We start from the raw sequence: 144,179 nt of genomic DNA, 5'->3' as shown, positions 1-144,179 counted from the left end.
GAATAAAATTGTAAATTTATGAGAAAAATGTTGTACATTTACAAGGAAAAATATCGTAAATGTACAAGAATAAAGTTGTACATTTACGAGAAAAATGTCTGAAATTTACAAAAGTGTAACAGTAAATGTACGACTTTTCTTGTGCATTTACGACTTTTTTCTCAGAAATTTACAACTTCACTCTCTTAAATGTATGACTTTTTTATCGTAAATGTACGAATTTATTTTCATGAATTTACGACTTTATTCTCAAAATGTCAGATGTTTCTTTTACTCTGTAAAATCTGCATATTAATTGAATCCCAAATTGAAGGAGAAATTTTAACAGTCATGATAAAGCAGTACCTGAAGTACAAAAACGCAACCAACGATAAAGCCTCATTTTCGGAGAAATCCCCAGTCACACAGGTATTGGAACACCAATACAAATGATATCTCCAAGATTAAACACACAATGCACAAAATAATCGTCAAACTTACTTATTTGTTCATATGATGCACACATAGCAACGGACAACTTCATGCTATGTCTCCTTTCTGCTCCGTTCTTCTCGTACTTTGACGCATTCAGGCGCACTTGTAATTTTTATTCACGTACCTCCTATGACAATTGGTGTACGTATGCGTACCCCACTTTGGGAACCTAGGATCTACAGGATATTGCGCTTTTCTTCTTGTTATACCTTTTTGATGTAAAAATTCTAAATAATATAGAAGTTTCTGCCTGAAGATTTGTTTCGTGGATATCATGCAGGTGTTTTCCCAAAAGATAAAACCAAAGACAAATAAAAATGTATTGAATTGATGACAAAATGGAAGGTAGGACACAGACTGGAGCCATGGTTCGATAGCAGTATAAATTTTATTGCATTTGATTTCAACGCCAATGAAAGACCTCTTCATTAAACACATCGCTGCTTATACACTTTTTAAAAAATGTTGCCCATCGTTCACAATCCTGATGTGAAACATAAACACATATTTCTTTCAAGTTAAAATGAGCCAGCTATCAATGCACGGCATGGGAGTTACCTATTGACGCTAAAGCCCTAACAAAAAACCCCTAAAAAAACCACCAAGAGCATTCCATTTACATAACTGACCTGTATATTAACCAAGCTACGGCGATATTGTTATTGTAACAGCTAACACGAAAAACTATATTTATCTGGCGGAGTAACACGATGCCTCCTAGCCGCTAGTCGCTCAGACGGAAGAGTGGATATACTACTTTTGTTAATGCATGATCAGAGCATGTTCAGTATATAAAACGCTAAAACGTTGTTAGAGGATTTTTAGAGGGCTTCATAGTCGAAATAGGTACCTCCCAGGACGTGCAATGTTAGCTGGCTCATGCTAACTCGTTTTCTCTCGTCAGAACGCACAGAAAAGGGAAAGAAATGTGTTTATGGATGATGGGCACATTTTTTTTTTAAGTGCAGTTTTCCTTTAACTTACATGTATAGCTCAAATCTTTTTTGTGGAGCATGACTGTTTTATTTTTGGGCTGTTCATCTCATTGGCTAAAAAATGGGATTTACACCAGTCCCGATCCTGAGCTAATCTTTTAAAAAGGTGGGATTTATACCAATGCAGGGCAGCCATTATCCACAGAAGAATTATGCAGAATGCCAAATGGCGTATGTATTTCATCTGTTTGACATTAAGCCTTTAACGCAGACAGTATAAATTATGAAACAGGTGTCATGTCGTGAATGTTGGGGAAATGGCTTTCATTTATGGTTCTGTAAGACAGACACTCGGATCTATATATCTGTTTTAAAAGTCATTCTGATGATATAATATGCAATGCTACCTATAGGTTTTGCAATTGTATTCTCTGCTGACAGAAAGGGGAAGATGATTGTCTGTAGATAAGGGACTATCCCGTGGTTCTGGGCGGGCTTGGAACACAATGACATGAAGCTTATTTGGGAGGAATGCTGAAAGCAGCGCCCTGTGATTCCACAGATCACTTCCACTATTCATCACCAGCAAGAGCAGTTTACAAGGTTTTATCTCTCGACATCTCCTAGATGCAGTCTGAGTCTGTTGTCTGGCTAAACTCTGGCTAAACTTTCCCCTCAATATTTCACTCTTTTAATTAAGATATACTTTTACCCCAGGTCAAAGGAGAGCAGAAAAAGCTGCCATTCTTATAATCATGATCTTAATCTCTGGGTTTTGATTGTATAAAGGCTCTTTTTTCTTGTTAGACTTTCTTCACGATTTTTGGGACTGCATTACTATCGGAGAAATAGTCAAAGATCACACAATCTAAAATGTTTTTAAATTGTGTTAAAAATGAAGAGCAATATATTTGGTTACAGCGCTGGACTCTTAACATCAATGAGGAAGATCGAAGAAGAGCCCTGAATGAAAGTAGTCTGCGGAGCAGAGTCTATATAGCAGCTGCAGTGCCCCTCTAGAAAGTGAAAGTTAAGCTTGTGTACCCGGAAAGTCATCCACACATCTTAAGTTTAGAATAAGTAAATTTCGCTCAGTTTCTTGTTATGCTAGTGACAGCCATCCCCTGCAGTCTGTCCCTGCAGCGATCTCGTCGCCTGTGCAATGTGATGTAAACAAAGTATAATGAGAGTGTAAAAGTGACCATAGCGGTGTTATTTCATGTCTACAGAGCTCTAATAATTAAAAATATATATTTAGAAAGTCATAAACAGGTTTCTGTGCTCTAACTACTTGGGATGTTGTGAGATTAAAACGTGACAAGGTTTCCCATTTTGGAGAAAAGCTGTATTGTGAGAACAGAGCAGCCAGAAGCCAATCGTCACTACGATGAATGATAATACAGTAACATGAAAGTGGCATGGTGCGAGCACATTAAGTGCTTTGGGCACACCTGGCAATCCAACCTACCAATGTAAAAAAATACATGATATCAAATGTTTATTATTTAAATGGATTTCTTTAAACCTCAATGAACAGTGACAAAAATAGAATATGTTTTATTATCAAAACAAAGACCCATCTCAATAGGCAAAATAGGTCAAATCTCTTCATACAAATTTCTCACAAACAAACCGGCTTTAAGAGCACCACAGCATATTTATTCCGAAGCCCCTCCCCCTGCTCAGTGTGGACACAGCAACGCCGCCACACATCTTGACCAATGACATTCACCTTTAACAGAAAAAAAAGACAAGGAAAAAAACTCATCGGCTACCAATTGGCTCCCATCGACTCGAACCGGTCCTGTCGTTCATTTCAAAGAGCCGGCTCTTAGAGCCAATTCGTTCGCAACCGATGCATCACTAAGCAGTAATGTTTACTTCTCCTTCACTGGACTAAACAATGAACCCTGATCTGGCTTGTATTTCCACCACGATGTTTAGGCAGGATGTGTAAGCTGTATCAACTACAAAGGCTTAACACGTAGACCTGTTGCTCATTTATGAGTTTGGGGGTTCCGCCCATTTGATATACCGATGCCCCCTTGGTGCAAATGGGGTTAGAGAGCTTTGCACCAGTGGTTGTTGAGTAAAATCTTGCCAGGTCGAGAAATGGGATGCATGAGCCAATTGGTCAAGCAGCAGAGAGTAAGAGGTTGTCCATGCGTTTCTGTGTTAGACAATGTTGGGGCAGAAAAAGAACTGACAGTCGAAAAGTAGCATAACCGTCCATGTCACAGAAGGCAGATGCAAGCAGTGCGAGTAAGGCTACAGAATACACATGAGCGTCTCAGAGATTGCGTGTGTCGAAGAAAACCGGCCATGGCTGCTTCCCTTGCAGTGACAGTTCTCTGCGAGCTCCTGCTCCCGCTCTGGGCACAGTGACATGCACCGGTCCGATCCGTCACACGCACACAATATGCGCACTTCTACAGAGCAAAAATGGGCAAGTGAGTCATGCTGAGGGCCCCGCCGTGTCAGGCCAAAGCAATACGCCTCCAGAAGGCCTCGTCATATGACACACTGCTTACTAAAGATCATATACAAAGAACTCGGTGATACTCACAATGACAACATGAGGTTACTGTTAGCACCTCACTGCTGAGCTTTGTCCACAAAGGGGCATTCTGTTACATACATTTGGAGGACAACTTAAAATCATCCAAAAAATTCATTCTCCCTTCACAAAGATTTCGACTATTGAACTCACTACTGCATTTTCACTGGGTGTGAATTTTTTGCTCAGTGCAACACTCACTCGCAAAAATTGACCTATTTCCTTTTTAAAACAAATTACTGAGACATGCATAGAATTTGCAAGAAAAGTAAAATATGTTAAAACCATCATGTTGACAGTAGCGATGGGTTGTTCGCGAACAAAACGGCTCAAATGAGGAAAATGAGCAGCAGGAAACCAAAGCTGAGGCACTTTCTGTTTGTGAATTCCAATCTTATGTCATCAATACTGTGTCAATCATATTCAGAGACTCGTGGTGCCTTCTATGCACTTGCCCTTGCTGAGTTTTGGCACTCTGGAGGCGGGCACTTAATAGACACCCTCACACTCCAATTAAACAATAAACATTTCCATCTATCCATCCATTTTCCTACGTTTATCCGGGTCCAGGTCGCAGGGGCAGTAGTCTCTGTAGGAAAGCCCAGACTTCCCAGTCCCCGGCCACCTCTTCCAGTTCCATCGGGAGGACACCAAGGTGTTCCCAGGCCAGCTGTGAGGCATAATCCCTCCAGCGTATCCTAGGTCTGCCCTGGGGCCTTCTCCCGGCTGGGCATGCCTGGAACACCTCACCAGGGAGGGGTCTGGGAGGTATCCAGACTAGGTACCCGAGCCACCTCAACTGGGTCCTCTTGATGTGAAGGAGCAGCGGCTCGACTCTAAAGCCCCTCCGGGGTGAGTGACCTCTTCATCTTTTAGAGTGGGTCCCACCACCCTACGGAGGAAACTCATTTCAGCTGCTTGTATCTGCTATCTCGTTCTTTTGGTCATGAGCCAAAGCCTCTGGCCATGAGGGCGGGAACATAGATGACCGCTAAATTGAGAGCTTTGCCTTCCAGCTCAGCACTCTCTTCACCACGACAAGACCCTGAGATACTTGAACTCCTCCACCTGGAGAAGGACCTCATTCCCAACCCAGAGGGTGCAATCCACCCTTTGCCGGTCTCAGATCTGGAGGTGCTAAGTCTCATCCCAGAAGCTTCACACTCAGCTGCAAACCGTCAGTAAACACTGAAGGTCACAGCCCAGTGAGCCCATTAAGACCACATTGTCTGCAAATCCCAAGGCCCTCGAACTGGAATCCCTCGATTCCTTGGCTGCACCTAGAAATTCTGTCCATGAAAATTATGAACAGAATCTGTAACAAAGGGCAGCCTTGATGGTTGCCAATGTTCACCGGAATAAGGCTCGACTTACTGCTGACAATGCAAACCAGGCTCCTGCTCCGGTTGTACAAGGGCCGAATGGCACGTAGTAGCGCGTCACCAATCTCGTACTCCCGGACCACCCACCACAGGACACCATGAGGGACATGGTCGAATGGCTTTCCCAGGTCTACAAAGCACATTTAGACTGGTTGGCCAAACTCCCATGTACCCTCCAGTACCCTAGCCAGGGTGTAGAGCTGGTCCAGGCTCAAACATCTCAGATACTGTAATTCCATTTCTCCATTAGACATTAATTTTAAAGATTACACATGAACATAAGAAATCAGTTTAAGCAAAACAAGAAATTTGAGCAGTCATTTGGGAGCTGAAAGAGCCGTCTCTTTTCAGTGAACCGAACCAAAAGAACCAGTTCCCTTAAAAGAACCAAAATTCCCATCCCTAGTTGATTGGAAGGAATAACACAAGAGCATGTGCATTTTCACCTGCCACAACTGGCGCCTCCCGTATTTTCTTTAACAAAATTATGGCTGTAAGTGAAATGTACAATGTTGAGTCAAGCCAAGACAAACCATTAGCTGATTAATCTGTTTGATTTGTGAATAAGATGTGTTCAGTGACTGTGCAGTTTTCACCAGGTGACTCACCTGGTGAAAAATACACCAACATTTTTAATGTTGAGTCAAAATAGACAAAAGGAGAAATTATTACCATCATCAAGGCATCCAGTTGTGCCAATACGTGGACAATTCTTTGTCACGTACGACATTTATGTCTCGTTGTAGTCGCTTCTGGGTGCGGGGAATCCAGGTAATAACACGCTCCAGTAATGCAATGTCCAGACAGATGATCACGTTGGAATTAATTTTGTGTTTATTGTATACAAATGAAAAAAGATGAATTCCATGTCCAAGATGGCAAATGTTATGGCTGGTTGAATAAATAGAGGGTGTGAAAGTGGTGCAATGATGTGCATGAGTGTGCATGTGAGCGGTAAAAACCATGTGACCTCCCGTCACCCTAATTCCATGCACACATCCGCACTTATATGAGCACCAACGTTAGCTAACTCGTTAGCTTATAGAGGTGCCGGCACGGTCTCATTGCCACTGTTGTCAGGCGACATTTTTACCCACGTCGAGGGTCACCAAACGTGGAGATGCGATTCACGGGACAGGAGGAAGTACGGTAGGTAGGTACTGCAGGTAGGTACATACTTTATTCATCTCCAAAAGAAATGTCTAAAATGTGTAAAACAATATTGTGGGTCACCACAATGTGTTCATTCCATGACAGGAGACATGTGATGTTACACATATCGGTATCAGTTGATATTGGAATCAGAAATTGAGAGTTGGACAATATCGGCATATCGTTGTTAGCAAAAAAGCCAATATCGGACATCCCTGCTGGTGATGTATTAGTATTGTTAACATTGCAATTCTATCCCTGTGCTGTGTATACAAGACACACTTTTACAGTACATTAGGAACGCGCACATACCCCAGTAATTGATGCCTTTAGGATGGTCATCAAATAAGTGATTGTGTCTCAATTAAATAAATGACTCTTTGCAACAGTCTGCCTTAGATTAAAGAGAAATTTATGCATCTCCTTGGGGGAGTTCTAACATTCATTAATCATCAGGGGACCTTCAGTCAAATTGTGCAGGCATTTTGAGATTGTTGTTTCTTTTTCCCCTCCTGGGAAACAGAGGACCATTGTCAGGGGGATGTCTCCTCCCTTTCATTAAAACACTTTTAAAGCTAATTTAGGCATATTCTCATTCTTTCTAGCTCATAAATGATGTCTGCGAAAAATGTATGCTCACCAGCCACAGCATTTGGTACACCTGTACAAACTACTCAAATCTACTCAAGAATAACTCTACAAAATTCAGCATTTACAAAGAAAGTAATGCTCAATTTGGACTGACACAGTCAGAGAGCGTGTTTTTAACTTTACAGAACACAGCTTTATTGTTGGAATTGAGCGTTGTAAGTACGGTAGAACCTCGGTTTCTGTCACTAAGCTGTTCAAAAAGATCCGAAACGGAATCAATTTTTCTCATAAGAAATCATGTTGATAGGATACAGAACACATTTTATAGAGCATAATTATAGTTTTTCATGGGGTTTTACAAAGCGAAATACATATAAATGATGAATTACATGGATAAATGGCCGTTTAGCATGGCTTTTACCTTTATTGAAGACTAAACACAGAGGTGAGGCGAGGGACGGAAGACTCACGTGGACGCTGTTTCACTCTAGTCTAAGAGTGTCCAAACTTTTTTCCACAAAGGCCGCATACTGAAAAATCAAATGATGCGGCAGCCACTTTAATATTTTTCAAACTTTTACAGTTTTTATCTCAATAGATATGTAGACAAATTGTTTATATTTAAAGAACAACTGCACTTTTTTTTGGAATTTTGATCATCCACAATCCCTATGTGAGATATGAACCTGGGGTGGGAATCTCTGGCCACCTCACAATCATGTCTGCCAACACATGCCACGAAAACTAGCACGTTAAAAAGCTTTAATACGGTATTTGAAGAACAAACACGTGACGGAGTACGGTGAGTTTTCGAGGCTCACGGTGTGATCATCAGTCAAACGGCAGCTAATGCAGCAATGTGGATACTCGCCCGTATGTGCGTGACAGTCGGAAGGCTAAGCAAATAACCTGAAAAATATTTGAATTCATCGGACGAGATGGCCAGCCTTTCTCAGCGGTGGAAGACACCGGGTTCGCCGAGTGCTCTCTCACTTACCTTGAAGTACTGTGAGACCACCACTGGTCAATAGCACTCATCATAAATATATTTTAAAAAAATATATAATTACCGTAATCCATGTGATATGTATCGGCCGATTTCACTCCTGAATGATTGGTGTTAGAATCGGCAGCATAAAACCCTGATCCGCGCATCCCTTACAATAATAATAACAATTTCGCTGTAGCTTGGTTAATATGCAGGTCACGTTATGTAAATGAAGCGTTACTGGCGTTTTTTTCAGAAGGCTTTGTAGGCGGAATAAGTGTTTCCCATTACGCGCAATCTGAGCTGTCTCTTTTTGGCTGTTTACCTGATACCTGAAAGCAGTTTTGGATGGCTCTGCACACTGTGTTTTACAAAGGGTTTTTTTTAACACCAAGTTCCATTGACGTCGATGCAACCCGGACTTCTTGTATGGGCATGCCCTGGCAAAAGCTGTAGTCCTGCCCTCCCCCCGCTCTCCTTCGCTCTACTGCGCTCACCACGTTAGCACATATGGCTCCCAGGAAATGTTTGTTCGGGTGTGCCTAAAGAGGCAAGCATCAGGCAGAAGTGGCTGGAGTTGCTGATTCCCGGCCAGCAAGAGAAAAATGTGCTCATCTGTCAACGGCATTTCACATGGGACTTTTTTATGAACATGGGCCAATAGGAAGCTGGACTATCTGCCAAACTGTTGCTGAAGTCCGACGACTTTCCAACGTTACTTGGTCGTGTTCGTCAGAGCAGCAAGCTGTAAGTAACAATTTATCAACTAACTAAGCTTTCTGTGCGGGTTATTGTGTGTAGCTGCTCTATAGGAGTCCAGAACTCAATGCAAAGGCCCGAAAATTAGTATAATAGGTCCCCTTTAATTAAACATCTTAACTTTTACCCCTAATTTTCCTAAAATTAAAATGATCATTCTTTGATTTGATTGTCATTATTTGTTTGTCATCAATATTATGACTTTTTAAATAATTACATATTTTAGGTCTTTAATATTTCAACTTGATGCTATTTTTTACTATTACCATCACCATTACCATTTTTTCCTCTTAATATTAAGACTTTATTTATTATATTTTGCCTTTATTCTCATAAAATCATTGCTCCTTTTTTCCATTTTTGCTGTTGTTTCTTATAGTTTTCTTGTTCAATTGTATTTTTAGGAGGTGCCTGGGTCGCGCTTTGGACACCGCTGCTCAGTCTGTTACAAACGTAACTTTAAGGAGTGGACAGTCAGAGCTGTATACTTGCTCACTTGAACTTTATTGTAAACTTCAGCAGCAGGTACAATCATCATGAAACACACTGGCTCACTCACTGTTATGTGTCTCCATTAAACCTTTCCCCAACTCGTGTTAAACTAAGGAACCTTACATTCCAGTCCTATTGGAGCTTTCAGAATTTGCTACAAATTCTTTCTTGAATTTAAGAGTGTTTCTCACCTTCTTTATCAAATGCAGCCATCCTGTATTTGAAAAAGCACACATTCCTCCAACTCTCAGAAATACATGATGCACATGAACGCCTCATCGGAGCATGGTGCAGTTCTTCATAGGAGGAACAATGTAGACAATGTGTACGGCTCCACTGTAATGCTTTTTACGTTGTCTGGAAGCATTGTAGCCAGGGCCGGGTCTAGGCATGCACATATTGGGGGGCAGTCAGAAATGTGAGGGGAGCATTATGCATACACATTATTTTATTTTTTTTATAACGGTGTTTTCTTCACGGCCTGGGTTGTTAGGTGTGTGTCCAGCCTTCAACCTGGAGAAGTGAATTGCACTTTGTCAGACCTCTACCCCGAGACCTGGAAAACTTGGGTGTCCCACCTGAGGGCTCAACTCCTTGCAGGATGTTACATGCAGTGTCCCCTCTGTGCTTGTGTGGCTGATAAAAGCTCCTACTGGGGAAAAGCAGCTATTTATTAACTATTCCTCCAGTTGATTGAACAAATATATTTCATAGACGTTATATTAACCTTTGTTTTTAGTTGTTGTTAATTAGTAGTTGTCTAACGGTCGCTTTCTCTCTTTCCTCAAAGTGTAAACATCCAATCACTGTTAGTATGCAAACGACCAAGAATGCAGCGCTGTGGTGTCAGGATTCAAAACAGCGGAGCAGCATGGCCACCGAGATGAGAGATGAGGGCAGCGGTTTTGCTCTGTTTCTGGCAGAGTTTTTACCTCTAAAATTTGGATTTGGCGGGGCAAGTCATTTATTTTGGGTGGCATTGCCCCCTCTTGGCCCATTAAAGAGTACTTACCAGTTCAAGCAGGGTGTCAAACAATTAGAGCATTTAGAAAATGTCCCGCACATCATACTGTTGATTATAAAATGTATTATTTTCAAGAAAATACTGTACATTACCAACCAAAAAATAAAAAATAAAACCTGGCCTGAGTCACGTGACCGCATTTCGTGATGAGGAGCAGCCCAGTGGCTTGGCAAAGGACCAGTGTCCTCTACAAAGACACAGTGAGGGTGTTAAATCTGCAACAAGGGGTGTTATAAATAACCTTCTTCTTCGGAAAAAAGAGTGATTACAGTGTTACTCTTTAAATCCTCACCCTGGGGGGGCTTCATCAGGAGAATGAAACGTCCTTGCACTTCCAGTGATGTGTGGCTGCACTCCGTAATCGATAGATTGAGATTCTAGCGTTTTGTACTTCTGACTGTGAGCAACAACAATCTCTTTACTTCGCCCACCACTATCGATTTGTAGCTGCTTCTATTTCAAGAACAAAAATTGCACATTCCCCTCTTGTTGTTTATTTGTAATTCATTCATTCAGGTGGCATACTGCTCTCATTTCCTATAAAGGGATGAGTGGTAGTCATTGAATGTGTATGCCTCAGCATCAGGCCGGCAGCATTTTACACCACCCGTCGTCTTCAAGGTGGAGGGTGGCAAGTTAATTTTACACCATGGTGGGCTTTTTACCCACTGATTGCACTGCCAGTTGTGCTGCCATGTAGTGCGTAGGAGGACAACAAGAGTGGTTGGGCAGAAAATGGGACACCGCCATTAAAAAGGGAAAAAAAGAAACATACAAACAAATCAGGCTATTGTTTCTCTCTTTAAATATACAGCATGCAACCCTCCTGTGGCTCAACACAGACACACAGAATAACATAACCATCCCTTGGAAAGACAGGGTTTCTTGGAAGAGTGGAATAAGCTTTTAATGCCATCTTGCTGTCAGTGTCTAGATTGCATTTCAAAAAATTCCCAATGTCATGCTAGGCTGTGTTGTCCTCAGAGCGCAAAAAAGACAGCCCACTTCAGCTAATGCATCATCTCACTTTGCCTGGTTGCTGTGTCATTTTACAAACGGGTATTATTCAAAGAGGTACTGTCGACATATTCACCTTGGTCCCTAACCTCTTGCAATTGTTGCTTTGAGTGAACCCTCAGTGTTAAGACAGGATTGCCTTTTGCTAAAAGGCACCATCTCATTTATAAATATGTGAAATCACAATATACTGTAGCTTTTAGGTTGCTGTAAATTAATTTATATAAAAACACCTCACAATGTCAATAGTTGCTGAGAGAGAACGACAACAAAGTCTGACAATTTTTATCTTGAAGTGCGAATTCATTACTGAGATTAACAAATTTCACACCACTAATTTTTGGTGGGACCTTTTAATTTTGTAAAATATCAGTTACAAGGTTACATAAGCTATACAGTGGTGTCTCGGTTAACATACGCCCTGGTTAGGGCATTTTTTTGGTTAACATCCAAAATTTTTGCGAAAATTTTGCCTGCTTGTTTAGAGTCCACAATACCATCCTGTTTGTTTACGCCGCCATCTTGCATCACACGGCAAAGACAAAATCTTGCGATAACTGTGGGCCACGCGCTCCATTTTAGAGCAACAGCGTTTGTTTGTCAGAGTTGTAGAGAGACACACAACGTAACAAACACATGGACAAACACAAAAGAGAAAGGAGATGGCCCGTACCGAGACAAGGTTGCAAGACCTCAAAATTTGATGGCTTAAAGAGAACAACTTCGTAGGTTTGTAAGTGTGACAGGAGTGGCTCATGCACACACATCTACGCTGGTTACCGGCGGCTCATCGAAGGTGACACTCTGTGTTTCTTTCTGCCTGTCGCATTTTACATCCACAACACTCATTCTAACAACAAAACATAAGCATTCAGGCTTTCTGTAGTAGCCGGAGTCAAACATAGCACACGCCACCAGGCATCCTCGCCGGCGCACTTCCGCGATTTCACTACCACTGCCGTTTTTTGGGTTTTTTTTTTTCATTTTCTATATTAAACGCACTGTTGCCAACTCCTCAGTAAGAATTGTAGCTATTGGCTGTCCTAGAAGTCGCTAGATGATGTCATTGGTTACTTTGGATGTTATTTGTATATGATATTGTAAGAGATGCTGTAGGACCTCGTAACCTCGTAAGAGAGACAAATAAGTGAGCAAAAACACCTGAATTATGTTTAGAACTAGAAATAAACTTGATTCTTGGTTTGTTAATTTCAAATTGGCCATCACTTTATCAAAATAACATAGCGGCCAGTGCCTCTCAAAGTCCAGACAGCGTAATAATTACATCCGGACTCGCCTCTAGCCTCCAATCTTTATCTTGTAATTAGGACTACTTGTTTCATTTATCACACAACTTTTTTCCTTCACACATTCTGACACACTGACAGGTAAGTGACCGAGTCTGAATGAGGCTTGAGTGTAATGAGTAATAATTTAATGAAGCATTTACGTTGGAGTAGATCTCGGTAAAAATGATGTTAAATGTTCATTTGTCCGTTCATTTGTCATTTGTAATTATTTTGCATCATTTTCTGCATGTGAAACTATAATTATTGTCTATAAAATGTGTTTTGTGTTAACATTTTTGGGCGTTTGCTCCCTAAACCTAATAACTGGTTGGGCCCCCCTTAGCAGCAACAACTGCAGTCAAGCGTTTGTGATAACTTGCAATGAGTCTCTTACAGCGCTGTGGAGGAATTTTGGACCACTCATCTTTGCAGAATTGAATTTTGCATTCAGCCACATTGGAGGGTTTTCCAGCATGAAGCGCCTTTTTAAGGTCATGCCACAGCATCTCAGGTGATTTTATACGATGTTATTGCTGTCTTCCTGTCAGTGAAGACAGGGCGACAGCGCCATCCGCTGTTCGACTTCTTCAGGACCACATCCCAGGTGTGAGAGAGTGCAAAGGCCCTTTCGTCCCGGGTTATGGTCCTATGGACATGTTTCAACTGCCTCTTTGATCCAGCGGTGGTGTTCGTTGTCCTCTGTCCCAATGATGTTTGCTCCATTCCAATCCATAATGTGGTTTTCTCTTTCGCAATGGTCCGAAATGATGGTTTTGAGTTGTTCCCGCTCTGCTTGGTGTTTGGTTGCTCGTGTGCACGCCCTCACTGTTTCCTCTCACATTCTGTCCAATGTTCCTTTTTCCTTGTGTTATTGTGTTCCTTGTGTTTTATTGCAAGACATGCAGGGTATTTGGTATTTGGCGTTACATTTTTGTTACGGCTCTATTTTATCCCGTGGATGTACTAGCAATTGTCTGAGTTTTTTATGTGGTTTTATTGATGTGTTTATCATTGCTGCCTGCAGTCTCTGGGATGCCCCTGATGTATGGTAGCGTAACCGTGACTATGTTCTTTTTATCTGTTTTGGTTTTATTTGGCTTCTTTTGTTTTGCTTTCTCTCTGACCTGTTGTTTTCCTTTCTGTATTGCCCATTTGGGGTATTCTTGGTAGACAGCAGAATTCATGGTTCCATTTATCACAGCAAGTCTTCCAGGTCATGCCACAGCATCTTAATAGAATTCAGGTCAGGACTTTGACTAGCCCCCTCTGAAGTATTCATTTTGTTTTTCTTCAGCCATTCAGAGGTGGACTTGCTGGTGTGTTTTGGCTCATTGTTCTGCTGCAGAACCCAAGTTACTTTCACCTTGAGGTCACGAACAGATGACCGGACATTCTCCCTCAGGAATCTTTTGGTAGACAGCACAATTCATGGTTCCATTTATCACAGCAAGTCTTCCAGGTCTTGATGCAGCAAAACAGTCCCAGACCATCATACTACCACCACCATATTTTACTGTTGGTATGATGTTCTTTTTCTGAAATGCGACGTTACTTTTACGCCAGATGTAATGGGACACACACCTTCCATAAAGTTCAACTTTTGTCTCATCAGACCACAGAGTATTTTCACAAAAGTCATCATCAAGATGTCTGCTGGCAAAATTGAGACAAGCCTTAATGTTCTTTTTGTTCAGCAGTGGTTTCGTCTTGGAACTCTGCCATGCCCAGTGTCTTTCTAATGGCCGAGTCATGAACGCTGACCTTAACTGAGGCAAGTGAGGCCTGCAATTCTTTGGATGATGTTGTGGGCTCTTTTGTGACTTTTTGAATGAGTCATCGCTGTGCTCACCATCGTTCCATGTTTTCGCCATTTGTGGAGAACGGCTCTCACTGTGGTTCGCTGGAGTCCCAAAGCTTTAGAAATGGCTTTATAACCTTTTTCATGTCGATCCCAATTAATCTCAGTTGTGTTAAAACGAGGGAGAGCAAACTATTTTTCGCACAGGGCCATGTAGTTTTGGATTTGTTTCTCCCTTAACAAAAAGTTTTTCATTTAAAAACTGCATTTTGTGTTCAGTTGTGTTGTCATTGACATTTACATTTGTTTGATGATCTGAAACATTTAAGTGTGACAAACATGCAAAAAAATAAGAAATCAGGAAGGTAGGAAACACTTTTTCACACCACCATATCCTCACCTTTGAACGGCATCTGCTATTTGAGCTTGATGCTAATTAGTTAATGACGTTGAGACATTTACTGACAAAGTTTGATTCTTGACAACGTTGCTCTCATTTCTCTCTCTACCTGTGCACATTGTCTGGAAATTGCTCTTTTTTTTTCCTTCCTTCCTCAAGGCCTCAAAGACAATTGTCTGTGTCAAAAATGTGTTGCCTGCTTTTGTACGGAATTGTATCATGCCGCTGTGTTCATTTAATTCTGAGCTGTCTGATAATTTATGTGACCCAGATTTCTATTTATACTTCTACGCTGCACCCAAAAACTACCAGCAATTGCCTTGAAAACTGGCAAGTTGATGGGCAGCTTCCAGGCACCCACAGATCCGCGCACACATAAAATAATGAGCTGCAGGGACCACTGCAGATCTTCATCACATGAAAGGCGCCATTCTATGATGCACTACTACATAACACACAATAATTAAAAATAACTGCTACCTATGTAAAGGCACTTATTTTTTCCAAGGGAGAGACTTAAGGATGATCACCAGATTTTCTACATCCTTTGACTGTTATTGTAATAATTGTCATTTTTGTTTTTCACAGCAAATATACGCTTTCTAATCCCATGACGCTTCAATAATGTTTTACTGGATAATGTCCTTCGTCAATGACCTGCGGGCCTCCAGGTGTCATTAGAAGCATACTTTGGTGGTGTGTTTTTTATCGCCACTGTTAATTTTATGAGCATCGTACGCTGCCAAAAAACCTGCAGCTTGAGGTGTGGATTGTGCGACTCCCTGAGGCTTGCAAGAGTCTTTTAGAAGGATGTAGTGTGGCCCTGAATTGAAAGCCATAATCGCCGACATCAATAAACTCCTCTTACAACTTTTTCCTTTTTTTTTTTGACGGGCCATTGAATCGGATCTATGCCCACACCTTTTCACAAAATGACCGTAACATATCATTAGCGAAGTTATTGATCGGTGCCAGTGACCTGAAAAGGAACAACAAGCTCTTAAAAGTCACACTCTTGGCATTTCCAGTAACAACTGTTGTTAATTTGGCTGCTACACAATCTCAAAACACACTATTAAAATAAAAATCAAGCTCCCTCATTGACGCCTCATAATGTTAAGGTTTTTATTGTGATTAATTGCACATAATAAAGAAGCCAGATGAGGGGGAATGGAAGGAGTTCAAAAAAACAAACAAACTGCAGTAAAGCACAACACTTTAGTCAATGATATGCAAAGGTCAAAAGTCTACCCATGCTGATTTTACAAAAAATAGTCCCCAAGTCCTGTTGATTGTTGATTTAATTTACTTTTTGAAAATTATATAGTATATTTAGGACGATTTAAGTTGAAATATTAAAAAAATAATAGTTTTTTCTTATATAAGTTGGCCCACTAACTGTGTGAGGTGCCTGTGGCAACAATAGATACAGAAAAGACAATACAACAATTCCCCATCATAAGCCAGTGTAGCTTAAAAGCAATTTAAGTAGTTGTTTCAAGGTACAATTTCAACAAATTGATGCTTCTAGTTGCACGTTAATTTACGCCGCTCTGCAGTAAATGTTTCCAGACAGGAGCTGACCCTGAGCTGAGTGCTCATGGCTGCCGAGTCACTTTAGATGAAGGTGACACGCAACATTTTACCCCTTCCTCTTGATTTAAGGATTAAACGCAGAGATCTCTCACCAGCGGCCCTTTTTCATGGAGTGACTTTGGCTGCCATGTGCCCTGAGCCCTCGAAAACGCTGAGCATTAACCCCCCTGAGCACATGATCAATAAAGCTTTGGAAGACATATGCACACATGCAGGGAGGGACACACACACACACACACACAGAAACGGGTAATCTTGCCTTCCACCAATAAAACTATTAACACTATGCCAAGATCGATCAGTCAGCACTGGCTCGCCTTCTCTACATTGTCACCCCGCCTTTCAGAGGGCAGGGGGCGATTCATATTAATATGCACACAATCACATCCTGCAAGTTTCACTCTGAGGCAAACGGGCCAAATAAATAAACTACAAGATCAAACATGCAGCAAGTGGATAAAAATGTCTCTGCAGATGGAGAGTTGACCTTTTGCAAGAGAGGCGCAGGGTCGGAAAGGGATGGAACAAATCCAAATACAGGTTCACTGAGTAGCACTCAGCATCCGTCTCCTCCTTGGCAGTGCCATTAATAATGGGATGCAATCTCCCACTCCGCGCTGTGGGAAATGTAGTCATGTGTAGCCCAGTGGCGTGGCCATTTAACTCCTGCTAATTGATATGGACGGCAGGAGCCTCTCAGTCTGCAAGATTGGAAGGAGCAAAGACAAGTACAGACAATGCATGTGTGGCACAAGCACTCACGTCGGAAGTACCCACATACAGTATGTCTGTTGGCAAACATACAAAACAACAAATATACTTACAGACAATGAGGTAGCAGTGCGTGCGTGTGCTACCTGACAGGTACAAGGCATCCTCTGTGAATTCATGCTTTGCAACAAGATGGACAACTACTCCCCGGCTGGTGAGACAAATGGCTCCTCCAAGAGTTGTCTGTTTACCACACTTGACAAGCTAATAGTGCCTATTTGAAACTGATAGATGTCCAATCGCCGGCCATTATGACTGTAGTTGAGCAATGGAGGTGCCCCCTCTGGCCACACACACACATACCTTTTGTTGTGGTTTACGGGTGCATTACAAATAGGGATTGACTGACCTATATTGGCATTAAAATGAGATACTGGATCATATCGGAATTGTTTTTTTCTGTGCGCACCAAACATAAAACAGAAAAGCAAAATAAGAGCACAGAGCAGGAAATGACATGAAAACTAAGGAAAACCAAGGCTAAAGTTCATCCTTTCATGCGGAATACGGCATGAAGAGCAGGTCATATGAGGGGGGAGAAAGGTGTCTTCCTTCAGTAGTTCTAATATCAGCATTTTGGCTCTTTTTCTAAAACTTGGGTTGCATCCAGTAGTAGACGCACCGCCACTGTACACGACACTAGTTTGAGGGAAGAGCCGCTGCCTATATCGATATCGTCTGATATTGGTATCAGGGCTGCAACTAGTGATTTTTGTCTTAGTCGATTAATCTGAAGCTTGATGTTTCCATAAATTGAGTATTCAGTTGGTCCCTAGACGGAACAAAATCAATACAAACCAAACACAAACAGTTTGTGGTTTGGTCTGCAACATATCAGAAAAGAGGCAAAAATGGTTTTGCCTAAAATACAAAGATAATAGCCTGCTTTCATGGATGACCAAGTAAATGAAAAAATATTTACACTGGGGAGGCTGAAATCAGAGGATAGATACATTTTTAAATCAAAAAAGGATTAATCGAATACCAAAATAGTTCTAGATTAATTGCATAATCAATTAATCATCAATTCATTTATGCAGCTCTAGTAGATATTGGTAGTGAAGTGCTAGATAATATCCTATATCAGTAAGAAAGCCAATATTGAGCATCTCAAGCCATGTGTTATTTTCATAAACCTGTACACAAAGCTAGTCTCCTCTACTTTTTTGGCACCGTTAAATTTGAGGTGGAAAAGCAAAGGTGGGAGCGTAATGGGTCGGGCTAGACAGACTGAAAAGCTTATCATCTTCTTGTAATAAACAGTCACTAAATGCTGGATGCCCGCCGCTGTCATTCTGTGTTTACTGTGTCTGTGTCCTCTTCTTCACTGCGATGATGTCACACTATTTTCAGAGCTGAACTGAACTGTAGCATTTGGTTGGATATAGTCACAGACTGACAGTTTGTACGCTATGCACCTTGGAGACCGTGCATTCAGTCAGTTGACAGAGGATGTTGCTTTGTAAATGAAGCACTGCAGCATCTGAGAGCCTCCCAAGCTTTGCAGACAAGAGTCACCAGTGCCCTCTTGTGTCCACAGTAATGCTGCATTGGTATTTATGTTTACCAGTGGAAAGACGGGAATTTACAATTTAACTCATTCAATCCCAGCCATTTTTCAAAAGACAACCCCAATAGTGCTGGCCATTTTAGACCATTTTGTTTCTACCTTTTTCCGTTCCTTACTAATCAGTGGTAGAACATAGGTAAGTTTCAGAAAAATATCATATATAACAAATTCCAAACTAGAAAAGGGAGAAAAACAGTTTTTGTGAGAAATTACATGTCAAGCATAACGTTCACTTTTGCTTTCTTAACAACTATGCCAACATAAACAACACAAAAAGGGGTTGTTTTACATCAAAATAACTATTTATTTGCAAATATAACACCGTGAAGTATTTACAATTTTCACATGTGGAACTGAACTGTGTGAAATGTGTGTGCACGCGTGTGCACACTACACTCGTCCATGCTCTCTCACTTCCTCCTTCCTGTCATGTGTGATTTTTCCATACACATGATCTCTGCCGAGATCCTATCAAATGCACTTCTGCCACATTGTGGGCATTTTTTATGGATTAAAATTTGCTCTGAAGCGAAATCAATTAGTGGAAGGTTGCATCATGACCTCTTAAATCATAACAGATATATAAATACGTGGTTGGGATCAGACGTTCGGATTCATAAAAACATATAACTACATCTTTGGTATTGAATGAATAAAAGTGAGGGTTTGATAGTGGCTGAATTTTGCATGAAGGACACGTAAACTCAGCTTGGGGCAGTGAGTAAAGATGCATCATCAAGTATGCTTCATGCTTGGAATTTACTTTGATCTGGTGCATTTAACATCCTCCATTTGGAATAATAATTGCGAAATTATGCTCACTGACCTTAGCTCTCTCAAAGTATGCCAAGGTTTCTTGCGGCTTTGTGCACAATAACAGTCCTATGATGCAAAAAAATATCCTGAACATTTTGGCTGAATTCCAAATTTAATGACTTCAGAGAATGCCAGGGCCACGTTGATATTTTGTAAACCAACACATGCAGATATGATGGTAAGTTACATGTATTTCAAGAAAAAACTGCATCTCAGCTTTGTGATATGCTGTAGGTGGAAAAGCATATTACAGTGTTCCCTCATTCGCGGGCAATAGGTTCCCAAAATAGCCCACGATACGTGAAATCCGCGAAGTAGCCAACTTTATTTATTTTTTACAATTATTATATTATTATTATTATTACATTTTTTCAGGCTGCAAAACCTCTCATCATACACTTTATACACTTTTCTCAGACTGGCATAGACATTTTCTCACATTTAGTTCATTCCTCTGCCTTTTGGGTGCTGAACGTTTTGTGGAGTTTGTGGATTTTGTCGGAGAGAAAACTTGCAACCATACAGCGTTCAGTCACACACAGTTAACTTCTTTGGTTTCTTCTATTGTTTACAGTATTGACGGTTAGCAAGCAGCTCACTCGGTTAGCTTGTTTGTTAGCCATGACCTCAACAAGAGACGGCACAAAGGAGATTGATTGACAGTTGCTCTATAGCCAGTCAGGACGCAGAAGACAATGGGCAGTGCAGACAGAAGAGAGAGAATAGAGAGAGACACCGCCTCGATCTAAAGCACAGAACTACGACGCTCGACTTCACACAATGCAATTCTTCTTTAAAGGGCCAGACTCAGCCCGTAGCAGCGTTCATATGCTGTAAAAAAAGAAAATAATTTTAAAAAGCACTAAAATTGCACAAAAAAAATCAGTGAAAGGTGGACCGCGATGGAGCGAGGGAACACTGCACTAGTATGAACTTCTGTATTTGCTTCGGCATTTTTCCTCCTATTTATGCTGTTCTTTTTATTTTTTGAATATTTCCACTTTCTTACATATTCTTCGTCAATTTTCTTATCACATTATGACTATATTCACATAATATTTGTACTTTATTCCATAATATCATAACTTTTTCCCCAACCTAATTTTCCAAAATGTACGACTTTATTTTGTTTTCTTTGTTTTTCATATTATTACTTCATAAAATAACATAATTTTTCTTCAATATTCCAACTCTATACTACTAAAATGACAGTATTTTTTTTTATATTACGACCTTGTTCTTGTAAAATTAAAACTTTTTCTCATTAGATTGCAACTTTTTTCTCTTTATATTTTCACTTTATTCATCTAAAATTACTGCTGATTTTTCAATTTTAAAAAACGCTAATGGCCCCCGGCCGCACTTCAGCTGTTGCAAGGGTTGCAGACTGACGCTAATACTTTTAGTACTTATGACAAGGTCATATGCTTGTTCTTTTTCTGTAAACTTGCTCGCCGCATTTGTCAGCCTGCTTGTTTGCCTCTTTGTGTGTGCACATTTTTACCCCCAAATCACCTTCATTAAAAAAAGTCTCTCATTACATTAATGAGACGACTTCATTATCACTTAAACGACCTTGTCCCTGGTGCTGAACAAGGCCGGCTGTTTGCGTTGGACGGCAGCGGGGGGCCGGCAGGCATGCTCTTTGGCAGGTGTTGAATGGAGACATTGAATTTGAAGTGCATGTACTGTACATGCAAGGGGAATACAGTCTAAAGCTGCCCAGGTTGGGGAATGAGTGTATGAATGAACAACAATGTGGTTTTCCAAAATTCCAGTGATCACGCACTTTTAGGGCTGATTCCCAGTTGAATCCGTGCCTCAAAGCCGTAACTGTAGTATCATCATTTTTATACACTGTCACACTTTCATTTCAGTGAGCTTTACCTGGCTGCCACTAAAGATCTCCTCTCATCCCTGCTAAGCATTCATTCTATTTGGTGAGTGACCTAGCCCCTTGTAATCATGAATTAATCCTCTAAACCAAACACTGCCGCCCTAATCCCCACTCCCCCGCACTCCCTGTTTGCTTTCATTATGATCATCTTCAAGGTACCAAGGCTCATGCAGGTTAATTTTCGCATTGCTGTTTTATTGGCGTGGAAGAGTGGCTTCGTATCTCCCTGGCCCCTACATGTGAATGCATCATTGCTTCATTCAGGGGCGCTAAAAAGCCTGGCCGACAGTGTTTTTATTGTGCACACGATGTTATTCGTTTCACCAGTGTGTCTCCCATGTGTTTGACCAGCGTGGACAGCCACGGACTGGTGAACATACAACCATCAGGGTGCATTTAGGAGGATTCCCGCCACACAATAAGGGATTAGTAGCCCAAACCAAAGCTGCACTGGCTGAAGCCCAGAATTAGCATTCAGCAGGGTGGAGGTGTACGAGTGTGTGTGCCAACCCCAAGGGGTACAGTTCCTGGTCACAGTCTGTGGATGAAAGTAATTGCCAGTGGAGGGCAACCTGAAGCTGAGGACCAGAGATTGGCGGAATGCTGCTTTGCCCACTTGGCCCATACCTCAAATATACTGCACCACTGAGCTCTGACTAACATGCGCTTAAGCACACATGTTCACTACACCACCACCGATGAACATAAATTCCCCCCTTCTAGACGCAAGGTCACTTAAGTGCTCCATCCTTGGCATGCAGAGTGAGAAAACATGTGCGTATGGACCAGAACGATTTCTTATTTCGGTTCATCTCATTTATAGACAACTGAGGAATAAACACATGAAATCACTTGATCCATCTGTTTGCAGCTGTCCGACTTGTTCAAATTCAGTTTGGATTAACAACGCCCCAGCTATCACTGTGATGACTCGATGTCATTTTCACTGCAAAAGTCTTGACCAAATACATGAAACGCGGCAACGTATTGCTTTTATTCAGTATTTTAAATATATTTTTATATAGTTTCCAAATACATTTTCTTTCCATTCAGTGTGGTTTGTTGTGGTTAAACACCATTAAACTATATTTGGGTAAAAAAAACAACAACTTTAACTTATTTTAACTTTTTTAAAGCTCCAGAAACTGCTCTTCCACAGCCAGTTTAAACATTTGCGGTTACAACAAACCACCAGCAGAAGGCGTCCTTAACTAACAATTAACATTATTCAGTCCAAGTAGTTACAATGACTTTTTAAATTATGCTTTTCATTGTAAAGAAGCGATGCAATCAATCAGAAACATACTGTATATTCCCCAATCTTCCACCTCTTTATTCAACCACATTTTTTTCAACCACGTTTTCTTGCTTGTTATCAATCTTTTATAATCGTATATAATGTGATAGGGTGCAGGTATGGAAGCAGACCAAAAAAAAGTCAAGGAAGACTTGCAGAATGACAGGCACCAAGTAAGCAATTAAACCCAAATTAGAGCACAATGGGCCATGCATGCAACATAAGGATTTGCGCCTCAAGGCCCTTCTGGTCATCGCTGAAACAAGCTGCCGTCTGAGTTTGTTTTTTGTTTTGTTGCTTTTTTAGGTCACCCTTTACTGTGATACCTGGAAGTGACTCATAGATCAACCGTCAATAAAGGGAGCCAGCACAAAAGCAGTGGTGTCTCACTATTGCATTGTTCGACACACAAAAGTCTGGTACACAACAGGTGAGTTATCACACCTATGCACTATATAGCAAGTTTTTGTTTCTGTGTAGAAACACTTTTTTTTTTCTGTTACTGGCTCAAAAACAAGTTTCTCTTTAGATAGATTCCTACACCACAGCAGATAGGAAATGTCTGCAGCTGATGGACTCCTCAAGTACTGAGAAGGTGGATGATGCCATTCCATTCCAATATCCTGGCAGCGTGTAAGCCCAAGGGGGTTCCCTTCAGACTCCTGTAGTGATGGTAAGCCCTCTTCATTATAGACTATTATGATTTACACATTTCAATGTTCTTTTTCCAATCAGTACTTAATGTACTGTACTTAATGACAATTGAGCACACGAGTGGAGATGTGCTTTGCAAATACAGCTCTATAAACAAGATACAAGCTAGCAATTTGACATGAAAACCCATATTATTATTCTAAGATTTGTGGAATATTAATAGAGAATATCTATCCATCCTCTACCGCTTATCCGAGGTCGGGTGGCGGGAGAAGCAGCCTAAGCAGGGAAGCCCAGACTTCCCTCTCCCCGGCCACTTCGTCCAGCTCCTCCCGGTGGATCCCGAAGCTTTCCCAAGCCAGTTGAGAAACATAGTCTCTCTAACGTGTCCTGGGTCTTCTCCGAGGCCTCCTACCGGTCGGACGTGGCCTGAACACCTCCCCGGGGAGGAGTCTGAGTCGGCCCCAATAGAAACCTTGCCGGAGTGGATGAAGCGTTTTTGCCACATCGAAGTATCCTGTCCCAGTAGTTCCATAGGAGGATTTCAGCACCTGTTGTCTCTGCGACTTATGGACCACCATCTGCCACCTCTCTTCTTCGGTGGCCGGCTCTTTCCAGGCTCTCTGGAGTACTGCATCCTTCACCCGGAGAGCCCCAAACTTTGCATATAGTCCTTTAGTGGCAGGCGAGTACTGTGCCACCTCATCCCAAGGTGAATTCTGTCCTGACCCCACCCACTGCAGCACTTGGTTGCAGATCAACATCCTTTTCTTGGTGTGTCCTCCATTCAGGTGCGTCCACCACTTGCAACCCCATAAATACAGGGCCTTCCCTGTCATGCATGGGGCCTTGTTCCTCCCCACACAGTTCTTTCTCCCGGGCTTCTCTATTTTCGCCAGCGAGAACACAAGAGCGCCGAGACATGGTGTCAGCATTAGCGTGGTGAGCCCCAGCCCTGTACTCCACTTGGAAGACATATGGCGCCAACTCTTCCAGCCAGCGTGCAATCTGTCCTTCTGGCTCTTTAAAGGACATGAGCCACTGGACTACAGCATTATCAATTTGGACTATGAGGGGCAGACAGCACAAGTAATATAAGTGGCTTATTGCTCTCACAGTAGCAAGAAGTTCCCTCCGTGTGACGCAAGAGCGCCGCTCCACCTTGTTAAAACTCTTGCTGATGTAGGCCACCACTTTCTCCCCTTTGACCTCCACATGGCTCGACACCGCCCCCAGCCCAGTATCACTGGCGTCCGTATCCAGGATGAATGACAGGCTGGGGTCCGAGGAACAAGGATGGGAGATTACGTCAAGGCCTCCTTCAAAGAGTTGAAGGCCTGTTTGCACTCATGTCCGGGAAAAATCAATGTCTTTCTATTGGAGGTGGAAGAGGGGTGCGGCTATGCATGAGAAGCCCCGCACAAACCGTCTGCAGTTGGAAACAAGCTCAAGGAAGCTCTTAGGCTCTTGCAAATTGGTGGGGGGTTACTGCCTGCACTTTGTCAATTGCTGATGCCTTCTCCTCCAATTCTGTGTCCAAGAAACTCCAGCTCCCTTCTCAGGGTGGAGCTTCAGACCAGCCGCTGACACTCTCTGTGTAGCACCCGCCACAGGGATCCCAAGGCTACGTGGAAGGTGCTCCCGTGGACCAGAATGTCGTCCAAGTAGACCACACATTCCTCTCGAGGGATGTCATCCAGCGTCTTTGTTCTGGCTTCAGGGCTGAGGATACCTGCCTCTACCTGCTGCGTAGATCTAACAAGGAGAACCATGTTGAACCAGACACCAAGTCAAGGGACTCGTCAGTGCGGGGCAGTGGGTGCAGGGAGTCTTTTTTTGGTCACGTTATTTAGTGGTCTGTAGTCCACACAGAACCTCTTTTTAGTCTACTTTTTCTTGTTGACCATCACGACAGCTGAAGCCCAAGGGCTGTCCGAAGCCTCAATGATGCCAGCATCTCATCGATGGTGCTGCCTGCATCTGCACGATGCGCCAGTGGAAGGCGGCAGGGGCGTACCTTTATGGGTATTGCATCACTGGTATCAATGTCTTGCTGCACCAGGCCAACTTCTTCTTCTGTCAGCACAAAAAAATCCTTGAATTCAAACAGCAGCTGCCACAGCTCCTCCTGCTGTACGGGATCCAAGGTATCCTGGCTGCATTCCCACACATCTCTCACTGCAGCTATTCTGTCCGCTTCGCCTCCCAAAGGTTGCAAGTTCAGGGCAGGGGGCATCAACGTGAGCAGGCGGTGCATGGTGTGGGGATGTGGGGGGTTTGGCTAGGGGGTTCTGACCCGCAATGTGCCTCAACTGCTCATGAGGTTGGTGGGCGTGGGCTTGAGGCATGTGTGCGGTGCACCATTTCAACTGTGGGACCCCCTGGAAAGGTCAGGTTGTTCCCCCCCAGGTCTAACACACAACGGGCTGCTCGCAAGTTTTCCAGTCCTAATATACAGATGTCTTGCACTGCTGTGACCCACACCAGAACATTCACTTTCAGTCCCCCCACCTGCACGGCTACCACCCCTCTTCCAACCATAGGAGCAAGCTCGCCAGGCACAGTTTGTTGTTTTACTGCAGTGGACTCCAACTGTGCCCCAGGCGGGACCACGTCAGGTCCCATCAGTGTTGCCGTAGAACCAGTGTCGACAAGGGCCATTCACAGGCCTCCCGCCAGGGTGATGGGGGCATAGCAAAAATTCCGCACATGGGTTCAGCCTACCACCCTTGCAGACTTGGCGCGGTCATCTGGCGCTCACACCTGGGCACCAGCTGGGCTCCATCCCCTGGGGGCAAGGCATGTTGGGACACAGGTGCAGCGGTCTGTGTCGTCCCCTTTACACAGACCCTGGGGCGTTTCCCTGAACATCGGTCTTCTTGGGGAAATACACGCTGATATGACCAGGGCAGCCACACACCCAACACCCGGGAGGCCCACGGCAAGGACAGGGGCAGCCCCACGGTGATTGCACTGATGCTCAGTCAGCTTGTCCACTCTGTCCACTGGCTTCTCTTGGCCATCCTGCACCACGGTCCTCACAACTGGGCTGCCGCCCACCTGGTCACTGTGCGTGACGCCTTTGACAACCTCACTTTCCACAGCCGGCTGTAGCGCCTCCTGCAGGGTGTGGAGGTGCGCTAGCTGTGTCTGTATGCACAGCTCCCTGGGGGTTATGGGCCAGATGAACTGGTCTCTGGCTACCTCGCTCTACACATCAGTGGGCATGTGTGCGTATGCACGACTCGTGAGGGTTTCAGTGTCGTTAACCAATATTTTGAGCAAAAGCTCACCAGCACAGTGCCTTTTTTCTACAGACGCCAACACGTCCCCAGTAAGATAACAGTAAGACAACCAGAACACAAACAGATTCATTAGCATAACTTCAGGGACGCTACATACAGTTAGCATGCTAGCAACAGACAAGATGGCACTAATTACCAAGTTTTCAAGACAGTTCTATACTGTTGTTCCATATGCCATGAAAATATTTACATTTTTACGTTAGGAAAATAAGAAAAATGATACAATTTAGCATAGTAGCACCTAGCACTAGTTAAAAAGTACTAAGGCAGTTCAAAAGTGATTTTTCTTCATTTCATGTAGGTATATCCAATTGCAAGTATAATGGCTATAAATGCTAAGAGTTAGCATGTTAGCGAGTTAGCAAGTTAGACAACATTTAGTATAGAAAGTGCCAAGACATTTATCTTTCAAACGCTCTATTTTTATTTGATGTTCCATTTTTCATCTCCATTTCTGGTTTAAAAAAAGGAAGTGTGTGTTTCCAATTGAGTAAAATGAGTGACTCAGAGTCTGTATTCCTACAGTAAATATTTAATATACGGACTGAGTACTCATGCAAGGACTTATGTGATGTATACCTCCTCTAACACTTCCTGCAGGGTGTCTCCCACGGCAAACATTAGAAGAGCAATACCTTCGTCACACTATTTACTGGATTCTACACAAAATTTTACTTTATCGTTTGGTGAAGCCTCTTGAGCGCACGTTGAGGCCTTGGATGGTAAGGACTTGATTTACAATGTTATATTAAGATCTATCATAACCTGTGAACATATTTTAGGCATAAAATTGTTGCCTTAATCTGTTTGGAAAAATGTAGGTAGGACTGCTTTGACTTTTAGGATGCAAGGAGGAATGGTCTCAGAATAATGCATTGCAGCACACATCACAGCTACTATTGTACCCATTTTGTTTTTTCACAGTCTAACACAACGTGTGACAGGAACAACAACATTTTGTCACATCTGATTTTAACCTGGGGCAAAATTAATTATACTGGCTGTAGGTAGCTGGTACCTGATTAACAGCATGCAAGTTTTTCCAAAGCTGAATTGATGTAACCGGACTCTCGTTTGTTGAAGAGGTTTCACTTTTCATCCAAAAGGCTTATTCAGTTGCAAAATTTTAGGTGTGGAGTTTCCCTATTTATGTCCCTGGGGGTGGTCACAATAGGGTTGTTGTTGTTATTGTTAATGACTGTCCTGCATAACAGTAGGTTGTTTGCCTACCTTCCCAATGAATGAGGCAATCTTTGGGAGAGGGTTGCCAGGACATCATTGTAAGCAGACGACATGGCGGGCCTTTCTATTTTGACATAGATGTCGTCTTTTGCCCCTCTTTCAAATCAGTGGTCCTCCATATCCAGAATTCGGACATCAATGTCCTCAAAGGAATGTCCCTCCTTTTTGAGATGCAAATGACCTGCTGACTCTGGGCCCAAAGAAATTGCTCTTCTATATTGTGCCATGCATTTCTAGGTGGGATGTTTGGTCTCTCCAATGTAGGGGTCATCAGACTCACACTGCACTGCAAAAATAGCATTGCTGAGTTTGCTTCTGGAGAGTTTGTCCTTGAGTTGAACCAGCTTTTGTCTGAGAGTGTTAGTGGGTTTGAAATGCATCAACATGTTATGTTTGAAGAAAATCCCTCTGACCAACCAGCCACATATGAGACCACCACATTTCATCTGTTTTGATCCTCAGGCTTGGGTTTAGTGGCCTTTCTTCTCCTGGCGGATTTGAGAAAGTCCCAGTTAGGATATCCACAATCGTGATGTGTGTCTGCTCCTTCTGCCTTACGTTGCTGGTGACGGGGATCTTCTTAAACCATCAACTCTGTGGACAGAAACATCGGATATAATGTAGTCAGTAATTCGTCAAAGATAATGCATTACCATTTTTGGACTGCAAAGTGCAGGCAGGGAAGGACAGAAGCCTCAATATTGAGGCCTACAAAACCTTCCACATAGACCGGTACCTGGTCATTGACATCACCCACTAGAGCACAAGCTATGGGGTATCAGAACCCTCGAGGAAATAGCAGAGAACCACCACCGAAAACCCTTGAGGCTGATGTCCAAATTCTGGAGAGTGAAAAGCACTGGTTTGATAGAGGTGTGAAAGAGGCCATTACAATAGACCAGGGGTCACCAACGTTTTTTCTTGCGAGAGCTACTTTTAGAAAATGAAAATGAAAATGAAAAACCTCTTCAACAAACAAGAAGAGTCTAGTTGAGCGTGGCCAGATGTACAATAAGTATCATATTTGTTTCATAGTTTGTACTATGTATGAGCAATAATTAAAAAAAAAACATAATGTACAAGTGTTTGACCCATTCAATGCATGTCTATTGGCAAACACAAACAGGATACATCCTGCTCGCCACCTGACGTGTTGTTTCAAGTGCCTTTTGCCAGTGGCAACAATTTACAACAATGCTTTAAATGAAGGTATACAGTACTACACATGGCCTGCGGTAGTGTTTTACTGTAGCAGATGGTCCTGAGTAATATCGCATCAGGTATGTACGATCATTTTCTACAAAATACGATCATTTTAAGTTTCTGGTACAATAATTTGTCATTGACAAAGTTGGTCCAGTGGCCTCGATTTAACCTTTGCGGATTAACATGACCTGAATGACTGAGAGTTTACACAGACAGCATCTAAATTACTTGAATGAGGACTCCATCTTCTCATGAGTTCTTCTTCTAAAAACATAACTGTCTGTTTTATTATTTTAACCCATTAAATGTCCATTGTTTATTTTCAATAATACACATCAAACTAGTCATTTTCCGCATAATAAATGTCGGGGGCTGAGGATTTTTTTTTTTAACAATCAGGCTTAAATTTATGTAAGATTAGTCATGAAATTAATTTTGATGCATTATTTTTGCATTGTCAAATTCTTAACTTGCAACTCTGAGGGTATTACAGGACAAAAAAGTCCTGTCCTAAAAACTGCTGTAAAAACATAACAGATGAATACTTTTTTTGCTCAAATGCATGCCAACTTTAGTCCTACTCAAAAATACCAAATAATTTAATTTAATTATTGTAACCCTTTAAACGCCCATTTGATTACGTGTTACTGTTTTAATTAAAAACACACACACAAAATTAGTTAATTTTTAACATTATAAAATGTGGGCAGGGAATTTAACAGACTTTGGAATGTACAGCACCCGCACACTTCCTGCTTTGAGTACGTAAGCTACGCCTTACGTAACACACGCATTAGTTAATTATTTTGTTTGGTGTCAGCTTATGATAACAATTTGAAAAAGTTTAGCTACTAACATTATCTATCACTGATTGCGTATAGATTTTTTTGGTTGACAAAAATGTCATCTTGAGCCAGTGACAAACAGCAGCTTTAAAATCAAGATAAGTAATAAAATAGATTTTGATGCATTGTTGTTTTTTTTTCTTAACTCACCACCCTTTTAGGTAAATAGGGCAAAAATGTCCCATTGAGTCCCATTATAACCACAATTTTATTTCATAAATATCACGCATTTTCAAATTTCAGTGTTTCATTTTTGAAAAGATCACAATGTGTAATTTTTCACTTTTCCCATTGTAGGTCTATGTATGAAACACTCATCATTTTGTAATGATAAAAACTACTTTTCCACTATGCCTGAAATAATTGAATAACCGGAATAGAATTGTTCAATATGAACATTTATTCTCCATGTGGCAAATACTGTAACTACCAGAATCAAACTGAACATACTGTAGATGACACAGGAAACACAAAGATGGAATGGAGAGCTTAACATCAAAGCACACATGACAAGTGAGCATTAACTATATTTACATTTTAACTTAGTATAAGCGAGGAACAGCGTGTGTGCGTGTGCGTGTGCATGTGTATGTGTTAGAGAGCGAGTGTGTGTTTAGAGATTGGTGGAAGTGGTGATCGGTCCTTCTAGTAAGACCTGCAGAACAACATTTGGTGCCGTGGGCAGGTGAAGTTGCTTCACCTGATGGAGCATTTGGTGACTTTTCTGTTTTCAGTCCCGACAGGGCCATTTGTAGCGACGTTTATTCTGGCCTAGGCCTGTCACGATAACCAATTTTGCTGGTCGATATTTGTGCTACAAATTATCGTCGCTAAGCAATTTTATCAACATTTTTTGAGACCATTTTTTTATTATTTGTCATGAGAGGGGTACTTCACATTTGAAACGCGAGATGGTACTCAAGTATAGCGTACGGTGAGCCTATGTGACGCATAAGTTGCCTGTATGTATGTTTTTATAGCCGGCGACAATGTTTGTGAGCACGCACTGTTTTGTTGAAATTTGCCCCAATCAGCTATGACTGTCGGGACGAAGGCTCCGCTGCCCGAGGCACCTACTTGCGCTCACCATGTTCATTCTGTTTCAAACCTAAATGTTCCCACACTGTGGCTGTCGATTGTGGCATTAGCGTCAGAAACCATCGCTTCTGCACCTTCTTCAGGTTAGCGTATGCTTCCTCAGGTAGCTTACTGCTCAACCCTCAGAGCGTCCCTCTGCAGCAATCTCTTGGGGGAAATTGTTGTCAAGCCGCGACCTGGGGGCGGGGATTAAGTAGCTTGTTTGGGTTAGTGTGAGTAGCCGCTTTCCAATAGACCCGACTACTCTATTTGTCCGTTTTGGTCTCTCAATGGAACCATCTGCCTTTGCAAAGCCAAAAGCTTCTCCAAGATGAAATGAAGACTTTGGAGTGGCCTCGTTAAAGTCCTGACCTAAATCCTATTCAATTGCTGTGGCATGACCTTAAACAGTTGGATCATGCTCAAAAACCCTCCGATGTGGCTGAATTACAACAATTCTGCAAAGATAAGTGGGCCAAAATTCCTCCACGGCGCTGTAAGAGACTCGTTGCAAGTCATCACAAACCCTTGATTGCAGTTGTTGCTGCTAAGGGGGGCCCAACCAGTTATTAGCTTTAGGGGGCAATCACTTTTTCACACAGGACCATGTAGGTTTGGATTTTCCCCCTTGATAATAAAAACGACGAATATTAATTTTTTTTTGATGATCTGAAACATTTAAGTGTGAAAAAAACCCTTTTGCACATCACTGTATACTGACAGAAACTACAGGCACCTTTGAAAGGGACAAGCTGTTCATGTACACGCACACACACACACTTATTTCCCCGAAGGTTGAAAAGCATTGAGAGCCGATGTGTCCATATCTCCCAGACTTTGCGGGTGTCATTTAAAAAAGAAAAAAAAGCCCTCCAACAATGAAAAATAACGAATTTTGTGTGTGTGTTTGTGAAGTGATGACAAATACCATATAAAGTGTGCAGAATGAGTTATGAGTCAGAAAAAAAGACAATTAATTACGCAAAAACACACCCACAGTTGTTGTCAAGTCAAACTAGCGAGAATTAAGCAATTTATGAGACAGGGAAAAAAAGTGATTGAAAAAGACTTTATTGAACATTTATTAAACTAAAGAAAAAAAAATAAAATACAATAAATAAATAAAGAGTATATATAAGAGTATATAAGAGTATATATATATATATATATATATTTATAGCCTTAAGCAAATAAGATTTTTGTTAGTTATTAAAAGCTATTTTTATAAAGTTGGTTATGAAAAATATGCTACAGAAGATCAGGTCAGAACAGGAAGTTAGAGTCATCAGCGCACCTGGGCGTGCGCAATAGAGATGCAACTTTGATGCGCCTGCGCTGCGCATGGCTTGACTTACTTTGATTAGACGGCCGCCGATGGCGCGTGCTTCATTTGTGAATTGTTAAGAATCTGAATGAACTGAAAGCGTGTGCTCGCTGTACTTGCTTGTTTAGGATGTTGAATTAAGAAGGCCGCCGATCGTTTATGGCACATGTGGGCATGCGGCGGTCCATGTTTGGCTAATTGATTAATCAGTTCTTGATTGGAATTTTGCCTAGGCACGAGCTGCGTGTTTAGGGCGTGAAATACAAATTATGAAGATTTCTTTTGGCCATTTAATGTACTTGTTTAAATGTTTGTTAAATCATGATATTTATTTCATAGATTTTTATTTAATCCCACAGTTTGAGAAAACTAGCATGATGTAAAGTACAAGACTAAGTTACAATACAAATGTTGAAAAATTTTTAAAAAATAGTTGAATAAATAGTGGTAAAAAGTGGTAAAATATAATTGAAATTGTATAGTATTAATAGAAATTAATTAGTTCATGTATTGCAATACAATATAACATTGAGTTTGTGTTACGTGTTTGTCCTTTTTGAAGGTTTTCTGCTCTGCTGTGCTGTGCAGTAGAAAAACGTTAATGTGCATGAAAACTCATGACTTGAACCGCATTAAATAAACTTAAGGAAAGCAAAGCATTGAGTGGATCAGGTTTCTTCAGCGTAGCAACTGAGGCCCTTTTTTCAAGTTCGAGGAATGCGCAAAGTTGAGAAGAACTTGACACTGAAAACCGGGGACCAGTAAACTGGAAAGCCAGGAATGTTGATCTGTCTGTCTGTGGAACTGTGGGAGAATTAAGCAAGATTAAAAAATCATCAAACTGCATCAAAAATAAATAGATCTGAAACAAAAAATCCAAATGATGAAATGATGAAAAAGATGAGGCTGAGCCAAGACCTTCTTCATGAGCAAATTAAAACCGAGACACCGAACCCTCTGACCAGAAGAGAACTGATCAGCCCTTGTCGAGCCTGTATGACCCACGGGGCCTAGTTACCCCAGCGAAGCAGAAGGGTGCCATTCTTGTGCGGAGGGCATTCCAGGAGGCAAAAAATGAAAGTTGCCCAGTCAAGCAAACATGGGACCTGGCACTTTCAGAATGTATCAGAGAAGACGTTGTTCGTCTCTTCCCAGGGCACTAACTCCTCCTGTCTGGAAAACCACTGGCAATTACATTCTCTGATGGCAGTGAGCACACTTATGGGGCGGTTCTCTACCTAAGGTGGGACTCCAGTCATTGTCCAATCAAATTAACCCCCCTGGATCACAAAGGAGACGCTGTTAAGGCAGAGGTATGTGGAGCGGTGTTCGCCTCACACCTGAAGAAATACTTTGAGCAACACAGGAGGATTCAAGTCGAAAGGTGATACCATTTGGTTGACAGCCAAACAGTGCTTGGGGCAATACAGAGAGAAAGCTATGGCTATCAAACATTCTTTGCAAATAGAATTGGTGAGATTCAAAGCATAACAAGGGTCCAAGATTGGTGGTGGATTCCTGGCTCACATAACATTGCTGACATTATCACCAGAGGTGCTGGCCCAGATGGCCTGGACGAGGACTCAAAGTGGCAGAGTGGGCCAAAGTTTCTCAGTTTGCCAGTAAATGAATGGCCGACAAAAGCTGCCAAAGATCTGGCCTTGATTGCCAGGGAGAGCATCCACAAGATGCAAAAGAAGGCATTTGTTGCTGTGGTGACAAGTTGCAGCAAAAAGCAGAAACAAGAGCATGAACAAATCCAAAGCCAGGAAATCATTTTTGCTGACCCAAAAAGACCACCTGAACCAGCTTCCATCCAGTTAATTGAGATTAAACGGTTCAGCAGTTTAACCCGACTGGTAAAAACAGTTGCATGGATGTGGAGGGTAGCAAAGAAGTTTAGAGGACAGAATCCGGCCACAAAGAGTCCAAAGTGGGAGGCAATCCCCTCCAAAGGAGTCATCTGTGGAAAAGAGCGAGAGAATGCGCTGAGAGACATAATTCTTGCAGCACAAGAGGGCACTACCTTCCCAAATACTACCACAAACAGACTAGTGGTCTACAGAGACAAAAACACTGGGTTGCTGCCTTATGGTGGGCGTGTGCAAATCTTTAAAGAAGATAAAATTGCTGTACCCCTTCTACCATATGGGGCTTGGGTGTCCACATTGCTTGCTCGAGAGGCCCACAGTGAAGGTCATGAGGGCGTAGCTGGTACCTTGCTCAAAATGAGACGGAAAGCATGGGTAATCAAGGGAAGGAAAATAGCCCCAAAAGTTGTTGATAGCTGCATCCTTTGCAGGAAAACAAAGGCTGTAAAATGCCAACAAGTAATGGGGGACTTACCACCCGAACGGACGGAACCTGCTGCATCATTCCAGTTTACAACCGTAGACCTCTTTGGACCCTACCATGTTAGGGATGATGTCAAGAGGAGAGTAAGCCTAAAAGTCTGGGATGTTGTATTTTGCTGCATGGCGAGCAGAGCCATCCACACAGATTTGGTCAACAGCCTATCGAGTGAAAGTTTCCTTTTGGCCTACCAACGTTTCACTGCAATCACAGGGCATCCGTCAAAAATCTGGCCTGACCCAGGCACCAATTTCATTGGAGCAAAACCTGTCCTGGAAGATATATACAAATTCTTGGAAAGACAGAATAAAGCAAGCCTAAAGGAAACAGCTGCCAAGAATGGAACTGATTGGATGTGGAAAATCCACCCTGCTGATTCTCCTCATCGAAATGGTGCTGCAGAGGCTGCCGTGCGTGTCCTCAAGAGAGCACTCCAGAATGTCTGTGGAGATTCTGTGCTCAGCTGTAGTGAGTTCCAGACGATACTTCAGTTGGCAGCCAATCTGGCGAATGACCGCCCGATTGATGCAAGAGTCGGGAGTCGAGAAGATTGTATTCAGTATATCACACCAAACAGTCCTATGCAAACCACGCAAAGGAATGTCCAAATTGGAGACGTTGTATGGATTGCAGACCAGAATGCATTGAGAGGACAATTCAATCTGGGCAGAGTTGTGAGCACAAATCCAGATGGCAAAGGCGTCGTAAGAGACGTGGATATCGAGGTCTTCCCAAGTTACTGTGTTCCGATGGTGAAGGCCAAGAGAAGCCATCTAACCTACGACCGACAGAAGAAGAAGATGCAAAGCACCATTCTTCATCGAGACGTCAGGCGGCTGGTGGTTACACTACCTGTAGAAGAACAGACGATCTACCCCAGCTGATTCCTGAGCATCAAGCAATTGAGTTTGACTCCAGAGCTGGCGATCTCCCCGGGGTTTCCTTGGGTAGATCGAGTGGGAGGCGTCAAGTCAGACTAGAGAGAATTAAGCAATTCATGACACAGGAAAAAAAAAAAAGTGATTGAAAAATACTTTATTGAAAATTTATTAAACTAAAGAAAAAATAAATAAAATAAATAAATACATAAATAAATAAGTAAATAAATAAATAAATAAATATATTTATAGCCTTAAGTAAATAAGATTTTTGTTAGTGTAGTTATTAAAAACTATTTTTATAAAGTTGGTTATGAAAAATATGCTACAGAAGATCAGGTCAGAACAGGAAGTTAGAGTCATCAGCGCACCTGGGCGTGCGCAATAGAGATGCAACTTCCTTTTAAGCAGGCAAGGCTGCAGACAGGTGTGGTAATTTGGTGTGACCAGAAGATGATCATAGCTTTACCCCCAAACTTTGTGCAAGTGGAGCTACCAGTCTGGAGAGGCAGCCGGTAAGGAACTGAAATCCTCTTTTTTAAAAAAAATCGTACTTATTGCTGCTGTTTTGATGCGCCTGCGCTGCGCATGGCTTGACTTACTTTGATTAGACGGCCGCCGATGGCGTGTGCTTCATTTGTGAATTGTTAAGAATCTGAATGAACTGAAAGCGTGTGCTCGCTGTACTTGCTTGTTTAGGATGTTGAATTAAGAAGGCCGCCGATCGTTTATGGCACATGTGGGCATGCGGCGGTCCATGTTTGGCTAATTGATTAATCAGTTCTTGATTGGAATTTTGCCTAGGCACGAGCTGCGTGTTTAGGGCGTTAAATACAAATTATGAAGATTTCTTTTGGCCATTTAATGTACTTGTTTAAATGTTTGTTAAATCATGATATTTATTTCATAGATTTTTATTTAATCCCACAGTTTGAGAAAACTAGCATGATGTAAAGTACAAGACTAAGTTACAATACAAATGTTGAAAAATTGTAAAAATAGTTTGAATAAATAGTGGTAAAAAGTGGTAAAATGCAATTGAAATTGTTGCCATAGAAATTAATTAGTTCATGTATTGCAATACAATATAACATTGACTTTATATTACGTGTTTGTCCTTCTTTTTGAAGGTTTTCAGCTGTTCTGTGCTGTGCTGTGCAGTGGAAAAACTTTAATGTGCATGAAAACTCATGACTTGAACCGCATTAAATAAACTTAAGGAAAGCAAAGCATCGACTGGATCAGGTTTCTTCAGCGCAGCAACTGAGACCCTTTTTTCAAGTTCGAGGGATGCACAAAGTTGAGAAGAACTTGACAGTTGCAACAGTAGTTTTTTTGAGCTGCACAATGAACAGCCTTGATTTGTAGTAGAAATTTCTTGTCAATAGGTTACATGCGATTTTGAATTTTGGAGCATAAGGCATACATAAGAGTATGTAAGACTATTTAATCGTGGAGATTAATCTTTAGAATAAGATTAATTAATATGTATTTTATTTTCTTTTTTCTGGACACTACTTTTTGCAGTGGAAAATAAACCTTTGTTGCCTTCACGAAGTCCTTTTAGGCCAGTGTTGACATTTATAACAGTGATTGCTCCACGTTGCATATAGCAGCACTTTTTCCTAAAACTACACCATAAACGTCAGCTTTACAGATACCATGAATGCTCTGCAGCCATCTACGGCATCAACTGCTCTTTTATGAATGGAAAAAAATGAGACGTCTATTTGAGGTGTGGCGTTTGTTCAAGTGGACAACACACCTGCCGATCAATTAGGGGGGCGGCGTCTATTAAAGTGGAATGTACAATTTCAGGAATTGCTGTATTACTTTGATAAACGTGAAATACCAAGTCACAAACGTTTTACACTGAAAAAACTACATTTCAAGAAAGTGAAAAAAGTGTTACGTTTGGGTGCTGCTGTCGAAAGCTTGACCCCCAGTGTGCAGAGACGAGGCGGCGGTGCGCACGTATGATGGCGCTGGCCTTTTAACAGCCATGACTAATTGTCCGCAGCTGCGCAACAACCAGGAGTAAAGTGGCTGCCGCTTCCTCCCAGCAGGAAGTTCAGGCGGCCAAAATAAGAGCGCACAACAGGAGGCGCCCGCTCCTGTCCTGCAGAACGTAACAAAAAGTCCCATTTTACGCAACCATTTCCTTTATCTTTCCTAAAAAGAAAAATATAGCTAGCAATTTTCACTTGAGAAAACTAATCTTATATTAAGAAAGCACAGCTAGCCAATTCTTATGAAGATATTTTTACCAGAAATTGTTTCTTTTTTCTAATACGCTGAAAAGCTTATTTTGATTATTCTTCAACAACAGATTAATATATATTGGTCTTAAAATAAGAATAAATCTGGATTCTAAACTTTCTCAATTTAAGAATGAAGTCACACACAGAAAATATATCTACACTGCAAAAATAGTTGCTGATTTTGGGCCATTGTGAAGGGTGCACACGCAAATTTCATAGCGCGTACCAAGATGTATTAATTAAATCTAGTCATAAAATCTGTGTAGATGAGTAAAATTATTTAAAAAATACTCTCTTTTTATCTAGTTTCTAAATCTAAAATCTAGTGAATTTACATGCAAATCCTGCCAAAAAAATACCAATAGAGTTTGTGACAATTGGTTTTCTTAAATTAAGTGAATTTTCGATATAATCGCACTTTTTTTCCTTTTTAAATAAAAAAGTTCCATCCATATAATTTGCTTCGTGCTCGTTGAAAAGCTCAGACCGCTGAAGAAGTAACCAACATGACTAACATGCCGGCAAGAAGAGACGTTAGCTGCACGGTGTTCGAGAGGTTAGCATGCTGGCCCCTCATTTGTGTCTCTTGGTATCATGTGTCGTAGTGTATGAGACCTTTGATGACATCACCATGGAACACACTGCGGGCCAGATGTCTCATCCCAATCTGATGCAGAACGACAGCATGCTCACCATCAACATGACGTCCATTATGCCGCCCGTGGTGGACAAAGCCATCAAAGGCATTATGGTGACGATCTTATTCATCACGATGGTCTCGCTGGGATGCACTATGGAAGTGTCCAAGATTAAGGTGACTTCATCAGCCTTAGTTAAAGCGGAGATGGTATAATGCTAACAGTGTGGCTTGTTTTTGTTATTAATCCCTTCCGAAAGGTTCGACGAAAACTGAAAGCAACTGTACCAATTTTTCCCATAGAAATGCTGTAAATCCAATGAATAGGTTCCAGTCACCCAAAATATGAACAAAAAATACATTTAATGGAGAATAACACGAGTTTTACATGCTGAAACAATGATGAATGATGTGGAAAAATGAACATTTAACATCACTTTTACCTTCATTGAAGTTGGGAAGACCTCGGCAGTTTGTTTGCCAAATGAAGGATACCGCCAGACAGTAATCACTCGTCATTTTGTGCTTTGAATTTTGTGGTTTCACTCATCACGGTTTTTAAAAAATGTTTTAATTAGAAAAACCATGCTGTTTTGTGCTAGAATCCCACCTACCATTAGTCAAAATATGCACATATAAGCATTTTTTTGCCTAAATTCAAAGATGTTGTGATGCACTGTAGTATTCTACACTGGTCACTAGGTGTCAGTAATGTCACTGTAAGGTTCGGTGAGACAGACTTGGTCAACAATACTGTAAAACAAGAGGCTTTGAAGCAGGTTTGAACAGGCACAATAATCCCTAACACGAGGTATCGTTGCGCCCGTAACCCACGCTAAGCTAAAAGTCAACTCTCAACCTCCGACGTCACTTCCTGTCTGCACGACCGGAACACATTTACATGAGTCTTAAATGGCTTATTTTCTGTTATGTCTACTGTATTGGCTAATGTGAGTGTTAAGGTGACTATGGAGTGTTATTTCATATTTAGAAGAATCTAAAAATGTTTTAGAAAGTTTTTAATATTCCATTTATAAATAAGGAATTCTACTTTGCCAAAATTCACTTATCACGGTCGGGTCTGGAACCACAAGGGTATTGCGTAAACTAAGTATCACAAGGGTTTCTGTTGGGAGGTTGTCCGTCCTCATCTTTATTACCACAAGAATAAATGTTCCAAAGGGTAAAATACAATTTGTTATGTGCAATATTGTACAAAAACCAAGACAGTGCGCGAGAGCCAAAATGTTTGGCAAAAAGTGAATCTGGGGCGTTCAAAAACCGAGGTTTGACTATATTTCTGTTTTTGTTCTCCTTTGCAGGGTCACATATTAAAACCGAAGGGTGTGGTGATAGCATTGGTGGCCCAGTATTGTGTCATGCCTCTTACTGCCTTTGGCTTAGCTAAGGTTGGTATGTTGTACACATCAGGCCTGCAACAGACATACGGTACACGCTGTAGACTGTACTTGTTCCAAATTAACACTGCATAGTGTGTGCTTTCATACCTGTGAAATCTTTGACATTGTGTGTAGGCGGGTACTGTACATAGAACATCTTTAGATCTTCGTGTTTCGCTCATGGTGGGAGCAAAAAATAAAATGTTGCGTTGATTTTTTTGTTGAGTACACTTACTGTATATCTTGGGTTTTTCCTCATCTTCTGTTATTAATATTTTAATATAAGGGATAATAACAATAATAATAATAATAATAGTATGCCATTTTTTCATCATATTTATATAAAAAAATTGAAAAAATATTAAGTTTGTATTTTTTTGCATGTACAACCATTAAAATGTTGATATTTTCTTTCATTGTTTTAGGAAAAAATATATATATTTTTTTGACCAATGATAAAACTATAAATTGCAAAGCACACGCTATAATTATGTACATATATATATATATATATATATATATATATATATATATATATATATATATATATATATATATATATATATATATATATATAATTTCTAAATATAGTTTTTTGTTTTATAAATATTGAAATATTATGTATTCATTCATGTATTATAAATAAATATAATCAAATAATGCGAATAATAAAATTAGGGGTGGCAAAAATAACACTTCAACGGCGGTAAGTAATTTATTAAATTAACTGTCTTCAAAGTTTTTGCGTAACCTGCGCATCATTTATTTATTTTTTTTTAACATCAACAGCAGTGCTCAATTCCAACACCACGTATGTAGCTCCAACTTGCAAACACGCTATTGCGAGGTGCATTTATGGACACGCCCAACTCTGAACATGGAAGGATAAAAGTGTGGTACTTCTTAATTTCACTCTTCTTACTGTACTGCGTTTGAAAATTGCAATGCTGTTCTAAATACCTGTAACGTTTAGCCTAATTCAGAGGAGTTACAGAGAAACACGAAAGAGACATTACGAAGAGACGGACGCGTTATATTATGGTGTGTAGTGTGTTTTAGCTTGATTAGAATTTTTTTAGAATTTATAATTCTGTTTTATCTTGCCGTTAATAAAATACAGTGAAAATGGGCACGTTTCAGTCATCGTTACAAATGGTTATTAATCATGATAATGATAATGATGATGCAAATTAATTTGTAAACTGTGGTAAGTCTGATTAGAATCATTAATCACTTCACCGCCCTGATTAAAATATGATGTCATCTCAAATCTATCAGATAAATCTTCACATACTAATTATCGCATGTTGATGTTTTGCGTTACTTTTCATACATGCATGTACAGTGGATTCCCATGTAGCATTTGATGCAGCGTAACGGAACGTAATAGCAGCAGAAAACTGAACAGACCAACACAGGAAATCTTACAAAATAAGAGTACGTAAACAGGAGCTATTTGCCTCACAAATAAGTTAGTGAGGCATATTGAGGAGAAGGTTCTGGAGCTGAATCTAATCTGATAATAAACAGTCACTCTAATTGCAAATGTTGATCCGAACTCTGAGGAGAACATCGACATCAAGGTAGCAGGAGGGCGGGACGGAAGCAAGTATCAAAAAGACATTTTTATGGGCATCTCAATTCACGGATGGTCTTTTACGGGATCCACTGTATTGTTATGAAGCCACGTAAACATCGTAGATGCACTAATTCCTAATTATATTTGTTGTAAAGTAACGTTGATAATGATCTCGTTCATTGCTACAGGCCTTCCAGATGGTTGAAATAGTGGCTATTGTGGTTCTCATTTGTGGGTGCTGTCCTGGGGGGAACCTCTCCAACATCATGGCCCTGGCTGTGCAGGGGGACATAAACCTCAGGTACACGCACACACACACACACACACACACACACACACACACAGACTGCCCTGTACTTTAACTAAGTGTTAGACAGATCACCGATCATATGTAGGGCACACAGAGAACCACTGATGTGAAACTTAACATCAATTCAAAAATGGTAACTAAAACCACATTTTTATAATTTTACAATTATGTTTGACATGCAGAAAACAACTTGAAATGCATATAATTCATATACTGTAAATGATGCACGAAAGCAATAAATTAACATTAAAGGTCACTTTTATCTTCATTGAAGACGCGATTGGCCGAAATAAAAAAATATTTTATTTTGATGAAGTGATGAAGTAATTTTAAATTAACAAACCAAGAATGAATTTTATTTGTAGTTCTAAACGTAATTCAGATGTTTTTCCTCACCTCTCCTATGATTTTATGTTTTATCCCGACAACAACTGCTTCAATGTCATGTGCAAACAATATGCAAATTAGCCGATGCCATCTTCTAGCGACTTCTAGGACAGCCAATAGCTACTTTTCTTACTGAGGAGTTGGCAACAGAGTGTCCATTGTGGGGTTTCACTGTGAGAGTCATTCATCTTTCAATCACTTTCCATGGCGGGAATTCATCGCTTTAGTCAGCATTCGTTTCTCGTCCCTCGGATGCAACAGCAGCCGAAGGTTCAACCAATATACTTTCACAAAGCACTTTTTACTAAGCACTCCCTAGCAGACTTGTTGTCTGCAACGTTACCTTTTGAAATTGGGTGTGTTTGTTTTGTGGTTAATGTCAATTAATGTTGATTCACATTCTGTAATCACTTTTAAAACTCGGAGAATTGATGAATGAAAGCAGGACATTTCTTTGGTGGTCAATATAGATAGTGACACACAGAACATGGGGCTGAAGTTGGTTTCACGTTGGATGTTGGATATTCGGCTGCGTAGCAACAGCGGTAGTTCTCCCTCACTGTGCCAGTATTGCTGTGTCATTGTGCCAGGAGCTCCCGGCCGTGGCCACCCTAGGTCGCTGTCTGGCCACCCCGCTGGCCATCTAGACATTTCAGGTATCAAGTTATTGCCACCCCTATGTGAGTAATGGTCTCACCTTGGCCACCCCAAAGACAAAATTCTGGCTCCACTACTGCTCGCACAGGAAGTGTTACTCTAACCGCTGGTTGTTTATATTAGGGACCGTCAATAAATTACAACTGTGCTGAAGAGAGTTTGTTAAACAAATGTTGTATATTCTAAATCAAACCACAAATTGATCTATAACCATGTCAAATGATTAGTCCTAACCTAAAAGTATTTTGCACACACATTTTTTTTCAATTTTATCTTTTATTGGATCTTTTATTGGATTAGGGACCTGATTCACAGAGGTTTGTTAGCCAAACAATATTGTTTGGTTGCATTATTTTGAATGCTTTGAAAAGCTATTTTCATAACCATATACAATTCCACAAATACATGTTTGTTACAAAAGCTTAATATTAAAAAAAACATTAAAAAAAAAAAGTATTGGTACTGAATCGGAGCGGCAAGACTAAAAAAATTGTATCGGAAGCCAGAAAATGTGGATTGTGACATCCCTAATATCAACCTATTGTTCTCTTTAGCATTGTGATGACTTCCTGTTCCACCGTGTTGGCTCTGGGCTTGATGCCCCTGCTGCTCTTCATCTACTGTCAGGGCTTCACCAGCTTGCAGAGAACCTTTCCTTATGTCAACATCACCATGTCGCTCCTCCTGATCCTCGTGCCCACCATCATTGGCATCCTCATCAATTACTACAGGCCGCGTCACGCCAAGCTTGTCACAAAGGTCAGTGTGCAAAGGCCAGTGTTGTTGGGAATACTGCTAGAGATCACAAAGACAGTAATACTGGTGCTTATTTGAAGGAGGCCTCTAAATGAGGGGAGGCCTTTAGTAATGAACATACACAGCAACAGAGGGACCTTCACCTGAGATGAAAAAAGGAGTCATCTATTTGAGGAGAGACATTATTTTGTACAAATGTTTGACTCACCCAGTGACTTATTGAGGCATGACGTCTATTGAAGGCGCTGTGTATACGTTCCTGATCGAAATTTTAAGACCAGGTGAAAAATTGCAAGAATTTACATTATGCACTGTTGGATCTCAAGGAGGTTCTAAGTAGCTTCGAAATGAGAGTGAGACAAAAACATTTTCGAGTAAGTAAATCCTTGCAAACAACCATTAAAGGGATAGTTCAGGTTTTTTCCCGTGAGCAGCGTTCTGGCCGGTGAGGAGGAACATGGTTCTGGTTAGGTGCTGGGGTCACTTCAGTAAAGAGTTCGGCTACTCACAAAACAATATGCATTCAAAACAGTAATACATTTGCATTACAAAACCATTGCTAACAAAAACGTCAGAACCCCTCAGTCACTCAGCGTTATTTTCTCTCCGTAGAGGTCTGACTTTTTTGTTAGCAACGGTTTTGTGATACAAATGCATTACTCTTTTGAACGCATATTAGTTTGAGAAGCCATACTCTTTACTTAAGTGACCCCAGCAACTAACCGGAACTACGTTCCTCCTCACCGAAATCTGACCAAAACTTTGCTCACGGAGCAAAGTGCGGGCTAAATCGCTGTTGATGCACTAGACTGCTGATGGGGATGTCATACAATTTCATGTCAAAAAATCGGAAGTACCCTTCAAACTGAAATGGGCTGTTCATCCGCTGATCAAAAGTTTAAGACCACAGCCTTTTAAAAGCCAAAATCTTAACTATCATAACTAGGGTTGGGCATCAAGCATCGAGGGGAACCAGGACTAACATTCTGATTTCCCGGGATTGTTCAAATTATTTTATTTTGATTCCTAGATTCGATGTTCGCCGACCAGAAGACATAGCCTCGAACACCAATGAAGAAGAAGCCGGCGAGCAACACCGAAGAAGAAGCGGCTAAAACTTTTATGACCCTACCTACAAAAAGCGGAATCGAGAATCGTTAGGAACGGGAATGAAAACGATGAATCGGAACCGGAATCGTTCAAATTCAAACAATGCCCAACTCTAGTCATAACCGCTTGATGGCAAAGGCAAAAAAAAAAAAAAAGCTTTCTCTCTTTGAATGTGGTCGGACTGTTGAGCATAAGCAAGGCCTCTCACAGTGCGCCATTGCTGCTGGTTGGATGCAGTAAGACAGTGGTAGTGGTACTGTAAGTGGTAGACCCCAAAAAAGTCACCGCCCTCAAGAAAGAGGATCCGATTGACTGTCCGTCAAGACACAGGACCATCCTCAGCCCACATGAAGGTTGTTCCTGCTGCCGAGTGCAGTCCAATGACCATCGGACGGCATCTGCGAGAGAAGGGTTTTAAGAACAAAAAACGTCTTCAAAGGCCTCGTCGTCTTCAACTCCACAAAATTGCTGTTTTGAATTTGAAAGATCACCGAATATGGGACATTGAAAGATGGAAGAAGGTTTGATTCCCTGGGGAGGTGTTCAGGCCACGTGCGACCGGTAGGAGGCCTCGGGGAAGACCCAGGACATGTTGGAGAAACTATGTCTCTCAACTGGCCTGGGAACGCCTCGGGATCCGCCGGGAGGAGCTGGACAAAGTAGCCGGGGAGACGGAAGTCTGCTTAGGCTGCTGGATGGATGAATGGATGGCTCATACCATTCAACAAAAATACATTTAATTCACATTGTCACGCTGTCTCTTCTCAGGTGGGTCTCATCATAGTGTCACTTGCCGCAGTCGGGGTCATCATCCTGAGCGCCATTGTGATCGGCCGCAACATCATGATGGTGATGTCTCCTCCTCTTGTGGGATCTGCCGCCCTCATGCCCTTCATAGGCTACGCCTTCGGCTACATCATTTCTAGCATCTTCAGACTTAGTCAACCGTAAGTTATCCTACTTCTCATAGCCACTGTGATGTATTCACCAATGCCACATCCCTCACTGGTCCTGTTTCTGGTCTTGTCATGTTTCCATAACTTACACATGGATTATCTCAGGGAGTGCAGGACTGTTGCTATTGAAACAGGCTGTCAGAACACCCAGCTGTGCTCAACCATTTTGAAGTTGGCCTTTCCGTCGGACGTGATCGGCCCGTTGTTCCTCTTCCCACTCTTGTATATAGTTTTCCAGATCATTGAGGCCATGGTGCTCATGGTGCTGCTCCGGTGTCATCAGAGGTTCATGAGAAAAGAAAGAGGTAATAAGGGGCATTAATAAGATTGGCTGCATCATTCTTCTCCATATCAATGTATTGCATTGGCATTTTTATGGGAAAACGCTACTTTTTGGGGAATTTTGCACATCATTCACAATCCTTGGGTGAAACATGAACACACATCCTTCTCTTTTCCGTGCCTTCTAAAGATATAAAAACGGCTAAAAAGAGAGGTAAATAATGGGACACATCTATTCAGCCTACAAAGACTGCTCTTAAAACACCTCCAAAAAGGTTTAATGGTGTTATGTACACACTGTAACCATGCAGTAGGTACATTCATGATAACATGCAATACTTACAGTATTTTCCTGTATTTTGGTCCCTTTAAGCAGTAATCGTTAACTGTTCCAAATTCACAAACAAAAGCGGCAGCAGCAGTAGTGGCAGCTCCAATATGTAGCGTTTCCTTTTGGTATTGGCCAGACGCAATGAGAGCGTGTGTGGTGAAGCTATTTGCTAGCCGGCTAGTAGCTGTGGTGTGGCAAGGTATCAATACACCAGTAAAGTAATAATAATAACGTGGTTAATATGCACGTCACATTATATGTAAATGGAGCGTCATTGGCACCGTTTGGGGTTTTTTCCAGAAGGCTTTAAAGTGTGAATTTTTCCATTCCATTAATTGCATTCTTAGCTGCGTCTTTTTTAGCTGTTTTTATATATTTAGAACACACAGAAAAGAGAAGGACACATGTGCTCATGGCTCCCATAAGGGTTGTGAATGATGGGGAAAAATTCCCCGAAAAAGTGCAGTTTTCCTGTGAGAATATCTGATGATCAGCATCATTTATAAGCCAAAATGGGGCCATTGAGGTCAACAGGTTTAGTATAAGAATGTGACACTTAGACATTTCCTGCATGTGTTCACATCAGATTTGACCATTTCAGATAGGTTCATTCATAAATCAACTGTTTGTCCAACAGATGTGTACCAGCCTGCCACAACTGATGATGGACTGAAAACCTCTTGTGAAGGGACTGTATGATGGACAGGTCTAACGTCCACCCTCTTTCTGTCCACAAAAAGGACTTCTGTTCTATGTTCAATCTGTGTTGTTTACGGAGCAAACATTTTTGCATAATTAAAAGGGATTTTGAAATATATTCTGTTGACATTGTGCTGATACTGTGGCAGTCTATGAAACCTTGTTCAGGCCATTTTAATTCTATACTCTAAATCAATGCACAAAAGATTGTATTGTTCCAATCTACAGTCCTCCCTTGTTTATCGCTTAATCGGTTCCAGGCCCGACCGTGATAAGTCAATTTCCGCAAAGAAGGATTCCTTATTTATGAATCGAATATTTACATAGAGCATAGAAAACCTGTTTACAACCTTTGAAATACATTATTAGAACCCTCTAGACATGAAATGAGGCACATAGACTCACAAATGTTAGCACTGGGAGACTTCCTTATTGTTGGTCCTTTTTTTTAACTTCCGGTTTTTGAACAGTACTTCCTGGTGGCCATTGTCTCATCAATGTAATATCACTGACACCTAGTGCCGAGTGTGGAATACTACATTTCATCACAACATGTCTTTGAATGTGTCTTCTGAATGCTTTATATTTGTATTTTAGATCATTTTGCCAATGTTATGCTTGAAAATGCTTAATTTAGGCCCGGGGTGTCCAAACTTTTTCCGCCAAGGGTCACATACTGAAAATGAAAGGCTGCAAGGGTCACTTTGATAAAATGTGCTTGAAGTTTTTAAACTTTTTTTCTTTCTTTTTTTTTACTTTTTCCCCAACCAAATTTTCCAAAAATTACAGCTTTATTTTGTTTCGTTTGTTATAATATTACAACTTCAAAAAAACATTTTTTTCTTTCGTATTTCACCTCGTTGCGACTCAAATTAATTTTTTTCCTCATTGTTTCACGTAACATTACAACTTTCTTTTCTCAGTTTCTGACTCTTTTCTCTTAATGTTTTGATTTCATTCTTGTAAAATTACAGCTGTTTTTTTTCCTCATTTCTGCTGTTTTTTTTCCCAACCATTTCAAATTTGTTCTTGGAAATCTTCATCTCGTAACTTTATTCCCATTTTATAATATAAATATATAAAAAATAATGTTCCACTCACCAATTGCCACTTTATTTGTTGTTTTGCTTGTTTCTCGTAAAATTATGACTTTTTTTTATATTTCTACTTTATTTCAATAAAATTGTGCTATTTTTCCTCATAAAGACATTATTTTCTTGAAATTAAAACGTTTTTTTGTCTTGATATTTTCACTTTATGCTTGTAAAATTACTGATTTTTTTCAGTTTTTACAGGGTTTTTTTTTTAAGTGTTTTTCTTGCTAAATTATATTTTAACAATGAAAAAACAACCACGTGCTGCAAATGGCCCTCAAGCTGCACTTCAGACACCCCTGATTTAGGGTAAAATTTATGCGAAAAATATTGTAAATTCATAATTTTGCTTAAATATTCTTTTTTTTTAAACTAATAGTAGACATACTTTACGAATCTCCAAGAGAAATTTACGTTTCCAGCAGCTCTGCAAGAATGTCCTAATGAACGTAATCACTTCAAAATAAAACAAAGCAAAATAGGAGAGTTAAAGATAAAATAGAATAACAATAATTATACAAATACGTAACAGATCACTTATATTTCAATAATACATGAGAATATATAATAGTAGTAGGTTGCCCCCCTTACTTACTTGCACTCGTCACTAGACAAGTGTCAGATGCGTTCATGGACACTCTGAACATCACAACGTCGTTATTATGTGTGTATGTGTGGTCGAAATAAACAGAAATGCAAAGAAAAACAATAAGTGGATATTGTTATGACTCACTTTGCAACTCTTAATTCAAAAGTACAATTGGCTGCATTTCAGTACGCCGGAAAAATCCCAGAAAATTCCCTCAAAACAACTGAAATGGCGTGGTGTTTTTGAACGCAGCCCGTTATTGCTGGTAATAAGACCGTTAAAATGTGATTAAAATGTTCTCTTACTACTAAAGGAAGTCTTTTAGTTTGATTTATAATTTCGGTTAGTTTGGAGTTGTTAGTACATACAAATATATATCATCCTGTCCTGTCATGTATCTTTCTTTCAATAAAATACAGTAAAAAAAAGGGCATATTTCAGACATAGTTGCAAAGGGTGATTATTCATGGTTAATTTGAAAACAGTAATTAATCTGATTAAAAATGATAATCATTTGACAGCCCTCGTAATAATATTGTGTACTGTTAATTACTTGTTTTACATGCATTTGTTTTTCAGGTAACAGAATGATGTGGCTGTGTGAAATATTTAGCTTTAGGGCCGACAAAATAATTGGATTGTTGAAGCACTACAAGCAGGGGTGTCAAACTCGTGCCACGGAGGGCCGAGATATTGCAGGTTTTCTTTCCAGCCGGTCACCACAGCAGGTGATTTTAATGATCAACACCTCCTTCAGTTTGATGGAAGGCGCTCATCAATTAAATCACCTTCTGGACAAACTGCTTGGAGAGAAAACCTGCAGCGTCTCGGCCCTTCGTGGCACGAGTTTGACACGTGCACTACAGGCTATGAGATACAATACAGTATTGACCATGGCCAGTCGGTCCCATGTCACGACACAAATATGCCTGATGTTCCGAAAGACCCCACTCGATGGCGCCAAAAGCACGTTCATACTTTCACCCTCATGCCGTAGCTGAGATGATCAAGTCACAAATACGATCAATTACAGAACTTAAAATGTACACAGTCTTGTTACTTTAACTTTTTACCTCCAGCCATTGCCTTCTGAAGCGCATGAAGGCTATAGACACGACAAGTGACCAACAATTAAACAATTATGATTAGTTTCCCATCATGCATTGCAACTTTCACAAATACTTAACAAATGAAAGCAACGCGATTGTTGTCAACTTCCTGTCTAAAACCATGCAGGGCAGAGCAGTTAACCCTTTGTAACGGAATGTAGCAAATTCTATGCAAATACCACCCAGAATTTACTGACTGACGTTCTAATTGTCAATATGTGGAATTCAAGCAAATATGTGAACCTGACCAATATATGAGGCCACGTAAACAACACTCTGGCCTATCTGAATCTGAACAAAATATATTTTTGTACGCATGTGTTTTGACAATGTCAGCACTGAGCGGTTGCATTCACCATGAAGATCTAAGGCCTCCAAGAAAATGCACAAGAAGGGCCTGTCTCTGTGTCCATCATCATCAATGGGTTTTAAAGGTTTTTAATGACAGGTCAATGCGCGTCAAAGGCTTGCCTGTTACTCATGGGATTAATTCATGCAATGAACCACAGATACAGATGCTATAAATTGCTCCAAACATAGCACGAGCGTACGCAGATGTCCGTCATGCTTGACTCACCATTTTGTTTCACTAAAGTTCAGCAAAAGAGTTTGGGGTTATGTTGCTGTCAAAGAACGCAAGATAGCAGTAGACTCTTTCATTTGTTTCCATTGGTGGTAGTACTACCTACAGTAGTAGTATTTTGTTTTGTAATTTATGTCACGCTCAATTTGACAGTTTGGCCACTTTAGTTTTGGTTTTCGTCTGTTCTCTCACAATTTCCTGTTTTGCACTCTTATTTTATATATCAGTTTTGTGCAGTAAGGAGGAGTTTCTCATCCCATATTGGGATTTACACCATAAATATTAGTCCTACATTTATTTGATCTCCATATTTAGATTGCTTGACTATGAAAACATACCGTTATCAATATTAGTAGTTATTCACAAAAACAACATTTTCCATAATGGCAGTTTTCTTCTGGATCTAACGTTACAGCTTTTGAAGATACAACAAATCCGTTGGCACACTCCAGATTCCACAGTGTCTTGGTTTGTTGCATGTTATGTCTGACAGAAACCTATTTTGTGGACGCAATCCCCTGCATGTCCTGTCGCTACTTCTGTGTAGTTTTTTTTTTTTTGTTCCTCATGGTGCTTCCATTGCTTTTTTTGCACCGTCACCTCTTGTTAGCCTTTTGTTGCCTCTACTCCAGCGGCTGTGATTATTTGCACCTGCTTGTGTTGCATTAAAAGAGACTTTTTACCTGCACATCACCGCTGTCTCTGCATCCTGGGGCCACGCACTGTGCCAAAACATGACAATTTGCATCTCATCAGGTACTGTTTATGGCCAACTGCAAAACCTCAGTCAGTGTCTTTTTTTTTTTTGTCACAGCAAGGGGCGGATGTGGAAATAATACAGAATGAAAAGGAGCATTATTAATAGCATTAGTTGTTTAGTTGTTTTAATATTTGTATTTTATTTCATTTTTTTGCATTTTAAAGTGCATAACCAAAATTACAAACAACACTATTTTTGAACTAGTTGAAAATGATAGTAGCATATTGCTTTAGCTCATAAAATTTACTCTAAAATATTATTTTCACTTACAATCTGCTTGTAAATGATATTTTTCAAGTAAGCTCTACTCGCTTGTAATATTTAGTTGGAAGTTCTATGTGGAAAAAGTTGAGTTTTTTTTTTAAGTAAATGTCACTTTTCACTGTGTGTGGGGGGTCCTTCGCGTACTGAAATCACAAGAAAAACAAGTAAATTTGAGTAATATTAAGATGGCTGTATTGCTATGCAATATGATTAAGATTAGGAAGTCATTGCTCTTTGCAGGCCCATAATAAGCATGAGGGATATTAACATAGACCGCATTGCTCCGCATGCAGGCCCTTATTAAATATAAGGGATATTAGCTCATTCAATCCCAGCCATTTTTCAAAAGACAAGCCCTTCAAATCGGCCATTTTAGACAATTTTGACAGATTTTTCAAGGCACACAGAATATTGTGTTCTACGGCTATACAAACATGGAACCTACTAAAAGAAAGATTAGACTCCCGTCTTTCATCAGAAAAAAGTTTGTTTCTACCTTTTTCGGTTCTTTAGTAATCAGCAGTAGAACACAGGTAAGTTTCAGGAAAATATCAGTTTCTGACTGAAACGAGGAAAACCAGCTTTTTGTGAAAAGATACAGTTCAAGTTTCACTTTGACACAAATGTTTTGCTTTCGTGACAGCTGAAACATCTAAACAACCATACACAACATAAACAACACAAACTGGGGTTGTTTTACATCAAAATAGCAATTTATTTAAAAATATAACACAATGAACTATTTACAATTTTCACATTTGGAACTATACTGCACGAGTGTGCATGTGTTCAAATTCCCTTACAATGCATCACCTTCTCCACGCTACAGTCCTGCATGCTCTTCCACTTCCTCCTTGCTGTGTTTTTACATGCAAATGATCCATGCCGAGCTCTTATCAAAGCACTTCTGCCACCTTATGGCCATTTTTATGGCTTAAAACTGCTGTGACACCCAAAGTGACACCCATTCGTGTGCCGTTGCGTCAGCACCTCTTTTTGCCTCTCTCAAAAAAAGTAAAAGACGTATAAATACATCTTTGGTATTGAATGAGTTACTATGAACCGCATTGCTCCGCATGCACGTCCATAATTAGAAGAAGGGGGGTCACGAGACGATACACGAGAGTGGGTCTATGAGAACGAGACGAGACGATATTTTAACTTTACATTTGAATACAGTTAAAAAATATATAAAATATGTGACAATATCTTGCAATCTACTAATTTAATTTCTACTACCTTACACTCTTCTGCACTCTGTGTGTATGCTACCAGCCCCGCCTCCACCCAGGAGGAGTAAACATGCCAAGGTGCTGAAATCAATGCACAGAGTGAATCCTCTTCCTGGTTTGGTTTGGAGGCCAGAGACAAGGAAAACAGACATGCACGCACATGGCAAAATATTGAGGCCGGCAAAATAATCCAGTTCATTTTCATGTATTGTGAGATAAATAAATAAATGTAGTATTGTCCAGGCCTAACGCCCACGAAACATCTTTTTGGAACTAGAAATCTTGTCACGTTTTAATCTTGCGTGATCTTGTGACATGAGCTCTTGTGACGCCCTTAACTGGAAGCGAACAATAAACACAATATTGAATCTTTTGTTGTGTTGAGTGGTGGGCTGAGGGGTCCCTTGAGGTGATAAACCAGAGTAGTGTCAAATAAACACCTGTCAGGGGACAAAGGCAGGTGTTCACAGGATGGAAAATGCAACGTGATTAGTTGAGTGTACATACGGCACTTGTGACTCCTGTAGGGAAAAAGCATGCTGCTGATGGGAAAAGTCGTCGTATGGCAAATGGATGGCTAATAAGATTTAGGTTCAATAATGGATCGATGGGATTCAGGCAACATGAGTGGTTCATATGCCAGATGAGATTCTGGCCTGTTGTACACCTTCACAAGCCCTGACATATCATGGTCAAATCTCGAGGTTTTTAGGTATGAATTAGGGAATCAGCGAGTAAATCTGTGGTTATCTTGAAATATTTCAATGTTACTTTCCTGTGTCACGGAAAAAAAATTCAGGGGTCTCGACACTGAATCAATCGCATCAATGGTTTTGGTTTAGTCTTTACGCCAGATGCAACCCCCCATGGGAATTCACCCAATGGCCATCTTCCATGAAAGACCACAACACCAACAGGGATTGATCTCTGTTGTGGAAGCCACGATTCAAAAACACGTCATGGGTATCACTGATAAAACTGGGACTCCTCTGGACTTTCTAGGTGCAGCCAAGGTGAGGAGAGTGCCCCGTTTGTTGGCTTGAGGCTTTCCAATCTGCTATTAGCGGATAATTTGGTTGTGATGGCCTCATCAAATTGTGATTGCCAGCATTTGTGGCAGTTTGCAGCTGAGTTCGCCTCTCCGGGGAGGCGTTGACTTGATATTGATAGTCCAGCACGATACTCCTCACAATCAGCATCACAAATGAGCAGAATCGCTCTGGTGGTTAAAACACCCAAATACTACCAGTTAAGTTTTAACATGCCAACATGTCCTATTTATAGTCCCCTTGACTAAGGCACAGACAGAACATATCAGTCTGGTTGTTAAATTCGGAGAACATATTGCCATATGTTGTATTTCTGAAAAAGACGGCACCATTACAATGAATCCAATAGGAGCAAGCAAAGGTGTTGTATTTGGTTCAAGTGCAGCATAACTGGGACCCTTTTCAGCTCTTTCTGTCTGACCTTTAAATGGGACCTTTTAATTTGTGGCACCTGTTTCATGCCCCCTGCCTTGTGAAGTGTGTAGGAAGAGATTTCTGATAAGACACCTGCTGTGCTTTCCATCCTACCAGGTCTATGAATCAGGCTGTTGTGTGTTGCCAAACTTTCGTTCAGTTGTCATCATCATAGTAAATGAAATGATCAAGCTAGGTTGGCCATTACCTTTACCATAGAAGATATAATAGAAAGGATTTGGATAAAAACAACAGTGTGAATGTCTTTTTCTGTCGTGCTTAATACATTTAATGGCCTGCTGAGTTGCTAAAATGATGTCTTTGATCGTTCTTTACTTTTAATGGTTGCACATGTAGGCGTCAAACGTTATCATTACAAGTTGTAATTTACTGCAGCGGGAGATCAGCGAGGTAGAAAACAAACGTCTGTGTGTGTGCCAATTCCAAAAACAGTATGCTGTGGCTTGTGGTACCAGTCAAGAACTTCCAAAAGCAAAGCAATCTCCAAAGCCCCGTCACACTTTTAATCAAACTGTGCCTGTGCAGGAAAAAAATGAGCAAGACCACAATTTCTTACATTGTATGTAAACAGTGTTTAGCTTGTTGCGAAATGCAACGAGCAAGCATCCCATGCAAGCCTGGGCATGTGTTTGTGTTTGTGTGTTTGTTAAAAAAGGCAGTAGTGTAGTGAAACAGAATCCTCCCTCTATGTGAGTAGTGACCTCTCTGTGTCTGCATGTCTGCAAAAAAGGAAAAGTAAATGAGCTCATTTTGAGGGAATCTCTCGCTTAAAGGTAAAAGGTATAACATATAAAAAGGTGGTACCTTCCAAACTAAATGTTTTTTTTTTTAACTTTATTTGGCTATTCGAGTAGGACACACCTGTACTTTACTGGAAAATGTACCAACATTTACCTTGGAATCTAATAACTACCACATACCCTTAGACGGTGCCTGGAGGGACAGAAATGAACTTCTATTGTACCCTTATTTTTGACAGTGTGTTGTCGTCAAGAGATCTGGGTGGAGTGCACGAGTTTTGACTTGTGTTGTTGATTAAACCTCAATCTGTAAGTGTAGTCTGACATGTTTGTACATGTGGAAGAACAGCAAGAGTTTACGTCAACGATGTGGAGCACGGTGGTTCACTACCTGAACCTTGAGGGACTTGGAGTAAAGCAAACAACCAATCGAAACGGCGCTTACATGAACCAGAGGAATACTCGAGGATGAAGTGGTCTGGCTTAAGAAGGTAAGCGTCTCTCTCTCAAGCACTTGGGAACAAATTAAGCGTTAGGGGAAGATTACCCAGGTTTTTAAACTGCTTGTTGAACACAATCTTTGCTGGACGTATGCAATAATGCAGATTTGTTGCATTATTGAAAAAATGGACAATTACTTAGACCTGCGGGGTACATTAGAGTAGAATGTACCTTGCTGCATTAAACTTATGGAGCCCTAATCTCCTGATTTCTGCTTTTCGGATCGTGTGTAATGCAGTGACCTCAACCGACGCAAAGAGCAAGTGATGCGTTTTGTCGACGAGCAATAGCATCACACAATGGTGTATTACTCCTTTGGCTCCTTAGGTACCGTACTGCTCCCATGAAGATGACTTATAGTGACATCAGAGGTAGGGAAAGTAAGAGCGTGGCGGATATGCCTCTGAATTGGAAGCAGAAAATGAAGAGGAAGGCAGCGCCTTGGGCTCCAAAACAAGCCAAGATTGCATGTGGAGGATGATTTTTGCTAAAACCTACAGATGCAGTGAGGACAATGACCTTGACAGAGCAAAACTACATTGTAGTTGTAAAGATGCAGTGGTTACAGTTCAGATGGACTAAATATTATGGAAATATCTCTTAACGGTCTTTAAAGGAGAATCGAATCCTGCAAAAGAGAGCAAATTTCTCAGAAAGCGCTTCAATAATGCATAAGAACAGCTGCAGCAAAACTGCAGAAACTGACAAAAACAGATGCAAGGTTGTGGTGTTCAGTGCTCGACTGTCGCTTTTCAAACAAAGAGGCAAATACTTTAGTTATGCTATTAAATATATATTTTCTCTCTACTCCATACCCAACAAGTACATAGATTCTTAAATTACAGACTTCATTTTTTACCCTTTATCGATCATGTAGTTGTATGACACCCCCATCAGCGGTGTAGTGCATCAATAGTGACTTACCCCCCCCCAATTGGTCCCATGAGTCCAGTTCTGGTCGGAGATCCGCGACAAGGAACGTATTTCCGCTTAGTTGCTGGGGCCATTTGAGTAAAGAGTTTGCCTTCTCAAAACGATGTGTTCAAAAGAGTAATACATTCGCATAACAAAAATGGCTCCTGAAAAAAAAATCCGACCTCACAAATCGGGCGTTATATTAGTGTCCCACCGTATCCCTGCGCACTGTCGCCTGTGCATTCTCGTGTATGTGACGAAGACGCAACTTCTGCGACGGAGCGCCGTGGCCATCTTGTTTACGTGTGTGTTCCACAGCGGAAGAAGATGCGAGCGTCTTCGTCACATACAGAGCAATTTGTGAGGTCTGTTTTTTTTTTTTTGAGGAGGCATTTTTGTGATGCAAATGCATTTCTCTTTTGAACGCAGACTCTCTTTACTTAAAAGTCAAACTCTTTACTTAAATGGCCCAAGCAACTAAGCGGAACTACGTTCCTTGTCACAGATCTCCGACCAGACCTGGGCTCACGGGACCAAATCGGTGGGGGGTATGTCACTGTTGATGCACTACACTTGTCATAAACTTCATGTCAAAAAATCAGAACTATCCCTTTCACCAAACTATCTTTTGAATACCCTTTGCCGGCAAAGGCATGGGTTTCGAATTTAATGTACGTCGAAATCCAATCTGTACATTTTGCAGGCGAACCATAATAAGCACTAACACAACAACAACCTTGTGTTGGGCCACTATTGTTTTGGTTGAGGCGTACTTGCACATGAACAACATTGACAGGCTTTTCTCAGTTTTTCCAGAAAAGCGAGCTGTTTCCCGAAACGTCCTTGTTCAAAACCCATTTTCAAATGACTGTACAAAATGTCAGTAATATAAAAAAACATCTCTGTTAAAAAACTGTGTTGTTTAAATTGCCCCAAAGTGAAAACAGAATGAAAAATATGGATTGATTACATTTAACAGCACCCCACAGATTGCTTGGAGACTACCAAATACAACCCACACACATAAAAACTGCATTATGTAAGAAAAAGCAGAAAAAGGGAAGCATCGAGAAAGTAAAACAGCATCTGCGTCCAGCTTCAGCATCCGCTAATAATTACTCCATTTACATCGAGCGAACACTGGACAATTATGTAACGTGCTACAAGTAAGGACACATCTCGGTAAAAAAAAACCAACATGATGATAGAATAAGGAGCACAGTTCTCTGAAATGACAGTCATTGAGCTCAAATACAGTAGAATCTTGGTTAGGGTATGCCTTGGTTAGTGTATTTTTCGTTTTAGGTCAAATATTTATATAAAAATGTTTACTTTTCCAGTTAGCATAATGCCACACGATTAGTTACGAATACACTTTGTGAGTCCAACTGTATTTGTGACATATTTTTATCACAAATCCTGTTAGCAGCCTGTTAGCATGCTGTGAACTGAAAAGCGGAACCAGAAGTCAATGTCCCCCTGCTCCAGACCCGTCTATGGTGTCATCAGCTGTTGACTGTAGTTCTTTGCTAACTAACACAAATGCCACAAGTCTGCCTTCTTTTCATCACGGCTGCAAAATAACCCACAAAGGAGCCAAAGAAAGTTGCAAATGCCGGCATTTTGATAAAGAAGGTGAGAAATTCAGAATTCAAGAAATAACTCCTAGCAAAACACGAAGGTGGTGTTCGTGTTGATCTTGCTGCCACATCGCCATGTTTGTCAACAATCAAGTCTTCAACCAAGGTTTAAAATGACGCTAAATGATGGAGATATTGGAGAACAGTAAAAAAAAAAAAAAAGCGAAAGCTCAATTTTTGTTGCGTGGGGAAACTTTCATTCTCGAAGCAGGAAGCGGGCAGCTTATAATGCTTGCAACATGGTCAAAATTTAGTGCCTTCCAAGCAGCCATGTAACCGTTGAAAACAGTATTTTTTTCATTAAAAATGTTAATAAATACATTTATATAAATAATAATTTATCGTAAAAATAATAACAATATAAAAATTATAACAACATATAATAAATAATATATTACTAATTAAAATAAATCAACAGTTCTTGTTTTTCACATCCTCACAGAGTTCTTTGCCATGCAGTGCCATGTTGAACTTCCAGGGACCAGTATGAGAGAGTCTGAGAGCAAGAACACCAAATTTAACTGCTCCCTCTTCACACCTGAGACCTTGTAATGCCGAGTCACATGACCCTTGGGGTGAAAAATGACATAAGGGTGTACTGCCGGTGGGTTAGACATAAATGGCTGTGTGTCAAGCTATTCTGCCCTCACTTTTGCCCTGCCCTAACTTCAAAGATGTTGTGGGGGAGGGGTGGGGGGGCTGAGCAGTCTGGCGGGGCAGTTGATAAATCCAGGTCAGGTCCAGGTCCTCTTCCTGACCCTCCATCCAACCCCAAATTACGTTACCCCTAAAACCCCCAACCCTGCCCCCACCCCAATAAATATTGAAACATTTGTCTCGATGATACTGACCATTTATGTCGTGTGTTACTAACCCCTCTCCTTCTTGTCTTTCTCTCTCACCCTGTGATTGGTGGTCCCTGCCCCCGGAGATGTGGTTGACAAGGGCACCACTGCACCTTCACATTTATATGCTCGTTATTGGCGGTGGCGAGGCTGGAAGCGGACCAATACCATCGTTGCTGTCATCATGAGACTACTACAGTGGTTGAGACGACTGTTGTTGTGTCCACTGTTGTCTCATCCTTCCCCCGGCTACTAAACCCCTCTGCACTGGTGCACTGCACAAACTGGATGGCTTAATGAAGAAGAACGACCTCCAAATTGTTCAACTTCACCTCAAATCAAGAGCTAGACAGGAATTCAGCCAATTGTAATGAACTCTACCAATTGTCCAGACAAAATTATGCCAAAAGCTTGTTGGTGGGCAAAACAAACAGTGGTGTGAAAAAGTGTTTGCCCCCTTCCTGGTTCTTATTTTTTTGCATATTTGTCTCACTTAAGCTGGAGATCATCAAACAATTTTAAATATTAGTCAGTGGCAACACAACTGAACACAAAATGCAGTTTTTAAATGAAACTTTTATTAAGGGAGAAATGGCCCTTTGTGAAGAAGTGATTGTCCCCCTCTGTTAAAACATAACTGAGATTGAGATCTATCAGTATGGAAAAGGCTATAAAGCCATTTCTAAAGCTTTGGGACTCTAGCAAACCACAGTGAGAGCCATTATCCACAAATGGCGAAAACGTGGGACGGTGGTGAACCTTCTTAGGAGTGGCCAGCAAAAAGTACCCGAAGAGCGCAGCGACGACTCATTCAAGAGGTCACAAAAGACACCACAACAAAATTCAAAAGGACTGCAGGCCTCAGTTAAGGTCAGTGTTCATGACTCCACCATAAAAAAAGACACTGGGCAAAAATGGCCTGCATGGCAGAGTTACAAGACGAAAACCACTGCTGAACAAAAAGAACATTAAGGCTTGTTTCAATTTTGCCAGAAAAAATCTTGATGGTCCCCAAGACCTTTGGGAAAATACTCTGTGGTCTGACGAGAAAAAAGTTGAACTTTTTGGATGGTGTGTGTCCCATTAAATCTGATGTAAAAGTAACGCCATATTTCAGAAAAAGAACATCATACCAACAGTAAAATATGGTGGTGGTAGTGTGATGGTCTGGGGCTGTTTTGCTGCTTCAAGACCTGGAAGACTTGCTGTGATAAATGGAACCGCGAATTCTGCTGTCTCCCAAAAAATCCTCAAGGAGAATGTCTTCAATCTTTTGGGGACCTCAAGCTGAAACCAACTTGGGTTCTGCAGCGGGACAATGATCCAAAACACACCAGCAAGTCCACCTCTGAACGGCTGAAGAAAAACAAAATGAAGCCTTTGGAGTGGCCTAGTCAAAGTCCTGACCTGAATCCTATTGAGATGCTGTGGCATGACCTTAAAAAGGCGCTTCATGCTGGAAAACCCTCCAATGTGGCTGAATGACAACAATTCTGCAAAGATGAGTGGGCCAAAATTCCTCCCCAGCGCTGTAACAGACTCATTGCAAGTTATCACAAACGCTTGATTGCAGTTGTTGCTGCTAAGGGGGGCCCAACCAGTTATTAGGTTTAGGTTGCAATCACTTTTTCACACAGGGACATGTAGCTTTGGATTTTTTTTCTCCCTTATTAATAAAAAGTTTCATTCAAAAACTGCATTTTCTGTTCAGTCGTGCTGTCATTGACTAATATTTAAATTTGTTTGATGATTTGAAACATTTAAGTGTGTATGAATAATGTGGACACTGTGTAAATTAGAGAATTAAAATTTGTGCACTTGTTTATATTTTATATACCACTGAAGTTGTACTTTGCTGTACAACAAAAAATAAATCAAACAATGATGTCTCAAATTGATATGATATTGATTCCCATGATGAGTGTATTTTAGGTTCGATCTCGATTCAACACACAATTGTGACTAAACTCCAATAATAAACATCAATAAGTCTTTTGATTTGGAGCTATTTACTCGGTCATCCTATGCCGGCTGAAGTCTGTGCCACTGGCAAGCTTCTTGCACAAACTTACCCATGCTCCAGATGGGAGCATAATTCACCCTAAATCTGGTGACAAACCCAGTTGGGCTCCAAGCTGTGTAAAGCCACATTGCAGCCCATCTGAAAGCGATGGACCCGTAAAACTGCAGCGAATTTAGACAGTGGATGAATCAGTTTCCATCGGGGCTTTGTCACAGAGAAGCATGGCCTGGAATACTGTGTGGCATGTTATCATCATATATGGCCATGAGGAGTTCAAACACTGTCTAAGCAGCTTGCAGTTTGCTACCGTGAGCACCTGAGCAGAACCATCCCCTCCTTCCCACAGTAACAACCATACATTTGGCTAAGCATTCCCTGCGTTGGATCTCTTTTTATCTTCCACTGGATCATTTGTACTGTAGTGTTATTATTCTATTATTCCTGCTACCTATTACATAACACCAACCATTTGGGATGCTGCAGCCTGGCTATTTAAAGAACACCAATTCAAGGATTTCTCCCCTTAGTAATGTAAGAAACTCTACGAGGAAGACGAGATTAGGTGTAACAGCGTCTCCCATCTGTATTATCACTACCACGCATTCGGCAAGGCAAATACCGGAAGTGGGTCACCTTTCGTTTGAAACACGTTCATGCTTTCTATTGAAAGTACATCATAATGTCTAATTTACTGTAAACGCTAATAATAATTGTCGTGTGGTTAAAAGGACCACAGCGATGGGTAGATAAAGCAAGTTTAACTTGAAGCCTTCTATTGTTTTATGTAGTGAAGGCTCTTATTTTGACATGCACTGCCGGATGTGTATGTGCCCTTTTCCTTTAAACTTGCTAGTTCTCCCTTTTCCACGTATTGCACCTCCACCGCATGCAAATTACGGGGCAGACGAGCCAAGGCGTCGCAGATTTGTTAACGCTCCACAAGGCACAGCGCTGCGAGAGGACGGCATTTGCTGATTACTTTGAGGGCTTGTGGAAAAAAACGCGCAAAATTGGCAGCTTTTTTACTCAGCATCACTGTACTTTTATTCCTTTGGCTGGGACCGCAACTTTATCATAATTAATTCCGGGGTAGGCGGCAGAGGAGTGTCGCTCATTGTCCCGGGACCACTGGAGTGAGGACATTTTTTTCGCGTCAGTGACCGGGACAAGCAGAGAGCTGACCAGCGGCGCCGTTGGAAGTTCACCCTCGCCGTGAGGAGGGTTCCGCGCACTGATGGACTCGACGTGGTGAAATTTGGAATAGCTTATTTCCCCATCACTTGTCGCCGGTAAGAATGCAGTGCCTTTGGATTTTCTCTTCTCTTTTTATATTGACTTATTTTGGAACTTTCAGACAGCGAATGTTATCGTGTTCACATTGTGTGATGGAGAACACTCCAAACCTCAAATTTAGACAATGTTTATACCACGGAAACATAAGACTGGTTCACAATGTCCATGTGTAATTGAAAATAAATAGAGCCTGAACCTGACAGGTAACCTTGAGCCCACCTGGTTGTTTATCCCCAAGACTCAATGCCGTTTATTTCCACACTAAAGTGCACCCACCATTCCTTTCTTGTCCCTGTCCCTTATGTATTATAGGCGTGTCTTATTTGCATTAACAGGAAGCTTCTCAGGTACCCTCTGCGTGCCATATCACGACCATCACAAAACATGCAATGCCAAAATTGAGTGTTTGTCCACTGTAACTGAGGCAGAAAGAACTTCATACAGACTTAACATGGCTGAATGTTTTAGAACGTAAATGCAATGTCTCCTAAAAATTACACCATTTTGACTACTGGCACATTTTGGAGTGAATGTGGATAACTGTGCATATCCAGGACTTGCTTGAGTGAAGTTTAATGAGAACGCTCAATTTTACACGGATCTAAACTGAGATAGTCCAGCCTTGACAGAGGCCCGCGCTGTTCTAATTCAACTAGGTCTAGCTTGGTTTCAGATAGAGCCGCAGCAATTCATCGACGATTAAACGATTGTCCAACTCATTGAAAGCTATGTTGGTATTCGATTTTTGTTGTAAAAATGTAAATATTCTATGATTTCAGCCTCTCAAATGTGAGTATTTTTTGATTTTCTTAGTCATCCACGAAAGCAGATCCGTTGTCTTTGTGTTTGAGGCAAAACAAGGTATTCACACAAACAGTGATGGACATTTTTGCCTCTTTTCTGATATGTTGCATCCCAAACCACTGACTGTCTGTGTTTGGGTCATATTGATTTGGTCTGTCTAGGGCAGGGGGGTCCACATTTTTACACCGAGGGCCACAAACTGAAAAAGGACAAGATGCAAGGGCCACTTTGATGTTTTGCCCATTTTTTGCTGTTGTTTTTTTTTTTTTAAATTTCCAAATACTTTAACTTTCTTCTTAAATAATATTTGTGAATTTCGTTTTCGTAATATTATGACTTTATTCCCATCATATTTTGACTTTATTCCCATATATATACTTATATATACTTTTTCCCCAACCTAATTTTCCATGTATTTTTTTGGGTCATAATATTACGACTTAAATATTGTTCTTTAATATTTCGACTCAATGCTACTAAAACGTTAATAATGTAATGTTATTATTTTTTCTCTTGATATTTTGACTTCTCTTACGATCACAGCTGTTTTTTCCCCATTTCTGCAGTTCTCCTTCTAAAGTTTCTTCTGGAAATTATGACTTTATTCCAATGGTTTTTATTTAGTCTCATAACATTTACTTCAAACGCAACCTATTTTTCCAAAAATGTATTTTTTTCTTTGTTGTTTGTTTCTCGTTATATTGCAATTTAAGAAATAACGCCTTTTTTTCTTTAATATTTAAACTTTGCTATTTAAATGACGTTATCTTTTCTCATAATATTATGGTATATATTATTATCCTAAAATTGTGACTTTTTTCTGTAAATATTTTCTTCAAAAATTACCGATTTTTTTCATTTTTTCTGTTTTTTTTTAAAGGTTTCATGTTAAATTCTATTATTAGAATGTGTCGCGGGTTAACAGCGAAAATGGCCCGCTGGCCGCTCTTTGTACACCCCTGGTCTGGGGCCTGAGCAAATACTCGATTAAATGAAACAACAAGCTTCAGATGAAACTACCTAGAGCTAGTTTAAAACGTTAAGCTCAAATGCCATTCACAACCAACCACAGAGAGCGACACCCTCCTGATGTTGACGTTTGGGTATCAGATGGCCTAACAGTGGTTACCAAGGAGAGAAACATGCATTTGCTTGGCAATTTGTAACGTGCAGCGTAGTAAAACGAGGGGAACGGAGTTTGTTCCGGGCTGATGTCAGAAGTATCATCGAATTAGAGTTGCTTTGGAGTGAATCACTCTTGCTCTCGCACGTTCGAGAGCGTAGTGGTGGCGTTGACCCCTGCAGGGTTAGCCACATCACTTCCATTACTGCAGATGAAAAAGAGACCCTCGGTCCCTCAGTAGCCTAATTGGCTCTCGGGATCACTGCGCGGCGCTTTGGCATGCGACGATGGGAGTGCGCACGTGTGCATAAAAAAGGCACAAAAATGCACTTGCAGTCAAGCAATAGAGCGGGGGGTGGGTTGTGGGGGGAGAGTGGTGTGAGTGTGTGTGTGACTGAAATGAAACCGTGCCTGGCTGAATGCAACAAGTCACACTGTCTCAGACTCCCTACTCGTTTCTGCCTGCGAGCAAAAGCGGCCGGACTTGATGTATTAGTGGACGCACGCGACCGTTGGCTGTTGACCTCCAAGGGACTCGGGGGCGAAGGATGACTGCTGCTTAGATGGGCTATGTTTTGCGGCAACGCGTGCCTGTGTAATTGTCAGACATTTGGGAGAGAGTCAAAGAGCTCAGATTAAAAAAAAAAAAAAAAAGAAAAAAGTCAAGAAGCTGCCTGTACTGGACTCAACGCTTCAGGCACCAAAATGGTTGCAGAGCACAAACAACCTTTCATTAATATTCAATTTATGTTCACCTGGAGTTGGAAGAAGTCAAAACGTGAAACGACAGAACTCTTTGCGTGATGTGCAAAATGTGCAGTTGAGAAAGGAGCACAGACGCGCTTTGGGCGCTTTGAAGAAGCATGAACATTATTTTGGAGAGATAACTTTTGTTTCCTCTGCGTGTGGTGACTGTTAACACACATAATCTTGCATTCCGGTTCTGGTCTTAAACATTTTAGGGCTCTCCTAAAACTAGCAGGAGGCACTTGAGGAGGTGTGTTCTTTTGGCACGTCCTAACACGAGCTGTCCAGCTTTTTACCTAACATTCCTCATGAATTGGTCCCTCTCTTGTGTCTGGCGAGACAGTGCAGGCCAAGTAGAGTTTTGACAATTAGTTAACTCCACCAGTAACTGAGGGGCGAAATAAAATAGATACTAGGGGTGTAACGATTCCTCTTAATAACGATTCCATTTTTATCACGATTGGTGGTTGCCGATATGATTCAAGGACGATATTGGTTCAGTTAGAAGGACACCATCCGAAATGATTCAGAAACCTTAAATTGATTCAGTAACTTTTTAGCCAAAAATGTAACCAGTGTGACTGTAATAAATACCCGGATACTGGACAGTGCAGGTGAAGTTTCCCAGATTCCCGTTGGATCAGGTATGAATGATTACTAATGCTGACATGCGTACAAAAAATGAGTTAAAAATGCAATACAAAATCAGGATGAACAGAGGGTGGTATAGCTTGCCATGATGAATTATTTACTTTAAATTGTGCAATCCAAACCTGCACTTTGCAACCCAAGGTGAGGGACATTCAGCAAATTCCTCAGCAAATGAATGTGGTATGGTATCTTCAATTAGATGTTGAAACCTTCTCACCTGCTGAGAGCAGCCATTTGATAGAACGGTGCAACAACTAGCAAGTAATGCGGTCTCCTTGTACCATTTGCCATTGAGAGGGTCGGGATGGGTCCTACGTGTGGTGGGTTTATAATAAGCTTTGATGATGAGACCAAACCGGGAGAGCAAACATGTACTTTGCAAATTGAAGTGATGGCAGATGGCGTGCAGCAGTGAAAGGAAACGTGGTAATGCAAAAGAAGAATTCATAAGAAACACGAGTGTAAAATGTGTGACAAAGGAATAAACGGTCAACAAAAATGACAGCGTCCCAGACGTTCTTCTCTCCTCCTTCCTCCCCTTATCCTCCCCATTTATTGCTTCCGCATGCGTAAGCGTACACGTGACCACGCCCTTCTACACCCGTGCAGACTAAATACAGTGCTCTCCACCACACTTACAACCTGTCTCCGACAAGGAAGAATGTTTCGCAGCGCATATACGTGTTTGCACCCGGACACGCCGCGCTGGATGATGACATCACTAAGCGTCGCTGCTACTGGACCGTAAACTACCATCTAGAGGCGTGCAAAACGTCCTTACTTTGCATATTGTCCCCATAAAAGTCACCTAAAAGGAGTTTCAAATAAGCCCAGATGAATTAAATATGAATACTGAATGACGTGACAGCGAATCAGGTGTATTTCACAGGTCAAGTACAACTCCCATGACCACCACATACCCGGAAAACGACATGACGGGCAGCCTTTCAAGTAACGTTTAACATCTTTATCTTTAAAAGTGCTAAAAAGCCCCACAGACATTCATTTAAAGCCTGCCGTACTTAAATCCAGTGCTTTATTTCATAGGAGTTGATTAAATCGATTGATTACCTTTGTCGTCAGGAATGGAAACTTACTGAACCCAGATTGATGTCGCTGAATCATAGGAATACAAATCCATGCATCAATGTAGTGTTTTTTGTTACACCCCTAATAGATACCTTACCTAATTTGGCGTTAAAACTTCTGAAGTGGATCAAGCCACTTTTATTTTCAATCCATAACTTCTGCCATTAAATGTGTGCACCGTTTCGGAGGACAGACAGTACAACCTTGGTTAGCGTCATTAATCCGTTCCAGAAGCTCCAACTCAAACTGAAATCGAATCATTTTTTCCCATAATAAATAATGTCAATCCAATTTACCCGTTCCAGGAAGCCAAAAATGTTAACATCGGTCTATCCCATTACGTGCAGTTAGGCCTGCCACGATGCCACGATAATCGATTAATCGATTAATCAAAGATCATTTTCAGTGGCCTGAATAAATAGACAAGTGCATGCATTCGTGTTTGTATTCCTCATCTCTTTTTCTTTTTCTGGATGACAAGAGGGTTCACTCTGCAGCTGTCTGTGCTCGTTGGCGCTACAGTGGCATGAACGCAGAGAGTGAACGCCCCGGTCGGCTCTTCCCCTCTTTGTCCCTGTACGGCTACAAATTAGGAACTAGCGGCAAATTAGCCTCGTGAGCCAGCATACGCTAACACGAATGACGGCACGAAAGCGAAGTCACAATCCCAGTGTGGGAATATTTCGGTTTTAAACAGAACGAACAAGGTGAGCGCATGAATAGCGAGGACCTGAGATGTTGCATTTGTTCGAAAGTAGTGACGAGGAAGCAGGGGAATGTGACCAACTTGTGTGCACACCTAAAACGGGGGCGCAAAGGAGCCCCAACAGTCAGTCAGTGTCGCTCACGACATTGCAAATGAAATGCAACATTTCAGGAAATGTTTGACAGACAATACGAATGGCCTGGGAGAACGCACGTGTACAACATGTCACAAACATGTCACATTTTTGTTTGTTTAATTTATTTAAAAGCTCTTGACATTCCAATTGCAATGTTGAATACTATTCAGAAATTAAAAGTTGACTGCGTTTGATACGATGTACTCTCATTATTATGCCATATAATTAATGAAAAAATGGTCTGAAAAATGTTGTTGATATTGTCGACAATAATTTGTACGACATTTATCGACCAGCAAAATGTGTTATCGTGACAGCCCTACGTGCAGTAATGAGCCATCTCTTTTTATATCTTTAGAACGCAAAGAAAAGAGAAAGACGTGTGTTCATGTCTCAAATAAGGATTGTGGATGATGGACAGAATTCCAAAAAAGTGCAGTTTTCCTTTAAGCCTCTGCGATTCTTTTGATCACGGCTGCAAAATAACCCAAAATAGAGCCAGATAAAGTTGCAAGTGCCAGCATTTGATAAAGAAAGCGAGAAACACTACAGAATTGTGTTAAGAATTGTGTTAGTTAGCAAAGAACTACAGTCAACTGCTGATGACATCATAGACGGGCGACGGAGCTGGAACTTCAGGTTCCAGTTTCAATGCATTAGCAAGCTGCTAATAAGGACATTTATGATAAAAATACATTAACAACACAGTTGGACACATGTAGTGTATTAATAACAAGACAAGCATTATCTTGCACGCTAACTGAGGCAAAATGTTGGCGTAGATTTTTGAAAAACACGCTAACCGGGGTGCACGCTAACCGAGGTTCCACTCCCTGCAAAACCACTACTCACAGTAGTGCAGGATAACGAAGCAAAAGGTGACAGAGAAATCACAGCCATTTCAAAAGTATCAGGTCGTTTTTTTGTCAACTCATTCAATCCCAGCCGTTTTTCAAAGGCAACCCCTTCAGTACCGGCAATGTTAGACGATTTTGGCACACAGAATATTGTGTTTTATGGCTATACAAACATGGAACCTACCAACAGAAAGATTAGATTCCCGTCTTTCATCAGAAAAAACAGTTTGTTTCTACCTTTTTCCGTTCTTTAGTAATCACCAGTAGAACACAGGGGTTCGGGTTTTTAAAAACGTATAACTACGTCTTTGGTATTGAATGAGTTAAAACAGTCAAACCTCGGTTTTTGAACGCACTAGTTTTCATATGATTCGGTTTTCGACGAAAATCTTTGCGTAAATTGCGCCACGGTTCTCGTACAGTACAAGATACCCCAGCATTGTTTGTTTATTCAACCATCTTCGATCACACACCCAACACCAAAGCTTGCAATAATAATAGTTTGCACAATACTACGGCATCCTGTTTTCTCTTGGGTCAGCAAAAATCACGGGTTTTAAAGTGTGACGTAGTGAACCAAACCTTCCCTCGTACTACATTGTGTCAAACATGATGATGAGGCAGCGTTATGTCATGGGAATGGATGCCAATTAGCAGTCTCACTGATAGTAATTGATGATGATTGCTGACGGAAGTAACAAGGAGTTGTATCGGGCAATACTGCCTGCTCCCAAAAACGTTGACCATGTCTCTACACAAACTATACTATAAAAGCAACTGATAGAATATTTCACATTCATGTTTTTTTGTATACTAAATGCAAATGTTCTTTAATGACTCAACTAGTGGCCTAATTTCAAGCACAAGTATTACAAGTGAAGACTCACAAAAAAGCAGCAGGTGAAAGTGGCTTCAGTGAAGGCCTGGAAAAGCGGAAACTTGGGCTCCAGACTTCAGGCAGTCATTGACTGCTAAGTTTTTTAATTCATGTGTGAGAGATTATGGTTGATTTACAATGACGTTCCATTTCCAAATGGGTTTGAGCACCTGTAAATTGATTTTACATGAACTAGTTGTAATTCCTCTCAAATAAAAAGTCAGATCCTATGTCTAATCTGAATTGCTTTGATTCCAATGTGGTGGCCTTCAGAGTCAAAAGCATAAAAACTATTCACTGTCCAAATGCTTCTGGACTAAACTGTATTTCTGGAGGAATCATAAGATGATCATTGCCAGTACCCTGTGGCCTTTCTGATTGGCTGTGGTTGCTCTGCTCAAACGAGCAATTCAAATAGTGAAGAACAGATGAACCCTGAAGGTAATGAAGACCATCATGTAGAACATTGCACCTAAAGGTGGAACCTCACACGTATTTTTTGAAGTACTGCAGAGAGTTATGGATGCTTGCTTTTTCTAAAGCCCACCGACAGAAAACTGCAATTGCACACACTATCAAGTGAGAAAATCACATCTGCATCCAATTCCCCCATTGATTAAAAGTCTACATTGGTTTCTATCTCATGTTTGTGCCAATACTACTAAATGTCCGCATGACTTCGCAATTCAAGCTCTTATATAAAAGACGACACCAATACAACCCTACTGCTAGCTTCATTTGCAATAAGATTCACTGTTGTAATTATTTGATTACATTCAGCTCCAATAACCCGCTTCACACACTTTTTAAAAACATTTTAAGTTATAAAATGTATAGGTACTAATTTTAAACAAAAGTTCTCCCAGCTTTCTACTACTTGGTTTGACGGCATGATGACAGCTTGTGTTCATACTGTATGTCGACAATGCCCATAATGTGCACACAATTGTGCACTGCCTACACTGAGATTTGTGTATTGAGTTGTGTTTCCCTGCAAAGTGTGATGCATCTGGGGATAAAAAAAAAAAAAAAAAAAAAAGCACCATTGTAACATGCGGACCATTTTGCGCATGAGGCGTGCAAAATAAACAGAAAACGAGGGTGTTATGCCATCAGTGCAGATCACATGCTTTGTGGTGCCCTTGTTTTTCCAGTGTAACACTGAGCAGTGTTGTGTTGCAGAGATTTGTTGAAAATTACACATTCAGTTATTATAATTTTGCTGTGGCCCTTAAGCCATGGTTTACGTTGGATGGCAGTGCCAAGCAATTAGGGGTCAAAATATTTACCCTGACGCCCCTGAAGGCAATGGCCATTGGTTTAAGGCAAACAGTAAGTGAAATCAGTGGTAATGGTGGGTAAAATTAAGCCGGAATGTGTTATTTATGGGTCTGTAAGTAGTGAGAGCTTCCAGGGCTGTGAAGCGTTTTTTAAAATTATTTTCTAATATTTGTAGTGGTCTTGTTGGAACTCATTTGTCATTGAGCAATGAGTTGGCTTTGCGCACATGCATGAGAGGAGCTCTCACCAGGCTTCGGTGGCCCTGCTAATTGAATTGTCTGAACAGCAAAGTGATGCATATTTGAATGTTGAATGCGGAGCAACAATGTGGAAGACTAGTACCGGAAGAAGCTTTATCTCATACAGCTATGATGTGGTGCACCATGCAACATTGATTATATTGGGCGTATGAAATAAAAGCACTTTTGAAGAAGTCTGTGTGAGGTACAGATGGAAAAATGTGAGGCTGAGTCCTTCCGTATCTGCCGTTATCGTTCATACTCAGATAGCATCTATTCAGTCTGGGTTTCATTTTGTGTTCAGGTGCGAATCTTGGGTACACGCACCACAGACAAAAATATTGATAAAACTTTGACCTTGGTGCTTGGATGTCAGACTGCTGTGCTTGATTTCATTTCCCCAAAACAAAAATCGTTTATTCCTATTGTAAAACTGCCCAATAACACACGGCAGGGGTGTACCAGTACAACTTTTTCACTTGCGATATGATTCCAATGGTGCATCCTTGCATATCGGTCAATATTGATATACTGTAGATACGATATCAGTACGAATCATACACTCTTTTATTAATTGCTTAGTAGGGTGGAATGTTACAAAAGGCTTGATCCAAGTGATACTACTCAAGCAGAACAACAGGCAGCAACAGTAAAAATGAGAAAAACTGGCCTATTTACTTCCTGCTGCATCAGGTGTATAGTTTTATCTGCAATAGGCATAATGTAGAGAGGCTCAAGGTGCTCAATGAAGCTTTTAAACCCAACATTATTCATCACCGACGGGCACCACGGGAAACTTGTGCATGACAAGTTTTGCACACCGTCTTTTTTGGGACTTTAAAGAAAAATACAGCCACACGGCTGACACTCTTACTCCTTGATAAACATGCTAGCACACACTGCTAGCACACACACCGATTAGTCTTTCGCCCCTATACGCAGGTCGTATGACCAATTTGCACGTCAGGACCGCTGCGGGCCTCCACCAGAGTTTCCTCTGGCTTCAACCTGCCCAGGCGTAGTCCACCATCGTTTGGGTCATGCTCTACATGCTGAATAGAAATGCTGCTCCTGGAGAGTGATAGAAATGGACTGCTTATATCGGAGTGCCAATTATGGAGATTTTAGATGCAGGCCCGATATAGTCCAATACTGTTGTTTTTGCTGAGATCGGATCGATGTCCAGTATCAATCACGTAGAAGACGTAACATTTTGAAATTCAAATTGTACACGAGCACCAAATGTTTTGTCCTCTCCGGTCTTGGGTGGTTGGGTCTAACATAAGTTTAACATAACAGTTAACATAAGCGATACACACGCCACAACAGATGTGCAGTGAATGCCCACTTTTCTGGAGAAGCATTACAAGCAAAAACGTAGGGTGCGATGACTTCCGCGTTAACGGAATTGCACGCCAAATTGGCAAAGTTACAAGTCAAAATGGTTTACGAAGCGGTAAACTTTGAAATGCTATTGTAAATATTAATGATTAGTATTTCACTTTCACGTTTTCAAAGTTTACTGGTAATCAAAGTAGTTGATATCATAATTATATTCAATATGGCAATAAAGATAATTACACATAATTCCTCAATGGTTGTGTACATAACCTGAGTAGGGGTAATATGTCAGTCAAAATAGCTGCGTAGCATTCATTAGGACACACACTAGGACCAGTTAGCATTTGCTATCAAACATGACCGATATACAAGAATTGAAAATGATTATGCAAAGGACAATACAGCCGAAGTCAAGGCGAGATATTAAAAAGGTTTCAGCAATTGGGACATTTTCCATTTCATCATGAAATAATAGTTTAAGAAACGGACGTGTAGAAAACACTGATTTCTGTAGTGGAGTTCATGACGTAAGGCAAAGCCATCAAACCAAAAAAATAAAAAATACATAACTAGCCTCTACAAATGAACAGATAACTTTTGTTCTAGATATAAGCATCTTACCACTGAGTTAGTTTATGAAACGCCATTGGGGAGCAAGAGCCAATCAGGAGGGGAGCTTAATGTCAGCTGACTGATGTCTGCAATGTGACGTTTACGCGATTGACGCAAACTACCTTGGCTATCTACCGGTAGCTTGCGATCAACGTAATGGGCACCCCCGGTGTAGATGTTAAAAAGCTGAATTCTTACAAATAAAAATGGAATCTGAGAAAAAATAAAACGGAATTTGGGAAAAAATAAAACAGATTTCACAGGGTTTTAGAAACCCTACAACAGCGCTGTGGTCCGCAATTGTTGGAGTATGCCTGTGCATGCTCAGGATCTAAAAAAATGCTTAAAAATTGCGATCTTGATTTACTCCCAGCATGCAACCTAAATTTTAAATGATTTAAAAGGAGAGCAAACAGCGTCAGTCAAGTGACTTGACATTTTTATAAATAGTGCAAAAAGATAAAAGAAAACCCTAATTCACATCAAAGCAGCCATTCAATGCAGGCTCTAAAACGCAACAGACACAATGACAAAGCTTTTATCACTTTAAACCCAAAACAGTGCCAAGTAAACAGCCCAGTAGTGGTGGCAAATATAGCAAACTCAAACCATGGTTCAAATTTTTTTTTTCCGCTTTAACGAGGTGGGAATATGTTCCAGTATTTTACAACAAATGTGTGGTTGTTCGACTGAGACGCAAATGGAAATAACACGTCAGCGAAGTTGATTTGAAAACTATCTACTTGGACCATCGACATGTGATACTGCTGAGAGCGTAAACAAATGAACCAAAAGCAGGGGAAAAATGTTGCACAAAATGTCTTATGGTGTTTTAACACAGGTCAGATGAATTCTCTCCCAGATCATGTCTCGCTCCAAATTCAAAGGAATACACTGGAGGTGGAAATGCACTGTACAATTACATTAGTCACCGATCCAGTTTCAGTCTTTTGCTCCCAGGTTGTCCTTGGAGAGGGAACTGATTGCTTGTCACCGTGTGAGGAATTAACAGTTTAATCCCACAAGCATGTTTTCATCCTCCGAGGTGAATCGTAAGTGACAGGGTTATTTCTTCAGTCGCCTGCTATTGTTGACACAAATGACGTTTGATTTCCGAATGTGTTGTCTCATTCATGTTTATCCGAAAACATTCTTTGAAATATTCGTGCCCAACATTTTTGCTGAGCTTCATTGTCTGCGTCATGTCTGGAAAGTGACCTTGGAATAAATCAAATGTGGCGAGGGCGTTGGTATCGGGGGATGCAGAGAGGGGCTCAACGATGAAAGACAAAACGGGAAAGCTCTTCACACAGCGTTTGGAGCGTTTGCAAGATTATCTGTTGTTGTTTTAGATATGATAAACGTTGGGCCTTGATTTGAAGTTGGACTACTTACACCAAAAAAAAATGGTAATAAATTGCTGGGTTGCATGTGACGTCACGTCTGGTTGCTGTTGACAGATGAGGGTCGAATAAGCGTATTTGTAGCTAGAAGTCGTGTAACGTCAGGGCGAAAATGCCGCATACATGTGCTGTTCTTGCATGTGGGAATCGTTCAAATAGGGATATCAGGAAAAGTTATTGTTTCCACCCAAGGATACATAACATATTCAATGTTGATTGTACCTACTGCACACTATACTATACTATACTATACTATACTATACTATACTATACTATACTATACTATACTATATATATGCCCTCTTTTATATTTATATTTTAAAATTCCCTGTATATACACACTTCTTTTACACTTTTTCTCTTATTTTACACATTCATACTCCTTATTTAAGAAGCTCTGCTTCTTCCTACTCCTTTTGAACATGTGGAATTGTGAACTGTGATATGTGATGTATACTGAAGTGAAATGGAAATGTTCAAATAAATGTATACTGTTTCATTTAATTGCACCGTGGAGGGAAAATAACGACTAATTTTGATGCGCTGTCCGTCCGTGATAAAAGGTGAATTCACAATAAAGGCTTTGAACCTTGAGGATACAGGAGGTTGAGAAAATGAAGTCGCCCAAGTTTATTAATGAAAAACGAAAAAAAATGACTTAAACTCCTCCCGTGTCCCAAAGTGATAAAATAACACGTTTTGATGCGCCGGCCCAAACAAACAAAAGGACGATGAGGTGAACATCGTTTTGTCACCCCAACGCTACCCCTAAACAAGTAAACACACAACTAGAGCACTAAAAAAAAACAAAAACGAAAACAGGACAGCCAGAACAAGAAACTAGAACAAACAGAAGAAAAACCCAGGCTGCTGCTCAGCGTCACACCAGCAGCCGGAGAGAAGAGGCTGAGTGACCCAGGAGCACGACAAGGAGGCGGAGACGAGGCAGCACGAGAAGAGCTGAGCACACCTGCACACATTTATAGGCTCCAGAGAGGGCGGGGCCATTTGACTGCTACCTTCAAAAAATAAACACAAAGATCAAGCACATAAACAAAAAGCTTATACATAACAGTTAATAATAATATGGGTCATCATAAAGACTGAAGAAACATAAAAAAAAATGCAGAGAACGGTGACCAACAACAAGCAGAATTTATAAAGTTAAAATATTGTTAAAATATTGTTGGAACTCAAAAATGAATAGAAGATTTGAACTGACAGACCAAATAGGTGCACAAACACCGGGCTGCCCCCGGAATATTATGTTAAAATAATGTTAAATAATAAAAAATGTAAACATTTGATGAATAACTTCAGTGAAGCAATAAATGTGCACAAAAATACAATCATGATCATTTTTGTAGTCGATTAATCTGAAGCTTGTTTCAATTAATGAAGTAATCGCTTAGGCCAAATGCTCATCATTGTTTTCCACAGTCAAAACTGATATGTGTGAATATCTTGTTTTGGCTAAAACACAAAGAAAATAGGCCTGCTTTCATGGATGACTAAGGAAATTAGAAAATATTCACCTTTGAGAGGCTGAAATCAGAGCATATTTACATATTCAAAAACAAAAACGATTAGTCAATTACCAAAATAGTTAATTGATTAATTGGTAATCAATTACCCATCGATTAATTGTTGCAGCTCTACTTTGTAGATCGATGTATCCCTTTGGGACTTTAGTGATTTCCTGTAAATGGAGAGAAATAACAATTTGTTAATTGACATTGCTAAGACTAAATTATGTATTACATTATGTTTACGGCTACTAGACACCTACTTAGACACCCACTGTAGTGAAGCACATTAGGATATTTTATCCATCGACCGAGCGAGCGAGACACACATTTCCTTGTTCCATTACACAGCTTCTGTTTAGTGAGCAAAAATGTTTTTATTTTCCATCTTTTCAACGCACAGCGCTGTCTTTTTGCAGATGAAATATGCCCTGTATGATAGCTAGCCACACACTCGACAGTCATAGTAACATAGAAAGCTAGTCCTCCACACGGCTAACGTTATGTCAATAGGGTACATTAATGTAAATGTCACTGATTTGTGCAAAGTTAAATTTACCTTTTTTCGGTCTCTTTCGCCACATTGTTGTTTTCTATTGCCGCAGCCGCTTCTTCTGCGTGGGTGACATAATCACGTTACGATTCCTCATTTGTTTTTTGTAATCGAGGTACTCAAATGACTTGAGGAATCGTTTCACCCCTAAACAGCATGGGGGTGGCGTGGCTCAGGTGGTAGAGTGGTCGTCTCCCAACCTGGAAGTTGCGGATTCGATCCTCCGTCCTCCCGTGATCATCGAAGTATCCAAGTGAAAGACCGTTTACCATTTTTAAACACCGTAGCACCAAGATTGCATGAAAATAAAAGCACACCTTCACCCGTTTAAAGCTTACGCTTCTAGAAATAAACCGGTGTTCTGGCAGAGCGATAGCATCTTATAGCGCGTGTCAACTGAAACGACGGAGGACACTTACAAGGAGCCTGATTTGGTGTAAGAACGCAGACAGACATGCGAGAAGAGCTTTTTTCATGTGCTACATTCATTATGTCTGACGCGGAAGATGAGCTTTCACCGCTGTTTGATCGTCAACTAATTCATGTCTTCGTGCAGCATACCATGCACACTCACACAATTGGAGCAAATCATTCGAGTGTTATTTATTATTATGTATTCCAATGTGACCTGTAGGCGTGTTCAAAATAAAATTAAACCACTAGCATGACCAGCCGATCATCGGAAGTGATGCAGACTGCCTTTAGGTCACGTGGTTGCAACCCAGCAATAACTTTTTAGAACTTTGTATTTAATATATGGAGCCCTTTATAAACATCCTCCAGCATAAAGTGCATAAAGGAAGTTACTTGATGTGATAATGCATAATAAAAGAGTTCATAATATTCAAATTGGTTAAACGCTATAAATCTGCTATGTAAAGTTTAATAAGTTAAGCTATTTCCTGTTTAATAGTTGAATAAATAACGTTTTATGGTCGTTTGCAATATCTGTTACTTGAAAGTGTGTATTGGTTGTCAATCTAATTTGTTAGTAGCGGTCTGTCAGTCATTTCATGTCTGTATTGCCATTGGGTCTCTGTAAATGTGACAGTCAATCCAAAGTGTTGGGGGCGGGACTAAGAGTAGGTGCTCGTTAGACAGAACGAGCGGGAAGGAGAGAGACGTCATTGTCGGGAGAGTGCACAACGAGACATCGTTAAGTAGTAACAAATAAGTTTATCATCAACGGTTGACTACCCGTGGTCCTGATATTAACTCCTTGTGAACTGCAAAAGGTGAACATATGTTGTAACTACTTGTTGTAGCTGTAGAAGTACGGAAATGTAATGTCATTTCGCATTTGCTAGTTAGCCTAGCATCGCACATGTGATTATGCCTGGGTATCATAATTTAGCATTGTGATGTGTATCCGGCTAAAGCTAATGCTAATTTTATATGATGTAGTGTTTCATGGTAGCGCAATGGAGTGGATGTGCTTAAAGGAGATGATGCTTGCCCGATGGGTGGGCCCTGCTGTTTCTGCTTTGCTGCTGCTCCAGCCGTGCTGTGTTCTTGGCCTGCTGTTGCTGTACTCTGGATATGTTTTGTGCTCTTATTGAGTCAAGTGGCCATTTTGGTTTGTAGTCCTCACCGCACCCAAGCAACGACACAGGCCTGCAAATAAGTTTAAACTGGGTTTGAACTGGAAAAATTAAATAGTGGTACTATTTGGACACATTGAGTTATTGTTGTGTTTTATTTTTGCTGACTTTATTCTGACAAAGAGGTCATTTTGGAGAGTGAGGGAAAGACTTGGAACACGCAAATTATTTGGGAAACTTTACTTCATATTTTGGACATATTTATTCTTTTCATCAGAAAGGGTCATTTGGATTTTGGGTGTATATATTGTGTACATACTGCAAATAAATGTATGTTAAGCTTTTATATTTAAAATAGAGTTGTGGAGGTCTTTATCACAATTGAATAGAAATATACATTGCAAATTATTGTGTACACAAACACACAAACTCGGGCCCAGTCTTATTGTATTAACCACTCCAGCTTTTATAAATTAAGTACATGAGACCTGGGTTACATATGAAATTATAAATGCTTAAGAGTGACACGCACTAACCCACGGGAATATGCATCGTTGTCTTGGCATAATGTGTTCAATGTCGTATGGCTTTCGAATAGCGAGGAAGTTATTTATAGAATCAGATGCTTTGATCTCCAAAGCGTGTGCTTTCTAAGTCATGCTAGCATGAAGCATTTCAAATCCTCAGCTTTGTGAAGAACAGCTGTGCTTTCCCACCTTCCCATCAGTTGCGTACTCGTGATTGAAGTTATCACAAGGCCAGTTCACGAGAATGATTCAGCCTTTGATCTGTTGTCACTTAAATCAGATTAATGAGACACGTTTTATTGATGGAGCAGTGCGGCACATGCCATTTTTTTGTGGTGCTGTCCATTCAGTCCACTTGAGAGATAACTGGCTGAGCATTTCTCATAAATTGTATTCTTGATCGAGACATGAGATGACATTTGAACAGTGCGGCTCTGTGTGAGTCATATAGATGCATAGCATAGGGAGGGCCAAACATTGAGTCATGAGAAAGAGATGCCGCCCTTGTGTTGTCGCTCAGCCTTTGAAATGTATATATCAGGAAGTTGCTGAAAAGGGTATTATTTGGGTTTCCATTAGCTCCTTCTGCACTTCTAAGACTGTGTTCACACTTGTAATTTTGCGTTATTTTGCTTCACTTAGCAACAAATCAGACCAATCTACCAAGTTAAAAGCATCACAAGCATGTCTGCCATAACTCAGCTCTCCAAAACAGTAATTCTGTCTGTTGAACTTAAATGCACTCGGAGGATTTGTGTTTATACTTTGTTTTCACTAGCTGAGATCTCACAAAGAGCTTCTATGTCCTGATAAATGTAATACTGCTGTTTTTACACCGGTCTTTGTCTTTGGCACAAGACGCAGTCACATTTCAGCACAACAGAACGGAGAGCGGAGCCACCTCAAGCCAAAGCGATCTTTGTCCATTTGTTTGGTGATCGCCGGGGTTTAAATGATAGCATTCGCACTTGATCAAATGAACCAACCAAACTGCAGAATGCTGCAGACCTTTTGCTATTATTCAGAGACAACTAGAACCTTACAACTGAATGTTATTTTAGACAACTTGAAACTGTATGAATTTAATATTGTTTTCCCCCTCTCCTCCCCCCACCCACCTTTTTTCATTACAGGTATCACAGACCATCATGTTGCCCTGTGTCATTTTGGTCACCGTGTTTTTAAAGGCGATCCGATGCCAAGATTCTCATCCCTTACACCCGTCGACCTCAATTAGCGAGTCTTGTGACTCCTTGTGCTCCTGCGAGGCAAAGGACGGCATCCTCTACATTAACTGCGAGCAGAGAAACCTCAGCAGCATCTCCCAAATTAAAATTCCGTCAGATGTGCCCTTCCACCTGAACCTTTATAAAAATGACTTGGTTGAGCTTCGCACTGAGGAAATGGAAGGGCTCAAAAATGCCCTTTCGCTGCACATCGGAGGTAATAGCATACAAGAATTAGAACCAGGGGTTTTTAGTTCTCTTGGTTCTCTGAAAAAACTCCACATCAATAGAAATTTCCTGGTCACACTCAAAGAGGACACTTTTCAAGGCCTGGTGAATTTGGAGTTTCTCCAAGCGGACACAAATTTCATTCGGGTCATTGAGCCTGGGGCCTTCAACAAACTGATCCGCCTCAAGGTCCTAATCCTCAATGATAATTCCATGGAGTTTTTACCAAACAACATTTTCCGTTTTGTGCCTCTCACCCACCTGGACCTACGTGGCAATAAGCTCCAGACTCTGCCTTATGTTGGGTTTTTAGAGCACATTGGTCGGATTATGGAGCTACTCTTGGAGGACAATGACTGGGTGTGTGACTGTGACATTTTGCATTTAAAAATCTGGATGGAGAACATGAGGGGCCAGTCTGCAATCGGGGAGGTGGTCTGCAGCTCACCACACAACCTCAAGGGCACCATCTTAGCTAAAGTCAAGCGGGAAATTCTCTGTCCATCCCACGCAGATATCAATTTAGAGGAACCCTCTAAGTCATTGGATATGGTTGTTACGCCCTCATCCAAGGGGGCGCAGATTCCCAAGTTGACTGATGCCAAAGACGACGCCAAGGAACCAACACCGTCTCACGTTCCGGGTAGTCCTTGTGTAGAGCATTGTTCTTGTCACAATCACCCTGTGACGGGGTTTGTGATGCATTGTCAAGACAGAGGAATTCAAAAGGTTTCGGATATCGGAATACTTCAGCAAAGCCCCACTAAAATGGTCATGACAGGAAATATGATTCAGAAACTGTACAGGTATGATTTTGTTACATATGATGGGCTGGAATTGCTCAATTTGGCAAACAATAGGATTGATTATATCGACAATGAGACTTTCCTCAGCTTAAGCAGTTTGAAGAAACTGCATTTGAACGGTAACCGAATTGAAAAACTTTACTCCACAATGTTTGTGGGGCTCCACAACCTCGAATACTTGTATCTGGAATATAACCTTATCAAGGACATCGCTCCAGGCACATTTAATCCCCTGCCAAACCTTAATCTGTTATCATTAAACAACAACCTGCTCAGCTCTCTTCCTGCACAGATATTTCGCAATGCACCCCTCACCAAATTAAATCTGAGGAAAAATCTGTTTATGCACCTGCCAGTGAGCAACGTGCTTGATCAACTCGACTCATTAGAGCAGATTTATTTTGAGGACAACCCGTGGGACTGCAGCTGTGACTTGTTCAGCCTCAAACAGTGGGTGGAAAAACTGAGAAAAGACACAGTAGTGGGCTCCATTTTGTGCCACACCCCAAAGAAAGTGATGCAGGCTGATCTGAGGAGCTTACGTCACGAAGTGCTCTGCACCGGTTTGGGAACCCACTCTTTGGCTCCAGATGGAGAGGAGAGCGTGACTGCTACACTGGGCCCCGACGGCTCTGGCAGAGGCTTGCTCAGCTCCCTCACAGAAACCGTCCCACTCTCTGTGCTCATCCTTAGTCTTCTTGTTTTAGTCTTAATGATAATATTCTGCTCAGCTGGGCTGGTTGTTTTTGTTGTGCATCGGCGGCGCCGCAGAGCAAAAAGAAAAACAGCAGGAGAGCATCCAAGAGAAAACAGCAGCAACAGCCCCATACACTTACATTATAGCATGTATGGGCAGAAAACAACGCACCACACTCTCACACAAAGACCTGGATCTGCCACCTTGTATGAGGAGAGATCGCACAGCCCCATTGTGCAGATCTGTCGGAACCCAACGTACTGCTCTCAGCAAAAGGAGCATGACGCAGATCTGGATTATAGCCTAGACCACCCGAGCTCCAAGAATCATGTTTGTCGAAGCATCATGGAGAAGGAGAACACGTCTCCTCTTACAGGCAATCTGGGCTCAAAGTTCAAACCCATGCCAGGGGAGTGCCCGGCTGAGTTTCTTACGCTTGGGGACCCTAACTCCTTGTATAGGAATATTTTGGAGCGGGAGAAAGAGCTGCAGCAGCTTGGAATTACAGAGTACCTGAGGAAAAACATGGCCCAGCTTCAGCCTGCTGTAGAAATGCAAGTCCCACGGCACCAGGAGGAGTTAAAGCTAATGGAGACAATTATGTACTCCCGGCCGCGCAAGGTCATGCTTGAGCAAACTAAGAATGAGTACTTTGAACTCAAGGCCAATTTACATACTGAGCCAGACTACTTGGAGATTGTAGAGCATCAAGCTGCGTATAACTGAGCTTCGGCAGAACGAGAAATCACATGTGACGTTTTGAAGCAAGTGCCTTGGCCCTCTTTGCCCTCTTGTATTTTCCACAGTGTGAAATAGCTGTAACGGGCACATCACTTTAAGTCTAATCGTAGCACAGAATGTAACTGCGCAGTTTGTCATCTGACAGCCACGTTATGTAGCCACTGGAAGGTGTGATTTTTGGCCAAACGTAACACAGAGAGGCTATTTTTTTAACCCATGCAGTATCCATGGCTGCCAAATGAATTGATTAATAAAGACTCCGCCCTCTGCCAGCCCCCACCCATCCTGTCAGGATAAAGCAGATGTTTGAAAAACAGTGAATCTGAATCACCACTTGACCTAGAATTGCTGTTTAATCAGTCTATACTCACTCCGGGTTTGACCTGATTACACCCTCTGTCAGCATAAGCCAGCTGGATTGCTGGAACCGGAATGCTCATTGTGCCATGGGCCATGCGGTGTATGTTGGGTGGGGGGGCTTACGGGTCAGCAAAATATCAACTGTACATCAGAAAAACAGAAGCATGGGGTTTTGTGCTTTTTCTTGTCAGATCTTCAAAATGCAATCACAGAACATTTATTTATTTTTATACAAATGTATAATATGTCAAAGAGAGGAGGATTTCTTTGTCTTAAGGAACGAATATAGCACTTAGAAGTACGGTACATAACCATTGTCTTGTCGAATGCATTGCACTAACAGATGCCACAATATGGTGCATGACAATCAACTTGACCCTGCTCAAACTCATCCTCTCATCCCCAAACCCTGAAAAGAGCCCCCAATTATGTATGATCTGAACGTATGTTGGCAAGCGGACTGTGCTTGGTTTGTTACCTGATAATGCTTTTCCCATTTGTCAGTGACTGACTATCCCAGCTTGGACATTGTTCAGGATTTATACCCCAAACGCGCTCTGTGCCCCTTATAAACATTAACACAGTCCAAGTAAGCACACACTCTGTAGCTTTTCTACCTAATTAGATTGGATTATTTATTCTGTACATCTTGTAAATAGTCATGTTGCATTCTATCTTTTGGTTTTGTGTGCCTTCAGTGCTGTACAAAACATAATCAGAAGTTGTAACTGATGAGCAGAAAATAAAGAATACGACAAACATGGACATGCATATTTGTATATACAATAACTCCCTATTTTAAAATATTAACTCTTATTTGTGCAAGAAACTGAGATGAGAGGAAAGCGTTTAGGAAGAGGTTTTATTTAAACTTCAAATCGTGCCAACTGATTCTATGATTATCTTTTGTGGATGGAAGACATTACTTCAGGTTTTCAGGCTTTTCTTCAGGTTTTTCGAAAGTCCTTGGTTTGGTACGGTAGACTTGCTCCTTTAACCAACCACAAAGAAATAACGACATTAAGTCAGAACTCCTGGCTAGGCACGCATACGGGCCGTGAGTGGGAAGTGAGCGTTCAATCCTTCATGAATGACAAAAGTAAAACGATGAGGGGCGGCACGCTGCACGAAAATAAAATGTTCAATATTCTCTCAAGCATTGATGACTGGCCATTAAGGATTTCTGTTATTGCAGTAGTGCCACTGTTGATTCAGCTCTGGGAATTTGGACTACATATAACCTAGATCAGCCACGTCCACATGTTGTCAGCCTGCGAGCTATTTTGAAAGTCCCAAAGATCTACCTCCTACTGTAAGCTTAGAGAATATATATATTTAGAATATTTATAATTATGAGTACTGCAAATTTCAGTGCATAAGCCGCACCCACTAAATTTAGAGAAAAAACGATTTGTTCATATATAAGCCGCACCAGTCTATCAGCCGCACGTGTCCACGTCATAAAATGACTTATTATGGCATACATGAGTCCATAAGGACCAGGCAGCTCTTTATTTGACAGGCACCAATCATGAGTTATGAAAAAGATATGAAATGAGCTATGAAAAATCTTACGATGAGCTCAATATAGCAGTCTGACTCATGGTTTCATTTTAAAAATATAAAATTCATCACACAGCAACTTAACACTCAAAAGGTACATAGGAAATATACATTCCACGTACTAATACGAGTTTAAAATAACAAACAGCAGCTATTTTAACGTCTACCCATCATGCAATACTGCCAGAACAGCAGTCATTGAACGACAAGCAACATATATAGATGGCGCAGGAATGCTTCCTCTGTCCACCAGAGGGAGCCAGAGGAGGCCAGGGCCCAGAGGGAGGCTGACATCATTATAGCGCCCCAATGAATGCATTGCTCAGACACAAGGCCTGATTGGAAAACTTTTACAGTGTTTTTTTCATTTAAACTTGGTATTGGTACATGTATATTTCGGAGGAGTACTTTGTAGCGTTAAGTTGCAATGTGATGAATTTAGTGTTGCTCTTAGTATGATGACACCGTGAGTTGGACTGTTATATTGTTGTTATACTGTTATATAAAATGACCTCCTGCCAATGGGTCGACAAGCTCATTGTGAGTGCACCGATAGCTTGTGATTGGCTCCTTCCAAATAAAGAGCTACCGTTTCCTCACTGACTCGCAAGCAGCACAGTATTTAAACAATTAGTAGTAGTTTTGAAGTAAAGGAGATGTCACAAGATTAGAATTTAGCCATAGATTAGCCGCACCGCTGTATAAGCCGCGGGGTTGAAAGTTTAAGACAAAAGTAGCGGCTTAAGCACGGGAATTTACGGTATTACTGTGCATGAATGTACATTGTACATGTATATCAGGGGTGCACACACTTTTTCAGCATGCCAGTTACAAGTCAAAATGATCTCTTACTATAAAACAGGAAAACATTTGACATATATCAAATCTAACAGGTAAACTTTGAAACTACTATGACAAATACTAATTATTAGTATTTTACATTCACAGTTTCAAAGTTTACAGGTCATCCAAATAGTTGAAATCATTCAAAAATTCACAATTCAATGCAATATGGAAATTAAGATAATTCCTCAATAGTACATAACCTCAGTAGTATGTCAGTCAAAATAGCTATGTAGCATTCAGTATACACTCAGTTCATTCATTACATCCAGTTGGCATTTGTCATCAAACATATACAAGAATGAAAAATGATTATGCAAAAGACAATGCAGCCGAAGTCAAGGCAACATATTGAAAAGGTTTCAGCAATGGGGACATTGGACACAATGGTGGGCAAGACATGCATTCATGGTGAGTTTAAGTTTACAAAATGGACATCCAAGTCGTAGGTTTTTGGATTATTTCGTTAATCTGTTTCTGACAAACCAGGCACAAACTTCTGCAAACACTAATTTGGTCATCCCCCCCGCCATTGTACCCCTGTTTTCCGCGCGATGGCTCAAATCTAGTCCTTAATCGCACAACAATGGCTGTGGGGGGGCTGGAGTTAGCCAACACATTTTCTATAACAATTGATTCGGCAGAAACTCTTTGTGAGAGCAGCACATGTATCCTCACAGCGAGAGATGTGAAACCACACACATACGTACTGTATTTACAGCACCGGCATGCAAACCACACGGCTGGGGATTGACGTTTATGGCCTCGTGTGCTTCACACAGAGGCATGAAGGATGCACTGCAGCTCTGCAAAAGGTCAGCAATTAGAATAGTATGCGCTATGTAAAAATGGTGAACAAAGCACTGTTTTCCATTTTAGGGGGACTAAATGATTTATTGGGCAAAATTAAAGGAAAAGGTCCAATGTGGAGCACTTGTAATAAACCCACTAGGGAATTGCTTAAGTAAGTAAGCCTCCAAAAGATCTTGGTTTTGCCAGGTAGATGCCATCTTAAAACTTTATGGAGGGAAGGAAAGACCTTTCTGTTCTTTATCTTTGATCAACTGCAAAGGAATGCACGTGACCTTTTAACTCTTGAAATAAAAGTACGTTTATTAAAGGGAATCTTGTTTGAAACAGCATAATTGTTCTTTTTTGTTTGCTGATTGATCAAGTGGCCATTAATTTGGGCTTAATCAATTAATTGATTGATGAGCTCTGGTAATTTGGACTACATATAACTTAGATTATAATGTGTGTGTGTGAAACAACGGCGCGGGCTCAGTAAATCACGGCCTGAGCGCTGGCATGGATCAAAAAGTTGAAGGCTGTTTTTTTACTTCCATTTGGGCCAAGGCTCTGATGGAGGCAACGTGTCAAGGCAGCAGCTGCACAGATTCTCTAGTTCAAACTCACTGCAATTAAATACATTGTTTTTATGTGGAAACTCTTCCTTTTGTTATTCAACTTACTCAAGTGTGACTGAACCCAAGTTGGCGAAGTCTTCCAACAAGCGCACATGATCCATTACAAACTAGCGGGGCAGAATAAAACATCGGCCACCCGCTGTAACCATTCGCCTGTGGTTGCTTTCCATCACAGACAACCCACATCCTGTCCTGAAGTAGAAGTGTTTGGTTAGGATTCGTGTTTATTTGTTTTTTCCCCCAAAATATCTAGACATGTTGATAACAATTTACAAATAATAATACAAATAATGAAATAATACAAATAATGTAAATAAGAAATCCACAACTGCTAAATTAGGTGAGTCGGAACTAGGGCTGCAACTAACGATTATGTTCTTGGCTGATTAATCTGAACCTTGTTGTTTCGATTAATCGAGTCATCGGTTAGACCTTAGACAGACCAAATCAATATGAACCAAGCACAAACAGTTAGTGGTTTGGTCCGCAACATTTCAGAACCGAGGCAAAATTGTCAACCACTTTTCTCCAAAGTGAAAGCTGATGAATGTGAATATCTTGATTTGGCTAAAACACAAAGATAATAAGTCTACTTTCATGGCTGACTAAGGAAATTAAAAAAATATTCACATTTGAGAGGATGAAATCAGAAGATATTTACATTTAAAAATGAAGAACAATTAATCTAATATAAATAACAGTTGTCAATTAATCACTGAGTCATTGTGGAGCTGCAACAAATTAATCAGACTCCACAGACTACATCTCGTCAAGTAGTTTGGGATGATTTACTGGGGTAAATACAGTGGTGTGAAAAAGTGTTTGCCCCCTTCCTGATTTCTTATTTTTTTTGCAGGTTTGTCACACTTAAATGTTTCAGATCATCAAACAAATTTACCTACTTGGCCCTGTGTGAACAAGTGCTTGTCCCCCTGTAAAAACATAACTTAGATTAATTGAGATCTATCAGTCTGGAAAAGGTCATAAAGCCATTTCTAAAGTTTTGGGACTCCAGCAAACCACAGTAAGAGCCATTATCCACAAATGGCGAAAACATGGAACAGTGGTGAACCTTTCCAGTAGCGGCCGGCCAACCAAAACGACCCCAACAAGGCAGCGACCACCCCACAACAATGTCCAAAGAACTGCAGGTCTCAGTTAAAGGAAAACTGCACATTTTTTGGAAATTTTGTCCATCATCCACAATCCCTTTTCTGTGCGTTCTAACAAGAGAATATGAGTTAGTATGAGTCAGCTAACGATGCACGTCATAGGAGGTACATATATCGACTATGAAGCCCTCTAAAAAAACCTCTAACATTATCATTTTATATACTGTACATGTAATGATCATTAGCAAGTGTATTGATGATAACATGTAATACTCGCATTATCTTGCCTTATTTTGATGATTTAAAACAAATATCGAAACGTCTTTCCTAGGCACATGGATTTGACATAGCCCATAGGAGCTAACGCTACTTCCGTCAACAACAGCATCATAGAAACAGCGACGACACTTACAATGTCCGCTCTCATTGGGATGGTGGTGTCTTCCAGCACAAGACTTGTGCTCCAGTCCTCAGGTAAAAAGTGCTAACAGCAAACGAGCATCTAGCTAAATTGAGAGCCAGTAGTATCCACTCTTCTATTTGTCCTGTTGCAGTGGCTTGAGGCGTTGTGAGTGACGCTGAACAAGCGAGGCGTTGTGTTACTCCGCCGGATAAATATAGTTTTCTGTGTTATATGCTATAATAAAAATATGGTTGTAGCTTGGTTAGTACACAGGTCAGTTATTTAAATGGAACACTGTTGGTGTTTTTTGTTGAGGCTTTACCGTCAAAATAGGTACCTCTCATGACGTGCGTTGTTCGCTGGCTCATACTAACTCGTTTTGTCTGGTTAGAACGCACAGAAAAGGGAAAGAAATATGTGTTCATGTTTTACATAAGGATTGTGAATGATGGGCAAAATTCTAAAAAAAAGTGCAGTTTTCCTTTAAGGTCAGTGTTCATGACGCCACCATAAGAAAGACACTGGGCAAAAACGAGAGTATGGCAGAGTTCCAAGACCAAAACCACTGCTGAACAAAAATAACATTAAGGCTCGTCTCAATTTTGCCAGAAAACATCTTGATGATCTGAAACCTTTAAGTGTGACAAACATGCAAAAAAAATAAGAAATTAGGAAAGGCGCAAACACTTTTTCACACCCCTGTAGTTATTACCATGAACCCTTAAAATGGAAATGCTCACATTGATTTAAATGTAAAGCAATGCTCAATTAGTATTACAAAGGAATAAGTCACCCGTGTCCTTCATTTTTGTACGTAGTTTGCCATATAGTTGTATATAGGCATGTTGTATAAACTTATTGCATACAGTAGTGTAAATGTAGATGATATTGTTTATATTGTTTGATGTTTGTAATTTATTGCTATTATTTATTCACTTACTTACAAGATTTTTATTTTCTGCTGAAGGTATTTATATTGTACTTCAAATTTCTTTGTATTTATTTATAATTTGTTGTTTTACTAATCAAAAACAATGCCATTCAGTTTCTTTTGTAAGTGTAAGTAAATCACAGATGGAGGGGGGTGCCATATAAAATCTGGCCTTGGGCACCACTTTGGGTAGGACTGGCTCTGTTTCGCTGCATATGTACAGGTCATCGGGTCAGCACTGTAGTCGAAAACATAAATTGGCAAAACAGGCTTAATGAACGTGACCCTAGAAGTGCAATTGTTGTAAATGTAAACAGACAAGTGCACCCACGCGAATGTAATATAGGTACAGTGCACGTCCCACAAGAGAGCACTTTTGTGCCGTTTTATTTGTTGGACACAGTGTGAGCGTGTTGAGCATGAAAAGAGGTTGGAGGCGACACGACCCTTCAAGAAGCTGCTTCTGCTCGTGGCAAATGCCTTCTTGTAATTGTGCTGTCAAAAACGTTTCTATTAATATTACAAGACAATGACCCATTTAAAACAGGCCCGGGATGTCCCACTTGGACCGATGGTCTTTTGTGGCTTGAGATGCCACAAAGACGGAGCGCGGGAGCTGCCCGCCCGTCCGTCGGCGGGATGATAGTGCAATTAAACTTTTCACCGTGTGCCAACATCAGTGGGACAGCTGCGCTTGTTCATTTAATCCAAAGACGAGTCAAAGCCCGGCTTCTTCTGTCGGCCTCCCTTTGTCCTGTCAGTCCAAAAGTAGATCTGAGTCACATCAATTTGAGTTCTACAGCTTAAGAAAGCTGTACGTCTCCCGCATGAGCACTTTTACATCTTTGCTTCTTATTCTCCCTTGTATTCCTTCGAAAAATAATGCAGTGAAGATCACTGCAGAAGGTGACTTGAATAAACTTAAATATACTTTGTTTTTTTGCAAAACTTTGAGAGCAATCATCTGTCAGTGACCAAAAGGAATGTTATAAATTTAGTGGGAAGGCAACAAAAAAGGGATGGCATGAGAGATTGTTTGGGATGAAAATACACCCAATTGCGTTACACGTTTTGCCGTATATATATCGCTTCACCAATGATTAAATAGAATTTGGATGTTTTCCCAAACACAGCTCAAGCACACTTAAATCACATGGTCATAAACTACATAGCAGAAAGCCCTTGTACTCTGTATCCCAAAATCAAGAGCAGCACTGACTTCTTAGAGCTCCAAAGGGCACAGTAAGTGTGTGTTGAAGTAATGTGTCAGATGTGACATATTCCTTATGACAATAGTTCTCAAGGGCCATGGGTGACAGCACACTAATCTTTTTTACTCATGTCATCTCACAAACTGCACATTTAAGCCATTTGGACACAGAGGAAGCACATTGGCACAACAGTGGTGATGGCCCCATTGCAGTATATGCAATATGCAACGATAGGATCTCTACAGGAACAGAAATTAAACAGTTGCTGGCAAACAGTCGCATGCATCATTACCAACGATTCCTTCTTCCGATAGTCTTAAAGCGTAGCTCTAGAGGGCTTTCAAGCCGTGGTGCAAGTGGTTAAATCAGACAGTTAGGAGGCAGTGTTCAAAGTACTTCCATGATGGTCCTTTTGCTGTAGGTGAAAAGCTGGAAATACATGAAATTAACTTGGTATGTTTTAGCTTGATGTTTTTAGTTCATTTGGATCTTAAGTTTGGTTTACGCTTGACGCATCCGCGAGGTCCGCACGGCTCCGTGCGGCCGAATTATGTCACTTTTGCAACCACACCCCTCCGTCCGGCGATCGCGCGGCCAAAATTTTACAGGAAATTTTCTAACTACACGGAAAAACATGGTGGACGAGCAAGAGCTCCTGGTGGCGGAGGTTGGAAAATACCGACATCTTTATGATTCGGCTCGTAAAGATCACCGCAATCAACAGATTTTTTGGCGAGAAATTGCTGCTTTGTTTATGTTCACGCTCGTCGCCACGTTGTAAACAACAACGCTTTCTACTTCTACTCTGGTGCATTGTTGCAGGCGTGCCGTAGACGCCCTACACCGCCCCCTATCGTCTGGGAAAATATGGGTTAACAGCGGGGACATGACGCACTGACTGTAAATGCTGCAAAAGTTGTCTTTGCCTGATTCCGCGTGTCTCATTTCATGCGTCAAGCAGTCGTTTATAGCGGTTAATTGGTTCCAGACCTGGCAATAAATGAATTTCCGCAGTATAGGACTCAATTTTAATAAATTGAATATATTCCTAGTTAGAGCATAGAAAACATATGACTTTCTAAATATGTTTTTTACATTATTAGAGCCCTGTAGACATGAAACAACACCCATATGGTCACCTTTACACTCCTATTATTCACTGTTTACAACACATTGCTCAACTCTTATGCTGCAGGGACTCGAGACGGCCACTAGCTAGCAAGCTAGTGAGCTAAACAGTTAGCCTTGAATTTATTTCTTCTAAACTAAAGATGCCAAAAACTTACCACTAGTGATGTGTCGGTTGCGGATGTATTGGCTCTAATAAACGGCTCTTTGAAATGAACATTGGGAGTCAATTGGGAGCCGATTGTTTTTTTCTCCGTCTTTTTTTCTTTGAAAAGGGAAGGTCATTGGTCAAGATGCGTGGCAGTGTCCACACTGAGCAGGGGGAGAGGCGGGGTTAAACCCACGCTGTGTTGCTCTTGTAGCCAATTTGTTTGTGAGGAATTTGCATAAAGAGATTTGACCTATTTTGACGTGAATTTGTCCATTGAGATGGGTCTTTGTTTTTGCATTTGACTTATAATATAAGATGAGAATATATTTTTGCAGCTGCTCATTGATGTTTGAATAAACCAATGTAAGTAAACATTTGATGTATTTTTTACAGTAGTAATTTGTTTTACACAATACACATCATTTGGTAATAATTTAAGACAAAAACAAATCTGAGGAGCCAACGGAGCCGGCTCTTTTTAGGGAAAGAAACAGGCTCTCTAAAAAGAAACCAAATTTCCATCACTCCTTACCACTTCCACAAAGAATGTGAGGAGAACCTTTTTTTCACTCTATCATGTCGGACCTGCCATGGCTTACTTCACGACTTCATGCAGTGTTAAAAGGTCACTGACATGATTGATCAACGTTGCTTAAATATGTTGAATATTTTAATTTTATAATGTAATTTTTACAAATTTGTCGTTCGCTTTCAAAAAATCTAACAATGTACAACTGTACATACAAATATATATAATCATTTCCTGTCATTTATCTTTCTATTAATAAAAGTAAAAATGGGCATATTTCAGACTTAGTTGCAAATGGTGATTAATCATGATTAATTTATCTTAAACTGTGATTAATCAGAATAAAAATAGATTTTATATAGAATAGAATCAATAGAATTTGACAGCTCTTATGTAAATAAATATAGGCTAAGGGGGTAATAAAGATGGATGTTTCGCTGTCATACATGTGGACAGATGGAGAATATTTTGTCGTAAAATTGGGGTAAATGGTTTTTGAAATGCAAAGGTATCTTGATGAAATCGGCTAGTTTGTGGATTTTCCTTCGATATCCGTGGTGGTGTGTCAACCACTGACAGATGTGTCCGAAGAGTCAATCCAGGATTGAACGTGACCTAACAGATGTGACTCACAGGTCACGTCCCACATGTCTGGAGCTTTCTCGGCCTTAGAGATGCACCCACAGCGTGGGTCTGGTGCTTAGGTGATTAGGGGCCTCCCTTGGCGGAATCACATAATTCCTGAAGTCGCTTAAATGGAATTACAGGCAGCGCTTAATCTTATGGATTATGGAGAAGCGGATTGCTCTCAGAGAAAAGGAAAACAGATTAAAGCTGGAAAAAAAACAACAATTAAAATGAGGCTTGCCTTTATTACTTGTTCCTTTGGATGTTTTCCTTGAATGAATCACCCAAGCGACCATCTTCTCCTAACTTTTGCATAGCCAGCAAGTGTGTGAAGTTAGTATTACAAGTTTTTTTCACCTTAGGGGAATTTAAAATTCACAAAAAAGACTCACATATGAGCATCCTTGGCTCTGGGCTTCATGTGTTCCTTTTTTTGTACTCTTGACTTTATAAGTCAAAACAATTAAATCATTTTCCAGCCATAGGCCTGTGCTGTATGGAGAGGAACAAGTGTGCAAAGACACACTATGATTTTGTTTGCCACAAATCTGACATAGTCCCCCCTCCCTCCCCCAAAGATCTGGGACACATTAAATATTTATTCCAACTGTGATTTGATGGTAAAAAATACATAAAAAAAATCCAACTCAACGGGTAGTTGCAAGCTGCACTACATGTACTGCACAAGCTGTCCGTTGCGGAGAGTTTGTTTAACAAGAACTCACTCTGTGTTTACCTCCTACTCATTTTGTATTCTCCAGCAGGCTTTGCCGTGCATTCAAGAACAGGATGCATGTGGCACCTGAATAAAACGTCACCACTGGAAAAGGTTGGGAGAAAAACTATTTTTATGATGACGGTGTTGACGTTGTCTTGAGTGCCTTGCCGCACGCATGCAAGCGAGCCCTGGCCTGTTTAGGAATGACGGCAGAAAGGCCCCCAGTTTGAGCGCGGCTTGAAGCGTTCTTATCCACAGAGCACGCTGCGCCCTCACCAAGGCCGGCGTGTGCTTTCCTATACCACCCACCACAAATCTCCCAGCCGAGGCTAATTTGTTCTCGGTGAAAACTTCTCACCCTCCTACATTCGCACACATTCGCCGGCCTTCCACGAATCAGCTCACCACATTAGCATATTGTTTGTGATGTTGGTGTGAGGAGATACTTATATATTCACAGTCAACTGCAGTGGATCAATAACTGGAAGCCTCCACACTTTCGACCACACTTGAATTTGTGCGCATGTTGCATGCGAGCCTTTCAGCACTGTAGGCTACACTGCAGAAATTCGGCTGACATGGTGAATCATGTCCAACCCCCTTGCAGCAATTTGGGCTCTTTTTTTTTCTCTAACCGGATGTGTCCAAGGAGTGAACAGGACACTACTGTTCATGCAAAGGTGGTCTTGGCAGGAGCTTTGAGCTTGCTGTCAGTTTGGTAAAAAGAGGCTGCAAGCCCCTGTCAGTTTTGCCTCCTTCTTCCAGTCCTATCTTTCATACACTCAATCTGTCTTCTTTTCTGTTTTCTTTTTCACCCCATACTATCTGTCCCGTGCTCTTCCACTTCCAAGCCCTTCCACATGGCGCATTTTTCTTTCTGCTCCATCCCCTCTGGCTATTTTTAGCCGTTACTTGAGAAATGAGAAAGCGCCTCCTCGAACTTTATTGGAAACTTATTATGAGTCATGCATCACCATCAGAAAGTTAGAGGAGTAAAGCTCTACAGATCAAATCTCTTTGATACGGAGGGGCTTATGTAGCAGAACCGGTCCCCAAGCCCTCCTGGAGGGATCATGGATACGATTGCACAACATCTAAGGTTTATTGGCTGCAAGCTTTTTCCTCGCTTTAAGACGTTTGAATCACTCAGGCATTTAAACTATGTCCTGGTAGACAGTTGCTGTCAATCACTAGCTGCATGCAAACTTCAAAACCCCGGGGGGGGACATTTTCTCTCAGCTCGGTCTCATCGTTTTATGCAAAAAAACACTCAAGCATGTGGCCAAGTTGGGCAACCCGTAGTGTAGAACCTCAGGTTAATAATGAATGACTGAACTCGCTGATGACGCTTGCCATCTCGCTTTTGCCAAATAATGAGGATCACTTTGTCTGTCCCAAAATGTGGGTATTCAGCCAATGTGGTGCCTTCGGTGAGATTTTGTATTCCATCAGCAATTTAAAGGAAAACTGTACTTTTTTAAGCACTTTGCTCATCATCCACAATCCGAATGTTATCCGAATGAACAAACGACGATAATTTATTGATACGCAAGAGTATGTGAATGGGGTGGGTGGAATCCTTGGTGAGCAGTGCAGGGAACAAAGCAGCGGGGTGAGGCAGGGAAGAAGGTCAATCTCACACTAAAAGTCGGTAACAATCTGGTGATGTTTCCGCCTCCGGGCAGGCATTTAAGGGATTTGCCATCAGATGATGCGGTGATGATTCCACATCAGGGTCTTCTCTGAGTTACACATCAGGATAGTTGGTTAATTTTACTTAATTTAACTTTAAACTGACATCTGATTGCACACTGCATTTTAAGGACATGGCAACCCCATGTCTTCTATTATCTACGTGAACACCCTCTTTGTGTGCACACTAAATTAACATGCTATTAGTATTTATCACTTCCACTTTAACCGGCTTGTCTTCTTTTACCTCTGAGCATGTCTGCTAACAAATCCATGCTTGTTATACTGTGTGACATGATTAGCAATTTTATGCATAAAAAAAAGTTTGCTTCATTTGACTTTCAAGGACTTTGCGGTTCATCACAAAGACATGCTAAAATAAGTATTGCATAATTTTAATTGCATTATACATAGCAAGGACTACAGGTAGGCAGAGTTGTGCTAAATTATGGATAAAATATGGAATCCCCACAATAAAAAAGGCACCACAAGGTTATGCATACTTTGATAACACCAAGGGGACTTTTTATGATCCGGCCCCACATGGAACAATGTCTTAAGGTGACACTTACTCATCTTTCAAGGGCCAAAATATGGCCACCACAGCATGACAATGTCAGCTGTCAGGTACACTTAAGGAGTAATGGTGTTGGCAGGTTGCCTCCACTCAATACAGTGTAAGCGAGATGAGGGGAGAGAGCTAACAGCTGCAATATAATTCACAATTACAAGCCTCATGGTTCAGTGCCAATGTATGAAATTAAAATTTTAATGTGCAGAGCGTCAATAAGGTGGTATTTACAGCTGCTTCATTTTATCGCCTTTTTCAATTGAGTTTTCTTATGCTAATCAGCATCTGTGTCCTAAGTGGATTCACGCAACAGTTTCATCGCAGTTGTCCCTGGAGGTTTTAAGGAAGAACTGTTGAATATTTTGAAAGGAACCTGGCAAAGGATGTCCAACAAACTGACATGGCTCCATGCTGTCACTTCTTTGCAAGTCTAAGGATGATTGCTTCATATCACAGCAAGTCCCCTTCTGATGTCACACGTTCTCTGAACCTGCTGACAAAAAAACAGACAATGGAGTCAAAATTTTAAGTTGAAGTGCACTCAAAACTCAAACTTGATAAACGTACAATGTTGAGTTCATGAAAAATAGTGGCAAATAAAACCTTTGTCGGTGATAACAATCGTGATGATTTCAACACCATATGACTGATAGATATCAATACATAATTTCACTTTTTATTTACATCTAGCAAGGGTACAATCGGCCGAAATGAGTTTCCTCCGAAGGGTGGCTGGGCTCTCTTTTAGAGAAAGGTGAGGAGCACTGTCATCCTGGAGAAACTCAGAGTAGAGCCAGATGAGGTGGCTCGGGACTCCCTGGGGAGGTGTTCAGGGCACGTCCGACTGATAAGAGGCCGCAGGGAAGACCCAGGACACGTTGGTGAGACTATGTCTTAGGATCCGCCGAGAGGAGTTGGACAAAGCAGCCGGGGAGAGTGAAGCCTGGGCTTCTCATCTTAGGCTGCTGCGCCGTGACCCAACCTTAGATAAGCGGAAGAAGATAAATAGATGGATGGAGGTGGAAGTATGCCTGCGAATATTCTCATTCATCCAGGTCATTGTATTCTCAGGTCATTCAAACGATCGCAACTGGACTGTTCATGTTGTCTTTGAAGACGTGCTCGAGTCTGCTCAAAGACTAGAGCTCAAAGACAACCAAACAGTCCAGATAAAATGAACAAGGAAGTGAAGAAACAAGAGTGGTTTCATATTTTTTCCATGACTGTATATAAGCCACACCGGACTATAAGCCGCACATGTCCATGTCATAAAATGGCATATTGTGGTGCACACAAGTCCGTGAGTACCAGGCGGCTATTTATTTGACCGGAGACAATCATGAGAAAACTCACAACAAGCTTATCAACCCATCGGAAATTGTTACTCATTGTAACAGTCTCTCAATTTGAACGCAGTCGGATAGTTGAGCTGCATAAGCAACGCCATACACCCACATTTGGAGTGACTTCCCCCAGTGCCCCGATCACAACTGGCACCACTGTTGCCTTTGCAACCCACATTTTCTTTTGTTCTTCCTTCAGCTGTGGGTATTTTCTCTTTGTTCGTGGTACATACCATGCAGGGGCTTTCCATGACAGCCCATCTGGCTTCTCACCGGGCTTCTGTTGTCTGAAGCATTCACTTAGCAGGTCATCCTTGGGGGCCATCTTGTTGATGTATTCCACTGTATAACTCAGATCGACATGGTTTATCTCCCAAGGACTGAACCACTGTTTGTGTAACACTGCACTGCATTGTTTCATCAAATCAGAACAGTTTATTTATATAATGTGCCTCTCAAACACATCATGTGGTACGTTCAAAAGCAACTTCTCATCTACAGCAAAGTTCAGCTTGCTGCAAAAGGACGTGTGACTTCCTCAAAGAGCTTTTCAAACCTGCTGATCATCAAGAGTGGAAACAATAATGAGATAACTGTGTGGATGCAAGCTGCTCGCAGTTTGACATGTGATTCATAGAATCTGCTGTGTGGTGCGAGGCCGCAAGTTAATGCACCCTCGGGCGGCCAGGGGAGGTATGTGGGCGACCAGAGTTCACAAACAACATGTTTAAAATTAAACTTAAAAAAGCTCGGATTATGCTTGAGCATAATCACCTTCTAAATGAATCAGGATGGAGGAGCATATATCCGAGCTCAACAGGAGGTGATCTGACTTTTACAACAAAGTATCAGAGCTTTCCCTGGAGAAGTCCAGAACAAAGTCCAGAAATGTTTTTTCAGTGAATAAAATATGTGAATAAATAAATGTGACTAAGAAGTATTTGATAACAATTTGAAATATATATTTTTTAACAAAGTTAATTATTCTCTTCTTTTTCTTGTTATTTTCTTAATGAGTAACCTCCATGCATTCATTTCAGTTAGTGTCGCGGGGGTATGCTGGAGCCTATCCCAGCTGACTTTTGGGGGAGAGGTGGGGTACACCCTGGACTGTTCACCAGCCAATGGCAGGGCACATATAGACAAACAACCATTCACACTCACATTCATACCTATGGACAATTTAGAGTCGCCAATTAACCTAACGTGCATATTTTCGGAATGTGTGAGGAAACCGGAATATCGGAATAACATGCAAACTCCACACAGAGATGCCCAAATGGAGATTTAAACCCAGATCTTCCCGATCTCCTAACTGTGTGGCCAACACGCTGACCATTAGGCCATCGTGCGGGTTTTGAAGTAACCTGTATCAACAGTAAAAACTCCAAAGGAGTCTGTGCCTTACCACCCATGAACCTCACTGCACGTCACTGCTCAGATGCTGCAAAGGGGCGGACCAGTCAACCGTTCTGTCTTTCACTGGTCGGTATAATGGCCAAAAGGCCCAATCCTTACCTTTTCTCCTGAGTAAGGATAGTGATGCACCAAGTCAAACAAAGCTGATGCAATAATAATTCTGTTTTTAATGGGATGCCAGAGTTAGTAACCTTGGAGGTTCATGTCTTACTCTCCATTGTTCTCCAGAATATGTGGAAATCCAGCATCAAAACACCCTTTTCATCTGAGTAAAAATGATCAGTTTGAGCTGTATTGAATTATCTTCGAGGCTGGAGTGCTAACGAGGGAGGTTCTCTCTGGAAGACAAAGCAGAAGAAAAAAAACGTGCATGAAAAGCAGCTCATTACTGGCACTATCCAGTACTGTATCATTACGGATGCATTTTCAATATCAAGGCCTTGTGCTATTACGTGGCTGTCATGGGTTATCCCAGTAATGGTCCTCACTGTCTCTCAGTGTCCTTAAGACGGACACAGAAAGTTTGCGACTCCTTTTTCCTAGACCGACCCGGAAGGACCCGAGAGCCAGCGTCTAAGCGGCGCTCGTCGCGACACCTTGTCATGTGTGCGCTCTCTCTTAAGATGTGTTCTCACGGCGCGCCATATTAATGTGACATAGATTGCAGGTGGATCGCTAACGAAGGCGGGGGGCCATGGTGCACAGTGGCAAAAGCTTCTTGGAAGCGGGGATGTCTTTCTTATTGAGATGCTGCAAATTGGCTGATTTTCAGTAGGCTGTGGGATAACACTGTTACATCACTGTGTCTGTGGAGACAGGAATGAAGAAGAGAAGCACAGAGTTGTAATTTTACTGCAAGTGGAGGCTCTGAAAAAGCAACCAACAACTCACCAGAGCTTATAAAACATATTTCCGTACTCTCCCAAAGACACACATTTTGGGGGAACACTTCAATTTTGCCTGTTAAAACAAGTTTCACATCAAAAGTCAAACACATCATTTTATTTTCCAACCTCCTCAGTCCACTGTGTATAATCCATTTTAGGACTTATTCGCACTGTGTAGCTTCAGGCTGAACAGCGGGCTTACGGAAGTGGGACGAGGGAGCGTTTGTCTTCCTCCTCCTCCAAGTGTAGTCACGACTTCTCAGGAAGGCCAACTCAAGCTCGCTGTCCTGTCCTACAACTCAAAATGCAGAGAACAAAACGGGAGGAATATAGTAAATATTTCAGGATGGGGGCCTTCCTGCGCCAGTTCTTGCTCGAGGTGGAGCTGGTGCATTAATGAGTGATGTTGGCTTCTGGTATCTGAATTATTAATGTTAGACACTAAATAAATAGAAAAGCTTGTTGAGGAAATTGTTTGGTTCCCACTTGGCTGCTTCCAGAGGAAAGAGGGTGTCAGAAGCTTCATCTGAAGCAAAAACATTAATCTCAGCTACACTCAAAAGCCAACACATTAGGAACGCATGCATAATGAGGCCCAATGCAAACACTGAGTCAATAATTGTGCTTTCCTAAGATAATGATGCTCACTGTTTACTGACAAGGCCGGTGTATATACATCTACTGTGGTGGTAGTTTCCCTGTGTCATTCTGAGAGCTGTTTCGTGGTTGAAGAGGCCTACTATTAGTAAAAATATATGCATAATTAAGCAAATTGCACGTGTTTGTTTGCCTAAATTAAGAGTTTTCAAGCATAAAAATAGCAAAATGAAATAAAATACAGATATAAGCCATTAAGAAGACACATTCAATTGTGAATGTAGTATTCTAAATTGGCTACCATGTGTGTGTAATTGTTTGACGAGACAAGCACCAGACTCAATCGCCGAAACAACAGCCTTTTATTGCAGGTTTAAATGATTTCACAACAGGCACAATAATAATAACACGGACTGCGGAGTTGAACTGACATAATGTAAATTATGTCACCTGAAACACCATCTGGGCTGGCAAAAAAACTTGGAGAGTCATCTCTCGTCACCGATCGTGAGTGTAAGCTGGGTAGGTTAGTTTAGCAGCACGTGCTAGTACGGCTGTGTTTGTGCGACTCAGGCTGTGTGAGTGTGTTTACTCCGTGTTGTGTTTTACTGTCTATTAATGAAGTGATCATCGACGACGTCTTCCTTAACCACAAACACGGGCATTGCAGTTCGTTGAGGATTTTGCAGCAACGTGTGCAGAGGCTAGCATCCCATTCGAAAAGTTAGCTGAAATACCGGGCAAATTACTAATCAATAAATGTAAAGAATTTTGCATTTAATATACAGACATTTTACTCACTGACACAAAAAGCACTCTATGGTGGTAAAATAAGTGTCAAAAGTAAAAAAAACAACAAAAAAAAATTATTCTAAAAAGCTAAAACGAAATTTAGACAAAAATGAAACACAATTTGGGAAAAAATAAAACCGATTTCATAGTAGTGATCCTATTCTCTTCAGTCGTGAGTGAACACCATGCCAAGGATTTCAGCGATCTTGTCTTTGGGTCACTGTCAAGAGCTTGTGGTTATAGTTCAGGGTAGAAACAGACTACTAGAGACCACTCAAAAATAACAACCCACCAGAGATAGGACTTTTCTCTCAACCCAGAGGGTGAAATTCTCTCCTATTCCAACTGAGAACCATGACGCGATTGGTGATTGGAAGATGATTCAATTCTCATTCAAATTACTTCTGAATAATTGGCAAACAGTCCCAGCAAACACAAAAGCCCATTGATGGCATGAGGACTGCACCATCTGCAAACAGCAGGGACAAGATCCCCAGGCCATCAAATTGGACACCCTGCATGCTTAAATGGCCTAATAAAAATCATGAACCAGTGACAAAGGGCAGCCTTGGTGATGTTCAAAGTCCACTCTGAACAAGTATGACTTTCTGCTGGTAATGCTCCCGTTTTCCTGAGACAGAATGACCCAGACCACATGATAGAAGGAACACGGTTGAATGCCTTTCCCAGTCTGAACGAGGAAACCCACTCTACCTGGGGGACTCTGGTGAGGGTAAAGAGCCGATCCAGTGTTCTGTGGCCTTGGTCATTCTTTGTATACACAAAATTAGCATTTAATTAATTCCTAGCTCATCATTTTACACACGTATACAGACATATACATATTTAATCGGAGAGGCTATCATCAATTTACATCGGGTAGGAAATTAGAAAATGACTAGGAAATTAGATTGATAAATTGTAGAATCATGTCACGGACAAATCCAAGATATACACATACCAGTCACAACATTGGGCACACCTGCTTCACAGTGAGATTCAATACTAAAATGTGTAATGGTGTCAAAAAGACAATAATTACTAAGCAGATTTTGATTGGCAGAAGAACAGTATTTAATTTTTTTTATAAAGTAATCAGTAAACCGTAAATGTGAATTTCTATTAGAGATCAATAAAGTATCTATCCATCCATCCATCCATCCATCCATCCATCCATCCATCCATCCATCCAATCCCTCATTTATCATGGTTAATTGGTTCCAGACCCGACTGTGATAAATGAATTTCCGCAAAGTAGGATTCCTTATTTATAAATGGAATATTTTCGTAGTTATGGCATAGAAAACCTGTTACGACCTTCTAAGTATGTTTTTTTTTTACATTATTAGAGCTCCCTAGATATGAACTAACAGCCATATAGTCACCTTTACATTTGTATTATCCAATATAGTAAATATAACCAGAGAAAAAAAGCCACTTAAGACATAAATAAAACTCATGTTCGTGTGTGTCGCAGTAAATGCGTCCCGTGTGGAGGACACAAAGAGGCGTCGGGGGTTCAGAGTTGAATTTTGGCTTGTCGTGGGTTACGACTGCAACAGCATTTAAAAGTAGAGTCGTTTTTTATTGGCCAATTCCACAAATTCCGTCCACCATTCTGGAAGGCTTTGAGGAAGACTTCGGACACACGTTGATGTTTTCCCAGGGGAATGGGACATGTGGAGGTGGACAAGGACATGAATGTATGGAGTTCCCTGCTTAGACTGGTGTCATGTGACCTGGATAAACGCCTGAAAATGGATGAATAAATGTCCTCAAATGCATCTATGAGCCACCCAGGCCTCTTTCCAAAGAAGAAGAACCTGTAGCAACCCACAGACCGCTCATTAAAACAGAGAAGGTTTAGCACAGGGTTTTCTCCTCACATAGAACCTAATCCTTTTCTGCTCTCCCCAGACTGTTTACTCTCCCACAACTAAATATGAATTAATTTTTCATTTGACACAGGTGAATTTAGCTTTGCAGGTTTGAAAAATATGTTTTTCTGTATTTTTTTCTGAAGTTGTTGTGATTCCCAAGTCTTGCGGCACCTCGCACATGAAACCCCCTGGTTTGGCATATAGCTTACAGCCGTAAGCGACATTCAAGACAACCGTTTTCCCCCTCCTGTAGTGTGTTGACAAATTATAGTCATACGTTGTACAATTTGTTGTTTTTAAACATCAACAACCAAGCTTTGAATCCTCTTACTTCATGTAACTTCTGGTGTATAGACATTACAGGGTGTTGCAATATATCACACAAAGCCAAATATATGTACAGAGTTAATCCTGACGTTTCATCAGATACACGAAGTCTGGCACATTTGTTGACATCACACATGACACATGACACAGTGCAAAGCTTTGTGCAACAAGAACTGGTAGGCATATTTTTCATATTTTTCATTTTGTTTTTCTTCAGCCATTCAGAGGTGGACTTGCTGGTGTGTTTTGGATCATTGTCCTGCTGCAGAACCCAAGTTGGTTTCAGCTTGAGGTCACCAAGGATTTTTTGGTAGACAGCAGAATTCATGGTTCCATTTATCACAGCAAGTCTTCCAGGTCCTGAAACAGAAAAACAGCCCCAGACCATCACACTACCACCACCATATTTTACTGTTGGTATGGTGTTCTTTTTCTGAAATGCGGTGTTCCTTTTACGCCAGATGTAATGGGACACACACCTTCCAAAAAGTGGTTGGCCGATCCTGGGAAGGTTCAATGTTCCAATGTTTTTGCCATTTGTGGATAATGGCTCTCACTGTGGTCTGCTGGAGTCCCAAAGCAGTAGAAATGGCTTCATAACCTTTTTCAGACTGATAGATCTCAAATAATCTAAGTTTAGTTATGTTTTAACAGGGAGACAATCACTTTTTCCACACAGGGACATGTGTTTGGATTTTTTTCCTCCCTTAATAATAAAAAGTTTCACTTAAAAACTGGATGTTGTGATCAGTTGTGTTGTCATTGACTAATATTTAAATTTGTTTGATGATCTGAAACATTTAAGTGTGACAAACATGCAAAAAATAAGAAATCACACCACTGTATATTCATTGTATTGATCACAAGTTTATGGATATAGAGCCAACACTGATGGCTTGATTAAACTGCCAGTGCAATGCACTACAAACAGTGTGCTGCTGGAGTATTTATGGACCTGACAAAAGCATTCAATAAAATTACTTCTAACATTTTAATCAACACATTAGAAAGGTATGGCATTAGGGGGTTGGTTCTGAAGTTGGTGAAAACCTTCTGAATGAACAAGAAGCCATTTGTGTAGCTAAGTCAGCACACATGTTCATGTTTGGATATCGTTTGGGGCATACCCCAAAGGTCAAGACTGGGACCAGAACAATTTATTTGACATACAAATGACATCTGTAAAGTAATGAAAACAAGACCAGTAGAAATGAGCAAATAAAAAGATGGTTTATGTTAGTCAGTAATTGCAGAAAAGACAAACACAAATACAAATACAAATACAAACAGATGTCATAGACACAACAGGTGCAAGAAAAAATGATAAAATGAGCTGGAAACCTCATACTGTATCAAACACAGCACACTGTAAAAGCGGAGGTGTGGACTTGAGTCAGAAATGAGTCACAACTTTCGTGACTTTGGACTCGTCTTGACAACATCATCAAAGACTTGAGACTCGATTTGGACTTTCACATCAGTGACTCTGGACTTGAGTCGGACTTTAGTCTGCTGATTTGAAAATACTTGAGATTTTCAGTGAGTGTGTTGAGGATGTGTCCCCATTCAAAGTATTCAACTCACGTGACCGTTGTGTCTTTTAGAGAAATAATCTGCCTCATTGACTGCATCTAATAACGTCTGATCAGGTTAAAGAACAACGGGGGTTAAGTCTCGTGTGCACTTTCACGCACTTTGTCCCAGTAGTGGTACGTAATTTTGCATGCCAATGGCATGCCAATGAGTAAACTGGTCATTAATGGGTGTGAAGTATGTGTAAACTGTTTGAGGTTGCGTGCCAGTGCACAGACAACATTTTGAAATGTTCATAATTTGTGGCACGGTTCATTTCCGCGGACGCACCGCGACCTCAGTCGAGCTGGAGCGTGGTCATTTCGTGCCAATGTGCACCATTTTTGGTCACAAATTGCGTTTTAAATTATGTGGCCAACATCGGAGGAAGACAAAACCTTGACTATTTTAGCTTTGTGACTAAACCCAAGGAAGAAATGGTGTAAAAGATTAAAAGCAGGAACTGGCTGTTAGCTCAATACCCCTTTTGTTGCTGTCTCTTGGGTAGATGGAATTCATAAAGCCATCTGATTGCCCTGAAGGACAAATTCATATCTAAATGCCCCTTATGGCCTGCCTTCCTGCAAGGCCTTTAGCATTGTTGGCTGGCTTATTTTAGCATTCTGGTTTCTTGCAGACTGCTAATATGTTTAGCAGACTTCAGCTTGCACCATTTTGTACCTGCTGTCCTTAAGGCACCAGCTTCATTATTCTGTTGCAGTGTTGTTGAAATAACTACGATTTAATTTAACATAGAATGCAACACACACTAACATTGTAGACGCCAAAAAAGGTTTTCTACTGGCTGAATTTCAGTGCTCCCCAAGGCATTCAAGGCCCGATAAAGTTGCCATTCCTATCCTCGAACTGGGCTTCAGGCATCAGCACACGTTTTCAAAAGTGACTGTAAAGACAGTTGCGGCTTTGAACAGTCCGCCTAGTCCTGAAATGAGTCCCAGTTCGAGCCTGTTGGCAAAGAGAAAAGTGGTGGCAGTCAGCTTGTGGAACTTCCTGTTTTGGAGATCCAGGCAGAGAAATGAGAATTAACTGTTAGCTTCGGTGGAATGATTGTTTTCCTTCGTGAGCTCAATCAGGTGGCTTTTAGCAACGCATCTGACGGGATTACGTGAACTCTTCACGTGGATTTGTGTGTCTTCCTGCAATGGGAATATTAAACTAAGTGACCTGTTTGTCCCTAAATATGTCATAATCATCATTTGTGTTTTTTTTTTTGTTTTTAATACCACATACAAATATGTTTGCAGTCTGCATGTGTTCTCACAACACTCCGAGATGAACTCATGAATTTTACCTCCCTGCGCTGCCCAACTTGCATCTGCTATAGCACATAAATAAACATTATGTGAATAAACAATGTTCTCTCCCAGATGGTGGCCATTAGCACTTGCTTGCACCTTCTTCCTACACTTTTTCCTCTTTGTGCTATCCTGCTAAAATGTGAGCACAGTAAAAATGATAAAAACTAAATCATTCTCTTTCCTCAAACTAATGGCAGGTAACATTTTGTGGAATGAACAAACAGATTATGCTGCTCTTGCTGTGATGCCCCTTGATGCACGTCACAAATGAACACGGTGCAAAATAAGACACATGCTGCAATATGTAATGCAAGTGCCATATTTATTTTTTAATAATTTTAAATGTCATTATGATAATATTTAAAATATTGTAATTTTTAAAATATTTCTAATATTTTGTCTTGAGTCTTGTGGGACTCCTGGGCAGGCCAGGCGGCACGCGGCTTTGGCGGTGGTCGAGGCAAAACCTTGAGTGTGGGAGGAGTCCAGAGAGGCCATGGAGCAAGAATTTCGGTCGGCCTCTGACAAACAGACCTAGGATATGCTGGAGGGATTATGTGTCACACCTGGCCTGGGAACACCTTGGTGTCCTCCTGGTGGAACTGGAAGAGGTTGCTGGAGACCAGGAAGTCTGGACTTCCCTCCTGAGGCTGCTGCTAAGAGGTATTTATTTATTAGCGGAAAGGCACCTATGGAACCAGGGCGAACTGGAACAGGATACGTTGCCATGGCAACACCGATCCAAATGGAACTATCAAAATCCTCCCTTCTTTTTGACCTGAGGGAGGGTAGAAACAGTGCAAGCTAGGAGTTGGCAGACATTTTGGAAAAAGCCATGAGAGAAAGGGGTCAGCTTTCCAGGGTTGGCCTCGCTGAAATTGTACCGTTTTTCTTCAATCAGCCACACTGTAAAACAAATCTAAGGTGGTGAATGTGAAATAGTTGTTTTGACAATGAAAGATCTTCTGCGAACATAAGAAGGGTTTGTCTTCATGAAATTCACAAATAAACAGGAGTGATAGAAAAGCAAAAGCAAAATAGCAAAATAGCAAAAATAACGAGGATAGGATTATATTGGCCTGCATCTAAAATCTCAGATACTGTAATTCCGAAGGAAGCAGTCGATTCCAGACTCCGCCCCGGTTTGTTTATGCAGCAGTGGCCGAGTAGAGCCCATGTGATCAGTGAGCGCCAGTGTGTTAACAAAGCAGCAAGGAGCAGGACTAACGTCGGCCGGGTGCTTGTATTTTTCTTTAAAGGAAAACAGCTCTTTTTTTGGAATTTGTCCCATCATGTCCAGTCCTTATGTGAGACATGAACACATGTCTTTCTCCTTTCTTGGCATTCTAAAGATATAAAAATACTTCAAAACAAATGCAGCTCAGAATGCACGTAACGGGTATCACCTATAAAGCCTTCTGAAAAAAAATCCAAAAAGCTCCAACAGCGCTCCATTTACAAATAATGTGAGGTGCATATTAACCAAGCTCCAGCAATATTGTTATTATTAATATTAACATTTTTTACGGTGATCAAATTACTTTACTGGTGTACTGATACCTTGCCACGACCCACCGGCTAGCTATTAGCCGTGTGGCGACGAGCTTCACCTAAAACTCGCCCGCAGCGAGTCAGCGCCACACTCACAATGCCTCAGGCCACTACCGAAAAGTAACGCTCAGTGGCAGAGCTATGGGGTGGCCAGGGGTGGCCGTGGCCACCTTTGGTCACTCTCCGGCCACCCCAGTGGCCACCCCCGCGGCTGTGGGGCAATTTTGACGCGGCAGAACATTAGTTCAGCCTCACAGCCGTTTCCGCCTGGACCCATTTCACTGCTACACACAACTTTCCGTGCGGAGGGGCTGTCAATAAAACCACGTCTTGCATGAACTGCAAGTGTTAGGTAAGTTTTCCATGATTACTTTGGTCGGTTCGGGTCAGGTTTTCTCACTATGTTGACTTTGATTTAAATTCTGAAGCGTGATTCAGCACATATTCCAAAAAAAATCATCAGGCACATCACCTGCTGTGCAGTAATTCTCACCGGACTCCAGCTAGACCCCACTACCTGCCTGAAAAGGCTCCCTGAAAAGCCCCTCCTATTGGGCGTCAACTGTTTCTTTAATATTAAAAAATAAAGAAACATTAATTTGGCAAAATAACAGGCAGGGGCAAAATAACAATAATGGGACCAATATACCGCTAACATACATAATGAATCAAAGCAAACAATAATAAAGTCCTTTTGAGGCATTTGAAAAACATATGAACCGTGTCACGTCATGTGGTTAAAAAAAAACACCCCGGAAACGTTGCTATGGTTGAGGCCAAGGAACAGAGCGGCAGCGGTAAGTGTGTGCGTGTGTATGTGTGTGAGTCATACGCAATTGAAGACCAAATACTCCCGAGTGTGCACCCTTGGCGCATTTTGGGAAAAGACGTTGCGTGTGCTTGTAGGGTGATGAATGGGGTAGCGACCCGGTGGGGAAAACTAGCAAGGAGAATGAGTGTTGAGTGTGCGTGCGTGCATGTTCGTGTGCAGGTAAATGTAGCCCCGGTAGCTAGTGACAGCCGTGCTCCATCACAAAGTGAAATTATGAAAATATTAGGAAAAAGAATGCATTATCACATCAGTGCACTTCAGGGAGTGACAAACATGGACACATTCTGACTGCTGAACACTGTTAAGGCTGCGGCCGAAACAAACCTCCCCGTCTCCTCAACCACAATCCTGGACAGACTGAGCGAGCAAGCTTGTTCTTGTGTGGAGCGTGTCAAACACTGCATATCAGCTGACGTCGCCAGTTGAAAACAAACTAAAGTGTCAGAAAGCCTGGGGACTTTTAGCAAAAACACTACTATTGGGTATGACCACTACTTTCCAATACAATAAGTCTGAGTGTCATGACCACATGCAAAAAAGCAGAAAGTAGTCACTTCTCTGCTGTTTTAAAAAAATATACACTAAGAGACGAGAGTGATACATTTAGCCCAGGACAGAAAGCAAATCACACGGACTGTGCTTCAACAAAACACGGACAAAGCCTCAGGAAACAGGTTTACCTGAAAAACCTGTCCCGAAAGCTTCCCATCATCTTGCTGCCTGTGTACTCTCACACAGCTGTTCAACAAAGAGTCGAACAGACCAGAACCAGAAGTGTGAGCCCAAATGCAAAAAAGGCTCAACGCTAAGGGAAAGATACGTCACTTCTCCGCTTTGTGATCATTCGAGGAGCCAGTGGAGTAAACAGTGCCCTGCAAAAGTTTACCATGGCCCAGATATCTCAGGTAGGGCTGTCACAGCAATCTTAATAGCACCGGAGAGAGAAAACGTGTGTGAGGTAACTGTTTGTGTGCAGGGGATAAACACTGATGCACAGGAGGGTGATCTGAGTGGGATGACGCTGTGTGTGGTCTCAGCTGCAATGTTTCCCCTGAAGTAATTCAAGTTTTTCTTATTTTATTTAGCTCAATTGTGTCAACTGTTTTTTTTTTTTTAATTTATTGCCCTGGGTTTAATATCTAAGATGGATTTACATAAACCACTTGAGGTGAATCCTAGGACAGCTCATACGAAGTGCAAAGGCCGTCCCTGAATCACAGGATTGCAAACAGTCATAAGCAGAATAAAAATAGGGTTTGGTAAGCCAAACCCTCTTTTAGTGAGGGCCACACTCTTCATTTGCACCTCAGTGTTGCTGACCCGCCAGTGCCTGACAGTATGAAGTATGTGGGGCGATGCTTTTTATTTGTTCATGGACACTGTTTAGAGTCCTTGACCTACTTTCTACCTGCCACGGGAGCCCTAATAAACCGAGATGCTTATGCCATAAAAAAAGGGGCCACTCTCACATCTCTTCACTCGCAAGTCTATTCTCCAACTTCAAACAGCCACTCGGAGGATTTTGGGCTGACAACCTGATTGGTTTTGACTCAGGGCTGATAGCTTTGTATTGTGGAGGATGACCACCGAGCCACAGCCTGTGGATCTTGTTGCTGAAACAAGAGAGTACAGCTGTCGAAGTGTGACATACGAGCGTATAACCTCTTGGCCTCTGCAACGCGGTAGAGAAGGGCAGCACAGAGGTGAGGCTCATACAGCTTAGAAAAGGTGCTTCCCATCATCCATTGCGGCTGCTTGGGGCTTTTTTCCCCTTCATGTTTTTAGTGTGTGGTTCTATTCTCTATTTACGAGTAATCCCGTAGGGCACTCAAGATCGAAGGCATTAAGAAGGTAATTGTTGGAGCAACACTTAAATGTACAATCCCATGACCCACTTTGGGTCTTTACCAGAGAGATCTTATTGGAAAATGTTTTAATGGCTTTTTCCGCAGGCTGGCTTAGTGATAGATTTCTATTGTCATTTTTTTTTCATTTAATATAGTGATGCCTAAGCAAATGCCAAAACTACCTATTGCATGTCAGTCCGGGAGAAGGATTACATGATTTTTGTTCCAAAATATCCTACAATCTAATACCAGCGCAAGTTTTAGTCAGATGAGAACAAAACCATTTAACTGAATTTTTTTTCAGTAAAGTAAGCCCTTGTTTATCACGGTTAATTGGTTCCAGACCCGACCGTGATAAGTGAATTTCCGTAAAGTAGGATTCCTTATTTATAAATCAAATATGTTCGTGGTTAGAGCATAGAAAACCTGTTTACAGCCTTCTAAATACGTTTTTTAAACATTATCGGAGCCCTCTAGACATAAAATAACACCCCTTTAGTCTCCTTTACACTTGTATTACCCAATACAGTAGACATAATAAGACAAAATAAGACATAATCTAGACCAGGGGTGTCCAAAGTGCGACCCAGGGAAAATTTGCAGCCTGTGGCTCTTTTTTTGTTGTCCCGTGGCACATTCTATAAATATAATTTAACAAGAAAACAAACAAACAAAAAACCCCAGCAAAAATGGAAAAAAAATGCAGTAATTTTACAAAGTAAAAATACTAAGACAAAAATGTTGTAATCTAATGAGAAAAAAAGACGTTAGTCGTTTAGTTGTAATATTATGAGAAACAAACAAAACAACAAATAAAGTTGTCATTTTTGGAAAATTAGGTTGTGGAAAAACTTAAAGTCAAAATATTTTGTGAAGAAAGTCGAAATTAGGAGAAGAAAATCTACCAGAAACAAGTTGAAATAGTTGGAGGGGGAAAAGCCCGGCAAAAATGGACAAAAATAGGACAAATTTTACGAGGATAAAGCCAAAATATTAAGAAGAAAAAAAATGTATTCTGACGAAAAAAAAGATGCAATTTTACAAGAATAAACTAATAATGTTATGAGGAAAAATCATGTAATCATTTTAGTGACATTGAATTTAAATATTAAAGAACATTTTTTTAAGTCATGATATGAGAAACAAAAGACAACAAAGTTGTAATTGTTGGAAAATTTGTTTGGGGATAAAGTTATGATATTATAACATTAAGTGATGCTAATTACGTTCCATTACTAAGTTCATGCTTTTTCACCCACATCACAAAGCTGAGATGCAGTTTTTTTCTTGAAATATGTAACTTCTTAGTATTATTGCTTTACAAAATACAAAAGTGGCCCTTGCATCCTTTCATTTTTCAGAATGTGGTACTTGGTGGAAAATGTTTGGACACCCCTGATCTGTATTGGGAAATGTCCTTGCTGTTCCTTTCCTACTTTTGCCTCCTGTTTCTGTACAGTACTTCAGCCTCATCTATGTAACACTACTGACACCTAGTGACCAGTGTACAAGAGAGTAAAAAGAAAAATTTGAATGCGTCTTCTGAATGCCTTATATTTGCATTTAGTTCATTTTGCTTGAAAATGAATAATTTAGTCCAAAAATGTGTAAAATTGGATTAAGTAAGCATATTTTTGGACTAATAATAGGCCATATTCAACCGTGAAACAGCAATGATTTCTTAATATATTATTGAAAAACCATGATCAGGTGAATCAATGCAATCAAAGTCATAAGGGATTACTGCATACAGTAAGTTATATTTTTATTCTTTGTGAAAGTTGTGTTAGCGTGTGTTCAAAACCAGTTAAAGTGTTTGACTTTGGAGAGTGATGCAGCATTTAAGCTACTGTATTTCAGAAAAAGAAGCTAAAACAAAGAATGCGGGCTGATAATGGACATGTCCCCATCTGGTAACCCTTTACAGGTTGAGGCCATATGTCTCAGCAGAGCAACAGCTCCGTCGTCAGTTCATGTGTTTACTAGAAAAGTGGAAGTGGTTAAACATCCGACTTGGCATGTGTCTGTAACAAAACCGCCTGCATCTGGTCAACGCCGCACCTGGGCCTAATTCTCCTCACCATTCAGGTAAACGGACACCATGCGGCAGGTGTGAGGTGAACTTCTCCACTCAAGCTGTCGGATTGCAAAGCGCTGCCCATCCATCACACATTCAAAGAGCAGGACGTCAAAGAGGTCTGACTGGAAACAGATCTGGCTGTTTTTTGGAGAGAAGCCTGCGCTGTAAACACTACCCACTTTTTTAGGGACGAGACAGTAGACATAAAACATGAGGATGTTTCTGGGGGTGGGCTTTTTGCAAAGGAAGTTGTGATTTTATGGTTGCTTGTTAGGAACATGACAAAAAAAACTACTCTTTTTCTGCATTGGTGAATGAAAATAAATCACAGATTGGTGCTGATTCACAGCAACCATTACCTGAAAATGTGTAATCCATGACTGTTATAAAATGTTATGTTATTATATGCAGAGCCGACCCCTGCTCCATGGACTTTTGTCTATATTGCCTAATGGGCCAGCCGGCTCTGATGATATCTATGAATAAATGTAATAATTTATATAAAAAAGGGCTGTTCCGATCGATTGGCCACTGATCAGTATTGGCCGATTTCCGTGAAAAATCCTTCAATGGCGATCACAAAAGCTGATCACCTTTTGTGCAGTGTAGTATCTTGACCTAACTACCATCTTTGGCAGCGTCCTCCCATTTTCCCCTCCCACAAACAGCAATCACGTCTGCCATGTGGAACTTAACTGCCCACACATGCCGCGGAAACTATCTTGTGCGGCTAGCACATTTAAAAAGCTTTAATTTAAAGACCAGTATGGTGAATTTTCCAGGCTCACGGTGTGATCATCATGCAAAAGGCAGCTAATGTAGCCATGTGGCTAACATTCGCACGTAGGCTATGTGTGTGACAGTCGGAAGGCAGGTCTGATGATACGACCACAAAGTCGATCATAGACCTGCGGCCTACGGAGTCCTGGTGCCAATAACCAATAACATCACATCGCACGGGTTCAGATCGGGGATCGGCCGTTCCTCCCAATCACGCCCCTCCAGGTCACACCGTCATTGCCCAAATGGTACACTGAACTGCCGTTTGGCCCGTATGTTACTTGCACAATGTTTTACAATTTTCAGTATTTCTTCTTTTTCTTCCTTACCAAGAAAAACACTATTCACATAATCTGTTATTGTGTTTTTGATTTGCATTGACTTTTATTGTAGATAGTGTATGTTTGCTGCAAGACCAGGGCCTACATTTACAAACATGTCACTTACATCAGTTATCATGATAGTTAATATACTTGTAACTATAATAGTTGCACTTTTCGATGTTATTCTTGGGGGCTTGGATATCACTGGAAGCAGATTCAAGTGATACAATGAATTTATGAAATCCCTTGTGTTCGATGAGCTTGAATTTTCCAGATCAATGTTTACGTCTGCACATAAAAACACAATTTTGTTCTGAAGATACACCCCCAGCTTTTATCCTTCTGTTTACATAATACAGTTCATAGCCATCTGTCTGAACTTCATCAATTTCCCCAGCCTTCAAGCATGTTTCTGTCACTGCGATTATACTAAAGCCTTCTAATTTTCTTCAAGTAATCTTTCATTTTTGATAAGTTACGTTTTATACCTCTACTCTTGAAATGTAACAGCCAGTGTTCCAATCAGCATTACTTTATCATTACATTTTTCCTCAGTGTAATTCTCACATTTATTATTTGGAATTAACCCGTTTTTGTTTGTACCCTTGTCTACATCATATATTTTACTCTCTAAATCAGCATCTGAGTTTATGTCTGCATCCATGTTCTAGTATATGTCTATTTTCTGTATCCACTCTACAACCCATTATCCCAAGTCTATATCTAATACTTTCAATCCATTACAACAGCAGTGCTTCATTTTCCTCATCTGAATTTTTCAACTTCTTTGAGGTCTCTTATCATCCTAGCCTGTGACTCCTCTTGTTCTCTTATCCATACAGTGCCATTTCAGATCCATTTTGCCGTGATTTTTTTTGTTTTCTTAGCAATGTCCCACAAACAGAAATATCATCACTTTGAATGTTTATGCTCTTACTGTGCAGAAATCCCACTGCTTGTTGCTCCAGTATCCCTTTAAAGGGCATTCTAGCTTGAACAGCTTCTACTCTGAACAACTCTAGGCTATGACCACACATACACAGATACGTTTTTAAAAAGACGTCAGACAGCTGACAGGAAGCTCCCCTCCTGATTCTCTGTTGCGCCTCCACGGCAAAGTAAGCGGTAAACAGATGTATCCCGCAACACACGCAAATGCAACTTTTATTATTATTTCAATTACGGGTAAACAAATTCAGCGGTAAGATGCCTATATGTATAACAAAAGTTACCCGTTCACTTGTAGCAGCTAGTTATGTAACAATAAAATCCGTTTTCTGATGGCTCAACTTTGTGTGCTCAACTCCGCTATAGAAATGTGTCTTTTCTACATTTTCGTTCGTGAAATTATTATTTTATGATTAATTGGAAAATCTGGCCATTGCTGAAACCTTTTAATATGTTGCCTTGACTTCAGCTGTATTATCTTTTGCATAATCATTTTCATTTCTTGTATATCTGTTATGTTTGACAGCAAATGCTAACTGGATGCAATACATAAACTGTGTGTATACTGAACAAATTATGTACACAACTATTGAGGAATTATGTGTAATTATCTTGATTGCCATGTTGAATTGAATTGTGAATTACTGAATGATCTCAACTATTTTGATGGCATGTAAACTTTGAAACGATGAATGTGAATTATTAATCAATAGTATTTAGTATCGTGGTTTCAAAGGTTACCCGTTATATATATGTTATATGCTTTATAGTACGATTGTATATCGTATAGTAAGCTCATTTTGACTTGAAACTTGCATGCTGAAAATGTGTGTGTACCCCTGATAAGAATGTGCAAAGTACAGAAATATTCCTATTTATAAATATGCTAAATATATATATATATATTCACTTTGTTTACAGTAGGAGGTAGATCATTGGGAACAATGATTAACCAAAACACATACTTATTTGGGGGTGTTCCCGTGTCATGAATTATCACTTTCTGTTAACGTAAACATGTAAACTCAAATTCTAAACACCATTTCATAATGTGGATGGAGTCGGACCTGCATGAGGACGCTGCACTCAGTTCACTCTAGCTTAAAAGTACTATGCATTCACTAGAAACCAGTAAACGACACTGCAAACATAGTCAACACCGTAGCTCAATACACTCCAAAAAGGACGGGTTTCAGATATTCGGGATTCATAAGCTATTATGTTTATAGGTTACATGGAAGTGACTCATAAACAAGTAAGACTCGCAGGTGTACAAGCTGGAAAATAAACACAGACCGAAGGCTGGACGGATTAACTCACGAAACTTAACAAAAACGTAATTTAACAAAACTCAAAAAAATTGTTACAAATACAAGAAGCAATTTCAGTTGAAATTGCGTGTGAATGCGGAAACCCTGAAGCTGAATCAAAATGTAGAATCGATGTTGAAATATCCCAAAAATGTGTTGAAATCTATTCACCAACTGAAGCATCAGTTTGGGAGACGACCACTCCATGACCTGAGCCATGCCAGCATGCACAGATGAAACAGAATGTTACATGAAATTACACCTGCAACAATTAATAGATGAATCAATGATTAATCAATCATCCAATTAATCAACAACTATTTTGTAAGTCCATGAATACCAATGGCATTGATACGTTTGCCTTTTTCTGATATGTTGCAGACCAAGCCACTAACTTTGTGTTTGGTTCATATTGATTTGGACACATTACTTGATTAATCAAAACAACAAGTTTCAGATTAATCGACTAAGAAAACGAGTTGCATTAGCTGCAGCCCTGCATGTAATGTTAAATGTAAAAACGAATTTCCACCAACAGGGGGCAACATTGAAAGTTTCCATTTTCAGTGGGAGAAATGTCACAGAAAATATTGAAGAATGGAAAATGTGGGATTCTTTTTTTCTAGAAAAGTCCTGCTAGATAGCCTCCATGTCCTGAATGGACTGAACATTTAGATGTTGGAGTGGTTTGAAGCGGTTGAGAAATATGGGAGTAATAATAATAATGATAATGGATTAGATTTTATAGCGCATTTCAAGGCACCTAAAGTGCTTCACAATGAAGTGAACTCATTATTCATTCACTCCTCAGTCACACTGGTGGAGGTAACCTGCATTTGTAGTCACAGCTGCCCTGCGATAGTCTGATAATACGGTCTCTCCGACCACCACCAAACATTCATTCACTTTCATACACTTGTGTGGGCAGCACTGGAGGCAAGGTGGGTGAGGTGTCTTGCCCAGCGAGGATCGAATCGGCAGCCTTCCGGTTTCTGGACAACCTGCTCTATTTCCTGAGAAGCGGCCAAAAAGAAAAACAGTGGAATTTCGAATGTTGGAATGTAAAAATGGAGAATGATTGCTGAAATTCTGTGAGGACTGAGGATCGAACCAGCAGCAACCACTCGACCTTCTGAGCCATGTTCCCCTTTAGAATAAGCAGAATGTTACAATATTCATTTTCAATGGGGAAATTCTCACAGAAAATATGAAATTACAGTACAATTTTTGAAAAGGTCAGTCAAGTCAGCAAGTCAACAACATGTCCTGAATGAGCTCAACATTTTGACATTGGATCTGCTTGAATTGGTTGACAAATGTAGTGAATAGTTGGTGGATAAAAAATTAGGTGGAATAAGAAGTAGAGGAATAAATATATAAAAAAATTGTGTCAAATGTTATGTGTTGACTATTGGACAATTCGATTCGGACGAGTCTGATTCAGCTATCAATCAGAATTGAAAATGAAGTACGCGTTTAACAGACGACGTATACTTACCATGCATGAATAAAATCACCTGCTTCAGTGGCACACAATCTTTGGACGCTACGTCCACATTGACAGACTTATTGGCTCATATTAGTTCATTCATTTTCCATGCCGCTATGCTGGGGACTATCCCAGCTGACTTTGGGCGAGAGGCAGGGTACACCCTTGACTGGTCGCCAGCCAATCGCAGGGCACATATAGACAGACAACCATTCACTCTTACATTCATACCTATGGACAATTTAGAATCTCAAATTTAGAATCTAACATGCATATTTTTGGAATATGGGAGGAAACCAGGGTACCCCGTAAACTCCACCAAACAGAGATACGAACCCTGATCTTCCAGATCTCCTGACTGTGTGGCCTTATTGCCTCATAATGGCTATTAAGAAATCATCCAAACTATGAAAGTATTTTGAAAGGTTGAAGATGACTCCAGAAAGTGAAGTGCAACTTGTGACAGCAGGTTCTTACATATCACACGACAACAATCAAAATCATTGGACCATCTCTGAATATCATTTAAAACAGGTAAGGCTGTTACGCCAACTTCATTTCAAATCCTGACTTTAAGACAAGAAATTAGGCCGCTAACACAGCTTTGGCAAGTTGTTTTTTAAGCCATGTTCTCTGTGCACAGTGACCGTGTTCCAATTTGGTTGGTCTTGCGAGTCTTAAAAACAAAAAAAAAAAAACAAAGTAAAACATTTGAATATAAGTCGACCATGGACAAAATCGAATGAATCAGATCTGACTATGAAAATCCTTGGTCAAAGACAAAGCTAGTGTGAATACGTCTCAACACTCAGCAGGACAGCGAGTAGCAGCCACATACAACTGTGCTGTTAAATGTCCCCACACAAAGTCAAAAGAACTTCATTAACAGCCTTCATTAAAAGCATGTGGTGCAGCCCTGTGGTGTCGAATTTCCCCACGCCCAGTCGAAGCCACTTCAACCGCAATTTTCCTTGAAACCCTTCAACCCTTTGATTTAGTCACAATCAATCAAACAATGGGACGCGTGGGCCCAGCAAGCACCTGGCCAACCACAGGAAATTGGCACCTGCTGGCAAATCGGTTAGCTTCCATCTTGTGGTTCTTTTCATTACACACCGTTCAAAGGAAACAAGCCAAAAAGTTCTGTTTATGCATCCACACGCAAACACATCTCTTTGCCTTATTTCTAGTCACTGTCTTCATTACAGTTGCGGGGATCTGAGATGTCCCAAGTAATACATGAGTGACATCAGTCAAACCCCAGTGTGGTATTTCCTGTGCAAACTGTGCTGCCATTCATAACGCCATCTCTTGGATAACAGCCATCCTCTGTAGTCTACCCCGTGACCTCTCTCTCGAGTTCTTTCAAACCACTTCACATCAAACAATGTGATGCCAGAGCCACAGATAATATATATTAAAAAAAAAAGATCTTCAGATGAGGCCAGAGGTTGCACTTGCTTCATCGCTTCTCTTTGCAACTTGTCCTTCTAAATCAAAGCCTTTGAAAAAGGAGGACAATTGCACAAAGAAAGCCAAAAGTGAGAGAGTACTGTGATGTGAGTGAAGTAATGATGCCTTTTACCATCACCAGTCTGCCACTTTTTGTGACCTAGATAGAGAGTGACACAAGAAGGATGGAATTGCTTCCTTTTGCTCTGTACAAGAGTACATGTGTATCAAAGCATGATATGCAAATGGGACAGAGAGCATCTGATCTGCTTCACAAGTTGACCAGGGAGCCAGTAAAACTGATCTATCCAATGTTACTCAATAAGAAACACTGATGGTTGAAAAAAAATGCCTGCCTCAACTTCTGATCAACATATGCATGAGCAGCAACTGATATCGTCTTCATCAGCATGGAGACATATTGAACCGATGACAAATTGCCACTAGAAGTGAGATGGTGAGCAATCATGGCGACGTGCAGAAGTCCACTAAAGGGGACAGACCAAGGGCGTTCTTTGGTTCCAGAGGCTCCCTCGTCTGACAAATGTGTCTCCCTCTGCGTTTCCTGAATAAATCCTCCTCTAAGGGCTCATCATCAGCATGAATATCAATGTCACACATTGGGCTGCATCAATTTGGCTCAGGAGTTGGGAGATATAAATTTGGACGTTATTAGCTGAGACATTTATGCATTGCATTAAAAAGAAAAAAAAAATCACAAGTGAATGGACTTTCACTTCTACACTGTTAGCACATTTACCTACTGACGCAGCATCAGGAGCAGTATTTTGCCCAAGGATACTTGGGGAGGGCGTTGGATCGAACCAGCAACCCCACTAGGGGCCTACTAGGCACATATGGCGCCCTCAAAGTAGGGATTATGAATTTTAGAAAGGCCTCTTACTTCCACAAACAAGCCAAATTGAATTCAACACCCATACATGTTTATTATGTAGTCACTGTAGTGATTCTAGTTAAATTGTATTTTATTTAATGAAAAATAAAAAACATTTACTGGACTGGACTGCCAACATAGATGCTCTGTGCAGGAAAGGGCAGAAGGCTGGCGTCCGTCAATGTATGTAAGAAGCTGCTACAGATCTTCTACCAAACTGTGGTAGCTCGTGCCCTCCTGTATGCAGCAGCGTGCTGTGGGAGCAGCCTCAAGAAGAAGGACGCCACACTCCTGGACAAACTGGTGAGGAAGGCAGGCACTGAGTTGGACAGCCTGACATTTGTGGCAGAGCAAAGGACCCTGAGGAGGCTCCTTTCCATCATGGACAACCAGCATTATCCAATGCACAGCATCATCTCCTGACAGAAGAGCTTTTTCAGTGGCAAATTACTATCACTTCCTTTCTCCACCAAAAGACTGGGCAGATCATTCCTCCCCCAGGCTATGCAGCTTTTCAACACAAAAGAGGGGGAGCGATAAAAAACACACACAGGACTGGACTTATTAGCTTATTATGTATAACAATACATTTTCTTTGCATAGCGCTTTTCAAGGTACTCAAAGACGCTTTACAATGGAAGATAAAAACAGTATAAAGCTAAGTAACAAACACAACAGGAAGTTGTGTTTGTTATATAACAGAAAGGCACACTCAAATTCAACAAACTAGAAACAAAACAAAGAAAGGCAATGCAGCAGAGTATAAAAAGTTAAACATTCATTACCGTTTTAAAGGTGGGTTTTAAGTTGTTTTTTGAAGGTGGGAAGATCAGAGCAGGCATGGAGTGGTTGGGTCGGCAATGGAGAAGGTTCAATGGAGAAGTACAGTCATCTCTCATAGTTAGAGCATAGAAAACCTGTTTGCGACCTTCTAAATACATTTTTTAACATTGTTGTATCCCTCTAGACATACAATAACACCCCTATGGTCACCGTTACGCTGGTATTACCCAATAGAGCAGACATAATAAGACATACAGTATCAGGCATAAAATATACCCACATGTGAGCATTAGGAGAGATCCTTGTTGTTCCTTTTTTTTTTTAAACTGCCGGTTTTTGCGCAGCACTTACTGCGATGACTGTCGTCTCGTCAATGTAACATCACTGACACCCGGTGAGCTGTGTAGAATACTACATACCGTATCATCACAACATGTCTTTGAATGTGTCTTCTGACTGCCTGATATTTGTATTTTAGTTCATTTAGCCATGCTTACGCTTGAAAATGTGTAATTTACGCAAAAAAATACATACAATTTAGTATTAAGTATAGATTTTAAATGAACAATAGCACGTATGCGACCGCAAAACAGTGATGATTTAATATTTTTGAAAAACTGTGAAGCTGTGAAATTTGAAGTGCGAAGTGGGGAGGGATACTGTATAACCCTTTTATGTCGCTTCCCCTAAACAGTAATTGACTTTCAAGCCAGTGTGGAAAATCTAAGTAGACAGTGCTACACATGCGTTTACGTTACACAAACATAAGCAACACAGTCATAAGCTAAAAAAAGATCATCTGCACTGAATTATTGTGTTATCGCACCAGGTCTCATTTTAGTGTGTGTTGTCAAGGCTTGTCCTCCAGTATTATAGGACACTAAAGGAGGTGATCTAAGGCCACTGCGGCAGCAACCGCTGGTATCCTGTTCGCTTTTTTTTGTTTTTTTTTAGAAGCATCATTATGACGTTAAAGTGGTTTTAGGCTTTTGCGTGATTCCATTTTATAGCTCAAGGTCATGTGAGTAGAAGGCTGGTATACATGATAGCACGCAGGTGTGTATAAGGGGGCGGCACTAATTGCAAATTGAACAACATCTACATTGACTCCAAATACAAACAGGCTCAGCTGCTGCAGCTTCTGACCCTCCAAACTGGCAAATCTCCACCACGCATCCCATCTGTCTAAAAATGTGACTCATGTTTTAAAAGGTTAGCTTCATCCTTGATGAGTAATGTTTGTATTAAAAAAAGGGGGGGGGGAGTCTCTTGTACAGTGTTAATAAAGCAAATGAGACGGCATGATAAAAAATAAACCTGAAAAAGACAGAAATATCCATTCCCTGTTGACGTTTTTCCTCCTGTGGTAACTTCAATACCAGAAACGAACCCTTCATCTATTTCTAGCTTCTTTCCTTTCTCTGAAAATCAGCTCTGACATTCTCGTGACGCACTTTTAATTTACCTCCATAGTAAAGCTGGGACGGGCAAAAAAAGGTTTGTGTTCTATCATCAGTGAAAGACCTCGTTTCATGTGACCAGCGGAGGCAGTTGTGTGTGCACTGCTGCTGTTTTAAAAATAATTACATGGACAAAGTGCCTTAAGTAAATTTGGACCTGTGCCTTTACTTTTTGTTTTTTTCCCCCCTCCCAAGCCCGCTCATATGTCACTTTTCAGGACATCACATGGGTGCATTTTAGTTAGAAGCCCTGCTCTTTGGTACACATTGTTCCCTTTTATTGCTAAGAGCAGATGAAGCTGATGCTTCCTGATGTGAAGCCGAGGGCAAGTAAACTTATATGCGGTGGCGCGCAGAGATGTAGAGTGTGAAATAAACCCGGATGCAGTGCAGATGTAACATTGTGGTGCATCACAATCTTTTAAGATATATGTTTCATCTCCACGAGTTATCAATAATGGACTGTGCTCTCCCAGATATCTGCCGTTGTTAGCTCCATCAAGGAGGTTGTTTTTGCAAGATGTCTGCAGGATTACACGAAAACTGTTTCTTCAAGGTGATGCTGAGGAATTTGAGCCTGCAGATCTAAGAATGTTCTGCCAATTTTTATTTTTTTTTATTAATTTTTTTTTTACCGTTAATATACAATAATCCCTCGTTTATAGCAGTTAATTGGTTCCAGACCGGACTGTGATGAGTGAATTTCTGTATAGTAGGATGCCTTACTTATAAATGGATTATTTTTGTAGTTAGAGCAGAGACAACCTGTTTACGACCTTATAAATATGGGTTTAACGTTATTAGAGCCCTCTAGATATAAAATAGTCATTTTCACACTTTTATTACCTAATGTAGTAAATAAGCCACGTAAGACATAAATAAAACGTGTGTTTGTGTGTGCGGTGCTAGGGGAGATGAGTGGAAGGAGGACAGGAAGTGACATCGGGTTTCAGAGTTGAGTTTTAGCTTGGCACGGGTTAAGGCCGCAACAGTGTCAGGAAGTATTGTGCCTGTTGTGAGATAACTCAAACCTGCAATAAAAGCCTGTTGTTCCAGTGATCAAGTCTGGTGCTTGCGTGTCTCATTGCAGTCACATTACTGACCCCTAGTGGCCAGTGTACAATACTACACATCACAGTGGCTTTTGAATGCGTCTTCTGAATGCGTTATATTTCTATAGTTCATTTTGCCATTTTTATGCTTGAAAATGCTTAATTTAGACAAACACATACAATTTGCTTAAATATGCTTGTTTTGGTCTATTCTGGTCTCTTTGTGTTCAACCACAAAGAGCATGATTTACAGAAACAGCACGCGTCCAGCTGTCTTCCCCCACAGGCTCTTGGAGTACTCGTGCTGCGAGCGGTAGACACCGGCCAAAATCAGGAACCCCAAGAAGGCACGCAGCTCCACCTCATCAAGGTCCCTCCACTTACTGATTGACCGTCTTCCCTGCAAGTTGGTGAAATGCAGCACCAACTGGAGGATGGAGAGGTCCCGGGACCTCCATGACATTCTGGGATCGGCCGCGCCTTCCTCCTCGTCCTCCTCATGCTGTGATCATGCATTAACAGGTACATTGATGTTAACATGTCCATGGAGTAAGTCAGCGTGATATTGATTGTGATTGATGTCACAGCTACAGACGAAGTCCATCTAGCCGTGTAAGAACAAATCATGGAATGTGGGCTAATACTTTACACATCAGTTGTCCATTCATAGCTGCTCATATGCTTGTTCTTGTTTCCCAGTCAGTACTTTTTGGCTTTTTGCCACAACCTTCAATAATACAGTGCGAGGCATGATTTATAACCTAGCGTTAACTTTTCAAAACTAACAACACAGTATCAGCACCAGCACCACTCAGGAGTGACTTGAGGTGTTGTGAGTGACCCTGAGACATCACAACGCCGATAGCGAGGTTGTGTTACTCCGGCAGAAATATACTTCTTTGTGTTAGCTGCTACAATAACAAGATTGCTGCAGCTTTCCAACAGAAAATGGAAAGAAATTTCATGTTCATCTATCACATATGGATTGTGGATGATGGGCAAAATTCCAAAAAAGCGGGCATAGAATGTGGCATAGAAAATGGATGGATAGCAAATCAACAACAAAACCAGCGCACACAAACTTTTCAATGAAATGTTGTAAATAATAAAGATGTTACTTCAACAAACAAAAAATTTCTGTATCTTTAGTCACAGCTTAGGCAGAAGAGTGGCCTAATGCCGGTCATTTTAATTGCCCAGTGAAAAACAATGAAAACCAAGACATGTCGTAGGAAAACAGGACACTTGGTCACCTTGATGTCGCATTCACTCAAAACAAACGGAATCGGAAGGGCAGCAATCCATTTGCAATAAATGTTTTCAAGAAGCAATATCGCTATATTGGCTTCTCCTGTGACCAACTCGCATGCATTTTGCATGACTCTTGCACATGAAGTGAGCTACAGTAAATGCCATGCTGGACAAAGAACGATACAATAAGCAGCGAGCCACCAAAGAAATGTAAAAAATAACAATTTGAATGTTAGATTACCGTACAATGCTTGCACTGGCATTGGCCTGTACAAAATATGCTCTTCATATTGCTTTAATAGTCCTATGAGGCTTTAATCATAGACCAAAGAGTTTTTATCAAGAAGGAAGTTAAATTGACACACAGATAAGTAGTGCACAGTCCCAGCTGCTGTTAATTAAAGCAGACAGCAAGGTTAAATATAATAAAACAGGATTAGATAGAGTTCATTGTCCTCCAAGGACTTCTCCACATCCTGATTAACCTCGCAAATAACCTGGATGAAATACAAGCACATTGCAGTACTCATTTTCCGCAACAGCGTTTTTTATATTTATAATATATTTTTAGAAATCAGCCGTGTAATGACTCTTTGGAAGTGTTGTTTTAAGTGTAAACACACACACAAAAAGCTAATTTCCTGCTCGCAGCCTCCAGCTGCCATCTTGAAGCCACTGCACTCTACTTTGTAAAACTCCTGCTCTGGCAGTAGAAGAGCTCCTCTCACCTTTTCTGTCTGAGACTTGAATTAGAAATGTAGTCGTTCGCCCAGGGAACCACAAGCTCATTAAAACATATTGGGCTGCAGCATCCAGACCATGAATTTGCATTATTTAGCCATTATCTGTCTCATATGGCATTTTTTAAACCCAGGGAGGCAGAAAGGATAATGAAAAAATATTGTATAAATTGTTACTACATCATTCTGACAACATTAAGCACATTTTCTGGCTTTTTTTTATTGCTTAAAGAGAAATAGATGATTTTAAAAAAATACGGTTGGCTTGAATGATACAAGCCAGCCAATATGAATGTATGCCCGGCACAAATGAATTGGTTTGGATAACAGATATAGATTTTGATTTAATGAGGGAGTTAATAGATGCCATGTGAGTCAGGTCCAGTTTGTAATGAGTCAAATGACCGGCTCGACAACGACAGACATCCACCACAGCTAGACATCCTATGTTCTCCATGGACCAGGAAAAAGCCTTCTAACTAACTGGATGAAGCAATTTCAGCAGAAATTACATATGAAAGTTGAAATGTAGAATGAGTGTTGAAATCTATTCACCACTGAGGATCGAACCAGCAACCATCAGGTTGGGAAACAACCACGCTATGACCCGAGCCATGCCACAATGCACAGAATAATCAGGATGTTACATGTAATGTTAAACGGAAAATACCTGTAGGTGAACTTGTCTATTCCCGTCAATGGGAAAAAATGTCACAGAAAATCCTGAATTATTGAGAATGTGGGTATTTTTAGAAACGTCCTGATCGATAGAAAACACGTCCTGCATGAGCTAAACGCTTGTATGGTGGAAGCCGTTGAGAAATGTGAGAGTAGTTAGCGGGCAAAAAAAAACAGCCAAATTTGAAATGTTGGAATGTACAAATGAAGAATTTTTGAAATGTATAAATATGTTGGACAATTTTCCGAGAACTGAGGATTGAACCGGCAACCACTGGGTTGGGAGATGACCAATCTACCACCTGAGCCATGTCACCCTGTAGAATACATTAAATATTACTGTAATAAACATGCAGACTATAGATAAATTGAATGATTATAGTGGGACTGAGGATCGAACCAGCAACCGCCAGGTTGGGGGGAAAAAAACACACTCTACCTCCTGACTACTACCTCCTGAAATAAACCTCTGTAGAAATAAACAGAATGTTATAGTAATGAAAAATGTGAAAATGAATTTCCACCAGTAGGGAGGCGCCAAATAAATGTCCCATTCATTTTCAAAGGGAAATTTCCCATTCATTTTCATTTTTAAGTGCTGATAGATCGCCACTGTTTGTCCTGAATGAGCTGAACATTTTGACTTTCAGCCTTCCCGATGTCTCATTTCTTTGCATGTTTGTCACACTTCAATGTTTCAGATCATCAAACAAATTTAAATACTAGTCAATGACAACACAACTGAACACAAATAGCAGTTTTTAAATGAAATTAAGGGAGAAAAATATCCAAACCTACATGGCCCTGTGTGAAAACGGGATTGCTTGTAATGAGTCTCTTACAGCGCTGTGGAGGAAAAAAAATAAGAAATAAGGAAGCACAGTTGAATAGAAGTGTTTTCAGCTTGCATTTGAACATTGCCAAAGTTGAGGATTGTCGCACATCTTCTGGAAAACTGTTCCAGATTTTGGCAGCAGAAAACTGCAACGCTGCTTCACCGTCTTTAGTCCTGACTCTGGGGGGCACCCACAGAGCGCATTGTACTGCTGGCAATGGGAACCAGGCTCGTGTAGTTTTATATTACAAATGTATTTTACATGTATTTTGGTAAGAAATCAATGTAAGCAACAAAAAAGTCTCAGGAACCATTTGGGAGCAAAAAGAGACTCTTCCCTAAGACTTTTCTTAGGGAGCCGAGCCAAAAGAACTGGTTTTCGTAAAAGAGCCAAAATTCCCATCACTGTAAAAGTCAGTGAGAGGTTATTTTACCCATGTACCCACAAGGTACAACAGTGTAAGTAAGGAGTCCTACAGTGTTATTCATTCATTTTCTATGGCCTATCCACTCACATTTACACCTATGGGTCATTTAGAGTCTCCAATGAACCTAATATGCATGTTTTTGGTCTGTGGGAGGAACCCATAGAAAACCCTCACAAGCACGTGAAGAACATGCAAGAGAGCTCTGAGCAAGATTTGAACCCAGCCATGAAATTCATTAAAGTCCCAACCAACTTTGAAAGTGTAAGACACATAAGTAAGAAAAACCTTATTTCACTCTATCCAGACAAAACTTGATATTCTAGCAGAAGATAGAGTCTTTTTTGATTGCGGTGTACGGGCGAGTGCATCGTCAGGATGTCGGAACATTTCCATAGCAGCCCTTTTGAAGTTTTCTGTGAGCAGTGGGACCAGAATTGGAAGCAAATTCACTTTCTTGTTCTTAACAGCAACCACACTCGTAAGATACTCACATGAAAGAAAACCAAGTCATGGGGAAGAGAACACATTCATCATACTAAGTTGTTTGCATCCACACATTTTGACAGAGGTTTGTGTCCTCAAACAATGGCAGGATGCCACGTGGCCTGTACTGATGGACTAAGCCATCTAATTTGCATCATGTCACTTTCACTTTGTCTCTCTGCATTTTCATTTAAGCCACCACAGAATTACTCATGTCAGCCTGGACTGTTTGCAGCTTAGAGCTGTCTTGGTAGTCAAACGCAACAAGAAGGACACAATTAGCAAGCACTAGCCGAATGTCCTTTTTATCTCACGTGCAGTCAAACTGGATATTTATTTATAATTGACTAATATGTATATGGATTATATTGCTCCTTCATGCTAACATTAAAATACCGTGCACTGTGACAGGATCACATCTGCTCCTTCACATCGAGAGGTGGCTCGGGCATGCCGAGCCGGGAGAGGGCCTTCCGGTACAACTGGAAGTGGTGGCCAGAGACCGGGAAGTCTGGAATTCCCAAATGAGACTACGACCCAGACCCGGATAAGCAGAACAGAATGGAATTGATGGTGACAGAATCAGTCACCAAATGATGCTAACACCCAAAGCATTCCCACTACTGGGTTATCAACTTGTTCGAGCTAATCGTCATTTTGGTTTTCTTGTTTTTTTTCCTCCAATTATGTGACCACATAACTAGAATGCAGTGGTGTGAAAAAGTGTTTGCCCACTTCTATTCAACTGTGCATATCACAGCCGACAGTATTTTATCTGCACTCTTCATTTCAAATGTGTTTGTTTTATGAAATGATTTATGCAATTTTATGTAATGATTTTAGAATGATTTTATGAAGTGATTTCACTCTTCTGTTCATAAAGCACTTTGAAATACCTTGTGTACGAATGGTGCTCTATAAACAAACTTGCCTTGCTTGCCTAAGTCAAGTCTGTTCCTAGTGAATGTTGGCCTCCGACAAGGCTGCCCTTTGTCACCAATTCTGTTCATAAGTTTTTATGGACAGAATTTCTCAGCATAGGCAAGACGTTCAGAGGGTCCAGTTTGGGGAGGTTAGGATCTCGTCTCTGCTATTCACAGATGATGTGGTCTTTATGGCCTCATCAGGCCGTGATCTTCAGCGTTTACTGTGGGGGTTTGCAGCTGAATGTGAAGCTTCTGGGAAAAGACTCAGCACCTCAAACTCTTCGGATAGGGAGTGAGGTACGGTATGTAGTGAGTATCATAGGGTCTTGTTCACGAGTGAGGGAAGGCATGGGCGTGAGAGTCTATGCCATGCGGTCGCTATACTAGACCGTCATAGTAAGAGAGAACTGAGCTGGAAAGCAAAACTCTTGATTTACCGGCCGATTTATGTTCCCACCCCCACCTATGGCCATGAGCTTTGTGTCATGACCGAAAGAACGAGATCGCGGATACTACTGGCCAAAATGAGTTTCCTGCATAGGGCGGCTGGACTCACCCTAAGAGACAGGGTGAGGAATTGTGTCATCCGGGAGGAGCTCAGAGTAGAGCTGCTGTGCCTTCACATCGAGAGGAGCTCGGGCATGTTGTCTGGATGCCTCCTGGACGCCTCCCTGGTGAGTTCTTTTGGGCAAACCGTACTGTTTGTGTATTGGTGGCCTGAAAAAGAAGTGGAAGCAAAATCAAATTTTCCAACAACATTTCCAGGAACCTTTATTACGAGGGATTTATTTACCCGGAGAAATAATTTTTTGAGAGATTAACATTTTTCCATTTCCATTTTCTCCCTGGGGTTCTCCAGCCTCTCAGAAATGTTTCATTTTAAAAGTCATATATGATTAGCTCTTTCAACCACAATGCTGTTTGGAAAAAAGTTGTAACTATGCAACCGGGGTATAAGAGCACAGCTGTGCCACTTTCATTTGGCAATAATCAGTTGTACATCCGATTTGGTCCTATACAGTAATGATTTGCTTGTGACTGAAATCGCTGATAAGGGACACAAAAGGTAGAAATCCCACTGTGGATATTAACATAAAGAGCATTTCTATATGCGGCAAAAGAAAACCTTGGTTCTTTTTATTTAGTTTTGCTCTCTGCTCAACCAGAGATGAAGTTAATTTGCACTTGAATGCCAACGCAGAGTACTGTATGCTCTCCTCTCATCTGTAGTGATTCATAATGGTATTGTCCTGCGGTATTTTGATTCAAAAATAGGAGATGAAAGCATGTGCATGTTACGAATCCTCACGCACTCTCAGATGCATTACCTCGGAAAGTAATAATGATTTAACACAGTTTGTGTTTTGCGACATAAAGAATTGATTAATAATGCCATGAATTAAGGCATTACCTCAGGAGGACACACAAGTTGCACATGTAATGATGGAGATGCATGAAAGCCCAAATCGGATTTGCAAATTATTATTTTTGTTATTTGTTGCTGCCAGTGGCCTAATTATTTTCTGTCGCTCGAACAGTTGTGTGTTGCTGGAGGATAAGAGAGCAAAAGCACGTATAGTAGCAAGAAAATAATACGGTGGAACCTCGGTTTTCATGATTAATCCTTTCCGAAGGGTACATCTAAAACCAAACCCTACAAAAACTGAAACTTTTCATATAGGAAACAATGTGAATCCAATCAGTCCGTTCCAGATACCCAAAAATGTTAACACAAAAGACTTATAATATAAAACAACTATAGTTTTACTTGCAGAAAACAATTCGATTGTTGTGTAACTGTTAGAGTTAGCAAAGAACTACAATGTCAACCGATGACGTCATAAAGGGGCGACGGAGCTGTGGGACGATGACTGAATCATACGAAAAGTGAGGTGTTCAAAAACTGACGTTCCACTGTAATATGTTTTTGGGAATTTAGCTTTGATATCATTGGATACATTTGCCAGCATGTCAGATTTGTCTTCAAATTCATGTACTCATCACATGGCATGCCAAGATAGTTTGGTTTCAGCGTGATTGAAGGCATAGGACAGCAAGACAAATTTCCTTTTGGCAAATTACTGGAGCGTCAACCAGGCTCCATCTTGACACTTTACAAGTTGTGTTTATGTTACATAGTTATTATTTGACAAGGAAGGACAAGTAGGCGTGCAAGTCCACAGTTCCACATCCCTTGTTTTACATATAAATGATGGAGGGACATGTACAGCACATATGCATCAAGAGTGATTTGTTTGAAGTTAAGCAAGTCTTTGGAAACACAATGGTGACCCACTTAGCTTGTGAGACACATCACAGCAAAGACAGACGACTGTCTGTAGCCGATAAACACGTTTACATTAACTGCCACTGCTCCTTGGCACCATGACAATGCTTGAGGTCAAGGAACTTTTGTCAGCATATTTTGTGTGTGTGTTCACACACCTCAAGGTGATGTCTCGCACAAGGGCATATGCAGTCGGATTATCCCATGTTGTCTTTCAGTCACTGACATTTTTTTTCCCTTTTTCCACAGCCGCATTGATGCACCAAGTCTGCCCCCCCCGGTTGACCACACTGCACAGCAGGGTGGCAGGACACTCTGGTCAGCAACATCACTGAACACTCAACTCTAAGCTCTTTTAAATAGCATTTTCAAGAGTGGATGGTTAGATGTGTATACTTGCACACTTGAACGTTATTGTGAACTTCAGCAGGAACAATCATCACTACACACACTGGCCGTGACAGATAGTAAGCTGTTATGTGTAGGGTTGGGCATCAAGTCTCCAGCATCGATGGGATCCGGGACTAACATTGCAATTCTACCAGGATTGTTCACATCAACGAAGAAGAACCGTCTCAAAAGTTATGAGAGGTCAGGTCAAATATGAGGTTAATTATCAGAGTAACATTTGCAACACAATATCATGCAAAGGAGGGTCAACGTGATTAAACACTTCTGGATTCATGGTGTGGAAATGACAAGAATACCTTGTCTTTGATGCACTAGGTCGGACTTCCTCGAAGCAGTCTGAATCAGGAAAGTCAAGCAATAAATGACGTCTGTCTCAGCGCCCTCCTGAGACAGACCATGTAAACCTTTTATGACCCTTACTCCTAAAAGCATCGCAATCGAGAATCATTAGGAACCGGAATCACAACTAAGAATCAGTATCAGAACCAGAATCATTCAAATTCCAACAATGCCCTATCCATTCTTTCCAGACACCAAGTCACCAATGTGTGGATGCTTTGTTTGGGCACTCGGCCAGTTTGTTAGGCACACTGTTTGGTCGCACAATAACCGAGACAGTGTACGCAAACCGAGACTTATTTGTGTCAATATTTTTCAGTCAAAACTGAAAACCGGGGCGTACGAAAACTGAGGTTTCACTCTGCGAACTCATTTCACCTTTGAACCATGCTTTGTGGACAACACCATGGACCGGATGGCAGGGCCTATTGTGGGCCTATTGTGAGAAAAATAATTTGTAAAACGTACAACTGGGTTTATATAAAATGTGTTCAGTTTGTAATTTGATCAAAGTTTCATTAAAAATAAATGACATTTGCATGATGTCAGGTGAGCCGTCTGCAAATACCGTCTTTCCCCGTTTATCGCAGTTCATTGGTTCCTGGCTGGACCGGGATAAGTGAATTTCTACGAAACAGGACTCCTTATTTATAAATGGAATATTTTCATAGTTAGAGCAGATAATATGTATTTATGACTTTCTAAATATTGTTTTTAACATTATTAGAGCCCTGTAGACATGAAACAACACCCCTATAGTCCCCTTTCACTCATATTAGCCAATATATAATACACAGCTAGTTAGACCTGGTTTTATTTGATACGCTTACTACATGCTTACATAGTAATAATACTTACAGTACGTACATTATAATTACACACATACACCCACAGTTCTCACACCACCACCGACCTGTGAAAATACTGCAACTTTGTTAATGATGATGATGCTACGTTAGATATGCGTACTCAGGCCCTTGCCTTTAAACGCGTGAGTACAGTACGTCTTCTGAATGCTTTGTTTGTATTTTAGTCCATTTAGCCATTTTTATGCTTGAAAATGCTTTATTTATAAAACAGGTCAAATTTGCTTAAATATGCACATTGTTTGACTAATTATAGGTCTACCGCTAAACAGCGGCAAACTGCGATATGATTTTTAAAATGTATATATTTGGCGACATTGTGATAGAGTGACGCTGCAAAAGTCGAAGGCGACTGACGTCCCTCGCCTCTTTACCCTTTGCCTTTCGCGGCTTCACTCTATCACAGTTTTCAAAAATGTATTAATTAATAAATCACGCTGTCTCGTGGTTGAATACGGTCTGTGCATATTTAAGCTACTGTTACATATTTTTTGACTAAAGTTATCATGACCTGAATTAAGCATTTGCCAAAATTAAGCATTTTCAAGCAGAAAAATTGATAAATTAACTAAAATACAAGGCATTCAAAAGACGCATTCAAAGACGTTGACGTAGTATTCTACACTCGGAGTCAGTTAAGTTACCGTAATGTTTGGTGAGACACACAATTACCGGATTGGAACAATAATCACTCATAAAAATCCCTAATTAACTCATTCGATCCGATCAATCAATCATTTTTCAAAATTCAACCCCTTCAGTACCGGCCATTTTAGACAATTTTTCAAGGTACACAGAATATTGTGTTTTAGGGCTAAAGAAACATGCAATCTACCAACAGAAAGGTTAAACCTTCGTCTTTCACCAGTTCTTTGGTAATCAGCAGGAGAACAAAGGTACGTTTCAGGGAAATATCAGTTCCCGACTAGAAAAGGGAGAAAAACAGCTTTTTGTGAAAAGATACATTTCAAGCATAACTTTCACTTTGACACAATTTTTTGTGACAGCTCAAATAGCTAAACGACTACACCACAACATTAATAACACAAAAAAGGGTTGTTTTTCATCAAAATAACAATTCCAAATATGAAGTATTTACCATTTTCACATTTGGAAATAAACTGTGTGTCTGCATGCGTTACTGTTTTGCCAAAAGTCAGTCGAACTTCCATATTTCCCATGTGGAAAACAGATTCTAAATATGAATAAATCAGAGGTCTAGCAATGTTGCGTTTTTTCATTAGATGTTGCACTGAATAGAAAATCATGGGGCTGTAACATTAGAAACAATTTTCTAAAGTTACAGGACTGCAATAAAGCAAAAAATGCCTTCAGGACCTTTTGGCTCGCTTGAATCTTTTTCCAAATTTACATTCATGTTATTAACGGTGAAGAAAATAAACTATCATAGAAACATTGAGAGACACAAATCCATGCTTCCAATTTACTTGAAGTTCTATTCGTTCTAAAACGAGTAGGACAACAAGCTTGAGGCAGATAGATTTTTCTTATAATTAAAGTAAAGAAATAAAGACTATTTATGTTCATCTTTCAGTTCCTTTTTGCAATGTAGTATCTTTGCCAGTAAGACAGGTTGCCCTGGCAACTGCAACCTTCAGACTGGTAAAAAGGCTCAACATCGACATGTATGTTTTATGCTCTTTATACCAAGACGGATGCAAGGACGTAAATCACTTCACTGAAAAAAACAGTCTGTTCTGTTTGGGTTCATTATTTTGCACTCCATAGTGTATTTGTTTCGAAAGTTCAAGTTAAATAAGCGTCAGAGGGTAGGTTACGTAAGCACATCTGCCAGTTTAAGCTACATTCAGATCCAAAGACATTGTGTTTACCAAGAAGTCATGTCAGCACAAGTTAAAGAAGATAAGACTTGTCTGTGTTCAGTGACAGCAATTTATGCAAAAAGCCAGAGCAGATGTTAAACAGAGAAATGCCCCGAGGCTGGTGTGACACAAGTAAAATCAGAAAAGATCACAGCAATCAAACCTGTGCGACTAACAAATTGTCTCTGGAAACCAACTGTCATCAAGTTCTGTTTCGTAATTTTGTGTAGTGTTCAGGCGCGGATTTAGAGGCCCGTTTTGAGGCACCCACGATTTTTTTTTGCCACAATAAAAGCTAATAAAATGACAAACCATCCTGGATTCCAGTCACCCAGTCCCAGTTAAGGTACATGTTCTGAATTATGGGCACGTGGCGGACGCATATGCCAGGATGCAACCGAGACGCAAGCTATTCCTGAACCCACTGTCAGGCTGATCATTTACATTGGACATTGAACGTGTGCTGTACATGGTTATTCAGGTGGAGGTGCAAAATAAAGGTTCTGGCATCATGATTATAAGGAAAGCTGTTGTCTATTCTCAATGCAAATGAACCAGAAAAGCGATCCCCAGGGACATAAAATTATACTCAAATTCTCGGAATTTACAGCTGCTTCAAATTGGAAAATATTTCAGGAAATTGAGCTAAAATGGGTTTCTCCGAGTACCGGTCATTTTATAAATAGAATGTTTTGGCTTAAACGATATATTCCAAGGATAAAAATAACAACAAACTCTTGAAATTAAGGACATAAAATTGGCCTCAGATATCACCAGATTGCAGGAAATGAGGTCTAATTTTTTCCGGGGGAGGGCCCCCAGATGCCCCGCACCGTTTCCAGCGCTTCGGCCTACGGCCTTGGCCACACCCCCCGTTTTCAAAAAAGCTAGATCCGCCCCTGGTGTTCCCTCGTTTATTGCAGGCGCCCTACATCCGCGTAACTTCTGCCTTCATTCAGCCTGTATGATACAACAGGAAAAAGGCAGTCCTGCACAAGGAGATTGATTGACAGTAGTCTACAGCCAATCAGAACACAACAGGGGGGTTCTCCTTTAGCCAGTTCGGACTGTTGTGGCTCTCCACATACTGAGATGAAGTGGACAGTCTGCACACATCTTCAACTCTCACATGAGTATACAACACCCTCCATTGATAGCAGGAGTAAATACAATAACAGACCCAAGCAACAGAGCACCGATAGATCACTGTAATACACCACAAGGACGCAGAACACAATGCGCGTTCATATCCTGTAAAAAAAAAAAAGTCCAAAATTGCACATAATAAAAATCTGTGAAAGAGCGTATGCACGAAAGGTGAACCGCGATTTAGCAAGGGAACACTGTACTAGAAGTTCTAAGGGTCGCCTTTTTCACACCTGGTTAAGCTTGGCCCACCCAGTGTCAGGTGTTCGGTTCAAGGAGTAAAATGAGGAGGAGGCGACGGTAGGAGCAATATGTTTTAAAATACACCGATGGATACAAAAACGCTACAGCCGAACTGCGCCAGGACGATAATCGATTATCAACGATAATTTGTAGCACAATTATCGACCGGCAAAATTTGCTATCATGACAGGCCTAGTAATCGTTCCGGTTTTCATTGCCTGTATCCATAAGCATGATGAAGCAGTGAGGTAAAAATCAATATCAACATAACCACAGGTGGCACAGCAAGGTTGGCTACACAGAAAAACACACGCACACACACACACACACACACAAACACACGGCAATATAACTGCTACTCCAAGCAAAATTTTATTATTGTTAGGTCCTGAAGCAAAAATCTAGCAAATGGGCCTTGGAATCAGTCACATGATACGGCAGGGATGAGTGGAGCTTCTCTGGAGCACATAATCCACAAGGGACATTAAATAAGCCCAATGCCAGGTTTGTATCCACAGTCGACGGCTGCTACCTTGCGCCACTCAAACGCCCCGTGGTGATGTGATATTAGATCATAGTCATCGCAGTCCATCATGCTTACAATATTTCAGATGCATCTCATCCTCCTAATTGGTGTATCTTTTTTATCGTCCAGGTCCATCAGGCAGACGTCATGACAGGCATATGTTTCTGAGGAGCTTGCCAGGCAAAGCAAACGGCACTTTTCTAGCAAACAAATGACAGCTGGGGATTTGAGATTGTTGCACAAATGACACGTTAAAAGAATTTAAATTCATTTCTTAATCAAAAGCATAATCCAAGGAACAGGAAGGATTGCATAAATTAGCATGCATGTGTCTGCTAAACATGAACAGTAGAACTGCTATGTGTTTATTGGTTTATTTTCTGGATGGACCACAGAACGTGTGACACTTGGAAGACAATGCATACCGTCGTGGTGGTTATCAGCTGCCAAGTTTGGGCATGCCGTGCAAGTTGGGTTTTTTTTGTATTTGTTAGCAGCCAAGAATCCCAATATGTGGTGGCTAGATTGCTTTGGCTTCAGTTTTATTAGCTTGTAACTGCCAGCAGCCTCCCAGGTTCTAATCTTTAATCAGGAAGAGACAAAATACAGACAAACAACTCTTCTTGGCTCTTATCCAGCCGAGCTACACAATTGGAGGAGTTGAATTATCCTCACAAATGATTGTTGTGCATATGTAGCCATCAACCTGGGACAATCCATAAAGGCTTCCTTACAAACACATGCGGGTGTATTAATCTCTAAACACAACAGTGTAACTTTTTAGAATTGATGATAAACCTAAAATGAACTCAACTTTTAAAAAAAGCGGTGGTTTTGGATGCACACTTTTTTTTAAGCCGATCCCGATATCATTTAATGTCATATTTTTTAAATTTAGATTTAAGTTTGTGCACACCTGGAGAAGAACGACGTAAACAAAGCTGGATTTGATAAACTGTACATAGCGATGCCTCAGAAGTAAATACCGTGGAAATACCAGGAAAGGGGGATCTTTGACATCCCCATTTGGCCTGGGGCACCATGGCAATGCATCATGCCCTGGCTCCAACGATGCTTCTCCGTTCGTAAATACCACCTAGCCACCCCAGCACGACGTTGACTGTGTATGTGAGTGTGTGCGACACTTTAAAGACAACCACTTGCACTTGTCTCCTATGCTTCTATGTAATAGTGATACAACAGTTAGCATGCAGAAATACCTGTATCGTGGTAAAGAATCAATATATTTATTTTATCGGTGTATGTGTGTGCTAGCAAGGGTATGTATATTTAGCATGCTTATTCATACATAATTTATCCTTTCACCAGCGTCATTCTATCATTCTGTCATTTCCATAATGAGATCACAGACTTCTGGGAAACTTTTTTGCACTTTTCAGACGGCACGGCGATAGGAACAAGCCCCGGGTTGTGGCCGTTGTAGTGGTGCTGGCCTTTGAGGTGGCTGGTAAGGTCTGATGTGTTTCAGCTTGATGGGTTTATTTTCCCCCTCATCTCTGAATGTTTGCAGAGCGTTTGGCGAAATGTCTTCCTCTGAAACAGTGAGAAGTTCCACACGAACAACGCAATGCCATGTTTGTTTACAAATGAGCTCAGGCAGTAATTTTAATTATCGTGTTGGCTATTGTCTTAATTATTTTCTGTCATGCCCACCAAGAGGACAGCATTTTTTGGCTGAAGACTTTGGAGTGGCCTAGTCAAAGTCCTGACCTGAATCCTATTGAGATGCTTCCCACATTTTTCCCACATTCCCATATTTTCAGTGACATTTTTCCAGTCGAAAATGAATGACCAATTTCAATGTCACCCCCTGTTGGTGGAAATTCATTTTCGTACATGCAACATTGTGCTTATTCTGTGCATTGTGACGTAGCTCAGGGTGTAGCATGGTCGTCTCCCACCTGATGCTTCAACACATTTCCAGGCTATTTCAACAGTTGTTCTGCATTTCATTTCAGCGTTCACGCGCAGTTTCTCCTGAAACTGGTTCATCTTCTTGTCATATTCAGTTGTTAGAAATCGCCATGTAGATCGTGAATGCTAATCACTAGCGCATATATGGGATTTCCCGCACGCACGCCCAACTTTATTTGAGAAGCACTGCTTAAAGCAACAATATGGAGAAATTGCACCTTTTAAAAAATATCTTCAAAATAATTTGAATCTTACTCAGCTATAAGAGAAATAGCTTTCTCTTCATTGCACTGACATTTCATCTCCTACTTTATTATGTTATAATATTGGTGGACCAGCCCTGACGACAATCTCATGCATGTTGGCCCCAGTCCATTTTTCTCTCACAGTGGTTTACAGTGACATTTTATTGTCTTTTTAAAAATGGAAGATCTATTGCAGATTTGGCCTTTAACCACAGCTACCACCGGCCGTCTATTGCAGGGATAAAATGAATAAAGTATTTATTTATATAGGGTGGGGTCTCTTCAATGTGGTGTTGACGTTTTATTTTTCTGCCTTGGAGACATCTCACTCTCCGTTTTGGATAGAATCCCTTCTGTGCCCTACCGTCTCACTTTTTTCTCACATTTTGGCAGTAGGACAGTGGGCGCTCACTCTAAATCATTTCCGCCTCTCTCTAATCTCAGCATTGTTCGACTTAATGAAAGAGGAGTTGTCAATGTTTTGGCAGCGGCTCACCTTTTCACTGGCAAGCGTGGCAAAACATTTGTTGGTGTTATTTGAAAAGTCATTTCATGCATTGTACAGTGTACTGCATCAAAACAAGCCATTCATTAATTTAATTGGATGTTATTAAAATGCCGCGCATGTTCACATGGTGGCATTTAAAAACCGGTTTAGAGTTGTACCTGACTTTGGCAACTATACAATCTTGAACTGTGGTAATGTGCAAACCATGCTAATGTGGTCCTATCCTCCTTTAGACACTACATACACACACACACACACGCACACACGCACAAACACAAGCCCTCCTTGTGTTTGAGGCAGCACAGAAGGGGCTCACATCTCACTTTACCAGAGTGAGCACATTTCCAGGAGTGCAGACAAAAGCCACATCTGATCAAAGCGGAGGAGATGCATGACACTCGAATTCAAGTTCAAGCAACATGGTGTACATAAAGAGAGAATGAGGTGAGGTTGTGTTACAAGAAGGGTGCGGGGGGGGGGGGGGGGGTTGGGGGTGAATGGCAGTGTAGCAATACAGCGAGGCACGAGTGAGAGTCTGATGGGGGAAGAATTGATGACAATGAAAGCGAGAGAACGATGCTGTGGAACAGGGAGTTTTATGAGTGACGGCGAGGGACGGGTGGCGGGGCACATGAAGGCATGCATGCCTGTTGAGTGACACATATGCTGTCCCAGTCAAAGAGGACTCCTGTCTGTCCAATCGCGTGACAGACAGCGTCTCCAGATAGCTGATAAGCGCTCTCTACAAGTGACCGACTCTGACCTCTTTCAAATTCCTTCCTTGCACGCTCAATACAGTCCAATATTTCCAAAACCTTAGTGGATCCAATACATGCTCCTATCATCCCCCTTCCACTTGCAATGTAACATATCCTTGGTCCACTTATGTCACCATACAAAAGGGATCAAATGCACAACGGGCGCCGCTCTGGGACTTTGTGAAAAGGGAGGTTTTGTTCTCAGTTTTTGAAGAGTAACTTTGGAGGGGGTGGTATTGGTTGAGGGGGAGGGATCTTACTAGTTTTCTTATTGTTTATGCCCTGACATTTGGAATTACTGTGTTGCTACTATTGTCATACATTTCTGCTAAAGTAAAGAAAATAACAAAAACTCCTTTAGGTAACCTATAAAGGGGTCACCATATTTTGATTACCAAAAACCAGGGCACTCGGCCCAGCAACGAGATACTCAAATGACACTCAAAGATGCCTTATAATTTGAATACATTTAAAGAGTGCCTCTTCTGTATGGACAGAATATTGTTATACAGTCATACCTCGGTTTTACTACACCCCAGATTTTGAATGATTCGGTTTTCGTCGGAAATTTTCCAGAAAATTTCGCCTCTGTTTTAGCACAACGTCTCAGTTTTCGTACAATATTGTACATAACAATCAAGACCATTTGCCCTGAACTGTATCGTTCTGCAAAATCAAGTCCCCAAGCAAAGCATGCTGATTCACTGTCTTTGCATTTTTTATTGCGCACTAAAGAAAGTTGCGAGTTGCAGCAATTTGATAAAGAAAGTGAGAAACACTATTGAATTCCATCTCACCAGGATGTAAGGGAATTCCGCATTAAATCTAAGTTTAATGAAGTCATCATTTATAATTATTTAACATTGTTTCTGCATGTAAGACTATAACTATTGACTATACCAATTATTTTTTGGTAATATTTTTGAGTGTTCTCTTCGGGTACTTCCTCTTACATTTAAAAAATATGCATGTTAGGTTAATTGTAGACTCTAAATTGTCCATAAATGTGAATGTGAGTGTGAATGGATTCAATGGATTTACATTATTTCCTGTGGGGAAAAAATGGCTAGGTTTTCATACATTTGTTTAATTTCATTCAGTCCCAGCCATTTTTTGAAATTCAACCCCTTGAGTACTGGCCATTTTAGACGATTGAGACTAATTAGACTGATAGACTGATTTTTCAAAGCGCACAGAATATTGTGTTCTATGGCTATACAAACATGGAACCTACCAAAAGAAATATGTGACTCTCAGAAAGAAAAAAAAACTTTGTTTCTACCTTTTTCCATTCTTTTGTAATCAGTAGTATAACATATCAGAAAATATCAATTCCCCCCCAAAAAAGGGAGAGAACCAGCTTTTTGTGAAAAGATACTTTTCAAGCATAACTTTCACTTTGACACAATTTTTTTGCTTTTGTGACAGCTCAAATATCTAGTCTATCTAGTCAGTCAGTCAGTCAGTCAGTCAGTCAGTCAGTCAGTCCGTCAGTCAGTCAGTCTGTTCCATGTTTTGGCGCTGCAGGATGCTTCGATGACGGCAAACACGGGAGCCCATAGGCCTTTATACAGCAGTTTTTTTTCGGTTTTCATTATAGGGAAAAATCCAATAACGATATCAACCCATATTACATTTTTATGCCAACATCGGACTGATAATATCGGGCCACCAATATTATCGGACATCCGTAGTTACATTTCTAATGAAAACCGAGGTTCTATTGTATTATAAAGTGCTACCTATAGCTAAACACAGATTCCAAAGGATGAATGTTCAAAAACAGCACAAAAATTATTCCATTATTTTGGAATGCAATCAATATATTTGGGAAAAATGTGCCCTCTAAAATGTCAAGAGCATTAACTCTGTGTTTTGCTTTTTCTTTGGGTTTCTGCAGCTTTTGACAACACTTAATTAAAAAAGCAGTCCATACGGCAGCCTCTCAGGCATTTGCACAGACAGAAGATTGCCCTAATGTTGCTCAATTTAATGACCCAATGAAAACCAGGACATTTTCATGACTTTCTAAAAAAAAAACAGTACTGCAAACAGGACGTTTGGTCATTCAAACCAATGGGCTTATGTACAGGCGATGAATGGTGGTCGGTGACACAAAGACTTTCTTGGGCACATACTGTACTTTATTCACTTTTGCCTTTCAATAACTCATATAAACTTTTATTTTACAACATTTTTAAACAACTGAAAAACCGCATTGTTAGGAAAAGCATGTTGTACAAACGTGATCAAAATTTGCAACAACACAAATACTGATTTAACCTCAGGCATCTTGAGCCATTATTTAAAATCAATAATGCTCTTTCCTTCACACACAGAAAATCATTTTGACTGGTCAAAAATAGTTTTAGTTGATTGACATTAAAAACAAAACAAAAATTGTAAATGTAATGGCTGTCTAAATTATTTGCATGGTGTTGTATACGTACATACTACACAAAGCTTGACCTTTGAATGAAGCTACTTTGGTCATCTTGGGTTGGATCTTATCGGATCGGGCTCTCGCTTCGATAAAGGGCAATAATAAGTGGTAGCCTGTCTGGAAATTAGTTGACAATGACAAACAGGCAAAATTCTTTGTAGTCTTGCCGCCATCAACTCATCTGAGGACAGAAAAGTAGAAAGGCAAGGTGAGGCCAGTAAGAGGACAGAAACATAAACATCACAGAAACCGCCAAGGGCTACTTAAGTAAACAAAATGAAACAATATGATTCCAGCAAAAAGCACAACCGTCCCCTACGGCAGGGTACAGATGTCCCCATGCTGAAGAGCCACTAAAAGAGATGCAGATCAGGAAACAGCTGCATGTAGGCCACACGGCCAAACAATAGCATCATCTGAAGAAGTGGGAGATCCACCTGTCCCATGAGGGTCCAAGTCCATCATGCATTGCTTATCTTCATTCGTGCAGCACTCTTCTGTGGGCCCTCGGCGAGATAAAGCCGAGGAGCACACACCCACAATGACAAAAGAAACTAGAAGAAAATTAAATATTTGTATAAACTCGTCAAGCTGGCTTTGGGAGCAAGCAGTTTACTCAAGAGAGCAATTTACCATCCATCCATTTTCTATATGGCTTGTCCGCATTAGGGTCACGGGTGAGCTGAGCCTGTACAAGCTGACTTTGGGTGAGAGGTGGGGTGCGCCCTGGATTTGTCACCGATCGCAGGGCACATACAGGTACAGTATAAAACAACCATTCACACTCACATTCACACATAAGGTCTTCAATTAACCAAACATGCATATTTTTTAAATATGGGAGGAAGTCAGATGCGGTTGGCTCGTAAGTAGTCCCGGGGTGTACCCCGCCTCTCGCCTGGAGTCAGCTGGTACAGGCTCCGGCATACCCGCGGCCCTAGTGAGGACAAGGTGTATAGAAAATGGATGGATGGAGGGAGGAAGCCAGAGTACCTGCAGAAAACCTACTCAGAACAATGAGACAATGCGAACTCGGCACAGAGATATCCAAACCAACTCGACCTGACTTTCCATCTGCTAGAAGTGGAACGGCAGGAGTAGGACTGTTTTGGACCTGGAAGGTGGCAGGTTTGAGGCCACTCTGTACCAAGGATGGAAAGATGTTTCCTGGGGAGATGCCTGTGTGCTTTCTGAGAACTTGTGACTTGCCCTCAGTAAACACAATTAAATGTGCTATCTTCTTAATCTTTGAATACAACTGAAAATAAAATAAAATCTAATGTGCAATTATTGCAGATTGAACATCTTTCAAACATATGAGAAGACTTTCTGCAAGATTTTGGAGTGTGCCTGTGGGGATTTTTGTCAGAGGTAATGGATGTTGGACTTGAGAGAATGCCTGCTTGTTTGCCAACTCAGTTTTAGTTCATCTGAGACATTTGGAGGAGTTTGTGTCAAGTTATTTAATCAAACAAGCCAAGCATGCCATTATGGACTTTGCTTTGTGCACTGCAGCACAAATGGGATGGCAGACAAAAGCTTTTCCAAACAAAATGTATATTTTACTGCACTACTTTAATTGCAGTGGACACTAGGGCTGTCTAGTCCAGCCTGGAAAAAACCCACGTAAAGTGATGTCCCATTTCCCACACTTATATAGATTATAGGACAGATAATATATGTGAGAGTATAAGACACAACAGCTGTGTGGCCCCGCCTGTCTGTCGGCAAACCGTGGAAGAGACTCAGACCCGGCAGATCTCCTCAGCTACGTGGCCCCCCCGCCTACTGGCCCTGACGTCGAGGTGCGGTGCACCTCTTTTTGAACACTTCACCTGTGTAGACAGACGGAAATGAGTGCATAAGATGAATGCGGTGTGCTGCCATTGTTCAGCAGAGACGAGAACGATACTGTACGCTGCAACTATGAACGCGGTACTTCAAGTAAGGAACTGTACTAAAAATACAATAATCATCACCCTGTTCAAACTCTTACTGCTGCACGTGTTCCTTCCTGAAAAGAAACATTGCAGCCCCATTTCTGTCCCGCAGCTTGTTCTTTGATCTTTCTAATGAGATATATTATTAATAGGGCTGTCAAATGATTAGAGATGTTCATCAAATTAATCACAGTTTTCAATCAATTAATCATGATTAATCACCTCTAGCAACTGTGTGTGAAACATGCCCATTTTTACTGTATTTTATGAACAGAAAAATAAACGACAGTACACAATTATATAGATGTATTAACAGGTCAAAATGAACGGAACATTTACAACATACCACACGTCTCAAAATGTATTAGTCATATAACATTAGTCACCTTTAATAGTAGCAGACCTTATGACTCACACTTTAACCCTGTTATTGGTTGGTTTAATTTATTTCGAACACGCATATGTCCGAAAGCCATGAGGGGTAGTGTTCAAAGACACCACGCAATTTTTCAAAGTTGAATTCCCTGTTTTGAGTGTAGATGTTATGGATGAGCGAGTACAACACTATCTGTATCTGTTCACCCATCTAAATGATCTGTATCCGTGTCTGTACTTGGAGTGGGCAGGGCATAAACCGTAAATGGGCGTGGTTTAATCGGAAATGGGTGTGACTTAAATCGGTACATTATTTTAAGTTTGAAATTGACATGGATTGATCAGAAGTTGCTATATTTATTGTTTATTATTCAGCCATATGTGTACTGTGTATGTGTGTAAGTGATCTGTAAGACTTTATGATTTTATTATTTTTTAATGATCTGTGTGAAATTGGTGATTCATGCAAACATCCAGTGATGGCAAACAGGGAAATAATCTGTCCAGCACAAACCGTTTACAGCTTTGTCTTGTCAAATGCACCGCTACGTAACGAAACAAGTCTACAAATTAACTTTAAATCATCCAAACCGAAATAGAGCAAAATAGAGAGCTGGAGTCAAGCAAAGCAAGCAGGGAGTCACTGTCTGTATTGTGTCTGTGTGAAAAACCGACAGGCATGGCTCCTCTCTCTGACTGTAGCAAGTCTGTCTAGGGTGGGGCGGTCGCTGTGTGTGACTGGACAATCACAGAATGTGAAGAGTGAATACATAAGTAGCTACTCAATGACGATTTTGCTTCATCACGATTACGGATAATAGCGAGCTGTGCTCGTTTCATGCTCGTACGCGGCAAAAATGCATTATCTGTAACGGAAAGTTGTCTAAAACAAGTGTCCGGCTCATCCCTAGTAGGTGTATTTTCTGGGATTT

General features: G+C 40.8%; 2 protein-coding genes across 2 annotated transcripts; both read left to right on the top strand.

The window, feature by feature from the left end:
• The first annotated feature begins 30,968 nt into the window (after positions 1–30,968).
• On the top strand, positions 30,969–47,053 carry LOC129179071 (hepatic sodium/bile acid cotransporter-like). The gene is made up of 9 exons (XM_054771901.1): positions 30,969–30,991; positions 31,092–31,258; positions 38,555–38,763; positions 39,909–39,995; positions 41,754–41,866; positions 43,474–43,678; positions 45,554–45,732; positions 45,847–46,046; positions 46,992–47,053. Exons 1-9 carry the CDS (start codon positions 30,969–30,971, stop codon positions 47,051–47,053), a joined length of 1,245 nt encoding a protein of 414 aa, XP_054627876.1.
• Positions 47,054–61,725: 14,672 nt separating this feature from the next.
• Positions 61,726–103,706, top strand: slitrk6 (SLIT and NTRK-like family, member 6). Its single transcript, XM_054780104.1, has 2 exons — positions 61,726–62,121; positions 79,272–103,706. The coding sequence occupies exon 2, from the start codon at positions 79,287–79,289 to the stop codon at positions 81,819–81,821; it is 2,535 nt and encodes an 844-aa protein (XP_054636079.1). The 5' UTR covers positions 61,726–62,121; positions 79,272–79,286; the 3' UTR covers positions 81,822–103,706.
• Positions 103,707–144,179: the final 40,473 nt, after the last annotated feature.

The sequence above is a fragment of the Dunckerocampus dactyliophorus genome, chromosome 1 (assembly GCF_027744805.1).
Source record: "Dunckerocampus dactyliophorus isolate RoL2022-P2 chromosome 1, RoL_Ddac_1.1, whole genome shotgun sequence".
NCBI lineage: Eukaryota > Metazoa > Chordata > Actinopteri > Syngnathiformes > Syngnathidae > Dunckerocampus > Dunckerocampus dactyliophorus.
Note: the sequence above shows the minus strand (reverse complement) of the source record. Positions and strands in the feature narration are given on the sequence as shown.

Bases quoted from the DNA above. Each gene is read 5' to 3' on its own strand.
- LOC129179071 (XM_054771901.1), top strand. From the start codon at position 30,969: ATGGTACTCAAGTATAGCGTACG. The intron at 31,259-38,554 runs GTAGCTTACTGC...CATGTGTCGTAG, and splicing joins GTTAGCGTATGCTTCCTCAG to TGTATGAGACCTTTGATGAC. The intron at 43,679-45,553 runs GTCAGTGTGCAA...GTCTCTTCTCAG, and splicing joins ACGCCAAGCTTGTCACAAAG to GTGGGTCTCATCATAGTGTC.
- slitrk6 (XM_054780104.1), top strand. From the start codon at position 79,287: ATGTTGCCCTGTGTCATTTTGGTCACCGTGTTTTTAAAGGCGATCCGA.